Source organism: Notechis scutatus, chromosome 8 (assembly GCF_049901735.1).
Source record: "Notechis scutatus isolate UNSWTSFEM ecotype Mainland chromosome 8, rNotScu1.2, whole genome shotgun sequence".
Taxonomy (NCBI): Eukaryota; Metazoa; Chordata; class Lepidosauria; order Squamata; family Elapidae; genus Notechis; species Notechis scutatus.
This window is the reverse complement of record NC_142016.1, coordinates 24,706,306-24,828,572: the sequence shown is the minus strand read 5'-3', so window position 1 is coordinate 24,828,572 and position 122,267 is coordinate 24,706,306. Positions and strand designations below refer to the sequence as shown.

Sequence of the window (122,267 nt, the reverse complement as noted above, 5' to 3'; positions counted from 1 at the left end):
TGTCTCCTTCGCAAAGGCCTAAAACAGAAAGAAAGCAACTGCCCACAGGTAAGGATGGATGCCACCCTCCCCTTCGCCCCACCTGCCAGCCTTCCCCGTTCCTGGCCATTGTTTTTAGCACGGCCTTGCTGAGAGCTGCCATGTTATCGAGGCATTCAGAGAGTTGCGATCCTAACCGATTCCGTGCAATCCCAAGGATGGGTGGCTGAAGCAGTTGCCCCCGCGAATGAAAAGCGGCCTCTGAAATTCAGGATTTTACCTGTCCAGTTCTGGATCCAAGCAAGAAATTAGAATTAACATAAATAAATAAGGAGTCGGAGCTGGGGGGAAACGGACACACCCCATCAGGATTCGATCGGTTGAATTCTCTGAATGAGATGGAGTTGGAATAAATCCGTGTTGCTCATCAGAGATTGGGGCCCCAAGGAAAAGAAAGAAAGGGAAGGCAATCCCTTTCATTTATGCAAAATTTTAGGCTGAGAAGAGTCAAGGAACTTTTAAACTTCCTCAGCTTAAATCTTTAATTTAGTGACTTGAATCTACAACTGGGCCAGGGGAAAAGTGACTTTACAACCATTTTTCACACTTAAAAAACATTGTAGCATCCCTACGGCCGTGTGCTCAAAAATTCAGATACTTGGCAACTGGCATGTACTTAAGACGGTTGTAGGAACCCAGGGTCATGTGATTTGGCAGCCTTCAAGTCAACAGGGAAGTCAGATTCACTTCCGTATCCGTGTTGCTAACTTAAAACTCCCAGAATGGCTGCCTGGGGAATTGTGGGAGTTGAAGTCCACAGGTTTTCAAGTTGCCAAGGTTGGACACACACCCCACTCCCCCAAATAGCTCCTTAAGACAGGGGTCCCCAAACTTGACAATTTTTAAGACTTCAACTCCCAGAATTCCCCAGGCAGCCATTCTGGGAGTTTTAAGTTAGCAACACGGCTATGCTGGCTGGAGAATTCTGGGAGTTGAAGTCCACAAGTCTTAGAAGTTGCCAAGTTTGGAGACCTCTGCCTTAAGACCACATAGTTAGTTCTCAGATGCTTTGAAGTGCTTAAACTGTGAGTAAACAGGCCTAATTTACATCCAAAGGATCCAATACTGGGGTTGCGTCGATAAACTTCCTAACGAAACGACGGCCTGTTATACGGTTGGATGGATTTTTGCGCTTTAGAAATTTTCACTGAAACGGAACACAGGAGAAAGTGTTGTGGCTTAGGAAAGGATGCATTACTGATGCCAAAAAAGGGGGAGAAAGCCCTCCTGTCCCTTTGTTTTTCTCCTGCCCCCTCTCCCCACCCCCAGTGCCATTTTCTGCAATTCAATTCTGCAATTGAAATAACCTTTGTAAGGCCGTTTGGAATGCACGGGACCAAAAAAAAAAACAACAACCCCAAAAACAAAATTCTTCCGGTGCTTCTCAATAGCCCTGGACTTTACAGCAAGAAGTATGCGATCCTCTCCAATCAATCTAACATTACAAACAGGAAGATAACAACAAAGTGTGCGTTTTTGTGTTTGGGTATACCCTGTAAAACCGAACCCTGTCCGCGCTCTATTTTTAAAAACAGCAAGAAAGACCATGTTTAAGCATGAAATTCCACCCCGAAATTCATCGTGGCGTCCGTGGTTTTTTGTTTTTTTGCATTTGGGTTCCAAAAAAATAAATAAAAAATTGGGCTCCCAAGTCACCTATTTTTCTGATGTTTTTTGCAGGCGGCAAAGGAGAAGCCTTTTGAAACAAGCCGTACAAAATGTCAGAAGCAAACCATGTTGATCCGGGCTTGGCTTTCAGGCATGAAAAAACACACAAATCACAAAAAAAAACACCATAGAATTGTATATATTAAGGGCAGGATGCAGGTGCCATCTTAAGTCGTCCTAAAGATGTTTCTTTCCCCCAAACTGGAACATGCATCTTATTATCCCATAATAAGTTTTGACCTAAATGAGGAAATGCACTTATTTCCCCGCCTCTTTTGTGTTCTCTCTGTCATCCTTCAAGCTCGACATATCCCACAAATACAAGTCTTAAAAATTCTGGAGACTCCCTAAGCCAGTCTAGAGCTAAGTCCTCGACTTAAAACACACGTTCATTTAGTGTCTGAAGTTACAACGGCACCATCAAAAGTGACTTATGACCGTTTCGTTAAAACTTAACAACTGTTGCAGTATCGCTGTGGTCACACGATCAAAATTCAAACACTTGGCAACTGGCATGGACTTACGACGGTTGCAGTGTCTCTTTTTGCAGCCTTCTGACAAGCAAAGTCACTGCGGTGATTCACTTAAGAACGGTGGCGAGGAAAGTTGCAAAACTCACTTTTTTAACAACTGCCTAGCTTAGCAGCAGACATTTTGGACTCAACTGTGGTCGTCAAAAAACTACCCATGTTTTGTTGTTGCTTGGGATGGGATGGGCAAAACAGGAAAAGGAAATCTTCTTTTAATGTGCTCTTCTTTGCTTAAAGATTTCATGCGTTCTCACAGGCAACCCCAGTTCCTTAACCCATCATGCATCCAAACGCGGCCTGAGCAGAAACGGCAAGGCAGAAAACTAAAACATTTAAGAATACGAATGGCCCTTTTTACATTTTAGTTCAAAACTACCAACTCCAAACATTTTCCACCAGACTTTAAAAATGACCACATTGAGGAACGAGCCAATCCTCTAGATCAGGGACCTTGGCAGAGTTTAAGACTTGCGGACTTCAACTCCCAGAGTTCCCCAGCCTCGCAAGCTTGGCTAGGAAATTCTGGGAGTTGGAATCCACAAGTCTTAAAGTATCCAAGGTTGGATACCCCCCTCGGCTAGCTCTTAACCAGCCTACAATTTTAGCACTTCTAGATGTCGAAAACTCACACACAACACCCTGATGCTCAAATTTTAAAACACAGCCTGGGCTATTTTATTTTATTCTTTTTAAAAAAAACCACCACTCCTTCCATCCGGCCCTTTGCTAGAGGAAATCAGCACATCTGCTTTAAATGTATTATGCAAACTGTACCGCCTGCCTATCAGATTATTTTGCATAATTCCTACAGTTTGGAAGCTTGGGGTTATGAAAGAAAAAAAAAATTGGTTTTTGCTTTCAAGGCAAGGGAGGAAAAGGGTTGAGAACTGCTAAGCAGGAAACCCAAATGGAGCTAAATTAGAGGATTTCTGAAAAATTGAACTTGCAGGATTTTTAAGTGCTCTAATTCCACTGGTGGCTGGACCTGAATATGGTTGACAAACAAGGAAGAGCTCTCTTTTTTTAAGATTTAGGAAAATATTGTCTCAGCCCACGGGAAGACCTAAGATCTGTTGCCTGCAAACCAGATCTTATTTTTCCAGGTAAGCCAAGCCGCATCTCGAGACATCTTTTTATGCACCAAAGTTTACCCACTTCCACATCTTCCTTGAAACGTTTAAGAAAAATATAACCTGGTTAAAATATTTTGTGCGTTCGCGTCAGGGATTGCATGTTGTGCGTTGATGTGCCACCTGGACACGGGCAGAAAAAGCTTGTGGCCCATTCTAACTGGTTAAGCATAGAGAGAAAGGAAGATTAAGAGCATAACAGAGTTGGAAGGGGTCACTGGAGGACTTCTAGTCCAACCCCCCCTGCTCAACCAGGTTATCGTATACAGGTAGGCCTCGACTTAGAACCATTTGTCAAGCGACTGTTCAACGGGACAACGGCACTGAAAAAGATGACTTACAACCAGTCCTCGCACTTACAACTGCTCTGCGTCCTCACAGTCACATGATCAACATTTGAGCACTTGGCAACCAACATATATTTCTGATGATGCAACTTTCCGAGCAAAATCATTGGGGGTGGGGGGGGCAGGGGGAAACGATACTTACTTAACGACTGCATCATTCACTTAACAACTGCAGGGATTCAACTATGACAAAAAGGTCATAAAATCAGACACAACTCATTTAAGAAGCAGCTTGGCGAGCTGCAGAAATTGTGGCGCCTGTTGTAGCCATAGTAATACAGTTCTCCCACCCCCCCCCCCCGGGATTAAATGGACGAGGTGTCAACTAAAAAATACTCCTTTGGTCTTTTTAGTTGCCATCAGAAAGGGAGCGAGGGGAAAGCAGTGCATTCCTTAAATGCCTCAGATAATAGCCTTGGCAGCCGAAGCTGTTGGCGCGCAAGATTATTACTGGAGAACATGATTGCTGACTCTTGGCTATGGAGGTGTCCCATTGGAGAATATACATCCAGGGGGTGGGGGTAAGGCCAGGGTCAAGGGGGAAATGAATGATGTATTTTAGTGTCGGCTGCACCAGCTAAAGCCAACATGGCTACTACTAATCAATTTTTTCTACTCTGAGAGATGTGGTTAGAGACTTACGATTTGAATGAGAGTGGATTTGTTGGAGCCCTGACATGAGGGAAAAGCAGCCAGGGGAAAGAGGGGCCTCTCCTTGTTTCAATACGTTTTTAATGGCCGTGTTTGATTTTTAGCCCGGAAGTGCCCGAGAGACTTCCGTAGTAAGTCTGGGATGCTAAGAGTTAATACTACAGGTAGTTCATGATTTACAATCATTTAACAACAGTTCGAAGCTAGTTGACCTCAGGGAGAAAAAAGTGACTTACGACCTGTTCCCTGAAATTACAAGTACTGTACCACTCTTGCGGTCATGCGATCACAGTTTGCAACCTTCCAAGAAGTTAAGTCACCTAACAATTGTGGTCCGGTCACAATGACTCACTTTACAACTGTACCGATTTATGAATGGAAATTCCTCTCTCTGATACGGTTATAAGTCGAGGACTACCAGCAATGGCAACTGGGGGGAGGGGTGGTGGTGAAATCTCAGAAAGAGCAGCCTGATGGCAAAAATTGGAGTCCCGGGTAACCGCTAAGCATGCAAAGATAATCATTGGGATTATTGCCCCCCTTCAGGGCAGGCGAATTGATGCCAATCAGCAACACGCACACATCCTTCTCCGGTTGGTACCAACCCTCCAAACTAAACACAGCCTGAGCAGAAAACTAGAAGGCCAAGCAAACAGGACGGTTTCAATATGATTTTTTTTTTTAACCACCTGTGTCTTGGACTACAATTTCCAGCAGGCCCAGCTGGAACGGTGAAAGAAGAGGGGAGGGAGACCAGAGGTGGTATTCAACCGGTTCGGACCAGTTCTGGAGAACTGGTAGCGGAAATTTTGAGTAGTTCGGAGAACCAGCAAATCCAGCCTCTGTCTGGCCCCACCAACCCCATCTCTTCTCTGCCTCCCATTGAGTCCCAGCTGATCGGCTGGGTCTCCTTTGGTGGCCCTGCACAGGAGAACGGAGCTGAAAAGCAGGTGGGGTGCAGAGCAGTAACCTTCCCCAGGGTGGGGAGGAATTTTGCAGTATCCTTCCCTGCCATGCCCACCAAGCCACGCCATGCCCACCAAGCCGTACCACATCCACCAAGCCACGCCCACAGAACCGGTAGTAAAAATGTTTGAATCCCACCACTGAGAGGGACTGATGCCCCACCAGGCTGGGAAGGTCCAGGACAGCTGACTTAAGGACAACCTCACCCTTCTGGTCTTCCTGACCCTCACCCTACCAGCAAAGGGTCCTTGTTCACTCGTGGAAAGAGCCTTTGAAGACAGAGACACGTATTCAGCACATCATCAAATATCATGCAAAAATAATAAAAATACAGGTAGTCCTCGACTTACAACAATTTGTTTAGTGGCCAAAGTTACAATGGCCCTGAAATAAGCGACTTCGGACTGTTTTTCACACTTACGATGTCACAGCGCCTCCACGTTCACGCGATCAAAATTTAGGCGCTTGGCAACTGACCCAGATTTATGACGGTTGCACCATCCTGGGGTCGTTTGATTTCCCTTTTTTTTGCGACCTTCGGACAAGCAATGGAGAAGCCAGATTCACTTAACAACCTTATTGTTGTGAAGAAGTGTAAATGATTCACTTATCTGGCAAAAAAAGGTCATAAAATAGGGCAGGGCTCACTTAACAAGTGTCTCGTTTAGCAATTGAAATGTTGGGCACAATTGGGGTCATAAGTCAAGGACTACCGGTACCCAGGACTTAAAAATTCCGGACTGCGATGGGTCGGGGAAAAGTAAAGGAGAACAGGATGAGATCCCAAAAAAAAGAGAGACATCTTCTCGTCACCCCTGCTGAGCCCACGTCTTACAGGCTATTACATCTGTCTTAAGAAGACATTGGGTGTGTCACAGGGAAGCGGGGAGGCAAGGAATGCTTTACCTGCCTGATTGCTTTGCCAAAATACATGGCTGGTTGGGGTGGTCCAGCTCGGTGGAGGTTGCCCAAGCCTGCCTTGGATTCATCCAAACATATACAGAAAGGATGGGCGGAGCTTATGGATGTTACCAACATCGGTAAAACGTGGGATGCTTTTGGAGTTCATAGTAAACTTTGGTCAAAGTTACGGCGTAGTCCTCTCGTTTTGTTTTCCCGAGTTTATCCTCCCTTTCCTTAAAATAAACCCTCCCCAAAAAACCACCCCTAGAGAGAACATCGCAGGGAGGGGGAAAAATACGTGCCTAGCGCAGACCCATTACAACATCTGACCACAGAGCTTACAAGAAAAGGGTCACCTGCGCGTCTTGCTTTCCCTTTCCTCTGCAATAAAGAAAGTCCCAGTTTTGGGACAGAAAATAGTCCCGTGAGGTCTCCCAGGAGTGCTGCCAACCATCTTCACCAGGGGTCCTTTTCCCCAAAGGGGTGAAAGGGAGTGTGGGAGGGGGGGAGAGCCAGCCTGGGGAAGGACTGGAACCCCAGCAAGCCTCCGTGTCGGAGGAAAGCTGCCTGGCTTACGCCCGTCGTGGCCTTGGTGGCAAAGAAAACCCAAACGGTGCGCCTGGGAATTGCTCAGTTTCACCGGACGGCTTTGTGCTTGCCGCCACAACAACCGCAGCGCTCACCGCAGGAGTAGCAGGCGTGAAGGGGTAGGTAGCAGCACATGCACGGGACCACCAAGGAGAGGGTGGCCAGAGCCAGCCAGCGGATGCAGAAGTGTGGGTGGCCGGTGTCGCAGGAACAAGGGTCCGAGTACTCCCCTTCCGAGTCTGACATGCAGTGGTAGAGCATGCTCTCGGCGCACCACATACAAGTGAACTGGTAGACACAGTGGCCGATGGGGTCCGGCGCATCCTGGCACTGTCCCCGCCCGTTTTCTTCATTGTTAAAGACATCCCGGCAGTAAACGCACCGTGAGGGCACCGTGTCCTCTTCCACACCCATGATGGCTCCAGGGGGCGGCTGCGGAGACTGCTGTTGCTCCTTCATTGGCTTATGTTTCGTGGGGGAGGAGGCCCCATGGATCCGGCAGGAGGGCGAAGCCTTGGGGTCCTTGAGCCGCCCTTCGGCCCCAGGGGGAAAGCTGTACTCCTTCTCCCGGGGAGATCGGCTGCCCCGGCCGCCCTTCTCAAAGTGTACGCATAGGTCAATCTTCTCGGGGTCTGGCTGGTGCTTCTGAACCACGGCCCGCCGGTAGTCCTCGTAGCCTTTGGTGACCCAGGGACAAGGGGTGATGCTCTCCAGCTCCTCCTCATCTGGGAGAGTCAGCTGCTGCAAGGGCTCGGCTTGCACCTGTGGGCGTTGGAGAAGAAAAGGATGGAAGTCAAGCCCTGGGAATTGGAGGAGGAGGAGGAGGAGGAGGAGGAGGAGGAGGAGGAGGAGGAAAAAAGAGGGGAGGGGAGAGGAAAAAGGAGGAAAGAGGAGAAAGAGGCAAAGGAGAAGAGAGAGGAGAGGGAGACAGAGAAGGAGGAGAAGAGAGAGGGGAAGAAAGAGGAGAAGGAGAAAGAGAAAGAAAGGAGAGGAGAGGGGAGATTATTCTGACTGCGCACCGGTCCAGCTGAGCTTGCCCCTTGTGTTGAACTGAAGGGGAACTCTTCCGAAATGGGGGTGCGAATGAAGCAGGTGGAAGAGGACTCGCTGGTCACAATGGTGATGGGTTTGGGGAGCATCTCCTTCTGGCTATTTGAGGAAGACTCGCTATCTGTGCGCACCTAGAGAGAGAGAAGCCACAATGCAGAGGTTAGGTTAGGCTGAGTCCCAGAGCAGGTCCCCATGGCTTTTCAATTGCTCCTAGCACAAGGTAGACTTGAGACCAAGCGAGGAACCAACTTTTACAGGTAGTCCTCGACCACAGGATACCTCAACTGGTTGTAAAGGCAAATTGGTTGTCAAGTGCCTGAATTGTGATCACGTGACCAGGGTGGTGGTAGTACAATGGTTGTAAGTACCGTTAAATATGAGTGATAATGTATTTAAATTTAGCAGCAGGAGCAGTGGGGTTGTGCAATGAGCCAGAACACACAGTTCTGGTTGATTGGTTGAAGAGGGCTGACTCCTGCGTGAGGCAATCTGCGCTGTGATTGGTTGCTGTGGATATAAAGGGGGAGGTTCCTTTTTTCCCGCCTTTTTCTTCTGTGGGCCCTTGTTTACTCTGTGATTTACCTCATGATTATCCCATTTGCCAGATTATTTAGTTTGCTGTATAAATAGATGTAAAATATATTTATTTATATAAAACTGCAAGTTTGTGTCAGCATCTCTGACTTCATTTGGATACCTGCTGCACAAATTCCTGACAGCACTACTCTTCGAAAAACAAAAAAAAGGAGAATATTTGTAGCTCAGTACAGAATGTTTTCTGAGTTTCGTGGGGGTTTTGCAGACATTTCGTGGCCCAAACTAAGTAACATCATCAGTATTAGTAGTAGTAGCAGTAGATATTTAAATTTAGGAGCTGGAGCAGTGGGGTTGTGCAGTGAGTCAGAATACACAGTTATGGTTGGTTGGTTGAAGAGGGCTGGCTCCTGCATGAGGCAATCTGTGCTGTGATTGGTTGCTAGGGATATGCAGGGGGAGTTTCCCTTTTTTCCTGCCTTTTTCTTCTGTGGGCCCTGTTTGCTCTGTGATTTACCTCAGGGGTCCCCAACCACCGTCCGCGGACCGGTACCGTCCGTGGAACAAGTCCTACCGGGCCGCTGGCTTGCTGGGCGCCGCCATCTTTTTGATGAAAAAGTGCTTCCAGTGAGCTTTTCCGGGTAGAAAGCTCACCGGAAGCACTTTTTCATCAAAAAGATGGCGGCGCCCAGCTAATGCCGTACCGGGCCGCGCCATAAAAAAGGTTGGGGATACCGGGCGCGGCGTAAAAAAGGTTGGGGATCACTGATTTACCTCACAATTCTCCCATTTGCCTGATTATCTACTTTGCTATAACCTAGTAGCAATATTTATAAATTTAGGAGCTGGAGCAGTGGGATTGTGCAGTGGGGCTGTGCAGTGAGCAAAAACACAATTTTATTGGTTGAAGAGGGCTGGCTCCTGCGTGAGGTAATCTGCACTGTGATTGGTTGTTGTGGAGGGGGAGTTTTCCTCCCCCCCCCCGCCTTTTTCTTCTATGGGCCTTGTTCTGTAATTTACCTCACAATTCCCCTGTTTGCCTGATTATTTAGTTTGCTGTATATATCGATGTAAAATATATTTCTTTATTAAGTTTGTGTCGGCGTCTCTGACCCCATTTGGACACCTGCAATTCCCTGACGATGAGGATCAGTGGCAGGTCATTTTTTTCCAGTGCCCTTATAACTTCGAATGATTGCTAAATAAGTTGAGGGCTACCTGTATTATCAGACACTGAAGAATGATTTGAACCTTACTCTGGCCATCCAAAGGACAAAAATTTGCTTTTTTTTTTAAAAAAAAGATGTTTTTCAACTGAAATCTTCCTTGGCTAACAAGCATGAGAAAAATAGCTTTACAATAAATCAGAAAACATCCAATTCAAAGTAGAAAACAGACTCACAGTAAGGGCTTCATCCTGACCAGCTGTTTCATCCTCAGAGGAAGAAGAGGAGCCGGTGGCACTGGAGCAAGGTGAAAAAGAACCTGGAAGATGAAAGTAAACATCTAAATATATACACAAAATTATACCAAAGTCCTTTTTTAAAAAAAAATACAATGATAGGCCTTTATTCTGAATGAAATATGCAAAGATGAAGACAAAGATGAAAATTCATTCTTCAGGGCTCGGCCAGCTTATGAGAAAATTTAGGAGAAGAGCCTCTGGTTTGGTTTGGTTTGTAATTGTTTTTAGTTTTTTGTGGTGTGTTTTGGATTTAGATTGGCATGCTGCTGTGAATCTATGGGAGCTGCCTGCTATTATACATTTCAAATAGTAATAATAATAATAATATCAGTAGTGATAGGTGCCTAGGGTGCAATCCCAAGAGAACTGGAGTCCCACTTGAACACCATCGGCATTGACAAATTCACCATCGGTCAATTGCAAAAGGCAGCTTTACTCAGAACATAATACATCCTGGGATGACACCTCTAATGCCATCAAACATCCACATCTGCCTATCCCAGGTCTTTCAGAAGGGCTCCATAAATGGAAAAATATGCTAAATCCAGTCTGAACATCTGGCTGACTGTGCGATAAAGCATAATATAATAATAATTCCAGAATGAACTCCTAAATTGTTTAAGTTACTTCAAGAAATTCTCCAGTGTTTTCTGTGTTCATTTTGAATAAGGCAAAACCTGGTGGAAGACAGTGCTGTTACTCAGCATTTCAATAACTCTCTGTAGTAATCACTGTGACCCTACAACTTCTTTACAAATTACTCCTATTTCAGGAATTGACAGAACTCAGAAAACAACACCTAGAAGTTGATGAATGCTGTCAACTTTGAAACCAAAATGTTCCCACTGTAATGGGCTTACAGGAAGTTGCCATAGTTACAACGATTCAGTTGCATGGCCTGGTAGCACCCCCCCCCCCAACCCTCAAACCTCATCCCAGTTTTCCCCAACGGTCCCCTCACCTTCCGTGATCTCCTTCAGAGCAGCTTGCACGCCCTTCTCAAAAGTCACTGCATCTGCAGGGCTCTGAAAAGTGAGGCCAAACTTGTTATCCCCGACTTTCCAGTGGTGAAAAATGGGGTTCACCTTGTTGTAGACCAGGTCCCTTTTCAAGGTACACTCCAAGATGGTCTGCAGGACAGGGAGGAGGAGGAGGAGGAAGAGTGGATGATGGGAAGAACAATTGGATGATACCTTCCCCCCACCCCAACCCCATATCCCATTGACCTAAATGTGGAGAAAGGCTGACTTTTGTCCCTAAGATTAAGGCTGGGGCTGATGGGGAAGTCACTTGAGCAAAAATTAATATCCCGAACTAAGGATTGTTGCAGTCTTACTGGTTTAAAGATAACTGTCAGGATTCCAACAGTTACCCCCATTTAAATCATGAGTCTCTAGCTGGATTTTCAAAGCTTAAAGAAGATTTATTGGGAGTTAACATGCCCGGCGCTGCCTGGGTGTAGCCAACTCTGAGACACATAATTCATTGTCACCCTTGACCCAGTTTTCCCCCACCCCCTGGGTGTATCATAATTCATATTCTCCAATGGGACACATCCATAGCCAAGAGTCATCAATCATGCTCTCTTGTTAGATATTTGCATGGCAGAAACTTCAGTCACCTAGTTACTATTTTTGAAAACATTTATGGAATGCAGTTTCGGTTTTGCAAGCTGCTACACTGCTCCCCCCTCCCTTCCTGTTGGCAACTTAAAAAGACCAGATAAATATTTTATGAGTTGACAGTAACATCCCCTACGCTCTATCATCTCCTGCCATGGAAGGAGAGGAAGGGTCTTCTAATGTACTCTTAATCTCTTTGGTTTGCAACCGTCTCCCCATGCTATCCGTCTCACCGTCTGGTCCCGGAGGCGCTCTCCATTTATCAGGTACTGACGGCGCTGCCCTTCATCAGGGTGCCGGACTTTACAGATGGTTACATGGCTCAGGCCACCACCACCCATGGGCACCCAACCGCCGCTTGAGTCGTCTCGGGTCATTACCACAGCCCGCACCCGAACCATGTAACTGGAAGGAAAGAGCAGAGAGGAAGGATCAGAGCAAAGCAATGCCACCCCTCAAACCAGCTTGGGCCATTGCTTTCCCCAGGTGATGTCCACCAAGCTTACAGCTCCATCGCTTCTTCAGCAGCCAACCTATCCCAAGGCTGTGTTAACTGGGGAAAATGGCATTGTGGCTTTTATGAATGGAGAAGGCTGATCTAGACATGGTTTCCCACCTACAGAAATTCAAGTTTGCTTGTAGGATCAAGTCCCTGAACTCAACGAGAAGGGTCCTGGACCACCAACTTCTAAAATGGTCCCTTCTTCTCATAAGTTAGCTTTTGAAGGGTCACCAAAAGTCATGAGGTTGCGAGAGATTGAATGGGTTTCTCTTCTCTTTGGGCCAACAACCTCAAGTATCTCCAGAAGTTGTGGATGCTCCAGCACTGGAGGTTTTTAAGACGAGATTGGACAACTATTTGCCTGAAATGGTATATAGTTTACTGCTTGTTGAGGTATTTCCCGTTAGGAGAATGAGTGCACTCAGGAAAACGTAGTGAGAGTGATGTTGAATAACACACAACCAGTATACAGATACACTGAATAGTAAAATGTAGGTTTTACTTCTGGTAAACAGGTAAACAAAGTCCAAAAAACAGTCCAAATCATACACGGTTAAAGCAGTTAGTATCAGTCCAGGAATAATCCAAAAATGAAGTATCACAAACAAAGTTCAGTAAACGGAGTTTGCTAACAGTTGCAAGACTCACAACAATCCAAGCAGAACAACTATCAGGCAAAACAGGAAATGCAAGAAGAAAGAAACCAAGTTTCTGGCTCCATCTTATGGCCGTTGGAGGAACCTCAGCCAATCACAATTACAGTATTCTCTTAAAGATACAGTATTAAATTACTATCCTGGTTTATATATTTCCAACTCAACTGTTAGGTGACTATCATTCCTAACACTGCTTGAACAGGGGATGAGACTAGAAGACCTACAAGATCCCTTCCAACTCGGTTATTTTGTTATACTTCTAGTTCAAGGTTCTACGAGGTTCACGTGGAATAAAGTTCCACTTAGTGGTAACTAAATAGTATACACTATAGTATGCGCTTGCTTCGCTTTCTAAAAGCTGCTCTGGGTATCATCATCTCTTCTCATGGAGAAAGGCCAGGTGGCCTAAAGCTTAAAGCCCTACTTGCTTAAGGCCCACCATGAATCTGCCTCCTTCACCTGGAAGCCATCTCCTCTCCATGTGAGAACAGATCATGATATGCAAAGCAGACTTCAGAAGAAAAACAGGTCCCACGTGGACATTAAATATTCTCATTACTTATTAAGCCACCCACACAAAGAATAGGAAAAGGGAGTTCAGATATTTTCCCCACTCATATTCACATGGGGATGGAATTGATTTTACCTGCAAAGATAAGGCAGTTTACCTACACCCCATCTTTTGCATCGAATCTCCCCAGGCGGAGTTTTTAAATTAATTTATTTTACATAAAGTCAACAATAAAAAACAAATATCGGAGTTGGAAGGGACCCTGGGGGTCTTCTAGTCCAACCCCCTGTTCAAACAGGAAATCCTATACCATTTCAGACAAATGGCTGCCCAAATCTCTTCTTAAAAACCTTCCAGTGTTGGAGCATTCACAACTTCCGGTGGCAAGCAGTTCCACTGGTTAATTGTCCTCACTGTCAGGAAATTTCTCCTTGGTTGTAAGGTTGGTTCTCTCCTTGATTAGTTTCCATCCGTTGCTTCTTGTCCTGCCCTCGGGGGCTTTGGATTTGACTCCCTCTTCTTTGTGGCAGCCCCTCAAATATTGGAAGACTGCCATCACGTCACCCCTAGTCAGGGGTCGGCTTCAAATTTTTTAACAAAGAGCTCTCTGCCCTAATGACTGGCTGGGTGGTCATGTGACTGGGTGGGTGTGGCCAACTCGACGTAGCTTCTTTGCCCTAATTACCTAAAAAAAAAAGATAATATACCAAAAAAGTTGTTTATTATTTTGTGCATTTAATTTAATACTTAAATAAAAGACTGGGTGAAACCAGGCTTAATAGCAGAGACTGTGAGAGGGATCCTGGAGACTTCGTGGAGTTTCTGGTGAGTTACGTGATTCTTATTATTTGGGAATTAATCCCCTCGGAGGCTAGTGGCTATGTTATCTAATTTTCTCAGTGGCTCTCCCTGGCAAGCGCTGAGTGGATTGTTTATCTAGCTTGCTACACTTTTACCAGGTGTGAAATGCTCTTGGCTGAATGCCCAGAAGTTCAATTAAGCCTATTAAGAGCTTTCCTTTGCTGCTTGTCTTTCTGAAGTTATTGGGGACTCTCCGAGCTCTGCAAAATCTTAGCTAGGGGCTCTCCCGAGCCCCCAGCAGCCCACCCCTGCCCTTGTCTTTCTTTTCATTAAACTCGAGAGACCCAATTCCTGCAACCGTTCTTCATACATTTTAGCCTCCAGGCTCCTAATCCTTTGTTGCTTTTTTTCCTATACTCTTTCCAGGGTCTCAACATCTTTTTTTATACTATGGTGACATCATATCATAAAATTATCAGCATATTATAAAATTATCTACGGAAATAAAAGACACAAAAATTATAAACACACTCCGAAAGACTGAAATCCCGAATCTGGTTAGAGGCTCTGGAGAAACCTGTCTTTCGAGCAGTGGACATTAAACAAGAATATAAGCAAAACATATCAAAAGCGTCTTCTCAAGCAACCGGCTGAACGTAGCATTATTATGCTGACATCTCCTCTGATCCTACAAAATTCGCCTTCACTCAAAAGGATGGTTTTGCGAAACGCAGCAGAACAAGCCGAAGTAAGGATGGGTACTTGAGGATTCATCTTTATGGAAAATAGTTATTGTGTTAATGGGTGCGAACAAGGCTTTCAGGTTAAGCCATGGCCACTTGAAGAATATGGACTTCAACTCCCAGAATTCCTCAGCCTGGATGAGAACACACCGCTCTACGTCCTCAAAGATAAGTTCAATAGGAAAATAGGGATTTATGGAAGAGATTCACAAATTCAACTTTTCACCTGACAAATTAAAAAACAACAACAGAAGAATGATTAATCCACCTACTGACATCCTCCAAGCTGCCATAGAAGATGATCAAATCACTTGTTTCCCAACTTTGGCTGTTTGAAAATGTGAGGACTTCAACTCCCTGAATTCCCCAGCCATCATGGCTGGCTGAGGAATTCTGGGAACTGAAGTCCACCCATCTTAAAGTGGCCACAATTGAGAAACACTGTGTTAAGCCAACACACAACTTATTTGCTTGTACAGAACAGGTGAATGCAATATTTCTGGTTTGTTAGCTTGAGTTTCAGGTGTAGTGTCTAGTGATACAAGAATAACCAGAGAATCAAACCTTGAAGGTGGGAACTTCTGGGAGGTTGGCTATTGAACTAGCTGTGGGAGGACTCAAGATTGTAGTCCTCTGTAGCAGTGGTCGCCAACCAGTGGGCTGGGGACCACTGGTGGTCCATGAGAAAATTTTGGTGGTCCTCGGAGAAATGTCACTCCCAAAGCAATTAATCCAGACTGTGTGGAAACACAAGGCTGTGCCGACCACATGGCCCATGGGAACACAAGTCTTGTGTACCTTGCATTGTGAACAACACTAGAGGGGAGGGGAGAAAGGGAGGAGGGGGGAACTTGCCCCACGCGCCTGGCCTGGCCACCGGGCTGCTTCTTTCCGCTTCTTTCTTCTTCTGCTTTTGGCTGCACGCAAGGAAAGCAGCGGAAGTCTTTCTTTCTCTCCCCCAAACTCTGCCAGAAATGAGTCTTTGGGACCCTGCAAGGCCTCCTGCTCCAAGAGGCTGCACTGGCATGACAAGTCTCACCAAGAGTCATTTCTGGCGGAGTTTGGGGGAGAGAAAGAAAGACTTCTGCGGCTTCTGCTGCTTTCCTTGCATGAAGCCAAAAGTCTCTCTCTCTCTCTCCCCCTGAGAACGGAACTGGAGATGGTACCCTGTGATCCCAAATAAAGAACGATTGATCAGTAGGAAAACGGGGTGGGGAATTTTCCTGCAGACTTTTTTGGGGGGATTTTCCCAGGGTCTCTGGTCCGTGGGATTTAAAATAATGAGTTTGGTGGTCCCTGAGGTCCAAAAGGTTGGCGACCTCTGCTCTGTAGGACTTCGGCCTAATCATACTTTCGCAGACTGGCCTCCCTCCTAGGGCTGTTGTTCTGTAGACTTCATAAAACTGCTGAACAAAAGATTGCACATAATTAAAAAAGAAAAAGAAATGAAAACAAAGAGATTTACCCCGAAACTCAAATTCAAGCCTTAACTCTAACTCACTGGACAAATATAGCTGGCCTTTCTTATCCCCGGAATTCTCCGGCCAGCATCCTTTAAGACAGGGGTCTTCAAACTTGGCAGCTTTAAGACTTGTGCACTTCCACTCCCAGAATTCCTCCTCCAGTCATGTTAGCTCAGGAATCCTGGGAGTTGAAGTCCACAAGTCTTAAACTTGCCAAGTTGCAAGATCCTTGCTTTAAGATGTCTGGACTTCAACATGTTGGCTGGGGAATTCTGGGACTTGAAGTCCACCCATCTTGAAGGGGGTTCGAGACCCATGGTTTCCCCTCTTCTTTCTCTCCAGCTTTTCTTTCCCTATTTTTTCCCACCATTTGCAGAGTAGCTTTAGCTGCTGGGCCTCCTTGTAATCTCATCCTTCAGCAAACAGATGCTTTTCAACGGTCTTGTTCTCCAAGTTAATGGTTAATCTGCCTGAAATGGAAGGTAGAATCAGGAAAGGAAGGCAAAAGGATGTTTGAGCTGGTAGAAAGAATTCACCAGACAGCTGTGTCGAAGCAGAGGACCTAACTGAGACCTCCTGTGTGGGTTGGACTTCAATTCCCAGAATCCCCCAACCAGCAACTCAAAGGCCTTATGGCTTAATTTATTCGAAGCTTCCTTGTTTACGGGACTGGAGGCTAAACTGCATGATAAACAGTTGCAGGAACTGGGAATGTGTAGGCTAAAGAAGAGAAAGACTAAGGTAACCCAATCGCATCTTCCAATACCGGTAGTCCTCGATTTACAACAGTTCATTTAGTGAACGTTCAAATGGTACTGCGACCCTCTGACAAACAAAATCAATGGGGAAGCCACACTCATTTAACAACCGTGTTACTCACTTAACAACTGCAATGATTCACTTAACAACAGTGGCAAGAAAAGTCATCACATGGGGCAAAACTCCCTCAGCAACATAAATTTGGGGCTCGATTGTGGTCGTAAGTCAAGGACTATCTATATTTGAAGGGCTGTCACAAAGAAGGGGGAAGGGGTCAATCTATTCTCCTTAACACCTGAAGGCAGGAGAAGAAGTATCGGATTGGAAACTTATCAAGGAGAGAACAAACCTTGAAATAAGGAGAAATTCCCGGACAGTGAGAACATTAGATCAGTGGAACAACTTTCCTTCAGAAGGTGTGGGTGCTCCATCACTGTAGGTTTTTAAGAAGAGATTGGGCAGCCATTTGTCCTCAAGCAGGGTTGGACTAGAAGACCTCCGAGGTCCCTTCAAATCTGTCATTCTGTTATTCAAAGGATACAAACCGCCAACGTCTATCAGCAAAGAAGGTCCGAGCTAATCCATCATTTCACTATGGACCCTTCCGGCTCATCATCTAAAATCCTGGCTCTCTGCCCACAAGAAAATTCCTTTCCCAGGCCACCAGCTCAGAGCTACCTCGTACTCAGTGGTGGGATTCAAATAACTTAACAACCGGTTCTCTGCCCTAATGAATTTCTTCCAACAACCAGTTCACCAAACGGCTCAGAAAGTTTAACAACCGGTTCTCCCAAACTGGTGCGAAAACCACCTGAATCCCACCGCTGCTCATCCTGCAGGCATCGTACAAGTTTATAAAATAAATATTGAGCATCAGACATCCATCTGGTTAAGACCCACACCTCTTCTGCTCCAGAAAGAGCGTTTCTCTCCCCGCCCCACCTTGCAAAAATGCAAACAAACCCGTGCCATTCTCCGCCTTTGCATCAGTTTTGCCGATCGACGTCACCTCTCCACTATCAGCGGTGGGATTCGGCCAGTTCGCACCAGTTTGGTACGAGCAGTTTTGGTGAACTGGTTGTTGGATGAAAATATTAGGGCAGAGAACCGGTTGTTCAATTATTTGAATCTCACCGCTGCTCACCATCCAACCCCGGAGACGGTGTCTCCATCAGCATTTCTCTCGGCAGAGCCACCATAAAAGCAACATCACCGTCCTTTTGACTGATCAATCAATCTGAATAAAGCCGGAAAGGACCTTGAGCAGGCGTTTGGTTTAGTCCAACCTACACCATTTCAGACCACGGGTTGTCCAGTCTCTTCTTAAAAACCTCCAGCGTTGAAGCACCCACAATTTCCAAAGGGAAGCCATTCCACCAGTTAATTGTCTTCAGTGCCAGGAAGTTTCTCCTTAATTCCAGGCTGCATCTCCCCTTCATTTTTAAGCCTCCGTGACAGAAACACTCTGACCATCTTAAGATCCTTGAGGTCCTTGTCCATTAAAAAGCAAAGTTGGCTGAGACTTTCTGAACTCACCATCGATTTAACCAAAAGGCATCCCCAGAACAGCAGCTAAAGATGGCCGCCATCTTGTTGGGCAAGCAAACGTCTAATTTTACCGTCTAGGTTAAGAGGAGTAACTCAATCCAGCCTTTTATTTTTTTAATAGAGAATTTAAGTTTAAAACAGGAAATTTAAAACAGAATTTTCTTCCCTAGGAAATTTAAATTGAAAATGGGAAATTTAAAACAGATCTGACCTGTTTTTCTTTTTTTCTTTTCCCCCCTCCTAAAGGTGTGATAAAACAGATGGAAATTAGCCATCGCTAAGGCCTGCTTTGAAAGGTAGAATACATCCATGCCAATTTCCCCAATCTTTCCAGATGTTTGCCTTCTGAATCCTCATCCTGGAATTCTGGGAGTCGAAGCCCAAACATCTGGAAGGGCCTACATTTATAAAGGCTGGGACAGCAAACATGAATCGGTTACAGGTCGACAAATTTATGGTATATAATGGCTGAGCTGGATTTTGACGCATCCTGCAGTATTTGGGAAAACGTTTCAGCATCCATCAAAAATTCTACAATTTATTTCTTACAGGGGTCCACAAGCCGAACAATTTCCCTCTCTCCTCAGTAACCCCGAATCGTTTTATCAGTATTCTTATTTAGTAAATAAACAGGAAATGAACACCCTCAACAAATCTGTCAGTGATCAGCTATCTATTAATTAATCGTTTCTATTTCAATCAAATATAGACTCACGTTACCCCAAGTTTGGAGTAAAAACACAAAATGACAAAAGAAATCCACTGAAGAAATATAATTTCAAAAGCTCCCATTTGTGCAATCTTATCCATGATATGTATTTTTAAAAAAAATATAATTCCTTATTAAGGCAACATGCCGGAATGGAAAAGTAAGGAAAATCCAAAGTAGAAGAAAGAAAGAAAGAAAGAAAGAAAGAAAGAAAGAAAGAAAGAAAGAAAGAAAGAAAGAAAGAAAGAAAGAAAGAAAGAAAGAAAGAAAGAAAGAAAGAAAGAAAGAAAGAAAGAAAGAAAGAGGAAGGAAGGACTTCTCCGAGTATTAAATCAAATTTAGTTTTAGCTGATCATACAGCGTTTTTCATCCCGCATCGAACTGTTCATACCCAAAATAATAAAATCCGTAGTGAAATCTTTAGATTACATTAACAATATTCCTCTCTTCTTATTTCCTATCTCCTTTCCCTTTTGCTAAGATTTTAAAAATTTGCACGGCAGTCTGTGGTAAGGACATCAACACGTCCAATTCCATTTCCACTCATGCGTTGTGCTTCCAACCTCTTTTCTCCAGCTTATGATTTTTGCTCATTAAAACCTATTAAGCCATTTTAATTTTCTTGCCCAGGACGGCCGATGGCAATTACTCCGTCCCGTCCCCCCCACACCTCAATTTTTTTCCCCCTCGGCTTCTCTCCAACCAGCCCATGTAACAAAGAGTGTGCGTTCTGAGAACTAAGTGGCACGATACCCGCACACAGACACACAAAAGCACACGCCAGCAAACAGGGCACTAAGCGGGAATGAATGTAACAGCCTTGAGTTCATTGGGGGAAGGAAAAAAGAAACACAACCCTGCGTTTATGGCAAACAGATTAATCGCACAAAGGGGGAAGGGACACACGCCCACAGGCCACAATGCACACCTCACACACCGAGGAAAAAACAACACACAAAAAAATGCAAACGAATGGCAAAAAAGAAAAACAAACAAACAAACCACAGGTAACTAACTACTCGTTGGCTACTGCATCAAACTTGCACCAGGAAAGGGCCAGGCATTCAACTTTGGTTAAGGAAACCCCGATTCACGGCCTCTTGAAGCAAAACTCAGCATGCTGGGCTAAATTCTGAGCATCTCAGGCTCCCGGATGTTGGAGGGATGCTTGTCTGTGTGAGTGGGTATTATTCCTTGCTGGTTTTTATTTCTTAAACAAGGTTCTAGAGCTTTGAGATCTCGAAGACAGGCTCTTGGAGAAAAAAAAGATGACACCCCTTTCTGCTAAAAAAACAAAACAAACCCCCGAGTTTCTTGCCCTGTGATAAGAAGGGTGGCCAATAAATTTGACAAATAATTAGAGTAAATAAATGATTGACAGCCGCTTTGACGCCTTCAAGGGGGGAGGGTGCTGCATGAGTGGGAAGGGGCCCCCATGCAAAAGATAGATTATGTTGAGCCAGGTGAGAATCACACACACACACACACACACACACACACACACACGTAGTCCTTGACTTACAATGTTTTACTCCGTGACCGAAGTGACACCAAAAAAAGTGACTTATGGCCGTTTCCCCACACTTACGACCATTGCAGCCTCCCCACCATTTCACGACGCGATCAAAATTCTTGGCCACGGACTCCTATTTATGACCGTTGCAGTGGATCCTGGCTTCACGTGATCCCCTTTTGCGACCTTTGGATGGACAACGTCAAGGGGGGGAAAGCCAGATTTGCTTACTGACCGCAGGGATTCAACTTAACAACGGCGACAAGGAAAGGCCGTGAGACATGGGGCCAAATAACCTCAACAATGCATTTCACTTAGACACAGAAACGTTGGGCTCAAAATTGCAGCGGTAATTTGCAGGACTCCCTGTTATACACACATGCCACGAAGTGAAACCTCCACACTCCCACCTTTTGCCGACAATGGTTAATGTGTTCACCCCACAATCACCTCCATCCATCCCTCTCTGTTGCCCCCAGGCCCTTTCCTCCACCCCCCAGTCAAACGTCACCGTCCCGCTACCAAACAGCCACCTAAAATGTTGGAAAGGACGTACAGTCTCACAAGTCAAAAGGACCGTCCTGCAATCCATAAACCTGAGTTACGGCCGTCCTAAGAATCTCCTGGTTGGGGCTCTTGCCAAGCTGTTCGTTGGAAACCCCGCTTTTCTCTCACGTTTTGCTGGAGCCACAAAAAACCCCCAGGACAACCGGAGGCTGTGGAAGGCCTGAGCCTCACATCCCTTTTCGCCAAACAGAAGAAAGCCAAACGTCAACGCCACCAGCCTGTGGGGTCTGAGAGGGAAAATCCAGGGTCTCCAAGAGGCTTGCCAGCCCCCATTTTCCCTTGCTGCTTCTTCCATTTCTTTTTAAATATAATATTTTTATTGTACTATTTTCTCTTTACACACCTCAATCATTTTTAACAGTACTGAGGCATCTTTGTTACAAATACATATTTCTATTCATTTCTCATTATTTATATACATTTCTATATCTTTTTCTTATCTCTACAATTCTTATTCCTATTGTCCATCCATTCATACCAATTTTCCCGTAATACTCCGACTCTTCTTTACCTTTTAACTCTAAGGGGAGTTTGTCCATTTCCGTGCAATCTATAATCTTTTGGATTCCTAGACCTTCTGACCGTACACTATCCTTTTTTTTCCAGCATTGTGCAAATGCGATCCTCGCTGCTGTAGGTATATGCAAAATCATATACTTTATCTTTTTTTTATTATATTTTCCCTTGGTGCTTCTTCCAAACCACCCCATCAAACGAGGGGGGTGAAATTGACACACAAACCCCTTTGCAGTCCATTCCCTCTCCCGAGTTTTCGAGATGGACCTTTTAAAAGTTCATGGTTGCTTCTACGTACGCGTCCATTTCCCACCCGTGACTTATGAGGGCATCTGGCGCTCTTTGGAAGCTCCAACCTTTGGAAGCCGTCCTTGCCGATACAAGATAATATTTGTAGCTCAAACTGTGGGGTATCTTGTCGCTCTCTGAGCTTGGTGGTTTTCTTGCAGACGTTTCATGACCCAACTGGGTAACATCATCAGTGTCAGAAGGGAAGTGGGGCTTCCAGAATGAAGAAGGAAAAAGGGAGGAGGAGGATTGTGATCCCCGAGAGTGGTGGGGGGTATTTTTGCAGGTGTTTCTTTACCCAACTAGGTAACTTCATCAGTGCCTGTAGGGTGTGTGGTTTATAAACAGAGAGCCAACCCTGCTCCTACCTAGAACTGATGATGTTACCTAGTTGGGTCATGAAACATCTGCAAGAAAACAACTATGCTCAAAGAGTATCAAGGACCCCACAGTCTCCTCCTCTTTTCCTTCATTCTGCAAACTCCACTCCTTTCCAGCACTGACGATGTTACCTAGTTGGGTAAAGAAACGTCTGCAAGAAAACCATCAAGCACAGAGAACGTCTAGGACTTCACAAAATTGTCCTTGAGTCTTCAGCCACAAGATCTTTTAAGCACCAGGGAATGGAAGTCCCGGAAGTAGGAATTCGAATGGGTGAAGAGGATTGACACCCGTTTCCCATCTATCAAGATTGGAGACCTTCTCGGGCAATCAGCCTGGATACAGACTTCGATCTTGGAGACAATCAAATGCAAAGATTAAAAGATGCTGGAGGTGTGGGAAGTCAGAAGGTGGGTGTAGGACGATCAAGTCACATAGGCTGATTTTTCATCACTTTCATGACGGTGAGGCCAAAATGGTGGCTAATTGTGGCATGGATTTTTTTTTAAAGCATTTTTGTCCGTCCGTCCATCCCCCCCCCGGTATAGATGATCTATTCTATCCCTCAGCTTGCTTTTATTCAAGGAAGGGGCCTCCAAATATGCTAGAACATCAGCGTGTCTCAATGCTTGCAATTTGAAGAGACGTGGTTGTCAACTCCAGAATTCCCCAGTCAGCCAAGCACTGAGAAGCAATGTACTAGGTAGCGACCCAGCCAGCCAGTAGTCATTCTGGATGGGGATGATGGGAAGATCTGGAACATTGGTGGAAAAACATCTGCTTTGTTCCTGAGATTTGCCTGAGCATTTTTTTCTAAAAATTTAAAAATGCAAGAATGTCTATGCACTTTTTTTGATGCTGAGCTGGCCTTAAAAAGGAAAGGGAAGGGAAGGGAAGGGAGGGAGGAGGGAGAGGGAAATCAAATGTAAGAAAAGGAAAGGAAAGGAAAGGAAAGGAAAGGAAAGGAAAGGAAAGGAATGAAGGAAAGGAAAGGAAAGGAAAGGAAAGGAAAGGAAAGGAAAGGAAAGGAAAGGAAAGGAAAAGAAAAAAGGAAAGGATCTTTTAAAATGAAAAGGATCATTTATGTATTCTTTTCAATGCTGGGCTGACTCAAAAATTATGTATAAAAAGAGGAAGGAAGGAAGGAAGGAAGGAAGGAAGGAAGGAAGGAAGGAAGGAAGGAAGGAAGGAAGGAAGGAAGGAAAAGGGACGTTTTAAAATTGAAAGGATAACCCTGCCTCTTTGAGATGACAATTTCCACTGGACCACAGGAACACATTCCAAATATTGCTCAACTCATTTGAGCAGGGCGTCATACTGGAAAATTATTTGGAAAATTTGGAAGATTGTTGGCAGGGTGTCATGCTGGAAAAAACTGCTATGCCCATTTCACAGATAAGCCGAAATGAAATCATCACCGTCCACTTATGCAATGAGGTTCATCTACTTCCGGAATTCAATCCATGTTTTCTTTTGAAATGTTTTCCTGATTTTTTTGGGGGGGTGGGTGGGTGGGTGGGCGAAGGCCTGCACGTCCCACTGCAGCTTTTCTCCGAAGAGGTTTTCCGCCTTGGGGAGGGAAGAAGAGGAAAAAGAGGAATGCTTTCACCTATCCACGCCTTTACTAAGCCCTTCAGGTGAAAAAATTTACTTCAAAACAAAAAACAGGAATTTGGGGGGAAATTTTTTTCCAATATTTTTTTAACGATTTCCCTAAACCAAATAATGACTGAGCACTGCAGCCCCGAAAGGACGAGTTAAGGCTGAGTTGTCGTTACAAAACAGATGCGGGGTATCGGTGTGGTACCACTTAAGCTGGCGTCGATTTTCTCCAATGCAAGGGAAGAGTGGCGTGAATTTCTTGGAGGATGACGAAGTTTTGGCCAAGATGTCCCAAGGCTTATGAGACTGTGAGGGGCTGCCATTCGTCTTTGGTCTCTTCCCAAAATTAATTCAAAGCCTTGAGCACCTGGGCAGATCTTGACTCTAACCGAGCTCAACTCTTAACTACCAAGCCTGGTTTTTCGTAGCCAAGACAAGGACTTGGCTACGAAAAGGCTTTTAGGATCAGCTCACAGGCTTGGAAAAAAGACAGCATTGTTGTGTCCTGAAAAACAAACCTCCTAGAAAGAAAGGAAAGAAAGAAAGAAAGAAAGAAAGAAAGAAAGAAAGAAAGAAAGAAAGAAAGAAAGAAAGGAAGGAAGGAAGGAAGGAAGGAAGGAAGGAAGGAAGGAAGGAAGGAAGGAAGGAAGGAAGGAAGGAAGGAAGGGGCTTACAGAAACAATTTCATCACAATCCCAGGCTGAAGACAAGCCATCTTTAAAGGAACTCCAACAACAACCTTTGAAAAGAAAAAAAGAAAAAAATAACCCCCAAATTTGGGAAAAGGTAAAGCCGAAATGAGGAAGGAGAAGGAGAAGAGGTGAGATACCTCCTCACCTCATTTCTTGCTTTTGAGCCTTTTGATCATATTTCATGTTTTCCTGGCGCAAAGGGGGAAAAAAAGACTATGAGAGGAGGAGAGGAAAAAAAACAAAAACCAAACCAACCCGGATCGACATTGCTGGACGAAAGGGACGAACCCCCAAGTGCGCCCCCCCAAAAAATTTGCAGCAGTGCCGGGATAAGAATGGAGGTGCTTGGGCCATCCTCAAAAAAAAAAAAAAAAATTCGAACAGAAATGCTGGGTTCCTCCAAAGAACCAGGGAGGGGGAAAACCCACCCACCCCCCAGAAATATCAATCCCCAATATTATCCATATCTATATATATCTATCTATCTCACAGTATTTTCAACATACAGGTGACATCACAACGCGTTGCCATGGAAAACGACATTATGTATTATAAGATCAAGGAGCAAAGTGAAGACACGTATTCCTCGTTTTGGTGGTCAGAGAAAGAAAAGGAGGGGAAAGAAGAAAAACGATCTCTCACTCTTTTTTTTTTTCTTTTTTTCTTTTTTCATAGTTTTTAAGAGAAGGCTCCCTGAAACACAACCCCCTTTTTTCCCCTCTCCATTTCACGAAAAGGCACCCCAAACTAAAGCAAACCACACATTTCCTAGTGCAAAAAAGGTTTTCTTTGCCAAGATTTTATACTCCTACACACACACACACACACAGAGAGAGAGAAACCTGTATATTTGGTGAAACCAACAAGCCACAGCAAAATTAATTTTTTTTTTAAAAAAAAATGTGAATTTCCCATGTCATTTCCCCCCACCAGCCTCTTTTACTTTTACGGCCCTTCGGCCGGTTGGAACTGCCAGCGTGATTTCGGAAGGGCTGAGAAAACACAACGTGGAATCGAGACCTGAAACCAGTCTCAGCTCAACCCCCACCTGTCCGTCCATTTCCAGCACCCTTACCCCCATCTCCCGGTACACACCCAAACAAGCCAGCAATCTGACATCGACCACAAGCCATCATTGTCAACTGCAGGGAAACGTATGCACACCTCTTGAGCTCCTGGCATGCGACCCACTGGAAAAGGCACCATCCATTTCACTCAAGGTCTCCAGCTCGGGCACCGTTATCTTCAATAAAGATGATCGCCGACCACATACCCATGAATATACCGCCTACCCCCCCTACCCCCCCCCCAAAAGAAAGTCTCTTCCCTCTCTTTGGAATGAAAGTAGCAAATAGAAAAGTCGGTATCATTCTTTTCCCTTTTTTAAGATCAAGACTTAAAAGACATTTTTTCTCTCCGACATGCAAAAGAGGTTAACAAAGATTAGGCCAAATACATAGGAAAACATAGGCGTGTACGAGATACATACATACATGCAATATATATATATATATATATATATATATATATATATATATATATATATATATATATATATATATATATTATATATCGTATTTGTTGCACATATGCATCTGTGCATCTCTCTCTCTATATATATATATATATATCTCCAGTTTCAAACCTTGGTGCAGAATTGTAGCCTGCGATGATGTATATATTTAGGAAGGAAGGAAGGAAGGAAAGAAAGAAATAAAATAAAATCTGTTGCCCCCTCCCCCTCCAAATGAGAAGGATGCTGAAGGCTGTCAGCCGTCTCTTCTTAAGATCTGCAAACCCACCTACCCACTGGCCCCTTTTCCGTCGTTGTCGTGGTCCTCCTCCTCCTTTCTCCTTCGTCTTCCTCCTCCTCCTCCTCTTCTCCTCCCTCGCCGGGGCTACAGAGCAAGCTCAGAAAAAAAAATACGGTCTCTCTCTATGGCCAAGCTGAGCTTCAACCCATCTCAATGGAAACCCTGGTCTGGATTTTTGTGAATGGAGGGTCACGTGACCCAGGCGAGGTTCTTTGTCCCCGTTTTTTTTGAATAAACAACAGGTGAACAGGGGATGGATATATATATATATATATATATATATATATATATATATATATATATATATATATATACACACACACATTTATAAAATAGTCAGATATGGATATTAAACTGAGACTGCAATAAGAGCGGGGGGGAAAATAAGATTTAGAAAAAAGCCTCTGCTTTCTTTTGAACCCTCCAGGGGCTTCAAAAGATGATCGAGATAATAACAATAAAAAATTTAAAAAATTACTATGACAAAGCAGGCTTAAGAGCCCCCTCCCAATCCCCCAACCCCCATAGACCCCATGCAAACCCAAGGAGGAGGGAAAAATACCCCAGAAAGAAATGAGCTCACCATCATGGCCATTGCAGGTTTTATAAGTCCTATATATATATATATATGAATATAAAAAAAAACCTGGCTGTTTTTATGAATGAATCCAGATTTGAGCGGCTTCGATTCACAAACAAATAGACCCCCACCCACCCACCCTCTTCCCCTTCCTTCCTTCCTTCCTTTTTCCCCCTTCCTCTCTCTCTCTCTCTTGCTTTTTGGGTGGGATTGAATTCCATTCATAAAAAAAAAAAGGGAGAGAGAAGACCCACCTTCATGTTTCCAATGGCAAAGAGAAAGAAAAGCTCATTGAGAAAAAAAAAAGGGGGGGGGGTGAGAAACCCACCGACGTCGTCTCTCTCTCTCTCTCTCTCTCTCCCCCTCGACAGAACATCATTTGAAGCAGGAAAAAAGGGAAGGAAGGAAGGGGAAAAAAAAAAGAGAATTCCAGTTCCAACAGCGAGTTACAATTATTATTATTACTATTTTAAAAAGGGGGATTAAAAAAAAATACATGCCAAGAAATCAAAGACGAGGCTCCTCAGGAAAGGTTTCTTTTTTAAAAAAAAATAATAATAATATTAATAATAATCATAATGATTTTTTTTTTAAAAAAAGGGCTTTTAAAACATGCGGATTTTTTATTTTTTATTTTTTTTTTATGAATGGAGCTCCGGGATCTCCCGCGGCTTGGAAGAAAAGCAAGCCATCTCCCTCCATTCTAAATAATGCAACTGTAATAGAGGCAGGAAGGCGAATTATTAAGGGTGGGGGGAGAGAGAGAGAGAGTAGAGAGAGAGAGAAAAAAACCCCTCCACCCACGTAAGATAAGGAGATAAAACAAGTCACTGAAAGACGGGCAGCTCAGGCTTTCGGCTGGCATGGTCCCACACCAAAGAGACCCCCAGTTGCAAACCTGAACCCACCAAACACGGATCGATAGTCGGTCGTCATATTATAAGAGGATGGAAAAATAGCAGCCATTTCTTTCCTTGCCCCCCCCCCGGGAAGCACATTAAGCCTGGTAGCTCACCCCTCCCCAAATAACTCACCCCCTCCCTCTGTCCCCTTCTCCCTAGAGAGCCTGGCCCACCCTCCCTTCCAATTCTTTCCCACCTGCCTCGGATGGCAGAAAATTCAGCTGCAGGCAAAAGTACTAACCAAAGGAGGGGGAAAAAAAGGGGTGCGAAGATCGAGGTTCTTATACCTGGGCCAAAGCTTGCAATAATAATAATAATAATAATAATAATAATAATAATAATAATAATAATAATAATAATAATAATACATAAAATAAATTGAGGGACAAGAATCTAAACCCAAGAAAGGGGGAGGAAAGGGGGGGAAAAGGAGGATTCCACCTGGTCCTAATGCCCTGGGAAAATTTAAAAAAAAAAAAGTGAATTTAGACTAAGGGATGGATGGGGTAAGGAGGCGAGAGAGGCTGGAGCGAAGGTGGGAATTGCTGCAGAAAATGCGGGGCGACTTAGCTGGGAGGAGGAAGGGGGGCAGCAGAGACTGGAAGGTAGGTGTGTGTGTGTGTGTGTGTGTGTGTGTGTGTAAGGGGGTGTTTTGAGATGCTGGTTCCTGAGTCGAATGCCAGCCTCTTGTTCCTATGGCAGGCGAAGCTGGTTTGGCAAGAGGGTTTTCAAAAAAAAAAACCACCCCAAAAACCCGGGTATCCCTGAAGCTGGCTTGACCAGGAGTTTGCAAAATATACCGGGGTTATCGTTTAAGCCGATATGAAACCAAAGATGGCCTGGGATGAGGGAAGAAGATGGGGGCGGGGGCACCTGGCTTGATGCATTTATTTTTTGATTCAACCCATTTTTACACAGCAGCCCGGATTTGCACAGGGGGTGGTGTGTGACACGCTGGGCATTTTACGGTTTTTAAAAAATCCAACATATCATATAACTTATTTTTAAAAAAAACACCCTTCCCATCTGCCACGGCAGTGACTACAGGTAGCCCTCGACTTATAACAGTCTGTTTAGCGACTGTTCAAAGTGACAAAGGCACTGAAAAATATGACAGAATAGAATAGAAATAGAATAGAGTAGAAATCGAATAGAAATAGGACAATAGAATAGAACAGAATAGAAACAGAATAGAATATAGAATAGAATAGGAATAGAACAGAAATAGAATAGAATATAGAATAGAAATAGGATAGAGAATACAGTAGAATAGAAATAGGACAGAATAGAGAATAGAATAGAGAAATGAATGGGATGGAGTGGAGTGGAGTGGAGTAGAGTAGAGTAGAATAGAAATAAAACAATAATAGAATGGAATGGAATGGAATGGAATAGAATAGAATAGAGTAGAATAAGAATAAAACAAGAATGGGATGGAATAGAATAGAGAATAGAATAGAATAGAATAGAATAGAATAGAATAGAATAGAATAGAATAGAATAGAATAGAATAGAATAGAATAGAATAGAATAGAATAGAATAGAAATAGGACAGAATATAGAATAGTATAGAATTAAAACAATAATGGAATGGAATGGAATGGAATAGAATAGAAAATAGAAGAGAAGAGAAGAGAAGAGAAGAGAAGAGAAGAGAAGAGAAGAGAAGAGAAGAGAGAAGAGAGAAGAGAGAAGAGAGAAGAGAGAATAGAATAGAGTAGAAATAAAAAAATAATAGAATGGAATGGAATAGAATAGAATAGAGTAGAATAAGAATAAAACAAGAATGGAATGGAATGGAATGGAATGGAATGGAATGGAATAGAATAGAATAGAATAGAATAGAATAGAATAGAATAGAATAGAATGGAATAGAATGGAATAGAATAGAATAGAGAAATGGATAGGATAGGACAGGATAGAACAGAACAGAACAGAATTCTTTATTGTCCAAGTGTGATTAGACAGACACACAATGAATTTGTCTCCGATGCGTATGCTCTCAGTGTACATACCACAGGACCACGATCATGTGATCAAACTCCCGGTGCTTGGCAACGGGTTCATCTTTATGACTGTTGCCGTGTATCCCGAGGTCACGTGTGATTCCCCTTTGGTGACCTCCTGACAAGCCGAGTCACCGGGTAAACCTGATTCCCTTAGTAACCCGTGTCACCAACTTAGCAACTGTAGTGATTCTCTTAAACAACCGTGGTGAGAAAGGTCATCAACATGGGGGGCAAAACTCACTGAACCAATGTTTCACTTAGCGGCAGCAATTTGGGCTTCAATGGTGGCCGTAAGCCGAAGATTGCGCTGTACACAATCAAGTCAGTCACTTGATCAGTTCTTCTGTCTCCATTCGGGGTCACCGGCCCCGCTGGCTAAACCACAGTTTTAGAGCCTTGCACAAAAGCAATCGTACTTCGGGGGAATGATGTTGATAAAGAAGGAGCCACCACTGAGAAGGCCCTGATTTGCAGTCCAAAATTATATATATATATATGGGATCTATCCATCTATCCATCCATCCATCCATGTACCATTTCCCCGAAAATACAACTTACCCTGAAAGTAAGTCCTAGCTTGATTTTTACATGTGCGCCCAATATAAGCCTTACCCCCAAAATAAGCCCTAATTAAGATCCCACCCAGTCAAGAGTGCACGGGTAAAAATTACGGTAGGGTAGGGACGGGGGGGTGGAGCTGCCATACTTACCTTTGGGACAGTTGTATCCAGGCCTGGCACACCCTGACACCTGCCTTGCCATTTCTTCTGCAGCCAGCAAGGCTGCCAAGGCTTTCCTGAAGGCTTATGTAGCGGATAAGAAAGCTCTGGATCGATCCAGAGCTCTGTTATTGGCTGCAGAGGCTTTCAGGAAAGCCTTGCTGGCTACAGAAGCAGCAGCTCCCGAAGTAAAAAGGAGGCCAGGGGGCAATGCACGCAAGTGAGCTTAGTCAGTGCATGACATACCCCGAAAATAAGACCTGGTGCTAGATAGGTAGGCCCCAAATATATGCAAATATGTTTATATATTTGACCCATTAGCCTGTATGTGTGTGTGTGTGTGTGTGTGTGTGTGTGTGTGTGTGTGTATACAGACACACACACACATACTTACATACAGGCTTTCTCCCTGGCTCCATTTTTGGAAAGGTGCAAATATGGGAGATGTTCTCTATGATGGTACCCATGTCCATCTGAGCCATAGGTGGCAAACCTTTGGGCTGGTCATAGGGAGGCAAACCTCTGTATTGCTTCGAAAGAGGTGGGAGGACTTCTTGTGTTGGGATAGGGAGTTGGCACCACCAGGCGATCCTGCCCAAGGCTGCCACTTCTTCCAACCTGCCTTTGGTTATAGCCTCACTTTGGGATTGGTTTTTTCTGCTCCCCTTCTGCCGCTGCTGCAAGGCAGTTGAGGGGTCACAAGAGGAAGTCCAAGGGGGAAGAGGGTTTTTACGACCGTCCTTCCTGCCGTTGTTCAGTGCAGCCCTGCAGTTCTTTAAGTTAGCAGGCACGGTTGTTAAGAGAAAATGGCTTCCCCCATTAAACTTGGCTGGTCAGAAGGTCTCAAAAGGGGATCACGTGACCAGGGGGCGGGATTCTACCGGTTCGGACCGGATGTTAAAGTTACAGCCGGTTCGCCAAACCGGTATTTCAACAAAATGGCTGCCCCTGCCCCTCCCGCCCCTCCCAGGAGTCTCCACGCGGCCCATTTTGCAAGGTCCGCATGGAGGCTCTGGGAAGGGGAAAAACGGGCCTTCTGGAAGTCTGGAAACGGGATTGTTTCCGGCTTCCGGAGAGCCTCCGGAGCCTGCAGGAGGCCATTTTCGCCCTCCCAGAGACCTGGGGGAAGCCTCTGGACCTTTGGCAGGGCGAAAAACGGCCTTCCCGTAAGAACCGGAAGTGGCAAAACGGGCCTATTTCCCACTTCCGGTGGTCCTCCAGAGGCCAGGGGAGGCTGTTTTTGCCCTCCCAGAGGCCCCGGGGAGGCTTCTGGACCTTTGGGAGGGTAAAAATGGGCCTCCCCCCCGGGCTCTGGAGGCCCACTGGAAGCTGGAAACAGGAAGTTCCAGTAGGCCCCGCCAAACATGGTCCCACCCACCCAGCAACCGGGCAGCGAACCGGTTGCTGGGGTGTTTGAATCGCACCCTTGCATGTGACCCTGCGAGAATGCGACTGTCGTAAAGATGAGCCAAGCGGCTGAATTTGGATCACGGGACCGTGGGGACGTTGCAACGGTCATAAGTGTGAAAAATGGTCACAGGCCACTTTTTTTTTCCAATCGCCACGTCCCTTTTTTCAGTGTTGTAACTTCCAACGGTCACTAAACAAACCGTTATAAGTTGAGGACCAGGTGTATATACGGCGTATGGCATGAGATAAGTTAGAAGCGAGAGAGAAAGAAATTCTATCGGGGGTTTCAAGCTGGTTTTTATGACCTGCACCGATGAAATAAGAGTGCAACTTGCTTGTGGAGTCGAGCTTCCTCTCCTGGCCTACCTTGCAGGGCTGACAGCTTTCCAGACCAACCCTGAGATCAAGAGGAAGGGGTAGGATGAGAACTGGCCAGGGATATTTTAGGCACCAGTTAAGGCAATGTGTGCCAACAGTGTGCGTTGGCAGCCAAAAAAGCCCATGCAGTCCTAAGTTGCATTAACAGAGGGATACAATCAAGATCAAGGGAGGTACTAATAGCACTCTATAAAGCCTTAGTAAGGCCACACCTAGAGTACTGCATCCAGTTTTGGTCACCACACTATAAAAAAGACGTTGAGACTCTAGAAAAAGTGCAGAGAAGAGCAACCAGGATGATGAGGGGACTGGAGGATAAAACATACGATGAACGGTTGCAGGAACTGGGCTTGGCTGGTCGAGGGAAGAGAAGGACCAGGGGAGACAGGACAGCAGCGTTCAAATATTGGAGGGGCTGCCCCAGAGAGGAAGGGGGTCAAGCTATTTTCCAAAGCACCCAAAGGCCAAACACAGAATAATAAATGGAAGCTGATCAAGGAGAGATTCAACTTAGAAATAAGGAGAATGAGCAACATGAACAACGGTGGGAAGAAAGCTTGCAAGGATCACTTAATAACCATCTCGCTTAACCACTACATTTTGGCCTCAACCGTGGCCATAAGTCATATTTATAGACCGAGAGTCCCTTTGCCACATTACGCCAAAGTTAGGGCCTAGCCACAAAACGTAAACCAAAGGAAAAAGATAACGGGATATATATTTTTTTTATTACGATTTTTAAAAAAAAAACAATAAAACCTAGCAGCTTCCTTCCTAGAGACAGGAGTCTCCAAACTTGGCCACTTGAAGACTTGCGGACTTCAACTCCCACAATTGCCCAGCCCAGCATGACTAGCTGAGGAATTCTGGGAGTTGAAGTCCACACGTCTTTAAAAAGTTGCCACGGTTGGAGAGCCCTGCATATGTAGGAGCCCAACTCCTAAACACACCACAACCTTGCGGAGTAGGCCAGGGCTGAAAAGGACCGTCTCAGCGTCTTCTACGGAGCTTCTGGGGCTGAGAGGCTGGGCATCCCTGGTGCCCATGTAGACTCTCCTTTGCCCTGGGCACTCATCCATCTTCCCTTGACCTGCTCCTTCGCTTGCTCTCACCCATCGTGCTGGGGCCGTGGGGGGAGAAATAGAGAGAGAGAGAAAAACCCCACCCTCTGCAGATGTACAGCTCTCTCAGCCAATGACAAACCCCAACAGTCCCAGGTATGCTGGGAAAAGCCCTCCAAGCTGCCCTTTACTCATTTTTTGGGGGGGCAAGATGCCATCTTCGCCCATTGAGCACAGCCAGGGAAAAAGTCTGGAGAAGGGGCTTATCAGAAATGGGCCGAGCCCAGGAAGGAGTGGCCCTCAACCACTCACCCTCACCCCACCCTGGCCAAGCCTTTCTTGGGGGGGGGAGGCTTTGGAGCCCAGCTGCCCCCCGCCCCCCCAAATCCAGCAGAGGAAGGCCAAAGGGCAGCCAACAAGCCATGGCCAATGGGGGGAGGACCCCAACCACAGGAAGAGGGGCTCCTCTGCGGCTGTTGGGACCCACCGGCCTCTCCCGCTGGAGGGGAGACCAAGCTAGGAAAGCCACCCACCCTCCCCAATAGACCTACATGAAGATGGGGGACCCCTCCACACTCCCATACCCACCGGACCCCCTTACTGGAAAGAAAGGCAAGGAGATGGGATCAAGATGAGGGAACCCCCTCCCACCCCAAAAAAAACCCCACTCCGGACCCTGGTGCTGGAAAGAAAGGCAAGGAGATTGGAACACCCCCAGATAGAGACCGGACCCCCGTCCTGCAAAGCCCTACAAGCGGGATGGACCAAGGTGAGATCCTTCCCCCGCTCCCCTGCTGGAAAGCCACGCGGGGCCATCCTAAGCGGTCCAAGGAACTGGGGACCCAAACCGGCGGAGACCTCGCGCCCATCTCCATCCCTTGTGGGGCACGGATCACGCGCGGCCCAGCCTCCTGCCCAGAGTCCGCCCTGGCTGGACCGGCGACCCGAAAAGACTCGGCACCGAGCTCGTCTCACCTGTGGAATTCGCTCCCCAAAGCGGCGGCCCCGACCAAACGGCGCCCGCCCCTGCTCCGCCGGCTTTAAGGCTTTCCCGGGGCGCGATGCCGCAGCATGGAGTTAAGCAAGGGTGCCCGCTCCGCCTCCGCCTCCTTCTCTTCCTCCTTCTCCTCCTTGTTTCTCCTCCTCCTCCTCCTCCTCCTCTTCTTCTTCCTTCTCCTCTTCTTCCTCCTCCTCCTCCTCTTCTTCTACCTCCTCCTCTTCTTCCTCCTCCTCCTCCTCCTCTTCTTCCTCCTCCTCTTCTTCCCCCTCCTCTTCTTCCTTCTCCTCCTCTTCCTCCTCCTCCTTCTTTCTCCTCCTCCTCCTCCTCCTCCTCTTCTTTCCTCCTCCTCTTCTTCCCCCTCCTCTTCTTCCTTCTCCTCCTCTTCCTCCTCCTCCTCTTCTTTCTCCTCCTCCTCCTCCTCCTCCTCCTCTCTCCTCCTCCTCCTCTTCTTCCTTCTCCTCCTCCTCCTCCTCTTCTTCCTCCTCCTTCTCTTCCTCCTCCTTCTCCTCTTCTTCCTTCTCCTCCTCCTCTTCTTTCTCCTCCTCTTCTTTCCCCCTCCTTCTCTTCTTCCTCTTCCTCCTCCTCCTCTTCTTCTCCGCTACAGCCCCGCGATGCTCCAGGTGCCTCTGTCAGCCGCTCCTGACTTGCACGCGCACACACACGCGGGCGCTGCGTAACCACCCAGCGCACACACGACCCAGCGCTTGCGAAGAGCGGGCAGGGCGCTCTCCCCTGGCCGAGCAGCGCAAGGGAGCCCGGCCGCCGCGAACGCCGCGAGGAGGGAGGGAGGGAGGGGTGGGTGGGTGGGTGGGGTGGGGAGGCAGGGGCGGGGCGCCCGTTATATCCGTTGCGGCCCCGCCCACCCGTTCCATTTCCCCAGCTCCGTCCGGGAGCAGCCGCAAAGCCAGACGGTGAGGGGGGGAGGAGCGGGATTTGGGAGGAGGGGGGGGGCTAAACCCCCCCCGGGTGTGTGTGGGTGTGTGTACGTCTGTCTGTATACGTGTGTGTGTGTGTGTGTGCGAGGCGGGGGCAAGTGTGGGGAAAGGGGGCGGAGGAGAGGGTCAGCCCTCCAGCGGGTGGGATCAAGACAGAAATGTGCCCCCCCCTTTCCTCCCCCCTCCCCCAAGAGGGGGGGTGGGTTTGTCCGTGGGGAGAGTAGCATCTTCTCCGGGCCTGGCTTTTGTGACTCCTGCCGGCAGGTTGAGAAAAAGGTCCTTCATCTCTGAATGGGGTCGGAATAACAAGAGTGGGAAAGGGACCCTAGAGGTCTTCTAGACCAACCCCGTGCTCAAGCAGGAGACCTTAAACCCTTAAGACCTTTAAGGAGGCTTTCAAAACCTCCAGGGATGGAGCAGCCACAACTTCTGGGGGCAAACCGTATTCCTCCTTAGTTCCAAGTTGCTTCTCTCCTTGCTCAGTTTCCATCCGTTGCTTCTTGTCCTGCCCTCAGGGGATTTGGAGGTCGATTCCCCCCTCTTCTTTGGGGCAGCCCCTTAGATATGGGGACATTGGGTCAGAGGAGGATACAGTAGGGTAAGTCCTCTTGGCACAGGACTTTCTACCCACCCACCCCAAACAATCCATAGTTAGTTCCACCAGAAGCCCAAAGCAATGAACCAAACCAAGGAATTGGGCCAGCTCCTATTCCCATTCCTAAGCCCTGTGATCTTCCCGCGGAATTGGAACCCAGGACAGGAGCTGCTCTGGTTACCTCACTTCCTCATTGTTAAGCCCGGTCCATCTGACAAGGTGGCTTGAATGTTAGTCTTGGGCAGAGGGGTCTCCAAACTTGACAGCTTTAAAGACTTGTGGACTTCAACTCCCAGAATTCCTCCTCCAGTCATGTTAGCTCAGGAATTCTGGGAGTTGAAGTCCACAAGTCTTAAACTTGCCAAGTTGGAAGACCATCTATCCTATCTACCTACCTACCTACCTACCTACCTACCTATCCATCCTATCTCTCTCTCTCTCTCTCTCCCCTCTCTCTTTTTTTCTCTCTCTCTATTCTCTATCTATTCCAGGGTCTCCAAACTTGGCAACTGTAAGACTTGTGGACTTCAACTCCCAGAATTCCTCCTCCAGTCATGCTAGCTCAGGAATTCTGGGAGTTGAATCCACGAGTCTTAAACTTGCCAAGTTTGAAGACCATCTATCCTATCTACCTACCTACCTACCTACCTACCCATCCTATCTCTCTCTCTCTCTCTCCCCTCTCTTTTCTCTCTCTCTCTCTATTCTCTATCTATTCCAGGGTCTCCAAACTTGGCAACTGTAAGACTTGTGGACTTCAACTCCCAGAATTCCTCCTCCAGTCATGCTAGCTCAGGAATTCTGGGAGTTGAAGTCCACGAGTCTTAAACTTGCCAAGTTTGAAGACCATCTATCCTACCTACCTACCTACCTACCTACCTACCTACCTACCTATCCATCCTCTCTCTCTCTCTCCTCTCTTTTTTCCTCTCTCTCTCTATTCTCTATCTAGTGTTTAGGAAGCCTGGGTCAGAACACCAACTCCCCCTTTGAACCCCTTCTCCTGGCATCTTACTCCCTCCCTCTTCTCTGCAGGATGACTGAATATAATGGGCAATGTTCAATCCGAAGCCACCCAGGAATCAGAATCGGTCAAAGACAGGGTGGAGAAAACACACCCGGATACGACCAAGTCAGAACGGGAGTCAAACCGAAGCAAACATGATTTGGCCAGCCGGCCCCCTGGTCCTCCGGTCCCTGAACACAAAGGGGTCAGCCAGACGCTGAGTGGCGAACCAGGGGGAGGGGACCGGCAGACCGGAACGGCAGAGATGGGGAAGAACCATTCCAAAAAATCCAAGCTGAAGCTCTCCTCCATGTGGACCCAGAACTCGGTCAGTGGGGGGATGAAGGAGGCCAGCCTTTGCGACAAGGACCTTGGGACAGAGAAATGGGGCTTGTCTTGTCTCAGCAGAGCTGACCTTCCCAGCGGACAGGGGCTCCCCGAGGACCCCAAAGGCCTGAAGATGGCGCTCAGGCCCTCCCCGCCAGCAGCCCCGCACTCCGAACCCCAAGATTTGAGCGCCAAGAAGGCTCTGACCAGAGGGAAGGCCAAGGCAGAGAATGTCCACCTTGCCAAGAGCACGGGAGGAATGCTACTTCAGCCTGCAAAAATAACCGAAACGAGCCAAGGAGGAGAGCCACCTAAGGTGGAAACTCAGGCGTGTTGGACTCAGCACATGAGAACGAGCAGTAAGGAAGGTGCAGAAAACGAGGAGCAGCTGCCAGAACCTCCGGCTTCAGCCAAGAAACCGGTAGGGGGAGCGACACATGGCCCAGAGCTGCTGAAGACAGGCGAGGACAACCTGGGAGGTCCAGGCTGCAGACCCCTCAACGAGAAGAATATCTTCAGGCCGGCACCTCCTGGCTCCATCACTCCGTCAGGCGTGAAGAAGGTCCCGCTGTCGTGGGGGATTGGCCAGAAGGAGAAGGAGCAGAACAGACAGCCGGACAGCGCCCCTGGGAGCGAAGGGGACTTCCGAGGGCCAGCTGGTGCTGCCCAACTGTCCACGGATTGGGAAAACCCCTCCAACAGCCCCACGGAGAAGCTTCAGGCCCCCCCGGGAAGCCACACCAAGGCGGAGGCGAACACCGAAGCTGCAGGACCGGAGGCGGTCAATTACGAATCCATATACCAGGAATTTTTGGACAAAGGGGTGAACCTCTTCTACAGAGTGACCATCCAACCGGGACAGTGGCCACCCAGCATCGTCAAACAGAAGCCCAGCGTCATTTCCTCTGGCATCTCTTACGCCGACGTCTTGAAGCAGTGCCCGCAAAAGAAGCCGCCTGCCAGCCCCGTGCCCATCCTGCCGAAAGCTTTGCAGCACCTCAGCCCGGCGGGCAAGAAGCTGCCGTACTTCAAAGGGCCGGAGAGGAACAATACGGACGAGTTCTCGCCCCTCCGCCAGCTGTTCTTGGAGCACATCAAAAAAGTGACCCCCAAAGAATCGGGACCGGCCACTCCCACCCAACAGGTGGTTACCTTCTTTGAGGAACTGTCCACCAGCAACCCCAAGCGGGCTGAATGGCAGAGGCCCCGGCCCCCGACTCCATACCCCCAGCGCCGTAAAAGCCAGGGTAGAAAGCTGCCCAAATTTGGCACTGCCGTGTCCCAAGTGGTAGCCTTCCTGAGCAGCGACACCAAATGCGATTGGTTAGCGCACGACGAGAGCGAGATGTTATTAGACGAGGCGCCGGGGGGCGGAGAAGAAGCTGCGGCCAACTGCATTGACCTGCCCAGCCCTGGGGGCAAAGGGGCAGAAGTTGGCACTACCTCCCAACCAGCGACGACCCTCTTGTTGGAGCAAACCATGGGGCTGGAAGTCAACGGGAGTCCCAAGAGATCTTGCAGGAAGTCCCAAGATCTGGAAGAGGGGACCAAGGAAAGGTCCCCGGTGAAGGGCCTCTCGTCGAGCGCTGCCCAGTATCCCATCGCGCCACTGGTGGACGATCCATCCCCAGTGCAGTTCGTAACTCCGAGTCAACCTTCCTCCCAGGAGACCCTGGAGGTTTCTTCCATCTATCTCTGGGCCCCAGCGTGCGCTTTATTGGAGCCCACGGCGGACCCAAAGGTGCCAGCCGCAACCCAAACCAGGCCCAAAGTCCGCAAGCAAAGCCTGGCGGTTCCCAAATCGAAGGAGAAACTCAAACCTTCAGGGCAGCAGAAAGGGAAGCTGCTGAAGGGGAAAGGAGCAAAGCAATGGCCCCGCACCTTCGGAATGAACTCCCAGCTGCGGTTAGACGGCGTCCCTCCTTTTCCGCCATTCGAAAAGGTCGCAAGACCGTTTTACTTCGGGGAGCCTTTGGTGAGTCCGGTCGATTTGGCTACGCTTGGCTTTTCTCTCCCATCCAACCCCCCTGTCTACCTCTCCTATCAAGAACGTTTTAGAAATGACTCTGGCCCTTTTCTAGTCTGAAAATATTTGGGACTTCCTTGATCCTCCCTGGGTGAAGGACAGGGCAGTTGCGGATTCCTCAGCAGTGACCAGGGTAGCCCTCCAAGGACACGTTTTTGCTACACCCCCCCCAGGAGGGTTGGTTCTCAACAGTGGTGGGGTTCCAGTTTTTTTCCTATCAGTTCTATGAGCGGTTCTATGCATGTGCAGGGCTCAAAGACCGACCTCTGTCCGAACGCTGGTGAGTGAGCTGAGCTGGATTTTTTTTAGTTCAGCTGAGGCGCGGCAATCTGTTCTGCCGCGCGACTCAGCTGAGCTAAAAATCAAGGGAATCAAGAGGTGCTGTTCAGCAGGTTCTGACCAGTTCTGGAGAACCGGTAGCGGGAATTTTGAGTAGTTCAGAGAACCGGCAAATGCCACCTCTGACTGGAGATTTTGTAGTATCCTTCCCCTGCCACGCCCACCAAGCCACGCCCACAGCATAGTAACATTTTTGGAATCCCACCACTGATATAGGAGAGCTAATGGTGGGGGTAGGTGGGTTGGTGGGGCCAGTCAGAGGTGGTATTTTGCCAGTTCTCTGAACTAGTCGAAATTGCTGCTACCGGTACGCTAGAACCGGTGCAAACCGGCTGAATACCTCCTTTGGTTCCTAAACGTTCAACATTGTCCCTTGCACACTTAAAAGGAAGATTTATTTAGTTAACATCCCCCTGCCCATCTCACCTAACCGATCCTGGGCAGCTTACCCAATTCAAAAACAATAGCAATGAGAAATTTTTAAAAAAATGGCCTGGAGATGAAGACATTCGGAAGATTGTGGCTAGACTACCATTAATGGGCCTCTCTCTCTCTCTCTCTTAAACCTGGGCAGTTTTTCAATAATAGTAGGCCACATCACGGCTTATCACTCTGCGTGATGCTTCTCAGTGATTCATCAGGGTTAAACAAAGCATGACGATTGTGCAGCAGGTGGAACCCAGTCATGTTTGTTTAAAAAAAGAAGTGAATTGTTTGAATACTTTCTTAAAATAAGGCGACAGACCTGAAAGCTCTACTGAACGTATCGCTCGTTGGCCATTTGGGGCAGGGTAGAAACCAGCTCACCTGTAACTCATTATACCTCCAGGACCGCTCTCTTCCTCTCGACAAGCCCGCCAGCCTCGAGCAAGATGCCTCCTACACCCAGCCCAGTGCCGACCGAGATCCCGAGGCCAACCGATCTCGCGCCCACCATTGGCCAGCCTTCCAGGTGGCCGATTCGTGCCCTAGGAGATGCTACTGCAGACATCAGGACCAGAGGAAGCTACCCAAGAACGTTCTGGCTTGGTGAGCAGGAACTGGGGTGGCCAGATTGGGAAATGGGAAACGGCTCTAGACAGGCAGTCGACAACTTGCAACAGTTCGTTCAGCAACCATTCAAAGTTATGCCGGCACCAGGCATGATATTCCGCTCTGAAAAAAAAATCGGGGCCGGACAAAAGAGACCCCGCCGCGCGCCCGGGAGCGCCCGCTGCTTTCCTCGCCAGGGCCGGGCGGTGGCGTGTTGCACGGAGGCTGGTCTGTGGCTGGCCCAGCTCCCTTTTCCTGCCGCTCAGCGGCCTCCGCCGCACCGCCCGGGCTCCGCTCAGGTATCCGGCTGGGGCTGTCAGGAGTTGCTACCGCCGGCGCGGCTCACGCGGCTCCAGTCCCGCGTTGCCTCGGGAAGGAAAGGCAAAACCAGGAGCCGCTGCCGCCGTTGCAAGCGCCGCCGCGGCTCTTCCTTTTGCCTTTCCCTTCCTGAGGCAACGCGGACTGGAGCCGCGCGAGCCGCGCCAGCAACTCCTGACTCGGGGCCTCCGAGGGGAGGGGAAGGAGGAGAAGAAGGGGTGGGGGAAAGGGGAGGGGATTCCCAAAAAATCGGAATTCTGATTTTAATCGGAAGAATATCATGCCTGGCCGGCACTGGAAAAAAGGGGACACCAGTGGGATTCCACTGGTGTAACAACCGGTTTGGGGAGCGCACGCGCACAGCGTTTTAAAAACAGCCCTTTTCAGCTAAAACTGAGCTTCTACCCGGTGAGTAGAAAAGCTGAGGTGCAGCAATCCGCCGTGCCGCACGAATTAGCTGGGCTTCAAAAGAATGAAGGATAGACTAGGGCTGGGATGGCGAACCTGTGGCCCATGTGTGGCACACAGAGCCATTTGTGCGGGCACATGAGCCCCAGCCAAACTTACCTGCACTGCGCATGCGCTCGCCTCCCAGCGGATTTTCGGCCCGCTTTTGAGGCCATTTTTGCTCTCTGGGAGGCTCGAAAAAAAGCCTCTGCAGCCTTTGGAGGCCGAAAAATGGGCCTTCTGGAAATACCAGAAGTGCCGAAACGGGCCGGTTTTCAGCCTCCCGAGGCTGCAGAGTCTTGCCGAGCCTCCTGGAGGGCGAAAACTGCCTCAAACGGGCCAAAAATCAGCTGGGAGATGCATGCATGCACAGTGCAGGTAAGGGGAGGGTGGGGGTGTTGCATGTCCATGCATGGGGTGTGTGTGTGCATTGCATTGTGGGTGCTGGCACGCACGCGCGTGCTATTGCATGCACACACACTTTTGGCACACCACGACAAAAAGGTTCGCCATCGCTGGACTAGGGCAGAGTTGGGTGGGCAGGACAACTGATCACCAAACTAAAGGTTCTCCCGAACCGGTCCATACCGGCTGAATCCCACCCCCGCTTATGACCTTGGCATGATGACGCGATCAAAATTCAGATGCTTGGCAACCGTTTCATCTTTATGGCCTGGGGTGTGCGTCATGCGATTCTCCTTTGGCGACTCTCTTGATGAGCCAAGTCAAGGGGTCAGGTTCACTTAACAACCAGGTTACTAATTTAAACCACTGCGGCGATTCACTTTAAGAACAGTAGCAAGAAAAGTCGCGAAATGGGGCACAACCCGCTTAGCGACATTTCTCACTGGGCAAGATAAATTTTGAGCTCAATGGTGGGTCATAAGCCACCTGTACTGGCCATGGGTTGATGGGCACCAATGCAGAGATTTTCATCTTTTATGACGGTTGTAGCGAGCCTTTTGCAACCTTTTGACCAGCAAAGTCGATAGGGAAGCCAGATTCACTTAACAACTGTCGTACTAACTGAAGAACTGCCGTGATTCACTTTACAATTGTCTCACTTAGCAACACAAGTTGTGACCTCAGTTGGATTTGTAAGTTGAGGACCACCTCCATAGTGTTTTATAACACGGGGTCACCAACCTTTTGGACCTCAGGGACCACCAAACTCGTAATTTTAAATCCCGCAGACCACTAATATGAATTTTGACTGACAATGGCTTGCTGATGTTGGTGGGAAAGTCGGTCCCTCCTCCTCCTCCTCCAGTACCGGCCTGCCATGGACTGGAGGAGCTGCTCCGGGATGACCAAAGGGCCGGTCCTGTGACTCCTGCAGCTCTGGAATATGGGACCGACTTTCCCACCAACGTCAGCAAGCCACCCTGGGGCGGATTTCCCTCCCCCGCCGTTGGTCTTAACCTTCCAGTTCCAGCTCGTGTGGCTCTACTCAAGGTTTGCGCTCTGCCGATGGGTGGGGGCCAGTGGGTGAGTGGGCCATGTGGGCGGTGCAGCCTTGTGTTCTTGCGCAGCCTGGATTAATTGCTTTGTGGGGAGTTTTTTGGGGGGGACATTTCTCTGTGGACCACCAATATTGTCTCGTGGACCACCAGTGGTCACTGGTTGGCAACCGCTGTTATAACACACACTAAACGGTTTACAATGTCAGCCTATTGCCACCTAGCAATCTGGGTTCTAATTTTACCCACCTCAGAGGGATGGAAGGCTAAGTCAAACTGAGCTGACCAGGATCGAACTCCAGGCAATGGGCAGAGTTAGGTAGCAATGCTGCATTCTAACCACGGCGCCACCACGGCTCCAATACAAATTGTGTTACATGTGCATGCAAAGATACGGCATTCCTCAGCTTGAGTCAGGTGGGCCTGTACAGGGGATCCATGACGCAGGATCACAATCAAGAGCTGAATTTCCGTTGCTAAACGAGGCGGTCATTCAGCAAGCCACACCGGCTTTATGACCTTTACGCCATGGCCGTAAAAATAACTTTTGTTAAGCCAATCACGTGGTTGTTAAGCAACTTTGGATTGCCCCGTTGACAATGGGTGGGAAGGTCGTGACCTAGAGACCCCGCGACCCTTTGTAAATAGATGGTAGCTGCCAAGTGCCCTAATTTTGATCATGTGACCTGGGAGGGTGTTGCGATGGTTGTACATACTACGACGGGTAGATTTGAAAGTCCTGTGGTAGACTTTGAATGGTAGGGCACCTTGAATCAAGGTCTATGCCAGGGGTTGGCAACCTGTGGCTCTGGAGCCACATGCGGCTCTTTTGGCCCTCTGCTGTGGCTCCCTGTCGGCTGATCCCACCACTGGCTGGCCTCTCCCCTTCTGGTCACTCCTCAGTTGGCCTGAGAAGGTAAGGGTGATGGCGGGGGGACGAAGACTCGCTCCATATTCCAAAGCAGGAGGTGACTGGGTGGGAGTGAGTGACGCCGAGTTGGCCACGCCCACCCAGTCACACCGCTTGTTAAATTATTGGCTCCCGGGGTTTTCTTTTCTGTGGGAAAGAGTCCAAGTGGCTCTTTGAGTGTTTCAGGTTGCAGACCCCTGGTCCATGCCTCTTGATGTTCAGACTCGTTTGCCAATACCTTGGTAGCAGAGGTGGTATTCAGCCGGTTCTCGAGAACCGGTAGCGGAAATATTGAGTAGTTCGGAGAACCAGCCAATCCCACTTCTGACTGGCCCCGCCAACGCCATCTCTTCTCCGCCTTCCATCAAGTCCCAGCTGATGGGCTGGGTCCTTTTTGGTTGCCCTGCACGGAACGGAGCTAGTGGGATGGGGAGGGAATGGGGATTGTGCAGTTTCCTTCCCCTGCTACGCCCATCAAGCCACACCCACAGAACAGGTTGTTAAAAAATGTGAATCCCACCACTGGTCAGCAGGGTAAGAGCCTCCCCTGTTGGAGGTTGTGCTGCTAAGAGGGCCGAGCTGCCACGAACCAAATCGGCGTGTCGTTCTTCACCCTCCCAATGTTCACTCTTTCCCATCCAGGCTCAACCCGTCTGCTAACCACCTGACGGAACCTCCCTGGGTCGCGACAGCCCTGCTGGCTGTCTCCTTGGTAGCTGGCACCAAGTTCTGCCTGGATTCTTACAAACAGCAACACATGGCCAACGAGGACTGAACCATTCGCTCCAAGCTTCTTGCTCAATAAAACTTGTACAACACCAGGGGGGTTTTTGCTCGTGCGTTTGCAGGGGTCTCCAACCTTGGCCACTTGTTAAGACGTGTGGACTTCAACTCCCAGAATTCCCCAGCGAGCATGAAACATGCCTCACCCACTGTAACAGGGGTCGCCAAACTTGGCAACTTTTAAGACTTGTGGACTTCCAACTTCCAGAATTCTGGGAGTTGAAGTCCGCAAGTCTTAAAAGTTGCCAAGTTTGGAGACCTCTGCATTATGTCTGGACTTTTGACTCCCAGAATTCCCCAGCCAGACCAGTTGCCAAGGTTGAGAAACATTGAACTAGGGATACCAAGGGGCAGATAGGAGACGCATGTCTGTACTGCTCTCGGCAACCTTAGGACTATGGTTCCCAGACAGCCTTGCCAGAAGTCAGGAGACCTGAACAGTTTTGAGATTTTAATTCAAGGCAGTTTGACAGCCCAGGTTGGAGAAGGCTGGGCTGCAGTTCCTTTTAGTCTCAGGTGATGATCAGGTGTGTTGCCTCCCCCGAACTGTAGCCATGTGTTTGGGTTTTTTGGGGGGGCGGCGGCTATGGTGGGCTCACGCATCCCGTTAAACTGAAATATGGCTTGTCTGATGTGGGTTTATTTTGATCTAGACCAGGAGTCTCCAACCTTGGCCACTTAAGACTTGTGGACTTCGACTCCCAGAATTTCTCAGCTAGCCGTGCCGGCTAGGGAATTGTGGGAGTTGAAGTCCACAAGTTTTAAAATGGCCAAATTTATGATGTAGACCGGGGGTCCCCAAACTTGGCAACTTTAAGACAGGTGGACTTCGACTCCCAGAATTCTCCAGCCTGTCAAAGTCCACCTGTCTTAGAGTTTGGGGGCCTCTGATGTAGACTCCGAGCCCAGCAGCAGCTTATTTCACAAACTATAGAGAAGCAAACCATGGCACAGCATAAAGGGGTGAATTGGCTTTTAAGATAATCATGCTTGTAGAAAAAAAGCAAACTGGCAAGCATGATCTAATTTAAAAAAAAATAATAATTACGGGAGAACTATTTAATTTGGTCCTGATCAGACAGCAAGGAAATTCCGTTTCTGGTAAAACCAGGGAATTCTGCAGATATTCATGACCAAATAATAAATTGGCCCTGAGGGTGAAAAGGAGGTGCTGCCCCCACTTTGCAGTCCAAAAAAAGAAAAGGAAAAAAAAAGCCCCAGGCCAATCAGCTTCTCTTTCCATGCTCAGAGGACCTCTCTCCACCTGGGGTCAAGGAACAAAAAGGACTCCGAATGACACGTGGACCAGCCCGGCTTATCGGCTTTACTCAAACAGAGTGACTCACCTCGCTGCCCCACGGCTCCCACATTCCCCGTTTTAAGACAAAAAGGCGGCCAGATCAAGCGGAACTGGCGCGCACAGTCACACAAGAAAGACCCCAAAAATAATCGAGGGCAAGCCACGGCCCACAGTCCCAGCCTGCAGCGAGGGCCACGTTCAGACGATCATCTCCAACTGCCGAGCGTACTCGATGACTTGCTTGGCCAGCTCTGTGGAGGGGATGGTGGCGTCTTCCAGCTTCTGCTGCTGCCCCATGAAACAGTAGTGGTTGTTGGCGCCCAGGAGCCAGCCTCGCTGGAAAAGGGGGAAGGGAGAGGAGACGTGGTGTGAGTTTGAGGGTTGTGTGGATGAGTCCAACAATGCGGCAACTGCAATTGAGGTCTCGGGAAATTCATGCCCGTTAGGGAGGAGGAAGAGATAGGGAGAGAAGAAGGAAGGAAGGGGAAGGAAGGAAGGAAGGAAGGAAGGAAGGAAGGAAGGAAAGGAAAGGAAAGGAAAGGAAAGGAAGGGTTGGCACTTGGCAGGAAGGAGGGAGGGAGGAAGAGATAGGGAGAAAGAGGAAGGAAGGAAGGAAGGAAGGAAGGAAGGAAGGAAGGAAGGAAGGAAGGAAGGAAGGAAGGAAGGAAGGAAGGAAAGGAAAGGGTTGGCACTTGGCAGGAAGGAGGAGGGAGGAAGGAAGGAGAGAGAAGGAAGGAAGGAAGGAAGGAAGGAGGTTGGCAGGCAGGAAGGAGGGAGGAGGAGATAGGGAGAAAGAAGGGAGGGAGGAGGGAGAGGAGGAAGGAAGGAAGGAAGGAAGGAAGGAAGGAAGGAAGGAAGGAAGGAAGGAAGGAAAGGGTTGGCACTTGGCAGGAAGGAGGGAGGGAGGAGGATAGGGAGAGAAGAAGGGAAGGAAGGAAGAGGAAGACCGACACCAGAAAGGGTTGAGTGAATGGAAGGAAGGAAGATCCGACACCAGAAAGGGGTTGTGTGAATGGAGGGAGGGAGGGAGGGAGGGAGGGAGGGAGGGGAAAGAAGGACACCAGAAAGGGTTGTGTGATGTGGAAGGGAAGGAAGGAAGGAAGGAAGGAAGGAAGGAAGGAAGGAAGGAAGGAAGGAAGGAAGGAAGGAAGGAAGGAAGGAAGGAAGGAAGGGAAGGAAGGAAGATTGACACTTGTGTGAATGGAAGGAGGGAGGGAGGGAGGTAGGGAAGGAGAAGGAAGGAAAAAGGAAAGGGTTGGCACTTGGCAGGAAGGAGGGAGGAGGAAGAGATAGGGAAAGATGGGGGTTGGTAGGCAGGCAGGCAAGAGAGAAAAGGGTTGGCGCTTGGCAGGATGGATGGAGGGAAGGAGGGAGAGAGGAAATGGTAGGCAAACAGGCAAGAAAGAGAAAAGAACTTGCAGGAAGGAAGGAGGGAGGGAGGAAGAGAAAGAAGAAGGAAAAGGTAGGCAGGGCAGGCAGGCAAAAAGAGAAAAGAGTTGGCAGGAAAGGAGGAGGGAGGAAGGAAGGAAGGAAAGTGTTGGCAGGAAGGAAGGAGGGTGGGTAAAAGAGGGATGGGAAGGTAGGAAGGAAGTTCCCCACAGAGGAAGAAGCCAAAGCAGCTCAAGAATCGTGCAGCCCCGTTGACAGCTCGAGAGGAACGTGGGAGCAGCTGGGCTGGGGTCAACGAAGCCAGTGTCCAACCGGCTGGCCGCTCTCACCTTCTTGGCATAGTCGGACATCTTTTTGGGGGTGAAGAACAGCATGCGGGTGGCCTCGTTGAGGAGGATCTTCTCATAGGCCTTCTCGATGCAGCTGGCGATTTCGTCCCTGGGGGGGAGAGAAGAACCCAGATTAGGGAAAGAAGAGCTCGGGACGAAGCCCAGAACAGGCAACCGTGTTGTAGACTGGAGGTAGAGGGTGTCGTATCCGTCACCCTTGGTAGAGAGAAGGCTGTTGAATTTTGAGCAGAGGACACAACAGTCTCTATCTCCGGTCTACAACACGGTCCTTTCAACTGTCCCAAGAAGGCTCCACACCCCTTTGCACCACTCAGGTAACCCTGAGGACATGGATAAACCTCCAAGGGGCCTCAACGACTTTCTAAAAAGGATGCAAAGGACCAGCTTTCTGCAAGGAGTATCAAACCTTCCCTTCCCCACCATCCAGTCAGAGCCGAAAAAGCTTCTTGGACGAGAAGTGAAATGTCTTCAAAAAAACAAAACCAAACCCCAGAAAGTCCAGTTGCTTCTTGGGAAAAAAAAGCATCTTTGGGACAACTGTGACCTGGATGACTGTGTTATGCCCCTGTGGAGTCTGAATCCGAGGAGGAAGACAAACAGCTGACAGGGAGCGGGAGTGTGGCTCCGTTGGCTGTGGAGGAAACTGGGGAAGGGCAAAGTCCGGCTGGGCAGAGCAGGGAAGAGGTAGAACAAGAGAAAGGGAATTCAGACCCAGGCCCACCCCCTCTTTATCCTAGAGCATGCTGGGAGGAACGGAGAAAGAAGCAACGTGGGTTGCATGGCTTACAGGGGGAGGAAAGGGCCCTGATTCCCTTCGTTAGCCACAGCTGAGAGTGAGAATTTAAAAGAGATGCAAGGTGAGTGCGGCATCTGCTGGGAACAAACGTAAGTTTATCTTCTGTTGACAGATTATCTGTGTTCCTGGCATCCTCCCAACGTTGAATTACTGCTGTTCCTTCACGTCTGGAATTCCTTCTCCTGCCCTGTAGGACTAATGACCTCATTTTGCCTTGATTGGACTTACAGTTACAGTTTGTGTTTACCCTGTTTTGGACTTAATTCTCTGCAGCGAAGGCTGTTCCTGGGAGAGTTTTTCTCCAGCCCAGAAGGTAACCTGACGTTGGGGGCAAAGTTGGAGCTAATAAAGGACCTCTTATTGATTATCTGACTGTGTTGCCTTTGTGCCACGCCCCTTTGGGTCATCACAGACTGAGAATGTCCAAACTCAAGAACTATCTGTAATAAGAGAGCCCCCTCTTGTTTTGGAGAAAGCACGATGCAGCCTTGAATCTCTCCCTCCCTCCCTCCCTCACACACACATGCATGTCCCCAAGCTGAAAGGAATAAAACACACCTGACAGTGTCCAGCAGGATGTCAATGAAAAACGCGTAACTCTCGGCTGGGATGTTGCCTTTGGCCAGGAAAACTTTGTTGTAACTACCTTCCATCAGGTACTGGAGAGAAGAACAGGTTATGCAATCGTCACCACCACTACCACCACAACAAAAAAGCATCCTTGAGATCTGTCCCACAAGTGGAGCGATGATTCGGGGTGCGGAGAAGAGGGGAGGGGTCTAGGCCAAGTCGGCGTGGCCAACTCGCCACGGGACAAGAGATACACGAATATTGAAGAAATGGTGGAAGATACTCATTCAAGAAAGGCTGCGAAAAGCAAACGCAAACGACAACAATTGGAATCATGTTTTAAAAAATTATTTTAAATGTTGCAGTTGGTGGAACTGTCCCACAGCAAGTTGTCCTGAGGTGAGTGGGCCACAGTGAATTGTCCGGTGGCGAGTTGGCCCCACCAAGTTGTCCCATTCTGGCGGAGAGGGGCATGTCCCGAATATATACAGGGCCAGGTTTTTCATCTACCCACTTTGGAGATTTTTTGTGTGTGATTATTTTATTGCTTAAACCAATTTATGGAGCCGCCCAACTCACACAGGTGTGACTCCGTGCAACTTACAACTGTGAAAAAAAAACCACTATGTAATAAAAACCCATAAATACTTGCACATACCCCTGTGGCAGGAACAAAACAATCAAATCAGCCACATGATTGTGGTACCCAGGCATACTGAATACAGAGTAATAGCAGGGGTGGGATTCAAATTTTTAACAACTGGTTTTGTGGGCGTGGCTTAGGTGGTGGGCATGGCTTGGTAGTCATGTTATTGGCTGGGTGTGGCCAACTCAACATCACTCACATCGAGGCACGCATCTCCTCGCCCGGCCTCTCATGACTGTGGGGATGCTGCAACAGTCATAAGTGTGAAAAATGGTCATAAGTCACTTTTTTCAGTGCCATTGTAACTTTGAATGGTCACTCCACACAAGGAGGGGGAAAAAACTCCAGAGACGTTCCTGAGACAGGAAGTCTAGTCCTGCCAAGAATGTAATAAGGGTTAACCGAGAGGCAGTTTCTGTAAGCAACACCAGAATGTTTCCTTCCTGCCTTCCTTACAGGATTAGGCCAGTAATTTCTTCTAACAACCGGTTCTCCGAACTGCTTAGGATGTTAACAACCAGTTTTAGTGAATAGGTGCGAACTGGTAGAATCCCACCGCTGAATATTAGAGTTGGGAGGGACCTTGGAGGCCTTCTTAAGCAGGAGACCTTCTACCATCCACAAATGGATGTCAAATCTCTTCTTAAAAGCCTCCAGTGTTGGAGAATTCACAGCTTCTGGAGGCAAACCATTCCACTGGTTAATGGTCCTCACTCTCAGGAAATTTCTCCTTAGTTCCAGGTTGCTTCTCTCCTTGATTAGTTTCCATCCATCGCTTCTGGTCCTGCCTGCGGGTGCTTTGGAAAATAAGTTGACCCCCTCGCCTTTGTGGCAACCCCTCAAATATTGGACAACTGCTACCATGTCCCCCCATCTTTCTTTGCTGTGGACTAGCCAAACCCAAATCCTGCAACCGTTCTTGATATGTTTGAGTTTCCAGGCCCCTAACCCATCTTTGCTGCTCTTCTCTGCTGAGGTAAGCCATGGGTTTAGGGCCCTTTTGGAAAAGCAACAAGGCCAGAGGAACCAAGACAAAGAGTGTCTCTCACAGCAAAAAATATGGTGAGATGTACGTTACAGAAACTCAAACCCACCTGACTTATTCAAACCTCCGCTTCTACCTATCCCAGGTCCCTTGGGGAGGATTCGATAGGTCAGGGGTCCCCAAACTTGGCAACTTTAAGACTTGTGGACTTCAACTCCCAGAGTTCTCTTCAACTCTGGGAGTTGAAGTCCGCAAATTTGCAGATGATACCAAGCTGGCAGGAATAGCTAACACCCAAAAAGATAGGCTCAAGATCCAGATGGATCTTGACAGACTAGAACACTGGGCCGTATCTAACAAAATGAAATTCAATGTAGAGAAAAGTCAAGTCCTACACATAGGCAAGGAAAACCCAAAGTACACACATAGATTGGGTGAAACCAGATTTCTCAACAGCAGGAACTGGGAGAGGGATCTTGGAGTCTTAGTGCACAACCAGCTAAATAGGAGCCAGCAGTGTGCAGCAGCCGCCAAAAAAGCCAATGCAATCCTAAGTTGCATTAACAGAGGGATACAATCAAGATCAAGTGAGATACTAACACCACTCTGTAAAGCCTTAGTAAGACCACACCTAGAGTACTGCATCCAGTTTTGTTCACCACATTACAAAAAAGATGTTGAGACTCTAGAAAAAGTACAGCAAAGAGCAACCAGGATGATTAGGGGACTGGAGGCTAAAACACACAATGAGCAGCTGCAGGAACTGGGCCTGGCTAGTTTAGTGAAGAGAAGGACCAAGGGAGACAGGATAGCAGTCTTCCAATATTTGAGGGGCTGCCACAGAAAGGAGGAAGGAGTCAATATATTTTCCAAAGCACCTGAAGGCCAGACAAGGAACAATGGATGGAAACTGAACAAGGAGAGATTCAACCTGGAAATAAGGAGAAACTTTTTGACAGTGAGGACAATCAACCAAGGGAACAGCTGGCCTTTAGAAGTTGTGGGAGCTTCATCCCTGGAGGCTTTCAAGAAGAGATTGGACTGCCATCTCTCAGAAATGCTGTAGGGTCTCCTGCTTGGGCGGGGGGGGGGGGGGTGTTGGACTAGATGTCCTACAAGGTCCCTTCCAATTCTGATTATCTGTTAAGTCTTAGAAGTTGGCCAAGTTTGGGGACCCCTGCGATAGGTGGGCAGAAAAATGCCAAATCCAGTCTAAATGTCTGGCTGACTGTGAGACAAACTGTCAACAATCCACCATTTTAAAAGGTGTGTGTGGGGGAAGGGAGCGCTTACCTGTTCGAGAGAGACAGGGTGCTTGATGTAGACGTTGGTCTGAATGTCCTTGGCCGGCAGGCGTTCCAGCTCGGTGTGAAACTCGGCAACACGGTTTTGGGACAGCAGGAAGAGGAGGTTCAAACCCAGCAGCTGGTGCTTGTAGGCTGACTCGGGCAATTCATCTCTGAGGTAGGAGCAAGGGGAGATGGGGGACCGGTCAACGGGAGAGTTGGTGAGGGTCGAAGGGCCGGTGGGCACAAGGGCTAGAGTAAAATAGCATTAGCCAAACGCACCTAGTCCCAACCTAACTGGGTGCATCTCCCTCCCATCCAGCAGTCAAAAAAATCCTCCCCAGCTTGAGGGCTCTTGGGTTGTCTGGAACAGTTGGGAGCAACATGTTGGTCTCCACGTAGCACAGCATTTCTCAACCTAGGGCACTTTAAGTCTTGTGGACTTTGTCACCCCTCTTAAAACTCTCTAGCACGATGTCTGGGGGATTCTGGGAGTTGAAGCCCACTTCTCTTCAAACTCTCTAGCACGGTGGCTGAGGGATTCTGGGAGTTGAAGTCCATCCTTCTTAAAGTTCACTTTCATGCTGGTTGGGGAATTCTGGGAGATGAAGTCATCACACATCTTCAAAGTTGCCAAAGCTTACTGTGCTCTGATTTACTAAATTCACCCAAGTGCCTGTAGCCATAGAACACACGAAGGTTGGCTGACCTTCGATTAAGTGGGCTGTTGAACACCCCCTCCACTCCAACCTGTCAAAGTACTCAGGATCACTTTGCCAGAGGTTAACGTGGAGGAAAAATCAGGAGGAGCAAAAACAAACAAACAACCCCAAAAACCTCATTCTGCTTGGCACACCTAACTACTCCCAATTTCACCAAGTTTTGAGTTTCTCCCCCGGCTATCCATTTATCTGATCTAGAATGGCATCCAATCTTGCTTAATATTAGATGTCTATGCTGCTTTTATTTTATACAACTTGTAGTGGTCTGCTTAGTGCTCTTTTCTCTAGCATAGCAACCTACAAGAAGATGGGCTGAGGCACAGGAGTGGCCCAGAGTCCCTCAGCTGGCTTTCGATCCTAAGGCAAGGCTAGAACGTATGGTACCCCGGTTCCTAATACAGCAGCTTCACCCCCTACCCCAGACTCCCTCTAGAACCCTTTACATGTTATTTTTTTGAGAGTTTCTAGGTCAGGGCTGTCCAACCTTGGCGATTTTGGACTTCAACTCCCAGAGTTCCTCAGCCAGCAAGTTGCCAAGGTTGGAGACCCCTGCTCTAGAGCGTTCCATCATTTTCAGGATAGTGCGAGCAAAGGCATCCCCTCAAAACTCCAGCAAAGTGAAAATATTTACTTGTAATCAAAATAGTAGCATTTGAGCTGGGCCATGTATCTTTCAAAAGACGGGATGTCTTTCTTCAAGATGCTCCACTGGGCTCCGATTTCCAAAATGTCTCCTGGAAAGGGAAGAGAAGAATGCACAGGGCATGAAGAAGAAAGAAAATATATGTGACACAACCACCAAGGAGGGCAGGAAAGCTCAGGCCCAAAAGCACTGGGTGGGTTTGATGTAAATCAAGTTGATTTAAATCCCGACTTAAATCCCAGTTTTAATCCCTAGTAAAAAAAAGGCTTGATTTAAATCCATGCGACTTAAATCCTGATTTTTAAAGAGCAACTATCATCTCTGTCCAGCAGCGGCTCCTCCTCTCCCAATATTGCAGAATATACAGCCTCATATGCCGCATAACTAAGCTCCATTTCATGCTGAATAAACTAAATTATTAATGTATCTTAAATAGAAATCTAACTTGGAGGAGGAGGGGAAGAGGAGGTGGAGGAGGAAGACTATAGGTCCTAGGTGCTCTCTGAGCTTGGTTTGTTTTCTTGCAGACGTTTCATTACCTATCTAGGTAACATCATCAGTGCTAGAAGGGAGTGGGGTTTGCAGAGGAGGAGGAGGAGGAGGGGAGGAGGAGGATGGAAAAGGCTTTCTGGCTTGGAATGACAAGTTTGTTTGGCTTCTCTGTTTGGTGGTTCAGAATCCAGGCTCTAGGGCAGGGGGAACTACAGAATTGTCTCTGTGGCCACTTCCAAAATTAGAAGGTATCCCATCCAGCTACATGTAGCCTTGAATAATACTCACTCGCCAAAATAAGTTGCTGTTTCGTCAATTTCATGCCAGTGGTGGGCAGGAAGTTCAGTTCAAGCAGGGCCAACTGAAGGGCAAGAGGAAAGGAGGAGAAATGACAAATAAGCCACGGTGAGGACCACCAAGCTGACCACGGCGTCTATCACACCCTGTAACACCACCAATGCCATACATCAGTGCCCCTGCAGCAGGAGTGAGGAACTGTGGGGCCTTTATGACTTGTGGGCTTCAGCTCCCAGGGTGCTTGAGCCGGCCGTGATGGATTCCTAAGGCAGCCATGCATGCTGGCTCAGGAATTCTGGGAGTTGAAGTCTACACAAAGCCATGCTAAATGAATCTGGCTTGCCCACGGAAAGTCACAAAGGGGGATCGCATGACCTTGGGACACAGCGACGGTCATAAATAGGAACCAGTCACTAAGCCCATGAATTTTGATCGCCTGATTATGGGGGATGTTACAAAGGTCTACGAAAAAATGGTCATAAGTCACTTTTTTCCGGTGCCGTTGTAACTTTGGGCACTGAATGAACTGGTGTAAGTCGCGGACTACCTGTACAAACAAACAAACAGATGGAAGGAAAGCAGAGCCACTGACAGCTGCCAGAGACCGAGCCTCTAATTTGAGAGAATGCCCACCCTTGTTGATAAAACGATGGAAAAGCTGGCTCTGTAACTTTGCTTTAGCAAGGACTCCACCCGGCTGCAACCGGAGATGAAGCCCCGGGCTGGAGACAGCAGCGTTGGAGCATGTGACTCAACAGAGAAACTCATACAGGAAAACATACCGTGCTGAATCATTCACCTCTTCCCTCCCCATCATGAAATATCATTCCTGTTTGTTTGTTTACTACTACCCGTGTTTTCCCCAAAATGAGACCCTGTCTTGTATTTTTTCCACCCCCCAAAAAAAGGCACCAGGTCTTATTTTGGGGGGATGTTACCCACTGACTAACCTTGCTTGCATTCGTCGCTCCTGGCCTCCTTTTCACTGTCAGAGGCCTTCAGGATCTTCTTCTGTGGCCGGCAAGGCTTTCCTGAAGGCCTCTGCAGCCAATAACAGAGCTTTGGATCGATCTAGAACTTTCTTATCAGCTACAGAGGCCTTCAGGAAAGCATTGCCAGCCTTGTCGGCTGCAGAAAAAATGCGCCGCAAGGCAGGTGTCGGGGTGCGCAAGGCCTGGCTACATATGTCCAAAGATAAGTGGTAGGGCAGCTTCCCCCCCCGCCATCCCTACCCTAGCTTAATTTTTACTTATGCACTCTGGAGTGGGTGGGATCTTAATTAGAGCTTATTTGGGGGATAGTGCTTATATTGGGTGCACGTGTAAAAAAAATCAAGCTAGTACGTACTTTCAGGGTAGGTCATATTTTTGGGGAAACTGGGTTTATCTTATACGTTGCTTCATTTCCAGGGATTCTGAACCCCTTTACAGTATTAATTCAAAGATCCAAAAGAAAATTCAGTTTAATAATAAAGTTCTATTCACCCTTTGGAATAGCCTTCCCTGAACCATGTATTTTTATGGCTTCCTTTTCAGTGGTGGCCCCTGACCTCTGGAATAATCTTCCCCAAGGCAAGATGGACTCCTAACTCTTCTGGCCATTAAGATCTGGTTTTTTTCCATCCTCAGCATTACAAGTCAGTTGTGGGGTGTGTGTGTGTGTGTGTCCCCTTTTTGGCTGCTCTGTTACAATGCTCGGCCGCCCTTTGGTATCTATTCATTGAAAGATTTATAAGGTCGCCCAAGTGGGACAGCATGATTGATATGCGGGATATATTTTAATGTTCCATGATTTTGTATCACTTTGTGTGTGTGTGTGTGGGTGTTTCTAGTTTGTTTTCCCATGGTATGCCACTTGGCACGAGATTGCTTAAGGTGGGTTTATTTTATTTATTAAACTTAGATGCCACACATCTGGCCTCAATGCACCTTACACATCACAAAAGCAACAAGACAAAAGGTTAAAACGATAGCAACAACGGATCATGGAACGAAATAATTCATAAAATGACAGGCAAATCGCTTTTAAAGCAAGACCATTATGGAAGATTCTGTGGGCCAGCTTCTCTCCCAACACCAGGTTTCCCATACGTCCGAATGGGTATCCAGTCCAGGGTGGATCCGATTTAAAATCAAGTCGATTGAAATCACGATTGAAATCATTAGTAAAAGGGCTTGATTTAAATCAACTCGATTTAAATCATAATTAGTTAAAGAGCAACTGCCATCTCTGCTGTGAAACTGCATGAAGGCATCAACGCAGTGCCTGTTATCTCAGCTTGCAGAGCTCGGATTCATTGAATGAGTTTACCAAAAATGTCAATATTGCAGAATATCCAGCCTTATGCTACATAACTCAGCTCCATTTCACGCTGAATCAATTAAATTATTAATGTATCTTAAATAGAAAACCATCTTTAGATTGTTGTTTATTCCAAAAGCATTTTATTATTAAAATAAATTTGATAAAAATAAAAAAAATCCGATTTAAATCAAAGAAATCCAATTTAAATTGAAAAAATCTGATTTTATTTTTTTTGGAAAAAACATCAATTTTTATCCACCCTGGTATCCGCTGAACCGAATACAGGCGGTCCTCGACTTACAACAGTTCGCTTAGTAACCGAAGGTAGAACGGCACCGCAAAAGGGGGCTTACGACCGCTTCTCACCCTTTACGACCGTTGCACTTTATGTTGTTTCCCCCCCCCCATCACGTGATCAAAATTAAAGATGCTTGGCAACTGTTTCACACTTACGACGCGGAGGTCACGAGATCCTCCTTTTGTGATCCTCGAACCAGCAAAGTCCATGGGGAGAGGCCAGATCCACTTAACAGCCGTGTGACTATGGGATTCACTTAACAACGGTGGCAATGTAGGTCGTAAAGTGGGGCAAAACTAATTTAAATAAATGTCTCCCCTCAGCCACAGAAAGGCTCCCCCTGAGGCCGTATGTCGAGGACTTACCTGTAGATGCAGCTTCCCTCCCGACTCACCTGGGAAGGAGGAAAAAAGAGGCTCGCCTTCGGGAGCGAGTTCTGTTCCCCCCCCGCGCGTTTTGTCCGTTTCTAGTCTCCCCTTGGCGGGAGTTTCAAGTCTCCCCCCCAAGTTTCTCATAAGGCGGTTTCTAGTTCCCTCCCGTCCCGCGGTTCCCCTTCCCCTCACCTTCAGGCGGCCCAATAAGTCGCCACATTTGCTCAAGCTGAGGTTCTTGCGGTTCCACTCGGCCCGCAGCTGCTCGTACATGCCCGCCGCTTCCTTCAGCCCGGCCGCGTCCGCCCCGTTCAGCACCGGGCCGCCGGCCGCCGCCATCATGGCCACCGCCGAAGCCATGAATCTGCACCCGGCGGGACCGTCGCGAAAGGGGGGGAAAAGTGGGGGGAGCCTCCTGTTGGACACCGCGCTTTACGGCCGCGGCCGTCAAGGAAGCGGTCTCCCTGGACAACCGCGGCGCGCGGAGACGGCGGGCCGGCTCGCGCTTGCCCCCCCGATTGGCTGGAGGAATGTCTTCGGGCTGAGGAATTTTGGCGCATGCGCCTTGCCGATTGGAACCGCTCGCGCCGGTTGAGGGGAGACAGTTTTGAGGGGGCGGAAGGATTAAACGGCCGTCCGGTCCGGTGGTTGAGGGGTGGGGCGGGAGAAGAAGGGCCGCCCCCCGCCTCCCTAAAGCAGAAAGCGTGGCAAGCGGAGGTGATTTTGGCGTCTCACGGCGTCGAATTAGCGAGGTCTCTTATTTCAGCGGGAGAGGACGGTGACGGTTGGTGACGTCACTGGACACTGGTGACGTCATCGTGCCGGCTCTGGGGCTACATACACTCGCACGTATACACTCACACCACTTTTATTAGCTTTACAAATAGCTCAAGGTGATGAACATACCCAATGCTTGCAATTTTTCCACAACAGCAACAACCCTGTGAGGTGGATTGTGCTGAGTGAGGGACTGGCCCAAAGTCAACCCAGCCGGCTTTCATGGCGGAGGCAGGACTTGAACTCGCCATCTCCCCCCCCCCCACACCACCACCACCCCGCTTTCTAACCTGGTGCCTTAATTCAAAACTGGCTCTACTCTGGGTGCCCTCAGCCTCGCTCTTTTAAGACAGGCTCAAAAGTGTGATCAAATGGGGAGCAAGCTGGCCATAATGTTGATAATTTAATTTCCTGTTTACGGTAACATTTTGAAAAGGGATGATGGAAATGAAAGTTGGAGCACCAGGTTGGCTTGCTTTCTGCTAGGTTTCATGGCATGTAAGCGATGCTCGAGCAGGGTACGTCTGCAGGGTTGTCTGGGAGGGGGAGGGAGCTTCGTGGTACCCAAAGCGGAACATCCACGTTCAGTCATAAGTTGGTTCCACACAGCATCAACATTGTGAACTCTCAAGTTTCCTCTTTCCACCACGTATTCAAGGTGGACAGGGATATATATCTCATATATACAGCATATATACAGCATATCTATCTATATGGCATTCAGCTTTGTTCGGGTATTTTCCCACGTCATAGCAGTTGTGCTTTTAACGTTGTATCGACGTTTCAGTCATACATGCCATACATGTAAGTACCCGCGAAAACTTAAGAAAACATATCTATCTATCTATCTATCTATCTATCTATCTATCTATCTATCTATCTATCTATCTATCTATTCTCAAGTTTTCGCGGGTACTTACATGTATGGCATTCAGCTTTGTTCGGGTATTTTCCCACGTCATTGTAGTTGTGCTTTTAAAGTTGTAGCAACGTTTCGGCAGAATCTCATCTGCCATCATGGGAAAATGGGAAAATACCCGAACAAAGCTGAATACCATACATATAAATACCCACGAAAACTTAAGAAAACATTTTTATATCTATCTATCTATCTATCTATCTATCTATCTATCTATCTATCTATCTATCTATCTATCTATCTATAATATGTGTGTGATATATGTATGTATGGGTGTACGTACGTATGCATGTATATAGCATGTGTACGTGTGTGCTATGTATGTGTATGCTTTTGAGAGCAGGCAGCAGTTTCATTTTTAATATGTGCCACTGTGCCCACAGTGAAAAATGACAACACTGTCTTGTCTTGTCCTCTCCTCTCCACTCCTGTCCCTTCTCCTCTCCTCCCCTCCCCTCCTCTCCTTTCCCTTGTCCTTCTCCTCTCCTCCCCTCCCCTCCTCTCCTTTCCCTTGTCCTTCTCCTCCCCTCCTCCCCTCCCCTCTGCTGCCCTCCCCTCCTCTTCCTTCTCCTCCCTTCCCCATCTCATCTCATTTTATCTTTTGCAGGGAAGCACCCATGATGTGGCAATCTTTTCTGCCCAACCTGCTTTGTCTCCTCCTCCAATTGAAGCTTTGCCTCTCATTTGGTCAATGCAGATGGTTAGCTGCAATCAGTGAAACTAAAAATATTGAAGGATTCATAACCAGCTACATCTACCAGGAAGAACTTCGCAATGTTGCCGAGATCTTCAAGGATCTCAAAGATTCACCAATAGATCCCAGTGATAAAGATGCAGTGAGTACTTCTTACCTCTGAGTATATAAAAGAAAGGAGAGCAGGAAGAGCTTTTGTTTCTAGACCCTGCAAGGATCCTGAGTAAAGCATGGAAGACTCAAGACACACAAATGGACTTGTTTTTACAAAACATATATCCGTTGCTAAGGAAGGCGTTTGGAAACTGACTTACGTCTGATTCTATCTATCTGTCTGTCTGTCTATCTATCTATCTATCTATCTATCTATCTATCTATCTATCTATCTATCTATCTATCTACTACATCTATCTATATTATCCTTCCATCCATCCATCTATTCATCTACCTACCTACCTATCATCTATCCATCCACCCGTCCATCCATTATCTACCTACCTACCTACCTACCTACCTACCTACCTACCTACCTACCTATCCTGCTTTGAATTTAGCCAGTGCAGTGGACCAAATCAAAGTTTGGTGAATTACTCACTGGAGATGCAGAAGATAATAGCTCCCACTAGCCTTATGAGAAAAAAAAAGCATTGTGTGTGATGTATAAAGAGAAAAGACTTCTGAAAATAACTCTTTTTTTTCTTTTTAAAGAATTACTATGGATTTCCATACTTCCTGAAAATAGCTCTATCTTGCATCTTTTGGGTAAGGATGAAATGTGTGCGTAATTGGTAACAGTTCCTTGATCGAGAGAAGGAGAGGAATTAGGTTTGGAAGGGTCCTGCTTTAGTCAATCAGAATAGAGCTGGAAGGGACCTTGGAGGTCTTCTAGACCAGTGGTTGCCAATCAGTGGGCTGAGGACCACTAGTGGTCCATGAGAAAATTTTGGTGGTCCGCAGATAAATGTCACCCTCAAAGCACCCCCCAAAGCAATTAATCCAGGCTACACAGGAACACAAGGCTGCACCGCCCACATGGCCCATGGGAACACAAGCCTTGCGTCACTTGCATTGCGAACAACACGAGGTAGTGAGGGAAGGGGGGGAAAGGGCGGAGGAGGGGAACTTGCCCCATTCACCCCACGTGTCTGGCCTGGCCACCAGGTGCTTCTTTCTGCTTCTTCTGCTTTTAGCTGCACGCAAGGAAAGCAGCAAAAGTCTTTCTCTCGCCCAAACTCTGCCAGAAATGAGTCTTTGGGACCCTGCAAGGCATCCTTGCTCCAAGAGGCTGCACCGGCGCCACAAGTCTCACAAAGACTCATTTCTGGCGGAGTTTGGGGGAGAGAAAGAAAGACTTCTGCTGCTTCTGCTGCTTTCCTTGCATGAAGCCAAAAGTCTCTCTCTCTCTTTCTCCCCCTGAGAACGGAGCTGGAGATGGTATCCTGCAGTCCCAAATAAAGAATGATCGACCGGTTAGGAAAATGGGGTGGGGAATTTTCCTTCAGACTTTTTGGGGGATTTTCCTAGGGTCTCTGGTCCGCGGGATTTAAAATTATGAGTTTGGTGGTCCCTGAGGTCCAAAAGGTGGCGACCCCTGCCCTAGTCCAACCCCCTGCTCAGGCAGGAGTCCTATACAATTTGAAATGAGTGATTGTGCAGTCTCTTCCTAAAAACCTCCAATGATGAAGCACCCACAACTTCTGAAGGCAAGCTATTCTACCAGTTAATTGTTATTTGCTTTCGTTATTTATTAAGAAAAGGGACACACTTTGGTGATGGGAGAAGGCTAGGTCACAACTGGAGTGGGTCTACCGGTGTGGTAGGGAGCCAGTACCACCCAATCCCCCAAGTTCATCGACTTAGAATTATTATTATTCGTTCAATGTGTTGGTTGCCCATCTCACTGCGAGGGCTACTTTTGGATGCTTACAAGAATAAAAAAAAAACCTTAGAAATAACAACAACAACAACAATAATAATATAACAATAACAACAGTTCCTAGGTCCTTGGTTAGGACTTGAGCTGTTGAGCTATCAACTAGCCCCAAAGGCTGTGAATCTCACTAAAGATATAACAACAACAACAACAACAACAACAATAATAATAATATAACAACAAAGGATCGCTTGAGAGAGACTCTCCAACCTTCTTCTTGCAGACCCAAGATATGACTATTCGGATGGGCCACTACAGTGGACTGACACCAATCGTGAGGGTCTATTTTAGAGAACCCGTCAACCCCGTGCGCCAAAAACAAGAACTTTTACGGATTGAAATGAAGACTGCCCCATACCGGGTGAATGGTGAGTTGGTGACCAGGAGCATTTTGGCACCATTGTAGAAGCGGTGAGGCTGGAGCAATGGGAAGGGTCTTCACTCCTGCCCACATAACCAGATGTTGCTCATGGCCTTTGAAAAATAGAGAGACTTGTTTGATCCAGTTTTGCACCCTAAATCTTTCTTTCCAGATCCAGCCGCCTATGCACAAAGTGAATTAGCTGCTACTGTTTGGGATAGGTGGCAGGGCTCCCTTCTCCCAAAAGATGTTCGGTTTTGGATTGGCATGTTACATAAACCCAGACTTTTGCCAATAAATTTTTGCTGGTTACACTATAGAATTAGATAAATGGCAGAAATTGTGGGATAGAAACTAAAAACTAACAATGTCAACTGCATAGAAAGAAACTCTGTATAAGATGTTCTTTAGATGGCATTTTGCGCCAGCAAGACTGTCAAGGATGTTTAAAGATAAATCAGCTAAATGCTGGAAATGTCACCAGACACTAGGAACATATTATCATATGTGGTGGATATGAAGCTAGATGTTGGACAAAAATACATACATGGTTGGAAAAGATGACACAGCAACATATTGATTTAAAACCTGAAATATTTCTGTTGGGGATTATACCTGAAACTTACAGTAAAGAGAATGTATATTTAATTATTCATGTATTAAATGCAGCTAGAATTGTATTTGCACAAAATTGGAAAAGTGAAGAGATTCCAATGGAAGAGAATAGGATTAGAAAAATACTAAACTGTGCAGAAATGAATAGATTAACATTAGCAATCCAAGAGAAGGAACACACTGAATATTATATAATATGGGATTCATTTTATCAATGGTTGGAAAATAAAGATGGAAGTTAGAAACGAAAGAAGACTAGCATAAAAGAGTAAACACGTGGTAAGAATTAAAAATGGGGAATGTTAGAAGAATTAGATATACGATGTAGATTACTATGATATAAGAATAGAGTATTAAAGTAAAAGCAATGAATATAAACTATCATGGTTATTGCACAAGATATGAATACTCCAACGACACACTATTCAAATGAAAGATGGAATGTGTGTACAAATAAAATAAAAAATAAAAAACAAACCCCAATAAAGGAGAATACTTGTAGCGACGGTCGTAGAGACGGGCAGGTGGCCAAGGCTCTGAATTTTGATCACATGGCCCTGGGGATGCTGCAAAGGTTGCAACTGTGAACTCATAAGTCACATTTTTCAGTGCTGTTGTAACTTCGAGTGGTCATTAAATGAACTGTTGTAAGTCAGGGATGGCCTGCATACATCCTTATGAACGTATTGTGAAAACCATGCCTCTGTTGGTAACCATGGGGTAGGTTTCTGCTCATCATTCAGCAAGCAGCTCAGGCTGCGTGACATGCTATTCTCTGTCTCTCCAGATTCAGCAACTTGTGATAGCGAGGAAATTTGCAAGATGTTTTGGTTTGTGCCGATGCCCTTCTTGAACGGCAGCGTTATACACCGAGTCCTGGTGAAGTCTAATGGCTTTGGGATCCCTGTAAACGACAGGATGTAAGAAGAGGCTGGGTCTAGTGGTCTTTCTAGACTTCCCTCTTGCTAAATGCTGCCAACAAGGGAATTAATTAATACTAGATACCTTTCATTTATTTTTTCCTGCATTTATTATTCTTTTACAAATAACTCAGGGCATCGAAGATATCCAATATACCTTCCTCTTCCTATTTTACCCACCACCACCACCAAGTTGAATGGCGAGAAAGTGACTCGCCCAAGATCACCCAGCTGGCATTTAAAGCCAAAACAAGATTAGAACTCACGGTCTTCTGTTGATTGGCCCTAAATCACCTAGCTTTCATGCCTAAGGCCAGACTAGAACTTATGTCTCCTAGCGGTTAGCCCAAAGTCACCAAGCCAACATTCATAGCTAAAGGGGGACTAGATAGAAATCATGGTATCTCGCTTTGCAGCCCACTACCCTGAACCACTAGACCAGACTGCCTCTCAAACCACTTTGTTGGAACCAAACCTTTCGATTCCTCCCTTTCGAGAAGGTCTCCTGCTGTGGCCGTCAGATAATTTTATTCTAAATTGCTCTCCTCCTATTTCTTTCACTTTCCCCCCTTTGTTGTGGTTCTCTTGGACCCAAGTATCATATCACAGTATAATTTGCTTTGGCAGACAGTTATTCAGAAACATAGTAAATGAAATATTCATATGCATGCGCTTCCTCTTTCCCTTTCTTCCTAGGTTCGACATGAACATAAATGGATTTATGGAACCATCCGACATATCAGATATATTCAGGATTGGGAAAAAGGTAATTTGCTGTGGGCTGGGGTTTGCAAATGTAGACCTACGATGCTTGGGTTAGAGTTAGGGTTAGGGCATCCGCATGTCAGGCACTGGACCCAGCTGTTCCTCCTCTTCCTCATCAGCCACCTCCAGACCTGCGGGCTGTTGACTCTCCACCTGAGGTCTGACGGACAGCCCAGGCTCTGCCTCTGTCTCCCTCTCTGCCAGCTCCACTCCCTCTTCCCACTCAGAGCTGTCAGGTTGTCTTGCTGCTGACCCTGACTCCCATGCTGCCTCCTCCTCTGATTGGGCTGCTGGAGGGTCGGGTGGCCGACAGCCCATAACAAAGCCTGCTTGCATTCAGTAAGGCAAATGCCTCTTGGTTCCCCTGGACAGAGGACACTCCAGCAATCCCTTTCCATTGTGAATCCAGCCATCCCTTTGAGAACATTCAGTTGGCCAGAGGACTCGAACTCACAGTCTCCTGTTTTTTAGTCCAGCTCCTAAACCACTACCAAACCAAACTGACCCAAATCTTCCTATCTCCTCACACATACAGAACTAACCTCACTGGAAAATAGGGGCAGCTAAGCTTCACCTACAGCGAAGATTGCTGTGGCCCAACTAAAATCTGTGGCTTAACAGACTGGGAAGGGACCTTTAAAAGTCTTCCAACCGCCTGCTCAGGCAGGAAGCCCAATACCATTCCAAACAAAGTGATTGTCCAGTCTCCTTAAAAAAACCTCCAGTTTTTTTTTTTAGTTTCCATCCGTTGTTTCTTGTCCTGCCTTCATGTGCTTTGGAGAAGAGGTTGACCCACCGCCCCTTCTGTCAGCATTCCAGAAAATCTCCACTCCAACAAATAACTCCGAGACAAACATCCTCTCAAAAGTTCTGTTTTAATTGGATAGTAAACTGGCACATCTGGGAAGTCCCGAATCTGAAAGTTCCAAGCTTCCTTGCAATAAGTAAAGACTACAAATCCACCCCCTGCACCCATCATGGCATCACATGTCGCAATCACCATCTGTCCCAACTTGAGATGTCCTCTCCACCAGGTGCAGAGATAACATGACCTTGAGTTAGAAGAAGAATGCTATTATGTCTAACCACATACATTCCAAGATATTCCCCCCTCCCATTTTCCCAGGCTCAAGAATGTGGCAGTGTGGAAGCATCTGGTATCAATATGGCTTCCAAAGCTGACATCTTCTTTGTGGCAGCCCCTGAGATATTGGAACATTGCTATCAGGTCACCCCTAGTCCTTCTTTTCATTAAACTAGACGTACCCAATTCCAGCGACTGTTTTATTTATATGTCTTAGGCACCCAGCCCTAAACATCTTGGGCTTCACATTGCGGCGGAATCAAACATTTTGGGTTGATGGGCACGTGCTGAACATTTCTTTTATCTCCCTGTCTGTTTGGGTACAGTTGTACAGGTGGAAGAGTGTCTTTAGCCTGTATGACCCATCACGGCCCTTGTGGGCCACCTACCGACAAGCACCTGTGCTTATCCTGGGAGGGATCCCCGAGAAGAAGATCGTCATCATCTCTAATACGAACTTTGATACGTATGACCTAATAGAGGTAAACAGAGAGAGAGAGAAAATGACAACAATAAAAAATTGCAACACCACTAAGAGCCATGGTGGCACAGTGGTTAGAGTGCAGTATTGCAGGCTATTACTGCTGACTGACAGCTGACAGCAGTTTGGCAATTCAAGTCTCACCAGGCTCAAGGTTGACTCAGCCTTCTGTCCTTCCGTGGTCGGTCAAATAAGGACCCAGATTGCTGGAGAAAATAGGCTAACTCTATAAACCGCTTAGAGGGGCCTGTAAAAGCCCTGTGAAGCAGTATATAAGTCTACGCGCTCTTGCTATCACTGAAAAAGAGAGAGAGAGAGAGAGAGAGAGAGACGCAATCTCCTTTTGTAACCTTCTGACCAGCAAAATCCATGGGCAAGCCAGATTCACTTAACAACCGTGTGACTAACTTAACAACTGCAGTGATCCGCTTCACCCCTGTGGCAAGAAAGATCGTAAAACGGGGCCCAGCTCATTTCACAAATGTCTTGCTTAACCGCAGAAATGTTGGCCTCCTTTGTGGTCATTAGTCAAGGACTATCCTGTGTTTTTCCGCACCTCTGGAGGGTTAGGCTTCCTCCCTTGGGGAGGGCCGTAGAGAGAGATTCTTCCTCTCCCCTCAGCTCACACAGCTTTGCCCTTTTTTGCTTTTTAGTTTATATTATTTATTTCATAAACATTTTGAATACAGTGTATTGTCAGGGCAACTCATTTACAGAAAAACAGAAAGAACAAACGGATATGAACACATATACTACTAATAATAGCATAATGGAATAAGATATTTCTCTTTGTATTAGCTTATTTGTAATTCTGTTGATTATATTGGCATATTTATAATTATAAACCATCTTTATATTTAATTCATACATAGCAATAATATTTCTTCATGTAATTTCTATCTCTTATCTCTTAGCCACTTGTAAAATCTATTCCATGTTAAGTAATACTCTGTGTCTTCTTTATCCTTTATTTTCAACACCAATCTATCCATCTCTGCAGCATCTAATGTTTTCCGAATTACATCCTCATCTAATGGAGTGTTCTCATTTTCCCAATATTGTGCAAATACAGCTTTGCCTTTTTGTCTCTGGCTCTGCTGCAGGTGGGCATCGACAGCTGCTGGATCGGCTCCCTTTCCTGCCCGCAACGAAATTTCTCCTCCTCCATTGTAGACACCATCGCTACCGAAAGTACTCTCTTCATCCGGCAAAACCAACTGGTCTATTACTTTACAGGGCATTATCCAATTTTACACCAGGAAACCAAAGGATCTGGTATGTGAGCCTAAAAAAAATAAAGCCCTAAACTGCTCCTGTGGCCACCTGCCCCTTCCCCCTCCTGCCCCGGTGCTTCCAGGAGCGTGGCCTTGCCAGGAAGATCCATAATCGGTAAAAATCAAAGCTTCCTGCCAGAGAGTCCAATCAACCCACTGGATTCCTTGCGTTCCTGCTTTACTCCATGCATTATTAAGATCCCAGGGACTGAATGATCTATACAATTACATGTGGAAGTGCGGTTTACCATAATTTGAGTAAGTCCTCTGGATTCTCACGGGGGTTCAAGAGCTGTGATGGTACTTTTCACAGTGCTTTTACAGCCCTCTTTAAACGGTTTACAGAATCGGCCTCTTGCCCCCAACCATCTAGGTCCTCATTTGACCGACCTTGGAAGGACGGAAGGCTGAGTCAGCCTTGAGCCGGTCAGAATCGAACTCGTGGCAGTGAGCAAAGTTAGCCTGCAATCGTGCATTTTAACCAGTGTGCACCATGAAAGGGAGGGAGGAAGGGAGGGGAAGAGGAAGAACAATAGCACTTAGACTTATATACTGCTTCTCAGTGCTTTTACAGCCCTCTCTAAATGGTTTACAGAATCAGCCTCTTGCCCCCAACAATCTGGGTCCTTATTTGACGAGATCTCAGAAGGATGGAAGGATGACTTGAGATGGTCAGGATTGAACTCCTGGCAGTGGGCAAAGTTAGCCTGCAATACTGCATTCTAACCACTGTGCACCACAGAAGGGAGGGAGGGAGAGAGAATGGAAGGAAGGAAGGAAGAGGAAGGAAGGAAGAAAGAGCAATAGCACAGATTTATATACCGCTTCACAGTCCATTTACTGCCCTCTCCAAGTGGTTTACAGAATTGGCCTCTTGCCCCCGACAATCTGGGTCCTCATTTGACCGATCTCAGAAGGATGGAAGGCTGAGTCCAACCCTGAGCCGGTGAGTGAGTCTCGAACTGCTGGCAGTCTGCAGAGCCTGCACTACCACATTCTAACCCCTGCGCCACCACAGCTGTTCGGCATCTTTGGGACAACCCTTTCAATGGGCACTCCCTCATTGGCCACTACTGCCCTTGAGCCCATCCCGCCGACTGCTGATCCTCCTCTCCTTCCCTTTTAGAAGGTAGCAGGAAGGTGCCAGAGGTTTATGGGCAGAATGGCAGGAGTTCTGGTAACCCTGGGGGTCTACTCTTTCTCCCTCTGCTGCCCCTTTAGATCTGTGGACACGGATCTTGAACAACGTCTGCGTGAGGAGGCTGCTTCCCGTCTTTTTCCCTCACAATAACACCGAGTACGTGATCGCCCTCAGCGGCGGTTTTCAGCAAGGGGAATTCTTCCTTATATCCTGCAAAGGTAGGTGTATCAGAAGTCTGTGGAGATTTTCAGTCATCCAGGCCATAGTTGTCCCAAAGGTGCTTTTTTCAGGAGGCAACTGGACTTCCTTGTTGTTTTTTCTTTTGAAGACGTTTCGTTTCTCCTCCAAGAAGCTTCTTCCGCTCTGACTGGATGGTGGGAAACAGAAGGATTTACATTCATCCTTTTAAGAGAGTTCATGAGGCCACTTGGAGGTTTATCTGTGCCCTCAGCATCACCTGAGTAGTGCTCCTGGTTCCTGTAGTCTGCAATTTTTTTCCTCTGGAAATCCATTCCACACCATTTGAAGGGTATTTGTCCCAAATTGTACAGCTAAAAGTCCATTGAGATTCTCAGTCATCCAGGTCAGGGGTGTCCCAAAGGTGCTTTTTTCACAAGGCAACTGGATTTCCTTTTTTCTTCTGAAGACATTTCGCTTCTCATCCAAGAAGCTTCTTCAGCTCTGGCTGAATGGTGGGGAATGGAAGGATTTACGCTCCTTGCAGCGTGCAAGGAGGCAACTGTCTGCAAGGAATATCAGTCCTTCCGTTCCCCATTGTCCTTCAGAGCTGAAGAAGCTTCTTGGATGAAAAGCGAAATGTCTTCAAACAATAAAAACAAGAAAATCCAGTTGCCACCTGAAAAATACCTTTGGGACAACCATCACCTGGATGACACAGCAACCCTCCTAAGTAGGAACCATCTAAATTTTGAGTGTGGGAGTGCTGCGATGGTTGTCAAGTGTGGAAAAAGGTCAGAAGTCACATTTTTTCAGGGCCATGGCAACATTGAACGGTCACTAAGCAAAACAGTTGTAAGTCGAGGACTGTAAAATAACATTGCAGCATTTTGACAGGTGTGAGGCCATGCCAGGAAAGGAATACTTTTTTTTCTTTTTTTCTTTTGTAGATGGGATTGTGAAGGCGAGTGGCAGCATAAAAGAAAGGGGGAAGTCCGTGTGCTATAATGTGTTCCGTGAGTCCTTTTCTATGTTGAAAAGTTGCCTTTTTCGCTCTGTGTCAGCGTCCCAAATAATGCACCCATTGGAAGCAGAACTCCAAGGCAGGTAGATTCCTCCAAGAGCATGTTTGGAGACATCTTATGCAACTCTCAAGGTTCCCGCAGTTTTCACCTCATAGCGATAGCCTTAGACTTATATACCGCTTCACAGTGCTTTTACAGCCCTCTCTAAGCGGTTTACAGAGTCAGCCTCTTGTCCCCAACAATTTGGGTCTTCATTTTACCCACCTTGGAAGGACGGAAAGTTGAGTCAACCTTGAGCTGGTCAGGATCGAACTGCCGGCAATGAGCAGAGTGAGCCTGCAATACTGCATTCTAACCACAATGAAGGGAGGGAGGGAGGGTTGGTTTACAGATTTGGCCTTGTTCCCCCAGCAATCTGGGTCCTCATTTTACCCACCTTGGAAGGATGGAAGGCTCTGTCAACCTTGAGCCTGGGGAGATTCGAACTGCAGGCAGCTGGCAATCAACTGAAGTAGCTTGCAGTACTGCGCTCTAACCACTGCGCCACTGTGTCTCATTATTAAAAGAGTCCAAGTCCCCCCTCCCAGGCATCACCAGTCACATTGTCCGATGAATACAGCTGGCGGGCTCCACTCCTCCTTCACCAGCCACCTGTTTTACGATGACCTTGGTTCCCAGAGGAAAACTTTTTGTTTTGACTGTTAGCTGGCCTCTCTCCTTCCCCTCTCAGGCTTCGTGGCAATTACGAGCACACGATGGCTTCAGCCAGTTCGCTTCAGAGTTGGCCCTCTGGGTAGTTTCTGTAGGCTTCAGCTGCTGTGGAGACTTTGGGAAAAGGTGGCTGCACTTTGGGATGGGTGCATCTAACACACTTCCATGCGTCTCTCCAGATTTGGACCTCTCTTCTCCTTTTCTCCAGGTGCTCCCTGTTCAATTGCATGGGTCTTGCTGACAGAGGAAAACAAATTCCATTTGCTGGTCGTGCACAGGTTCACCAGGAGGTCTTACATTGTTTCATATGACAGAGGTAAATAATGCACGAGTCCTTTTACGTGGGACTTCTTGACTGCAGCGGAGGCCAAAATTGCTGCCATGGAGCGAGACCTTTGTGAAATTGAGTTTTTGGCCCCCCATTTGACCACCCCACTTGGCCACGCTCATTAAGGGAGTCACTGCAGCTGTTGAATTAATGACACGATTGTTAAGTGAATCTGGCTTCCCCCGTTCGTTTTGCTCATCAGAAAGTCCCAAAAGGGGATCTCATGAACCCCTGGACGTTGCAACCATCATAAATACGAACCATCTGACTTTTGATCACATGACCACGGGGATACTGTAACAGTCATAAGTGTGGAAAAATGGTCATAGACCACTTCCTTCAGTGCCGTGATAACTTCGGATGGGCACTAAAGGAACCGTTGTAAGTTGGGGACCACCTGTACAATGCAGGATTAGTTGGAACCAGTGGTGGGATTCAAATTGTTTTACTACCAGTTCTATGGACCTGGTTTGGTGGGTGTGGCAGGGGAAGGATATACTGAAAAATCCCCATTCTCTCCCCACCCCACTAACCTGCCTTCCAGCTCTGTTCTCCTGTGCAGGGCAACCAAAGAAGACCCAGCCAATCAGCTGTGGGCGTGGCTTGATGGGCGTGGTGCTCTGTGGGTGTGGCTTGGTGGGTGTTGCAAGAGAAGGTTACTGCAAAATCCCCATTCCCTCCCCACCCCACTAACCTGCTTTCCAGCTCCGTTCTCCTGTGCAGGGCAACCAAAGGAGACCCAGCCGATCAGCTGGGACTCGATGGGAGGCAGAGAATAGATGGGGCAGGGCCAGTCAGAGGTGGCATTTGCCGGTTCTCCGAACTACTCAAAATGTCCTCTACTGGTTCTCCAGAACTGGTCCAAACTGGCTGAAGACCACCTCTGGTTGGAACCATTTTGAAACAGATGGATTTACCTGATGAGTAGGTTGTTAGAGATCGGCATGGTCAATTCTACTGTAAGCTCTCTTTGCCAGTTCCCTAGGCTAGGGAGCAAAACGTTTCGTGCTAGCTGTTGAACTGTGATTCTAAACCAGGGGTGTCAAACTCAATTTCTTTTTTTTTTTAATAAAGTTTTATTTGGGTTTTCACACATACAAAATACAAGTAAAACATCTTTTTGAAAATAGCATGGTCCCGGTTGAACTTCTTTATACAGACACAAAACTCAATTTCATGCTCCTTTTTGTGTTCTATTCCATATCTTATACTATTCTACATTCACTATATGGTTTTTCCCCTCTTTTAATTTTCTCAATTTTATTTTGATTATCTCATCTCAATTAAAATCATTATCTTTATACTTTTGTCTGTTCTGTTTCAATTTCATATTATCTTTTCTCATTAAACAAATTTTCTCCTGTAGTTACTAATTGGAGTATGACACCTTTATATCTTTTAATTACATTCATTCAACTCTTATTTAAACTTCAATATATACCTTAAGGTTATGACCTTCAATATAATACATAATATATAACTTCCAATCGAATTCTGCTTGGTACATTCTTATAATACACATATTCTTAAAAAAAAAAGATTATAAATATATGTAATTATAAACCCTCATTCCATTCCAATTCAGTTCTATCATTAATAATCATTAAAATCTTAACATGTTTAACACTTCTTTTCAATTAAATATCATACTTCCTTAAAGACACATATAATCTCCATAATTAATTTTTTCCTTATTTCTCTTCACATATGTTTTGTAAATCATTAAATATTCATTTTGTTACATATATTTATTGATAAGCATTCCACTGAATTACGATAGCTATTTTATCAAACATTTTAATCATACATTGTTTCATATTTTCTAAAATTATTTCTGTTTCTAGTATAACAATACTATCTTATGTACCTTTGCAGAATCTCTTTTTCCATTAAATTTTCACCCATTATCTCTAAATAGGCCTTGTTTCTCTATATTTTGTTTCTGTCCTTTATGACTTCTTTTCCTTTCTTTCTTCCCTCTCATCTTCTCCCTCCTTTTTACCCCCTTGTCTCTCTAGTTCTAATTCTCTCTTCTGCATTTCCCTCTTCTGTTGCTTTCTGATTTTATACTTATTTTTCACTCTATTTTTTTTGGAGTTGTTTTTCCCAATCTTAAGCTTTCCATTCTCTTTCCCCCTTTCCTCCCCCCCACCTAAGATTACTTGTTCATTAAAGATGGCTTCTTCTTTGTCGCAATCTTCTTGTTCTGCAGGCATTTCTTGTTGTTTCTCATAATTCCAAGTCTCCATTTCTAAAAACTGAAATACGAAGCCAAAAGAACCTCTCCCTTCTTGTGCATCTTCTTTGTACTTTTTAAGTACCATTTTCAGTTCTTCTAAAAGTGGAGCCATTTTAAACAGTTTTAAACAACCACCTGATTGATTTTAGTCATTCAAATACAATAACCCAAAATCCAGAAATCATCAAGTAATCCAAATAGTCCTGAGTTATTTCTTCTTATTTCTTTTTCCACTTTCTCTTCCTGGGGTTTTTGTTGCGATATTTCAGTTAGAATGTATCTTTTGGAAGTCTTGTTGAGATTTTGCTGTGAGTTCTTTTTAATTCCAGGCAGTCTCCTCCCTTCCTGATCCTGCCCTTTTATTCTTTTTCTCTCCTTTCCTGTTTTCAAAAGCTTTTGATTATCCAGAAATGTTTATTATCCTTTTGACTTTTTATTTTCAGCATTAAATGCCTATTAATGTCAAAGTGGATTTTTTTCCAATTTCTTGCTTCTCTTAGCTGAGGAAAGGAGGAAAAAATACCAAATCTTTTCCCTTTTCTCTCTCCTTCGCAGCTTAAAAATCTTCTTCGGGAACAATGTTATTGTTTTTTTTTTAATAGTTTCAATTCCAGGATACCTTATTTGTTGCTTTTGCTGTTTGACCCTGTTAACCAAAACTTTCTCTTCTTATCTTCCTCCTGCACATTCTTTTCCGGTCGAGTTCTTCTTTGTGGTGGCCATTTCTGACCACCGCTACAACCGCCTTCCGGAAAGGGAGTAATGGCCAGCTGGGGAGGAGAGATGCGGCTCTCCTCAACCCTGCAGGCAGTCTCCCCCTTCTTCACCACCTCTAAGGGGTGGCTTAGCCCCGAAACCAGCTGGCTCGGGGCGCTCCAGCGGCGAGCACGGATCGAAGCCTCGCAGAGACGAGGTTTCGGTCTGTCGCTGAAGAGGCTCACCTTTTCCTCTACCAGATTTTTTTCAATTTTGAGCAAATACAAGTCTAGCTACAGTGAACACCTGCATAATTAAACATACTTTTTCTTTGCTGAAGCATTCAGGTACCATCCCTAATGGAAATATTTCAGGTTTCAAATCTATGTGTTGCTTTATCATTTTTTTCCCAACCATGTGTGTATTTTTGTCCAATATCTTTTAGCTTCTATGCATGTCCACCACATATGGTAATATGATCCAGAACTCAGCACCCCGCGGACCAGATCCGGTTCTGGGCCTTGAGTTTGACACCCCTGCTCTAAGGTCTTTGTTTGTGTCCACGCACTAACCTTTGTTCTATTTTCTCTTCCGTTTCCAGAGCATAAACATTTTGAAGTAGTGTATGCAATCCCCACCCGTGTACCTGAGGGTAAGAACCATACCGTTCATGGTTTATGAAACTCACCTGGTCCTTGGGAGGAGGAGAGGAATGCCCAGCCCAGTCTAAACAGCTGGCTGACTCTGCCACAAAACAGCATAATACTCATTTATCAAACCATTCATGCCGCCCAACTCTCAATAACTCTGGGCAGCTCACAACAATGAAACGGCAACCCAAGCAATAGAAAGATGAGGGGGAAAAAAACCCCCCATCTTTCACGAGAAAGAAAGAAAAAGAATAGAGGGGTGAAAAAGAAGTGGGGGGTGTCTCCCTCCCTCTGGCAATGACCTGGGAGAAGAGCCAAGTCTTCACTGCTTTTCGAAACAATAACAGAATGGAGGCCGTCCAGATCTTGGGGGGAGCTTTGTTCCAGAGGGAGGGTGTTGCAGCAGCAAAGGTGTGTTTTTGGCTTCTGGGAGGTGGCCTTGCTTAATGCAGGGTTTCCCAACTTTGGCAGCTCTAGGACACATGGATTCAATTCCCAGAATTCCTCAGCCAGCTATGCTGTTTGTCTGAGTCTTGTAACAACAAACAGCAGCCTAATCAAGGGACCATCAAGACTGCCACCATCAACACTGACGGGCAAGCCATTAGCATGTAAAAAAGAGAGCAAACCACACTCCTTTCTAGCACTGATGATGTTGCACTTAGTTGGGTGATGAAATGTCTGCAAGAAAACAACCAAGCTCAGAGAGCACCAAGGACCCCACAGTACCTGTACCACCACCACCTCCCACCTCCTCCTCCTCCTCCTCCTCCTCCTCCTCCTCCTCCTCCTCCTCCTCCTCCCCCCTCCTCCTCCTCCTCCTCCTCCTCCTCCTCCTCCTCCTCCTCCCATTCCCTTCTAGTACTGATGTGGTTGCCTAGTTGGGTGATGAAATGTCTGCAAGAAAACAACCAAGCTCACAGAGCACCAAGGACACCCCCACCCCCAGTTTCAGCCCTGAGCTACAGGTATTCTCTACAATCGGTAATTTATCCTTGTTCCTTTCTGCCTTGAGATTCTGCTCCTTCTGTTGTGCTGTCTCTGACTTTCAGGCAGATTTGAGGTTCAGAACAGCAGCCTTCAAAGAAAGGCTGGTCCTCAGATAAATGGAGGGGGGGATTGGGGGACACAAAACAAAGAGAGGAAGAAGAGATGGTTCTTCTTCTATTTTTCCTTTTGTAGCCTTCCCTCAGTGCTGCTGAAAACCTTTCTTTTGATAGCTCCCTCTTCTTCTCAACAGCCTCTGATAAAGGGTTTGTGATGCTCCTGGGCACCGAGGCATACTCAAGGACACCCCTGATCCCTCGGGGCCTGGCTTACAATCCCTTCAGCCGGTCTTTTTATATTTGGGGGAACGCGATCTTGCTAAGGTATGCTTGTCCTTCCTAGGCTGAACTGTCATAGTGTCCAAAGCAGAGGTGGGATTTAGCCGGTTCGGATGAGTTCTGGAGAACCGGTAGCGGGGATTTTGTGTAGTTCAGAGAACCAGCAAATCCCACCTCTGACTGGAGATTTTACAGTATCCTTTCCCTGCCACGCCCACCAAGCCACGCCCACAGAACTGGTAGTAAAAAAAATGGAATCCCACCACTGGTCCAAAGGAGTAATTTAGCTAGTAGAAACGAGCAGGAATATAATGAGAAATACGAGACAGCTTGGTCTTTTCAACATGGTCCTTTTAGCAGTTCCCAGAAGGTTCCACAGCCATTTGCACTATTCAGGCATAGAGAAACCTCCGAGTGGCCTCACCGACTCTCCGAGAGAGCACTAAGGACCAGAGGACTGCAAGGAATATAAATAGCAGTAGCCCTTAGACTTATATACCGCTTCACAGGGCTTTTACAGCCCTCTCTAAGAGGTATACAGAGTCAGCCTTTTGCCCCCAACAATCTGGGTCTTCATTTTACCGACCTCAGAAGGATGGAAGGCTGAGTCAACCCTGAGCCTGGGGAGAGTCGAACTGCCAAACTGCAGGCAGCCGGCAACCATTCACTCAGCACCGAAGAAGCTTCTTGGATGAGAAGAGAAACGTCTCCCAGGAAAAAGAAAGAAAGTCCAATTGCCTCTTGGAAAAAGCACCTTCGGGACAAAGACGAGGCATTTTAATTATTTATCTGTTAGGCTTTATCCCAGCTTGATTGTTTTGGTTATAAATAACTCAAAGCAGCAGACATACCTAATACTCAGTGGTGGTATTCAAATTTTTTTACTACTGGTTCTGTGGGCGTGGCTTGGTGGGTGTGGCGTGGCTTGATGGGCATGGCAGGGGAAGGATACTGTCAAATCCCCATTTCCACCCCACTCCAGGGGAAGAATGTACTACAAAATCCCCATTCCCTCCCCACCCCACTAACCTACTTTCCAGCTCTGTTCTCCTGTGCAGGGCAACCAAAGAAAACCCAGCTGATCACCTGGGACTCGATGGGAGGCAGAGAAGAGATGGGGTTGGCGGGGCCAGTCAGAGGCGGGATTGGCCGGTTCTCCTAACTATTCACAACTTCCGCTACCGGTTCTCCAGAACCTGTCAGAACCGGCTGAATACCACCTCTGCTAATACTCCTTCCTCCTATTTCCCCCTGTGAGGTGGTTGGGCTGAGAGAGAGCACCTGGCTCAAAGTCGGCATTCATGCCAAAGGCGGGACTAGAACTCACGGAGTCCTGGTGATTGACCCAAAGTCCCCAGCCGCCAACTTTCATCTCTAAGACCAGACAAGAACTGGAACTAGAACTGCCAGCCTCCTGATTTCTAGGCCTTAACCCAGGGGTGGGCAACTGGCCCTTTATGAATTATGGACTTCAACTCCCAGAATTCCTGAGCAAGCCATGCTTGCTCAGGAATTCTGGGAGTTGAAGTCCATAATTCATAAAAGGGCCATAGTTGCCCACCCCTGCCTTAACCGCTACCCCAAAGTGGTTCTCCAAACTGAAGTTGGCCCACTACTCAACCTAATGACAGCGTTTTTCTCTTTCCTTGCTCTCCCTTCCAGCCAAGATATGATGAATTACATCTATCTTTCCAATTTCCCGCGTAACTCTCCCATCAAGGATTTCGTCCTCTCCTTTACGGGGTCTTTTGCCATTATGACAGACCGGGAGGAGGTAAGGCCTTTCTATTCCTCTTGAATCCAGGGGATAGGAAGGCTGCGGGAAGCGGATCATCCCTGGCCATTAACCCCACTTTCTGTTTTCCTCTTCAGAGGTAGTCCTTGACTTACGATGGTTCATTTAGTGACCGTTCAAAGTTACAACGGCACTGAAAAGATTGGACAACCGTTTGTCTGAAATGGTATAGGGTTTCCTGCCTAAGCTGGGGGTTGGACTGAAAGACCTCAATGGTCCCTTCTAACTCTGTTCTTCTATTCTATTCTATTCTATTCTATTCTATTCTTATTCTTATTCTTATTCTTATTCTTATTCTGTCTTGTTCTATTTTATATACTATTCTGTACCAGGGGTTGCCAATCTTTTGGACCTCAGGGACCACCAAACTCATAATTTTAGATCCCAGGGACCACTACCTGGTTCTGTGGGTGTGGCCTAACTTGTGGGTGTGGCTTGGTGGTCATGTGACTGGCTGAGCATGGCTTGTATGTAAATATTATAAATATTTATATATTGAATTGTTTATAAAAAAGAGCAACTTTTACCCAAAATCAGGCAAAGCAGGCAGATTGAGTTGCTCACAAAATCACAGATTCATTCAGAGATCTAACTATCTGCCATTGGCTAGTCAGTCTGTCACATAAAATTTGCTAGCAAGCAAACTCACAAAATTAACTCACAACACACCATGCATGTAAATATTGAATTTTTTATTCTAAAAAAGAGCAACTTTTACCCAAAATCAGGCAAAGCAGGCAGATTGAGTTGCTCACAGAATCATTCAGTGATCTGCCATCGGTTAGCTCAGTCTCTCAAATTTGCTTGCCGTGAGTCTGCACTGAATTTGCTTGCAAGCAAACCTTCAGTCCTAAGGGAGGTTTGGCTGCGCTTAGCTAGAAAGCAAGAAATCCAAACTTTTCCTGCTTCCTAGCTAATCTAAATCTTCTGGCATAGCAGAACAGATGATGGTTGGAAAAAGGAAAAATAGCAATTTAGCAGGCAAGTTTACTGGGTAAGGAGTGAGTGGGCGGGGAGGGTTCCCGCGGGCCATGTGGGCGGCACAGCCTTGTGTTTCTGCACTGCCTGGATTAATTGCTTTGTGGGGATGCTCTGGGGGTGAGATTTCTCTGCAGCCCACCAGTTGGCGACCGCTGTTCTATACTATTCTATTATTCTGTTCTTTTCTGTTCTGTTCCATTTTCTATTCCATTTTCTATTCCGTTTTCTACTCTATTTTCTATTCTCTCTTGTTTTATTCCTATCTTATCCTGTTCTACAGATATTTGTATGCAAAGTAGCTGTGCACAAAAACTCCCTCCTCACCCCCTTTTCTTCTTATCGTAGCTCTGGGTGTCGAGCGAAAGCGGCATTGAATTTAAAAAGGTTTATCCGTCGGATGCCTGGCATAAGTTGCGTGCTCTCGAAAGGATGGGAGGGTCCACAACATATTCCAAATCAAGCACTCATGCCATCGTCAGCATATTCTACAGCCCGGAGGGCTTGCAGGAGGTGAGTGAGATGGGCCAGAGATGGGCCACATGGGACCTCCGTGGAAGTTTCACGGAAGCCAAGGCGTCTCGCAAGGTCCTTATGGCTTTGCTTAACAATTTCTTGATTGATTTGGCTTCTATTGCCCATCTCACAGGTGTGACACTGGGCAGCTTGCTACTCTCCCGTTTATTATCACAGGTAGTCCTCGGCTTACAACCATAACGAAGCCCCAAATTTCTGTCAGGAAGCAAGAGTTCTGTGCCACTTTACGATCTTTCTTGCCACAGTGGTTAGTAGCCCAGTTCTTAAGTGAACCTGGTGTTCCTCATTGACCTGGCTTTGTCAGAGGATTGCAATACGTGACCCGCAACTGTCATATTATGAGTCAGTTGCCAAACATCTGAATTTTGATCACATGATGTGGCAAACGCTGTAACTCTGAAAAAAAATGGTCCCAATCCGTTTTTCCCAGTGCCGTCGTAACTTTGAACGGTCACTGAGAGGAACCATTGTAAGTCAGGGACTCCCTGCATTCTTAACAACCAAAAGCATAATGTGTCAACTCATAAAATAGGGGTGGGGGGAGGAAGGAAATCCGGAAGAGCCGTGCAGCAGGTTGCAAGCAGAAGTAAATTCCAACTCTTATTTTTAAAAGACTGTAACTAAACTACCAGAGTTTTTGCCCGCCGATATATTTAATTGGAGAATGTGAATGATGACACCTAGCCTATGAAGGTGCTCAATTGGAGAATCTGATTTATGACACACCCGGGGGGGGGGACAATGCCATAAATGCCGTAGGGCCAGAGTTGGCTTCATACAGGGCAGTGCCAGTATATCGTCTCTAATAAATCCTTCGAAGTTTTTTGAAGTTTGACTCGATAATCATGATTTAATTAGGGCGATTGCTGGAATCCTGACATAATGAGGGAAAATAAAAAATTGAAATCAGAAGGTCCAGATTCCCAGCGTAAAAAGTCCTCCAGACTTTTTTGTTGTTGTTCCCTGCCATGAGAGAAATACAAGAAGTCCTCGACTGTTGGCCACAGTTAGAATAACAATTTCTGTTGCTAAGCAAGGTGGTTGTTAAGCGAGCCACGCCTGATTTCACAGTATCCTTTGCCATGGTTGTTAAACAGATCACTGAGTTGTTTAATAAATCGCAAGGTTGGTGAGAGAATCTGGCTTCCCTGCCCCCCGACTTTACATCTCACACATTGGCTGGAAAAGTCACAAAAGGCGATCATGTGGACCCTGAGACGTAAATACATGCGGCGGCCAAGCACCTGAATTTTGATCACATTTTCAACCCTGAACCCAATTTGAGGCTTCAGTGTTGCCACACCGGAGCTGAGGGATAAGCAGGGGGGAATAGAGGTAGCTGGGGTTTTGTAGCCAAAACAAAATACTTTCTCCTGGGAACCAAGGACATTCCCACAGGTGGTCGGAGAGAGGAGGAGCGATGTTACCAGGCAACAGGACAGCACCTTGATTGGACCATGTGTCTGATTGTTTTGAGAAAGTGAAAAAACTTTTAAATTGGGCAAAAACCGTGGGAACCTTCAGAGTCGGTTTATCATCAGAACTGTGCCAATATGACATATCCAATAAGCCCATTCTTTGAGGGATCTACTCGGGGGTGGGATTCTACCGGTTTGGATCGGTTCTGGCAAACCGGTAGTTCCGGTGATCGTTTGTCCCCACCCCTGCTCTTTCCTGTCCTTTATTTCCTTGTTTTGGAGTGCAGCTGATGCGTGTGGCAGAGCGGTTTTGCCATGCCTCAGCCGTTTAACTCACCGGGGCTGCAGTAGAAGGTAAGTATTATAGCTGAAAACGGGCTTGTTTTAAAATGGTGTGCACGCGCACGATCCCCGAACCGGTTGTTACACCGGTTGAATCGCACCACTGGATCTACCGCCCTCCGAGTTTTGTCTCCTATGGGTGTATTACTTGGGACCCAGGCACTTGTGACCTTGGGGAATGCTGTGATGGCCCTTAATTGCCAGGACCGGTCCTAAGTCCCTTTCTGCAGTCCTGTTGTAATTTAGAATAGTTGCTGGACAAAAAAAAAAGGCTCGTAAGCCAAGGACAGCTTGTAATGGCAGAAGTGAGGTGAAGATTGCGATGTTGCCTTTGCGTCGGTTATTGTTAAATCCCAGGTCTGTTTGGCTTGGCTTTTTCCTTTATTTTGCAGCTGATTTATTTGAGAGAATATGGCAGAGGAAGATTCCTGAAGAGGGATTTCCCTCAAGACACTGTCCTGACATATGATCTCTTGCTCAGCGCCCCTCACAAAAAGATGACGATCAAGTGAGTGGAAGGCTCTGCACTTTGCCAACAACCACCAGGGCGCCAAATCTTGCCGATGGAAGGGAGAAGAAAGGCTCCCTTCCATCCTGCCCTTACTATCCTTTGTTTGACCACTTCTGGGCCTCCTCCTTCCATTTGCCCTTCTCGACAAGTACAGTTACATGTTAGATTTTGTGCTTTCATACCTTAGGCAGCGCTAGAACTCACTTCCACCTGGGGATTGGCCTAAAATCACCCAAGGAACTCCTTTAAGGCTCGGTTCTCATCCTTTTGTGGCTTCCCGGTCACTCTAGACTAGCTGTGCACTTGATCCTTCCAGCTCCTCCTCCTCCTCCTCCTCCTCCTCCTCCTCCTCCTCGCCAGTCGCAGGGCTTCCCTGCAGCCGCATTTCCATTAGAAAAAGGCCTGCAAAACGGGGGACAATGTGTTCTCTGTTCCCAGCGGGAAAGACTACATCCGATTCACCCATCTTTGCCCCTTCGCTAACTTGCGTATGGTGGATCTGCCACGCCCGCAGCGCTATACCCGAGAGGAGTATTACTGGGCCACCCCTCCAGACATCATGGAGAAATCCGGATTCCATCACAAGGACTCGCTCACCATCTACCAGGGCCTGGTCTACCAGTTGCTTCAGCTGCATTCAGCGTATCACAGAGTGAGGACCAGTATTGGTTTTCTGGACACAACAAAGGGGCAGCCCGTGGCTGGAAAAATCCGTGGTGTGGGATTCAAATTTTTTTACTACCATTTCTGTGGGCATGGCGTGGTGGGCGTGGCTTGGTGGGTGTGGCAGGGGAAGGATACTGCAAAGTCCCCCTTGCCTCCCCACCCCACTGACCTGCTTTCCAGCACCGTTCTCTTGTGCAGGGCAACAAAAGGAGACCCAGCCAATCAGCTGGGACTCGGGAGGCGGAGCATAGATGGGGGAGGGGCCAGTCAGAGGTGGGATTTGCTGGTTCTCCAAACCACTCAGAATTTCCACTACCGGTTCTCCCGAACTGGTCCGAACTGGCTGAATACCACCTCTGCATGGCCTACAGCAATGGTGGCTAACCTTTTTGCGCATGCATGTGCACCATAACCCCTGCGCATGCGTGCGCAATCCCCCCTGCGGCCCGCTTACCTGCACTGCGTATGCGTGCGCCTCCCAGCTGATTTTCGGCCTGTTTGAGGCTGTTTTTTGGGCTCCCGGAGTCTCGTGGGAAACCTCTGCAGTCTTAGGAGGTGGAAAACAGGCCCATTTCGGCACTTTCGGTATTTCCGGAAGGCCCATTTTTTGGTCTCCCGAGGCTGCAGAGGTTTCCTTTGAGCCTCTGGGAGTGCGAAAACAGCTTCAAACGGGCTGAAAACCAGCTAGGAGGCACGCTCATGTGCAGTGCAGGTAAGTTTCGCTGGGGCTCGCGTGCCCGCAGAAATGGCTCTGCGTGCCATAGCATAGGTTCACCATCACGGCTATATAGTGAGAACAGTTTAGGTGATTCATTGGAGGTTCATTGACTCCTGTAATCTTGTCTCCTCAGCCTTATGCCGACCCCGTCCACGACCCCACTTGGCGCTGGTGGAAAAACCAGAAAGAAGAGGCCGTAAGGAGAAAAAAACACCACCACCAACCCTGAGCATCACTTCTCAGCCTTTGCACTGCTTAATCCTCTTTCCAAGCCTGGCAGAATTATGGGAAAACAGTCAAACGTGCCACAAAAGTGCAGTTGTTGTGGGTTGGGTTGCGTGAGAGGCTGCTAAATTCACCCCTTCTCATAAAATACGGGTAGTGACCGCAACACTACAGAAAGTCAACATGAACCATAAAATCAACCCTTCTGGAATTCACTTGGTCTCTCCCTCCCTCTCCCTTTTTCCTTCCTCTCCAGGAATATTTTACCTACAAGGCAAGCAACTGGAAATCGTTGGGAGGTATCTACGTCGAAATGGCCAACTATGCCAAAGTTTATAATGTGATGCCAGATAACAATCTACCCGAATACATCTATCTGGACAAGAATACAGCCTACTCTTTTAATGTGATCCTGACCACCAGATCAACCAGAGAGAGCAGTGAGGAATGGCTGATTAGAGGACCTCCTTCCCTCCCTCCCCTCCCTCCCTCCCTCCCTCCCCTCCCCTCCCTTTCCTTCCTTCCTTCCTTCCTTCCTTCCTTCCTTCCTTCCTTCCTTCCCTCCCTCCCTCCCTCCCTCCCTCCCTCATTCAATTTATAAGAATTCTCTTCTCAAATTCATGACTCAGGGCAGCTAACAAGACTTAAACACAAGATTAAAAGTCACATTAAAAAAACAAATTATAATTGTTGGTATGTTCCAAGAAGGCAGTCCATGTTTTAACTTTGCTGTGATGATGAATTCATTACCTTTATTTTTGTTTAGCTGGACCTACTAGCTGCTTAGCTGGGTCAGTGGAAGACGTAAGAGTCTTCATTTATGGATTGTGCAAAACTTGGTTCATTTCACCTTAGTTGATTGGGGTAGGGGAGTATGTGTTTGTGTGAATGTGAGTGTGTCTGTGTCTCTGCGACCATCATAAATAGAAGTCAGTTTCCAAGTGTCTGAATTTTTGATCACATGACCACGGGGATGCTGCAATGGTGTGTGAAAAATTCCCCCACGTCCCTTTTTTCGGTGCTGTTGTAATTTTGAACAGTCACAAAAGGAATGGTTGTAAAGCAAGAACATTCTCCTCCCTACACAGTCTAGTCCAGTGGTTGCCAACCACTGGGCCAGGGACCACTTTCTATATTTCCCTTTGCTTTTGGTGTGGTCCGAGGCTGTTTACTTGAGTGTGTGTGTGTGTGTGTGTGTGTGCGCGCGCGCATGCACACACCCATCCTCAGCCGTTGTGCTCTTTTGCCTAGTGGGAGAAACGACTGAGGAAAATTCCCTCGACAACATCTGGCTGACTGTTATTTTGGCCCATCCTGAGTATGTCGAGGCAAACCTGCAGAGGCAAGAACTCATCAGCCGAGGCTCGGTGTTATATCGGGTAAGAGCCAGGTGATCATTGGTTCTATGGACACGTGACTTCCTTTGCAGGATTAGCACTAGCACTTAGACTTATCTACCGCTTTACAGCCCTCTCCAAGCAGTTTACAGAGACAGCATCTTGCCCTCCCCAACAGTCTGGGTCTGCATTTTACCGACTTAGGAAGGATGGCGTTGTGGCCCGCTGGCGGAGCTGGCAGCAAATTCGGACAGTAGTGAGGAGGTTGGGGAGGAACCTGGGCCAGTCTTGGAGGCTGAGGAAGGCTCAGACGAGGGCTCTGCATCGGAGGCAGAGATGGGGCCAGGGCAGGCTGTCAGTCAGCAGATGCCTTCGGGTTCAGACAGCAGTGAGGCGGGGGAGCTTATGGAACCGGTTCCCAGCCTGCGCATACACAAAGCTACCAGAAGACAAGAACAATTGAGAAAGCAGGGTCAACTCAGGAGTAAGGCCACACCTTGGAGGTGATTGGCCCCTCCCATAGGACATAAAAGAGGAGCAAACGGGACGTGAGCTTTTGCAGGAAGCAATTAGTTCATCTGGTCGGTTCAAGCTTTGATAAGTTCTGTTTGTCTCTGTGTCAAATTTGGCCTTGCCCTGCGTCTGGCAAATTTGGCCTTGCCCTGCGTCTGGCAATTAGTGGATTCTAGCACTTAGATCATTAGAGATGAGTACTCCAAGATCCTTGACAGAGTTTGGATCATCAACAAGGTCTTGACTATTCAGCCTGTATTTTATTTTCTGGTTTTTTTTGCCAATATGTAAGACAGAGCATTTATTTGTTGAGATTTGAAGTTGCCATTTCTTTGACCATTCTGATACATAGTCAAGGTCTTTTTGAAGGGTAGTAGTATTGTCTGTGGTGTTGAATAGCTTGAATACATCATCAGCGAAGAGAACGCAGTTGCTCTTGATATGATCACAGAGGTCATTTATGTAGAGTATGAAAAGAGTTGGTCCTAGAACACTGCCTTGGGGGACACCACTGTTGACAGGTACAGAATTTGATAGGATGCTCTCAATTTTGACCATTTGTTGTCTGTTTGACAGGAATGCTTCTATCCCGTTAGAAATTGGGGGGAAAAAAGAAAGAAATTGAATGTTATAATTCCATAATGTATAAATTAAATGTTTAATGAGATTTTACATGACAATAATTGTAAGATTCAAAGGTGCTACACTCTAATTGGCAATTATAGGGGGAATCTTGCTTTTCAGTGTCTGGAAGGGGAGGGAATTAATTTTTCCCCCCTCTTTCGGGATGATGATGGAAGAGAATATATTAAATTGTAAACAGGCCAGACAAAAGTATAAGTTTAATGAATAGAAAGATATAGAAATCTAGGAAAAGAAATGGAATTGAATTAGAAAGAAATGAGATAATAATAAAAGAAGATTAAGGGAAGTGAGGAAAAAAATATTGAGAAATTGAAAAAAGAGTGATAAGGTATGAAACTGAAGATATAAGATGAATATGTATTTGAGATTATGTCTGTATGGAGATGTGATAACTTTTTGTTAAAACCCAATAAAACTTTTACAAAGAAAAAGAAAATTCACAGTCCCCATCCAAACAGCACCAAATTGCAAAAAGCTTATGCTTTTCACTTAAAAACCACCAGTATTTATTTAAATATAACAATATTTGCATAGCAGTTAGCATAAAATATCATAAAATCAATGGCCTATCCAAAAAATGTCATAAAAAGCAGGACTTTTTCACACAGTTGTAGCCTGCAATACTGCATTCTAACCACTGTGCCACCATCTAAGGATTAGGGTTAGCCAACATGCTTATCAAACACATAATAACCTAGAACGAACATCCTCACTTGCTGTCAACCAAGCCAATGCGCTGTAGCTTCCGAGAGTCTCTGAACTCCAAAGACCGGTGGATTTAAAATGGCCTGGCTGAGGAATTCTGGGAGTTGAAGTCTACAAGTCTTCAAGCTGACGACCTCCGTCCTTGAGATCTGGGATGACAAAAGGCCCTTTCTGCTGAATGGGACTGTGCCCACAGATATTTGCCAAGCTCCCTCGGCAAAGTGAACTGCCATTGCTACAGCATCTTGGATAATTCCCCACCCCCACCCCCCCGCTCCAATATTTCGATTGCAGGATCAGTGCCCAGGTGTGCTTCATCCACCTTTTTCTACCCTTGCTATCCATTTTCTAAGACCGTCAAAAGAGCAGAATTCTGAACTGAAATATATCCTGGGTAGCTGGCCATTGATGGTTGGTAATGGATAGCACTTGATAGTTCTTTAGCGCAGGGATCTCCAAACACGGTGACTTTAAGGCCTGGTGACTTCAACTCCCAGAATCCCCCAGTCAGGCCAGTTCGAGAATGGTGGGAAAAGAACCAGCCTCTTTATTTATGCAATGTATGCTTTTGGGCATCTTTACCATGTGCCTGACTTCTTCCCACCCCCAACAGGTAATCATTAGAGACAATGGGAATTACCCAAAGCAAGACCTCAGTGGGAAGAACCTTCTGAAAAGCTCAGCTGGCATAAAGGTGACTTGCAGGCTTCATCAGCCGTTCTGGAAATCCATCCTATATACCTATCAGCCTTGGTTTTAGTTTCTTGATTTGCTTGATTGATCCCACCTTTGTCGCTTTATAAGGAACTCACAATGGCGAATGTACCTAGTACTCCTTCCTCCTCTTATTTTCCCCATAGCAACAAGCCTGGGAGGTGGGTTAGGATGAGGAAAAGTGACTGGGTCAAAGTCACCCAGCCGCTGTTCATGTCTAAGGAAGCTCTAGAACTCATAGTCTCCTAGTGGTTGGAGCAAAGTTATCCCACTGGCTCCCATGCCTAAAGTGGGACTAGAATTCAGTGTCTCCTGGTGGCCCAAGTCACCCAGCTGGCTTTCATGCCTAAGGTGGGTCTAGAACTCCCAGTCTCCTGGTGTCACCCAGCTGGCTTTCATGCCTAAGGCAGAACCAGAACTCCCAGTCTCCTGGTGATTGGCCCAAGTCACCCAGCTGGCTTTCATGCCTAAGGTGGGTCTAGAACTCCCAGTCTCCTGGTGTCACCCAGCTGGCTTTCATGCTTAAGGCAGAACCAGAACTCCCAGTCTCCTGGTGATTGGCCCAAGTCACCCAGCTGGCTTTCATGCCTAAGGTGGGTCTAGAACTCCCAGTCTCCTGGTGTCACCCAGCTGGCTTTCATGCTTAAGGCAGAACCAGAACTCCCAGTCTCCTGGTGATTGGCCCAAGTCACCCAGCTGGCTTTCATGCCTAAGGTGGGTCTAGAACTCCCAGTCTCCTGGTGTCACCCAGCTGGCTTTCATGCTTAAGGCAGAACCAGAACTCCCAGTCTCCTGGTGATTGGCCCAAGTCACCAAGTTGGCTTTCATGCCTAAGGTGGGACTAGAAATCCCAGTCTCCTGTGTTTGGCCCAAAGTCACCCCAGCTGGCTTTCATGCCTAACGCAGAACTAGAACTCCCAGTCTCCTGGTGTCACCCAGTTGGCTTTCATGCCTCACGCAGAACTAGAACTCACAGCTGCCAGCTTCTAACCTAGTGCTATGCTTGAGCCCTCTAAATCTCTGGCCATTTACTTTTCACCTCTGGCCAAGAGGTTGTTGTTCTGTCTTACTTGGGGTTGGTGAAACTGCTCTTTCTATTTTCTTCCTCTGAGAGACCCACGAAGCTTTTGTCCACTTTCCTCAGGTTGTCCATTCGAAAATGTCCTGTTATCGCCATACCAGCCTGAACCCAGAGTTGACGGTAATCTCAGTTCCCCGCGAAGTCCATTTCTTTCCGTTTTCTTTTCCTTCCAACAGCCAAACAGCAAGGAGACAGCACAGAACGACGAGTTTATTTTAAACAACTGAACATTGATGACAACGTGCCCTGCGTAAAATACAGAATAAAGTCACTAATAAAAATGGGTATCGGATCTTCAAGACTTCCCAGTTAGGATTTCTTACCTTAGAGCAGGGGTGTCCAAATTCTAGGAGTTGAAGTCCACAAGGGGTTAAAGTTGCCAGGTTTAGACACCCCGCCCTCAAGGCAGTTGGAATTGTAAAAATGGGTGAGTTATACCTCAATGTGGAAGAGAAGGAATTTATAAATTCATAGCTTGCTCACTTCTTGGTCGGCCCCCAGGGTACTGATACAGTGGAGATTCATATTGGATGCCCCCCGGGCAAGAGATTGGCGTTTGACATCACTCATACGAAGAATTACACCACAGAGAAGAACAAGCGCTACTTTGACTGTGTTGAGCCAGATCCAGAAATGCCCTGTTTTTATTTCAGCGATGGTAAGTGGTTTTGCATCTCCCCCCCCCCTTCACAAACCCCACTCCCTTCTAGCACTGATAATGTTACCTAGTTGGGTAATGAAACGTCTGCAGGAAAGCTACCAAGCTCAGAGAGCACCAAGGACCCCACAGTCTTCCTCTTCTTTCTCCTCTTCTTCTTCCCCCTTTTCTGTCTCCTTTTTCTTCTAACCTTCTCCCTCCTCCTCCTCCTCCTGCTCCTCCACCTCTTTCCTCTCCTTTCCTTTCTCTCCCCTCCTCCTCTTCTCCTCTTTTTCTCTTTCTTGCTTGTCATCTTCATCATTGCCAGTAATAGAGACAACCGTGTTTCCATACCCATTCCTGGAATCTACCATCATTCAGGAAATCCAGGTTAGAGACCAACATAGTTAGGACAAGGCCTTCCTGCATTTGTCTACGCGTGCATGTCTGAGCAGTTGCCCCGTGCCTACTCCTGAGTAACTCAGAAAGCACGAAATGCAAAAAAATAAAATAAAAAAGCGCGAATCCAGTTCCTCCAGAGAGAGCCAGCTTCAAAAGGATCGGTATTGGATTCGAGCCAATCCCACGCTGGAAACCTTTCAAGAGTCAGGCTGGGAACAGTGTTCTGCCGTGTTCCCGTCTACTCCAGTTTGTGAGCTTGGAGCTTGTTTCCCTTGCAGTATTCTACCCATTCTTCTTGATCCAAGACATGGTGACGGGAGACTCGGGAAGATTCCAGGGCAGGTAAGAGTGATGGGGAAGGGTCTCAGGCCTTGCAGAGTTGGGGGGGGGGAGAGAACGAAGAAGACTGGTTCAGTGAAACTCCCACATCAGCACCAGAAGTCTGGCTCTCTCTGTCTGTCTGTCTCTCTCTCCCCCGTGTATGTGTGTGTGTGTATAAGAAGAATGTTGTTGCGGTCTAATCTTCCACCTCTCTAAGAAGTACACGCCACCCGATTCCAAATGAATCAACTCTGGGGGGAAATTACATCTCTGCCTGCTTTGAAAATGGTAGAGGGTCCCCTGCTTGAGCAGGGGGCTGGACTAGAAGACCTCCAAGGTCCCTTCCAACTCTATTCTGGTTGATTGACGGATGGATGGGTGTGTGTGTGTGTGTGAGTGATGGCAGCTTTGATGATCAGCCTGATGGTGAACCTTTGGCCAGAGCTGGGAACTCTGAGGAACTCTGGGAGTTGAAGTCCACAAGCCTTAAAGTTGTGCCAAGTTTGGGGACCCCCTGCTTTAGAGAATCTGCTTTGGCAATTGGTGTCTTCTCAGTTCCTGCTATCTAAAAAGTGGGGCTGGGATGGAGAGAAGACCCCCAAACAGAGGTGTGGTTTCATCTCAGTTGTGCAAATCATATTTAACCAAAGGATGTGGAGTGGGGAATTGGTGTAAGTTGGCTTCGTAACAATTATACGATCGTTACATCACATAACAGTTAATCAATTAGTGAGAAGAATTAGCCTTGAGACGTTGTGGTGCCTCATCCCAGGAGGTTTTTAGGAAGAGACTGGAATAAAACAGGGTTGTCCTTGCGCAGTGGGTGGACTAATGTAGGGGCCGCCAACCTTTTTGGAGCTCAGGGACCACCAAGCTCATAATTTTAAATCCCACAGACCAGAGACCCTGGGAAAATCCCCTCCAAAAAGTCTGCAGGAAAATTCCCCACCCTGTTTTCCTCCGGATCAATCATTCTTTATTTGGGATCACAGGATAAAATCTCCAGCTCCGTTCTCGTGGGGGGGGGACGACTTTTGGCTTCATGCAAGGAAAGCAGCAGAAGCAGCAAAAGTCTTTCTCTCCCCCAAACTCCACCAGAAGTGAGTCTTTGTGAGACTTGTTGCACCAGCACAGCCTCTTGGAGCAAGGAGGCCTTGCAGGGTCCCAAAGACTCATTTCTGGCGGAGTTTGGGGGTGAGAAAGACCTTTGCTGCTTTCCTTGCGTGCAGCCAAACACAGAAGCAGAAAGAAGCAGACCGGTGGCCTTATATAAGTTATAACATAGTTGTGAATATATGAAATGGGTACATATAAGAAAAATAAAAGAATAAGAGAAACAATAGGACAGGGACGGTAGGCACGATGGTGCGCTTATGCACGCCCCCTACAGACCTCTTAGGAAAGGGGTGAGGTCAATAGTAGACAGTCTAAGGTTAAAGTTTTTGGGGTTTGGGGAAGAGACTATAGAGTCGGGTAGAGTATTCCAGACATTGACCACTCTATTGCTGAAGTCGTATTTCCTGCAATCAAGTTTGGTGCGGTTTACTTTGAGTTTGTATCTATTGTGTGCTCTTGTGTTGTTATGGTTGAAGCTGAAGTATTCATTGACAGGTAGAACATTGCAATGTATGATTTTGTATACCATGCTTAGGTCAGACCGAAGACGGCGTAATTCAAGGTTTTCTAGTTTTAGAATTTCAAGTCTGGTGGCATAAGGTATTCTATAACGAGTAGAGGAGTGGAGAACTCTTCTTGTGAAATATTTCTGGACTTTCTCAATTGTGCTAATATCAGATACGTAGTGTGGGTTCCAGACTGATGAACTGTATTCGAGTATTGGTCTAGCAAATGTTTTGTATGCTCTGGTTAGTAGTGTGATATTACCAGAGAAAAACTACGTAGGATTAGGTTAACAACTCTTAATGCCTTTTTGGCTATGTAGTTGCAGTGGGCTCTAGCACTTAGATCATTAGAGGTGAGTATTCCAAGGTCCTTTACAGAGCTTGGGTCATCAACAAGATCTTGACTATTCAGCTTGTATTTTGTTTTCTGATTTTTTTGCCAATATGTAAGACAGAGCATTTATTTGTTGAGATTTGGAGTTGCCATTTGTTTGACCATTCAGATACATAGTCAAGGTCTTTTTGTAAGGTAGCAGTATTGTCTGTGGTATTGAACAGCTTTACATCATCAGCGAAGAGAACGCAATTGCTCTTAATATGATCACAGAGGTCGTTTATGTAGAGTATGAAGAGAGTTGGTCCTAGAACACTGCCCTGGGGGACACCACTATTGACAGGTACTGGATTTGATAGAACGCTCCCGATTTTGACCATTTGTTGTCTGTTTGACAGGAATGCTTCTATCCAGTTATTCAGTTGTCCAGAGATACCATAGGATTTTATTTTTAGGAGTAGTTTGTCGGTACCACTGAATCAAAGGCTTTACAGAAGTCTATGTAGATTGCGTCAATTGCTTTGCCCTGGTCGAGTTGTGTCGTCCATATGTTTTTGCAGTGTAAGAGTTGCAGATTACAGGATAGTTTTTTTCTGAAACCAAATTGTTTATTGGAGAGTAGGTTGTTTGACTCTAAGTGGAGGATGATGGATTGGTTAATAATTGATTCCATGACTTTACAGGTGACGCAGCATAGGAGATTGGCCTGTAATTTTCAACTAGGCTTGGGTCTCCCTTTTTGAAGATGGGGATGACTATGGCTTGTGACCATAGGTTAGGCAAGGAGCTGGTCCTGAAAGATTTTTCAAAGATTATGCTTAGAGGTTTGGCTATGGCAGTGGATAGCTTTCTTAAGAAGTAGGCACATATTCCATCCGGTCCAATAGATAGAGATGGTTTTAGATTGCGTAGTGATTTTTCGACATTGTCTTCTGTGAAATCGATATGTATTAGATCATTGTTGTTATCTGTGGTACGGCTAGGAAATACTGGGCATGATCCATTGCTGTTTACAAATACTGAGCCGAAGAATGTGTTAAAGATGTTGGCTTTAATGGTGTCGTCGTTGCAGTCTTTACCATCAGGTCCTATCAAGGGAGGGATGGACCTTGAGTCTTTTAGTTTGTTGTTTACAAAATTGTAAAAAGCTCGGGTGGAATTGGTGCTTAGAAGGTTTTCCTCTTGTTTAATGTGATAATTGGTGCATTCAGTCTTTATCTGGTGGCATAAATTTTTGTATCGGTTTTTGAAATTGGCAACGTGACCAGATTTGTTTTTCCGCCAGAGTGATCTCTTTTGGATTGAAGTTTCCTTATTGATATGGGTAATCTGCTTTTTGTTTTGTTTTGGGAGTTGTTGTTGGAACATATAGTTTGATGACTCTTTTGACTTCAAGTAAAAATATGTTATAATGGTCTTCAACGGTATTGCATCCAGTGAATAGAGATTGCCAATCAAGGGATGAGAGATCGTTGTCTATAAGATCATAGTTGCCTTTTTGAAGTTACAATAGGGGATTACATCATTGTGGTGATTTTTGTGTGGATGTATGTTGAGACAAAAGTCGATCATATTGTGGTCACTACTGGAAAAGGGTTCTTTAGTTTGTATTCCGTAAATTAGGTTCAAACTGTTGCAGAAGATGAGATCGAGGCAGTTGTTTAGTCTAGTGTTGTTGATTACTAGTTGTTCCAGTCCCAGATTTGTAATAGCATTGTAGAAGGTTGTGTGTATGATTTCAGTTGTACAATCATTTAGGGTCCAGTTAATATGAGGTAGATTGAAATCACCAAGAAGGATAAAAGGGTATGGGCAGGATGCAGCCCATGTTAGTAATGTATTTAGCTTGTTTACATGTTCGATGTCATAATCAGGTGCTCTGTAACATAACACTACCTCATGTTGTTCGCAATGCAAGCAACGCAAGCCTTGTGTTCCTGCGCAGCCTGGATTAATTGCTTTGGGGGGTGCTTTCGGGGTGACATTTTTCTGCGCACCACCCAAATTATCTCGTGGACCACCAGTGGTCCCCAGCCCACTGATTGGCAACCACTGGACTAGAAGACTTCCAGGGTCCCTTCCAGCTCTATCCTGATCTGAGCCTGAATCTTCCGTCTTCCTTGTTCTCTTGACAGCTACATCTTTAGCGTCATTGGCGGAGGGGCCTTTTCGCAGAGCAACATCAGATACTTCACTCCGGAAGAGATCATAAAATACAACACTAACAGGTGACTTTTCATCCAGGCGGCTGCGTAGACCCAGTCTGGACTCAGAAGCAAACTGGTAACCAAAGCTGCTCACACAAAACGGTATTATATATGCAGCCCTTGTGCCCTCCCCCCCGCCCCCAAACTGTGTGCACCGGTGCGTTCTGCCCCAGCTGCAGCTTCCCAATAGTCTCCTAGGGTAGCCCCCTGTAGAGCATGTGGCAGTTCAGGAGTGGAGGATCTCCTACCAAAAAGGGGGGGAAGGAAGGAGCTGTGGATTTCCGTGCAGACCTTGGCAAAGCCCAACTGTCTTGATCTGTATTTGTCTTCTCCAGTAATATGACAGCTTTGATTTGGGCGAGATCCGACGTAGAAGTTGACGTAACCAATGAGGAAGGTTTCCCGGTCCTCTCTGAAAGCAACCCTGGAATTGTGTAAGTTCTCCTGTGAAAGATACCGTTTGGGTTTGCAGATGAGCTTCTGAACAGACTCCTTCAAATTCTCACCTCCAGTGAAAGAGGCTTGGATACAGTTTGGGGTAGTCAACAACCAAGAAGGAAACAATAGCAATAGCCCTTAGACTTATATGCCGCTTCACAGTGCTTTCCAGCCCTCTCTAAGCGGTTTACAGAGTCAGCCTCTTGTCCCCAGCAGTCTGGGTCCTCGTTTTACCAACCTTGGAAAGGAGGGAAGGCTGAGTCAACCTTGAACCGGTCAAGATCGAACTTCTGGCAGTGGGCAAAGTTAGTCTGCAATGCTGCACTCTAACTACTGTGCAGTATGGGAGGGAGGGAGGGAGGAAAGAAGGGGAGGAAGGAAGGAAGGGGAAAAGGAAGAGCAATAGCACTTATATACCGTTTCACAGTGATTTACAGCCCTCTCTAAGCAATTCAGCCTCTTGCTCCCAACGATCTGGGTCCTCGTTTTACCAATCTCATAAGAATGGAAGGCTGAGTCAAGCATGAATAACAATACTGCAATCAAGAAGCTACCAACTCAGACAAACAATCAAACTCTAAACAACAGCCTAATCAGGGAATCACCAAGATCACTCCTACAGTGCAATCCACTGTTTATAAACAGAGCAAATCCCATTCCCTTCTAGCCCTGATAATGTTCCCTAGTCGGGTAATGAAATGTCTGCAAGAAACCAACCAAGCTCAGACCCCACAGCTAGTTTCCTAATTAGGGAGCTCCCTAATTCAATAGTGGCCTAACCATGGAATTATCAAAGAGAAAAACCACACCCCCACCAATGTTGGCAAAGAAAGCCATTTATATGTAAAGAGAGAGCAAACCCCACTCCCTTCTACCACTGATGTTACCTAACCTAAGATTTTACAATTGGGTTAGTAGAATAAAAGAAAGAGGCTTAGCTCAGAGTGCCATGCTTTGTAGGAAGAAATATCCTGGGTTCAGTTTCAGGCGGGGAAGAAAGACACTGGAAACATGGTGAGTGCTTGGAAAGATGGTTTAACGGTGGACAGGATCATATGCCTTGGGTGAAGAAAGAAGGAAAAGAGCTGAGATGCTGAGAATCCCTGGGTTTTATACCCTCTGTTGGAATTTGAATTTGAGCTTGTATTCTGACTGGTTGTCAGACTCCCATGGGGCCATGCAGGGGCAACTCTGTAGGCTGTCCCTGAGTCCCAGGCTTGGTTGAGCCTTGCTGGACGATGATGTAATGAAAGGGCTTTGGGCAATTCCTATTATAGTTCTACCTGGAGTAGATCTTTGTTATGTAAAATAGATTGGTTTAGGCCAGAGTAATAGTCCATTAGCAAAGGTGGGGGTGAGCTTCTGCTTCTGAGGTCAGCTTCTGCTTCTGAGTTTCTACTCTTTTTAGGGGAAATATTCTGCCTTTTTAATATTTCCTGGGATATTTCATTTTTCTAGGAGAGGGGTGGGTGCTAATTTCCTATAGTAGCTTAGAGCTATGTGTGAACCCTGCCTTGTTTTCATTCAGCATTCCTTCAGCACAGAGTTCCTTTTTAACTCCCCCTACTGGATTTTATACCATCCAAAACCAATCTTTTTTTTTTTTAAAAAAAACAACAAGATTCCAAACCCAGAGATATGAAGCAGCTAATTGTAGGATCTTCCCTGGGCCAAAATCTCTTTTTTTCCCCCCCTTTAGGTGGATTTGTCAGAAAAATTCTCCATGTTACGATATCGTCCCCCAAAGTATGGCCACTCCCGATTATTTCTTTGTGATAAAAGTATCCAACAGGTATTTGTGATTTTGATGTTGAACTGGTTATTCTGTCTCCAGAGGGGTGAAATCATGGCAGAACGCACGGGGGAGCTTTTCTCTAAGGGCGGATGTGTCTGTGTGCGCATCTGTGCGTAGGTGTGTGGCATGTTGTCATTGAATTACTAGCCTGCTGCAAGAGTGAGGCTCATGATCTGGAGTCTATTGGACTAAGAGCTTCATTAATTATGTAGTACAGTGTTTCTCAACCTCAGTAAATTTAAGACAGGTGGTGTAGGAGAAGCAGTGGCAGAACCTGGGGGTGTCAGGATTCCGGCAGTTACCCCCATTTAAATCATGAGTCTTGAGCCAAACTTCCAAAACTTAAAAAAAGGATTTATTGAGAGTTAACATGCTGGCACTGCGTGGGTGTTATAAACTATTTCTGTGGTCTTTTTAGAGTTGCCAGGGGGCGGAATTAAAAGAGGAATCGGCCAGAATCCCTGCATAGCCACAAATGAACTCAGTCCAACCGCCCTTGAATTCCATTGACTCTTATTTAACTCCGAGCAGGTGCTAAATATTAGTCGAGAAGATTCCTCTACATAGGCATGATTAGCAGAGTAAAAATCCCATTTTGATGGACCTTTATGTGTGGATTCAGTCTTTCACGCCTGACAGGTGGACTTCAACTCCCAGAATTCTGGGAGCTGAGATCCAACTTCTTAAAGATTGAGAAGCGCAGATGTAGAAAACTAGGAAGGAAGAAGCTGCGATGAAATTTAATCACTGTGAGGTGAGGGAAAACTTTTTAGAAAAGGACGGGGGCAGGCTTCCAAGTTATACACCCATAGCAAACTGAACTCCGAGGCAGGTAAATTCCTCAAAGAACAGTTTCATTGGGTAGCTCTATACCCATGCTTCACTACAAAACTATGTGGTCAGGCTTAGATTTTGGGGAGGAAAATAAGGGGGGGAAACTCTGCCTCTGCCTACCACCATTCATCGGTATTCATCTGGCTAGTGTCCTGTGTGAGAGAAGGCTGTTTGGAAACTGAAACAGCATTTGCTGTGTGAGCAAGGAGGAGACAGCAAGGAGCCTAGGCATGGCTTAGCTCAACTGTTCTGTACTAAAGCTGATTGCTGCTCTGAAACTGAAACTGAAACTCCTTGTGTTTTGCATTTGGAACAGATTTCTTTTCAGGTGGGGACGGGAGTAGAACTCCTTAGCATCAGAGCGTGTCAATAATAGTAATATATGAAATGCTCTGGTGGTCATTTTGAAAAATCCTTTCTTAGTGAGCACCAAGTGAGCGCTGGAGTAGAGTTATGTATAGATGCCAAAATAGTCCATTAGCAAAGGTGTTTGCTAGGTCTTGAGTTTCTACGGGGAAATATTCAGGAGATTTCGTGATGATGCCTGTGTGGTATTTTCCTTCAGCACAGAGTTCCTTTTAACTCCCCTACTGGATTTTATACCATCCAAAACCAATCTTTTTTTTTTAAAAAAAACAAGATTCCAAACCCAGAGATATGAAGCAGCTAATTGTAGGATCTTCCTGGGCCAAAATCTCTTTTTCCCCCCTTTAGGTGGATTTGTCAGAAAATTCTCCGTGTTACGATATCGTCCCCCAAAGTATGGCCACTCCCGATTATTTCTTTGTGATAAAAGTATCCAACAGGTATTTGTGATTTTGATGTTGAACTGGTTATTCTGTCTCCAGAGGGGTGAAATCATGGCAGAACGCACGGGGGCTTTTCTCTAAGGGCGGATGTGTCTGTGTGCGCATCTGTGCGTAGGTGTGTGGCATGTTGTCATTGAATTACTAGCCTGCTGCAAGAGTGAGGCTCATGATCTGGAGTCTATTGGACTAAGAGCTTCATTAATTATGTAGTACAGTGTTTCTCAACCTCAGTAAATTTAAGACAGGTGGTGTAGGAGAAGCAGTGGCAGAACCTGGGGTGTCAGGATTCCGGCAGTTACCCCCATTTAAATCATGAGTCTTGAGCCAAACTTCCAAAACTTAAAAAGGATTTATTGAGAGTTAACATGCTGGCACTGTGTGGGTGTTATAAACTATTTCTGTGGTCTTTTTAGAGTTGCCAGGGGCGGAATTAAAGAGGAATCGGCCAGAATCCCTGCATAGCCACAAATGAACTCAGTCCAACCGCCTCTTGAATTCCATTGACTCTTATTTAACTCCGAGCAGGTGCTAAATATTAGTCGAGAAGATTCCTCTACATAGGCATGATTAGCAGAGTAAAAATCCCATTTTGATGGACCTTTATGTGTGGATTCAGTCTTTCACGCCTGACAGGTGGACTTCAACTCCCAGAATTCTGGGAGCTGAGATCCAACTTCTTAAAGATTGAGAAGCGCAGATGTAGAAAACTAGGAAGGAAGAAGCTGCGATGAAATTTAATCACTGTGAGGTGAGGGAAAACTTTTTAGAAAAGGACGGGGCAGGCTTCCAAGTTATACACCCATAGCAAACTGAACTCCGAGGCAGGTAAATTCCTCAAAGAACAGTTTCATTGGGTAGCTCTATACCCATGCTTCACTATAAAACTATGTGGTCAGGCTTAGATTTTGGGGAGGAAAATAAGGGGGGAAAACTCTGCCTCTGCCTACCACCATTCATCGGTATTCATCTGGCTAGTGTCCTGTGTGAGAGAAGGCTGTTTGGAAACTGAAACAGCATTTGCTGTGTGAGCAAGGAGGAGACAGCAAGGAGCCTAGGCATGGCTTAGCTCAACTGTTCTGTACTAAAGCTGATTGCTGCTCTGAAACTGAAACTGAAACTCCTTGTTGTGTTTTGCATTTGGAACAGATTTCTTTTCAGGTGGGGACGGGGAGTAGAACTCCTTAGCATCAGAGCGTGTCAATAATAGTAATATATGAAATGCTCTGGTGGTCATTTTGAAAAAATCCTTTCTTAGTGAGCACCAAGTGAGCGCCAAGAGGAACATAGATGCCAAATATCAAGTTTGTAGGCTTGACGGTTCAGGAGATTTCGTGATGATGCCTGAGTGGTATTTTGCTTTTATATATATATATATATATATAGGTGACTTTCACCTAATCAAAAGTAAACATTTCCTCCCTTCTCCAAACAATCAGTCTCATGGTCCAATCAAGGCGTCGTCCGGTTGTCTGTCCTTGTCTGCTTCCATAGGGGGGTCGACCAAACCACCTACTGTGACTATGCCTTGGAGTTCATCGTGCACATCCACGGCCTGCGCCTCAGCCCCAGCCGTGCCCTGTACGTGATGCAGGTAAGACAGCTGGCCTTTGACTGGGTGCCAGGGTTCCACGTAATAAGGCCCATAGCAAGCAAAACTCCGAGGCCGGTAGATCCCTCAAAGAACAGCTTTATTGGATATATTCTATTGGCACAGATCTGGCCAAAACCGACTCTGAAGCAGAGGTGCTATTCAGCCGGTTCTAGAGAACCGGTAGCAGAAATGTTGAGTACTTTGGAGAACCGGCAAATCCCGCCTCTGACTGGCCCCGCCAAACCCCCATCTCTTCTCTGCTTCCCATTGAGTCTCAGCTGATCGGCTGGCTCTTCTTTGGTTGCCCTGCACAGGAGAAAGGAGCTGGAAAGCAGGTTAGTGGGGTGGGGAGGGAATGGGTTTTGCAGAATCCTTCCCCTGCCATTCCCCAATCAAGCCACACCCACAGAACCAGGAGTAAAAAAATTTTTTGAATCCCACCACTGCTTTGAAGGTCCCCACAGTTTTCACCTAATTAAAAGTGTTTTTTTTTTTCACTTTCTCAATCCCCGCTCCCTCTGGTTACCTGGTGACATCACTCCTCCTTCCTCCGACCAGGTGTGAGTCCTTGGTTCCCAAGAGACAGTATTTTATTGTGGCTACAAAATCCCAAATATCACAAATCCCCCCCCCCCCCCCTGTCCTATCCCTCTACTCCATTGTGGCCACTCTGAAGCTCTGAAGCGAACTCAGTGGATTATGTTCTCACAGCCCCAGAGACTCCCCGGTTCCCCTCCAGGATTGTGAGGCTAAGTGCTTAGCCTTCCAAAAAGACCGTGGTTTAGTGACAGGAGGATCTGCTATCTTACCTACTATCGGTGGTCATAAATTCAGTCCTGGCTTTTCCAGGGCAATGTTGCCCTCTACCGGTGTGGGGGGGGCATTCCCAGGCAGAGCTGGGAGGCGGAGTTAAGCTGAGCAGCAGCTTAGAATCATGAGATTGCCACCTCCAACCCGTCTTGAATTCCACAGAGCCTGCTCCAATTTAGTGTTGATCTTTAGTTGACTAGATTCTTGTGCACGGGCTCGAGCATGAAAACTCTGAACTGCAACTGAATTAATGAACGATGGGGATCCTTTGTGTCCGACATGGCATAAGCCAAGCAGGTCAACCTCCCACATTCTTAAAGACAAATGCAAAAAGATGAAGTATCATCTCAGGGTGGACGTCTGGGTGGAAATACTTCGGGGAAAATTCACTCACTCATTCATTCATCCCCACATGCATTCCCATTATGGCAGAACCGTATTCAAGGCTAGTTTGATAACCTTCAGTTCAAAGGGCAGGATATTTGGGGGGGGGATAGCCCATGTTCTTCCAAATGCCATTTCTTCCTCCATTAAACTGATATGCCACCCTTCTCGCCTGAAGGTGACTCTAGGCAGCTTACGATCATCAAAAAACAAGACAAACCCTTAAAACCATGAATGTCGGCGCAAAAATTGGTTTAATAGGGAGGAAGAAAGCAATCCTGGACCAAGATGTGCGCCTTGCACATGAAAAGGAGGAGGCACCTTATCTTAGTCCGGCGTTGCTCAGTCTTAGCAACTTGAAGACATGTGGACGTCAACTCCCAGAATTCCCATGCCAGCATTTCTGACTGGGGGATTCTGGGAGTTGAAGTCCACAAGTCTTCAAGTTGCCAAGTTTGGGGACCTCTGTCTTAGGCCATTAACCATCTTCAGAATGACACGCTCCTGTTGAGGCCAATTGGCAGAGGTAGGTTTTTAGGCCCTTTCAGAAGACCGAAAGGGCCTGTTCGGATCTCACCTGGGGGGTGGGGGGAGGTGTCCCCTCCAAATACTTCTCCCCACCCTAACTAAAAGGAAGGCTGAGCATTCCTGGGCCAGCAGGATAAGAAGACAATGACAACAGGGGTGGGGTCCCTGTTCAGCTGAGGAATTCACAGCCCACCCTTCTTTCTTTCTTTCCTTCTCTCAGATTTCAATGGCTGTTGTCATCGGACTGGTCATTCTGTATATCTTAGTTGACATAATGGCCCCTCGGGTTAAAGAATTCTTCAACAAGACCATGAAGAGACTGGAGGACGCTATTGCATTTCGGGCTGGTGAGTTTCTAACCCTTTGGGAGGGGCCTCTTGGACTGTTTTCTTGACATTTCATCGACACCTACAGCTTGCTGTCAGGATTCCAGCAGTTGCCCTAATTAAATCATGAGCCTCGAGCCCAGCTTCAAAAACTTCAAAGAATTTATTAGGAGAGAACCTGTCGGCATGACCTGTAATGAAGCCGATTCTCAGACACGTTAATTCACGGTCACCCTTGACCCTGGTTTCCCCCCACCCCTTTGGGGGTATCATAATTCATATGATGAAAAAGCAAAAATGGCACCTGCTTCTTGCCACATGACTCTGCTTAATCCGTTCCTGCTGAAGTCTGCAGGATCTCGCCGAGAGTGTGTCTCACCTATCTTCTGCTCTTCTACCCTGCCGTCCTAGAGTTGGGATTTAGGATATTCCGTTAACTTCAATTTGGCGCCTTTTCTGCATGAGTTATTTGGAGCGGGAATGTCTGTCTCCCGTAGTTTATAGCAATAGTCCTTAGACTTACATGCCGCTTCACAGTGCTTTACAGCCCTCTCAAAGCGGTTTACAGAGTCACCTTCTTGCTCCCAACAATCTGGGTCCTCATTTTACCCATCTTGGAAGGATGGAAGTCTGAGTCCAACCTTGAGCCGGTCAGGATCGAACTCCTGGCTGTAGGCACAGTTAGCCTGCAATACTGCATTCTAACCACTGCGCCCGCATGACTCTGTCCTGTATGATCAGACAGAATGGGCTCCTCCTGATTAAAACAATAGCATCTTTGGGGACCCAGAAAACGTGTCTTTTCTGTTGGAACACTTGCAACAGCCTAAGGCGGGACTAGAACTCACCGTTTCCTGGTGGTTGCCCCAAAGTCATCTAATCAGCTTTCTTGCCTAAAGTGGAACTAGAACTCACCATCTCCTGGTATTTGGTCCAAAATCACCCAGCCGGCTTTCATCCTTTAAATGGGACTAGAACTCACCTCTCTTTTATCCCAGGGCCTTAACAACCAGACCAGGGGTTAGTAACCTTAAACACTCAAAGAGCCATTGGAACCCATTTCCCACAGAAAAGAAAACACCGGGGGCCACAAAAACCCTTCCTGTGCCTGACTATTTCCTGAGCGGCCACAAAACTAGCCTATGTAGTTGAATTATATGTTCTGTTTTCTTCTGAAACTTTGATTTACTCATGGTTGGCCTACCAGGAGTCAAAAAGCCCAATAAATTGCTTGCTGGTGGGTGTTACACACACGGCGGTTGTGACGCATATTTTGGGCGACAGGGAGCCGCAGCAAAGGGATGACAGAGCCACATGCGGCTCCAGAGCCGCGGGTGGCTAACCTCTGAACTAGACCAAACTCATGCATAGGATTTTTACCTGTTGGGGCAATGTGATTATCATTCTTTGGATGTGCATTCTTCTTTTCTCGTTTTTTTAATCTGACTCATTTACATGTTCTAATTCTGTGCCACCTTTATGGAACCAGGTGGCTTTCTAAAATTACAAGTAACAGGTGATTTGGAGCTGGCTCCTTCCGGCGAGTTCTTAACTCCCGTGTCCTTTCCCTTTCATGTCTTTTCCTTACCAGAATCCAGCCTCACCTTCTCCTCTTCCTTCAGCAGTCAAGGATCCCTTCAACATCTGCCTTCCGATATCAGTTCCGGGGACCCCGCCGGTAGCCCTTCCACTCTTGCCCCCTCCAGAAGAGGGTACCACCAAGGGGCACAGTAGAGCTCCCACAGCTTGCCAGATTCATTGGACAGGGAGGTTCTCTGCTGCCTGGATGTGTCATCTTTGGTCTGTGGTTGCTGTCCGAGAACGAGGTTGTGCTGCGAGGCTGCAGGTATATTTTGTCCGTGAGCAAATTATTGTTTGGTTGCAAGTCTTGCAAAAGGCTCCAAAAGTCATCTATGGCCAGGACCACAGCTATCAATATCAATTGGCGCGCCCGAAATAGGCAACTATCCCAGCCTCGGAAGGCCTCCTGAAACGCAGCCGAAGTATCTTTTTCATTGAGGGTGGAGGGGGTCAATCACCAGCAGATCTTAATTTTATTTTATTTTATTGATTTGATTTGATTCGTTTGCCACCCATCTCGCTTCGAGGCGACTGCAGGCGGCTTAATTGGTTGAATTGGTTTGGGAATTTTATTACTGTTATACTACCGATTTTCCACACACACACACACCCTCTGGTTTTCTAAAAATTGTACTCCTTTAACCCTGGTTCTCTCTCTCAGCTGCTGCAGTTCTGTGTCTCGATGCTGGGAACTGTTACAGGGTTAAATTAAACAAGAAAATTAATATATTTTTTTTTTAAAAAAGCGGGTGATAGAGAAAATAAGAATCCGTAACAGGCAGGGATGGCAAGTTTCTGATTTTCTGTTCATAGTTCCTGGCTTGGTTTTGTTTTAATAAATATTTGGGTCCAGGCAAGCTCTTTGTTGTCATCCGGATGCTTTCCTCTTCATCTGGTTATTTTGGACACTGCCGGTCATTCCAGAAGCTCACCTGCTTCAGAAAGGGCTCTGGACTAGGTACACTTCGCTTGTGGGCATTCTCTGCTGCCTTTCCAGGCCAGGAGCCTGCATGGCTGGAAAACATTTAAATCTTTTGGCTCGGTACTGGTGGAATTTCTCTGCAAACACCAGTATATCCCACTGCCCTCTTTAGAAACAGAAACTACACGGTAGTAGCAAGATATTAAACTAATCTCAGTCTCAGAAACTTTTAAGCTATATGGAATTCAAGCTCCGGAAACACCCAGCAACCTTAAAACATGCTGCCTAGGGGAATTCTGGGAGTTGAAGTCCACTTCTCTTAAAACTCTCTAGCATGGTGGCTGAGGGATTCTGGGAGTTGAAGTCCATCCTTCTTAAAGTTCCCTTTCATGCTGGTTGGGGAATTCTGGGAGTTGAAGTCCATCCATCTTAAAGCATGCTGGTTGGGGAATTCTGAGACTTTTGAGTGATCCTGAGAAAAGGAATAGGAAGCAACTGAGCATTTAACTCTAAAGCAACTGAGCATGCAAGTCTTTACTTTTTTTTTATCTCTATCGTCTGCAGAGTAATATATGTGTGTGTGTGTGTGCGCGCGCGCGTTGCTGTACTTCCGTCTCTCTCTCTCTCGAGCAACCCTCTCTCAATAGCGGCCCCTTGTGGAGCCTCCGAGGAGGGTCTCCTCCAGGCTGGACCAAGACTTGGGGACCAAGCAAGAACAGGGAAGCTATTTTGACCACTTGGATAGTGGGATAACCCGCCCCCCCCCGCAGTCTCCGCTCTGCATCTCTTGAGACAGAAGGAGCCCCTCCTGGTGGGAGCAGTAAGTCCAAGATGGGTGAGAGTGCGCACGCACACGCACACACGCACACACACTACACAAAAGTGTGCATCGCCTTGCAACTGACCCTTTGCCAGCTGAGGCTGGAGGGCGACACTTCTGGAGAGCTGGATTTTGCAGAGGTGGGCAGCCCAGCATCCGGGAGCCCTGTTCCCGGCCCTTGAACGCAGAGAAGGAAATGCGGGTGGTGGGGTGGAGAGGAAAGGAGAAGTTCCAGTTTGACCTCCCTCCCCTGAATACCCCCTTTGCATCCCTGCAAGACTGAAATGAGGAGGGGATAAGCCGCCTGGGAAAGCCAACGGAAGCCATAAAAACCATTAAAAAGAAAGTGAAAGTCAGAATGTTTTGGACAGGTGAGGTGACACCCAGAAATATACGTCCTCCTTCACTTAATCCTCCTCCTCCGAGGAAAGATGGAAGGCAAAGGAGGTCCAGGCAGAAGAAGAACTGCATGGCTTACAAACCTAAAGCTGGTTTGGACGAAACTCAGCAGGCCTTTTTCATGCGGCTGCTGATAAAAATAGAATCACCAACACGATCACCAACGTCTGATGATGGATATGGCAGAAGGAGGAGGAAGACAGGAATGTGGGGTCCCTGGTGGTCTCGGAGCTTGGTTGTTTTCTTGCAGACATTTCATGACCCAACTAGGGAACATAATCAGTGCTAGAAGGGAATGGGGGGAGGAGGAGGAAGAGGAGGAGGAGGAAGAAAAGAAGAAGAAGAAGAAGAAGAAGAAGAAGAAGAAGAAGAAGAAGAAGAAGAAGAAGAAGAAGAAGAAGAAGAAGAAGAAGAAGAAGAAGAAGAAGAAGAAGAAGAAGAAGAAAAAGAAAAGAGAAAGAAAGGAGGAGGGGGAGGAAGAAGAAGAGGAGGAGGAAAGGGAGGAGGAGGAAAAAGAAGAGGAGAAAAAGGGAGGAGGAGGAGGAAAAAGAAGAAGAGGAAGATGGGGAGGAGGAGAAGGAAGAAAAGGAGGAGGAAGAAAAGGAAGAAGAACAAAAGGAAGAGGAAGGCGAAGAGGAGGAGGCTGAACGGGGCTCTGTAAACTTCCCAACATCCATTCCGGGCTGGCAGGAGCTGTCCAGGGTCCTGCAGACAACTCCACACAGTCACTTGCTTGTTGGCATAGGCCTTCCTCCTCCTTCGCTCCCAGAGCGAAGCTGCCCCCTTTTGTGTCCAAAGCCAGCCAGCCTTTTGTCAACACCATCTCTGCAGCGGCCTCTGGCTCTGAGGACCTGTGTGTGTGTGTGTGTGTGTGTGTTATCATTGGGCAGCAGCGCTGCATCTCAACTGGCAGATAACGGTGCTGCAATGCCCGGAGACCCTCCGGGACAGAGAAAGACACCATTCTATTCAAGAGTTGCTTTGAAACATTGGTTCTTTGTCCCACTCTTAATCCATTGCGGCTCTTGCGAAGATAAAGGGGAGGGGGCTGGGAAGAGCCCTTCCCTTCGATGATAGCACCTGGTGGCCTCCTTTTCAGACAGAAATATGAACGGCTGAACTCCCCAAGGAAGGCAGAGAGAAAAGAGGGTCACTTCCGTCCCATTGCTCGGGGCTTCTTCTCAACCTTGGCCACTTTGAAGACTCGTGGACTTCAACTCCCCAAATACCCCCAGCCCGCTAGGCACCCATTTTCAAGCTCCACCTTGAAAAACCCTGTTGTATGGTTATAAGTGGGCTTCTTCGAAATATAACAGTATAAAACAAGGACCAGGGGAGATAGGAGAGCAGGGTTCCAATATTGGAGGGGCTGCCCCAGAGAGGAGGAAGGGGGTCAAGCTATTCTCCAAAGCCCCTTAAGGCCAGACAAGGAATAAAGGATGGAAACGGAACAAGGAGAGATTCAACCTGGAAATAAGGAGAAACTTTCTGACCGTGAGAACAATCAACCCATGGAACAGAAGTTGCCTTCGGAAGTGGTGGGAATTTTGATCACGTGACCATGGGGGCGTAAATGTGAACAAGTTCATTTTTCAGAGCCATTATAACTTTGAACAGTCACTAAACAAATTATTGTAAGTTGAGGACTACCTGTGTATGCACTAGGAGAAAGGTGCTCTGATATTCAATCTCTACTTCCTTCCCTTTCCTTCCCTTCCCTTCCCTTCCCTCCTTTCTTCCTGTCTCTCATCTCCTCCCCTCTCTTTCCTTCTTTCCTCCTCTTCTCTCTTCCTCCTTTCCTTCCTTCCTTCCTTTCTTCCTTCCTTCCCTTTCCTTCCTTCCTGTCTATCCTCTCCTCCCTTCTCTTTCCTTATTTCTTCCTCTTCTCTCTTCTTCCTTCCCTTCCCTTCCCTTCCCTCCTTTCTTCCTGTCTCTCATCTCCTCCCCTCTCTTTCCTTCTTTCCTCCTCTTCTCTCTTCCTCCTTTCCTTCCTTCCTTCCTTCCTTTCTTCCTTCCCTTTCCTTCCTTCCTGTCTATCCTCTCCTCCCTTCTCTTTCCTTATTTCTTCCTCTTCTCTCTTCTTCCTTCCCTTCTCTTCCCTTCCCTCCTTTCTTCCTGTCTCTCGTCTCCTCCCCTCTCTTTCCTTCTTTCCTCCTCTTCTCTCTTTCTCCTTCCCTTCCTTCCTTCCTTCCTTCCTTCCTTCTTCCTTCCTTCCCTTTCCTTCCTTCCTGTCTATCCTCTCCTCCCTTCTCTTTCCTTATTTCTTCCTCTTCTCTCTTCTTCCTTCCCTTCTCTTCCTTCCCTCCTTTCTTCCTGTCTCTCGTCTCCTCCCCTCTCTTTCCTTCTTTCCTCTTCTCTCTTCCTCCTTCTTCCTTCCTTCCTTCCCTTCCTTTCTCCTTTCCTTCCTTCCCTTTCCTTCCTTCCTGTCTATCCTCTCCTCCCTTCTCTTTCCTTATTTCTTCCTCTTCTCTCTTCCTCTCTCCTTTCCTTCCTTCCTTTTACTTGCGATGACACCTTTAAACAACTTCTACTCACCTGCGCTCTTGTTCAACACCATGTGGGAGGAACTCTACCCAGCCCTCCCAGATGTTCACACCCACAAAAAAACACAGGTCCAACTTTGGCTAGACGTTCCACTAAAACATTTGAGAAGATGACCTGTTTACTTGGCAGCCAACCAAATAAGGAGCATCGGGTTCAAGCACAACGCGCCCTCCAGAACCTCACAAGCCACCACCTTCCACCTCTTTGTAGGAAAGAATGTCGTTTGCTCCCCGTTGCAACTCTGGGGCCCTTATCCAGCAGCTATTTTTAGCTGCTATTAACCTCCCGACTTCCACCGTGAGGGCCTCTCTGCCATTGCTGGAGGCCACGGCCAATTTGTCTAATTAAAGAAAATTAAGGAAGAAATGTCCCCAATTAAAGCCAAGAGAAACTGCCTATTTGGGAGGTAGAGTCTTTTGGTCATGGGTGTCACATAGAATTAGGCAAGACGGGCACCGCTTTCCACTCCGAAGGAGTTGAAAAGGAAGAGGAGCTGGCTCTCTGGAGGAGGAGAAATCCCCCCCAATGGGATTAATTGGCACGGGTATCTGATTTGTGCCCCCAAAGGGGTGATTTGGTCATTTCCAGCCAAACCTACAAGTAGATTAAACCATATCTTTAAATGCTGTGGAATGTCTTCTTCCGTCCCAAATACCCATGGAATTGTGAACAGATTTTAAAAAAACCAAAATAAATAAATAAAAATCCCATATTAACATGCCAATAAGACTCTGGGGCATCGTTTAAACTCCGGAGAATCTCAGTGGATCTCCACAAATTGCACATTAATCCTGCTTAAAGTGGTTTAATCGGCTTCCAGTTCTTCTCATCAAGGGACCAGCCAGTCAACTTCTGTTTGGATTCAGGCTTTCTGCTTGGGAGCCCCTGCAACATTCTGACATTCGCAACAGGCCAGGGTTAGTTTGAGCCAAGAACAGGCTACGGTTAGGTTGGGTCATAGGTGGCTAAATGACCATTTTGTGAAACTTCTGCTTCAGGCCTTCATTGCCTCTTCGCACTAAACCACACTTGAAGGCTTCAGCCCCCATTAACTGGGACTGGCCTAACTCTACAAAACAATAAACCATGACTTGTAAAAGATAGGGGTGTGGGGGAGAGCCACAGAAAGCCGGAATTCAAATGGTAGAAAATATGACATTGCGCTCTGGGCCTGCAAGAGCCATTTTGATGTGGGCCAGCCTTCGTCTTGTGAGGTCACAAAATGTTCTGTTGTCTTGGCATTGAAGTCTTCTCCCCCCCCTCCTCTCTAAAAACCCCACTCCCTTCTAGCACTGATGATGTGACCCAGATAGATAATAAAATGTCTGCAAGAAAACGACCAAGCTCAGAAAGCACCTAGGACCTATAGTCCTCCTCCTCCTCCTCCTCCTCCTCCTCCTCCTCCTCCTCCTCCTCCTCCTCCTCCTCCTCCATTCCCCTGAAACCCACTCTTCTAGCAAATGATGTTACCTCCTCCTCCTCCTCCTCCTCCTCCTCCTCCTCCTCCTCCTCCCCTCCTCCTCCTCCTCCTCCTCCTCCTCCTCCTCCTCCTCCCCTCTGCAAACCCCACTCCCTTCTAGCATTGATGATGTTACCTAGAGGGGTAATGACACACCTGCAAGAAAATAACCAAGCTCAGAGAGCAACAAGGACCCCCTCATATAAAATCTGCTTTAGGTCTCCAGGCTCGCAACTCTTCACCTCTCAAGGACTCCTCAACCCAACATCCAGGTCCAGAGTTAGTTCGGATGACCACAACAGGTGAGTTTTAGGAATGGGCTGCTTTTCTCCTGCTGGCCACTGGGGGGAGCCTGGAAACCACGCTATCTCAGGCCATTCGACAGACAAGCCGCCCAAGATCTGGTACCCAACCTGGGTCTCGTTTGAAAAAAGGGAAAGTGGCTGCAAAGGGAGAGAGAGAGAGAGAGAGAGAGAGAGAGAGGCATGGCATTGCTTCTGAGGAAAAGCCAAATTGGAAAAAAACGGGCTATTTGGAACCGGTTCTGGTGCCTTGGGTGCCTTCCAGGTGGGTTTGTAAAAAAGGTGAAACAGAGCAAAACCAGTTCTTGGTGTGTACCTGCGTGTGACTGTGTATGTCTGTGTGTGATTGACTCCATAGTAACCTAGCTTGGTTAGGTAGGGTTAATATTGCTTCAACCGATATGTCCCAGTTCTGAACTGACCTTCATAATCAAGGTGTGTAGAAGGGGCCAGGAATGCAATGGATGGAAACGAATCAAGGAGAGAAGCAACCTCGAGCTAAGGAGAAATTTTCTGACAGGGAGAACAATTCATCAGTGGAACGACTTGCCTCCAAAAGTTGTGGATCCTCCAACACTGGAGGTTTTCAAGAAGAGACCGGACATCCATTTGTCTGAAATGATATAGTTTCCTGCCTGAGCAGGGGGTTGGACTAGAAGACCTCCAAGGTCCCTTCCGACTCTGCTGTGGTTTATTGTTCTCACCCTCGGGCAATGTCTCCTTCATATACCAGGTTGCTTCTCTCCTTGATTAGTTTCCATCCATCACTTCTTGGCCTGCCTTCAAGGGCTTTGGAGAATAGGTGGAACCCCCCCCCCTTCTTTGGGGCAGCCCCTCCAATACTGGAATCCTGCTATCATGTCTCCCCTAGTCCTTCTTTTCTCTAGACTGGCCATACCTGTCAGGACTCCGGCAGTTACCCTCCGCCCCCCATTTAAATCATGAGTCTCGAGCCAAACTTCCAAAACTTCAAAAGGATTTATTGGGAGTTAAACTGTCCAGCACTGCCTGGGTGCAGCCGACTCTGAGACACATCATTCATTGTCACCCTTGATCCTGGTTTTCCCTCCACCCCTCTGGGTGTATCCTAATTCATATTCTCCAATGGGACACATCCATAGCCAAGAAGCATCAATCATGCTGTCCAGTTAGAATTTTGACGACAGAAACTTCAGTTTCTCAATTAAAAATGGCTGGTCGCTTTTAGGGTGACAACCCCCCTTGCATCTTCGGGCGGGCGGGTGGGACAGCTGGATGTTGACCTCAGCGGTGGGGCACTGTATCGGGTCAACGCGGCAGCACCATATCCGGGTGTGCAACAAAAGTACTTCTATGGCAAGCCCCCCCATTCCCCATTTTGCATGTTTTAATATAGGCCTTAATTTGGGGAGGGGCTTAATTTCATTTCATGCCTATAAAACATGCTGGGACTTCCTAGTCACCTAGTTACTATCTTTGAAAAACTATGTATGGAACGCGCTTTCGATTTCCAAGCTGCCACACTGCTCTTTCAAAACCCCTTTCCCTTCCCTCCCTTTCTATTGGCGACTCTAAAAAGACCATAGAAATATTTTACGGGTTGACAATACCTACTTCCTGCCACCATTCTTCATATGTTTGTTGTCTCCAGGCCTTTCATCACCTTAGTTGCTCTTCTCCGCACTTTTTCCAAAGTCTCAACTTCTTTTTGGTAAACAAAACTGGATGCAGCATTCTAAGGGTGGCTTTATTAAGGCTTTATAAAATGGATACTAATGCTTCACCCCTGGAAGCGTGCATCCCTGCAGCTGGGGAATTCGGTTGTTTGGTCTCTCCGCATGGATACGATGCCAGCTTACTGCAAGATGCAACAACGGCCTTGGATACAGGTGACCAGCAATGAAAAAGCAACAGATATACATCCCTTTTTTTGCTATTTATTTACATCGCCCAAGGCGGGCTCCCGGGAGGAAAGGTGGCTGCCAGGAACGATGCAGCAGTGTTCAAAGGGGAAAAGCAGAAAAAAAACAACCAACCCCTGAACCTGAAATTTCTTAAAGGCGAGCAACGGGAAGGTTTGTGCCCTGCAGCACAACTCTTCAACGCTGCCTCCTACCTGGGGCTGTGTGTGTTATAAAAAGAGGAGATCCCTCCGGGGTTTGAAGAGATCAGATTTGCTACAGGGACTAAAAGGGAACTCTGAATTTAAGAGCAAGCGACCTTTGAAAGTCAGGGGGTCAACGAGAGGAGAAGGAGTTGGGCTTTTTTTTTTTTTTTTTGGCCCTATTTTGTGAGTTTGTCGGTGCCACTGGTGGAAGTTGGACTGGAAAACACTGCATTCTAAAGCAATATTTCTTAACCTTGGTAACTTTAAGCTGGATGGACTTCAACTCCCAGAACTCCTCCAGTCAACTAGGTTTGTAAACTTGCAGTGTTTCTCAACCTTGGTGACTGGAAGCTGGATGGACTTCAACTCCCAGAATTCCCCCAGCCAGCTAGATTTGCAAACTTGCAGTGTTTCTCAACCTTGCTAGCTTGAAGATTGGTGTGGACTTCAACTCCCAGAATTCCCCCAGCCAGCTAGATTTGCAAACTTATAGTGTTTCTCAACTTTGGTGACTTGAAGCTGGATGGACTTCAACTCCCAGAATTCCCCAGCCAGCTAGGTGACTGGGGAATTCTGGGAGTTGAAGTCCATCCAGCTTCAAGTCACCAAGGTTGACAAAACCCTGCTCTAAAGTCAGATTAATGACAGCTATTAGGTGAATCTAGAAATAATAGCTGAATTTTTGCTGAGCCTGGTGCCAAAATAGAGACTTCCCTTTGGTCCTTTCGACCTTCCTATGTGCTGTTAATGCATCCTTGTTTTTAATTAGACCCATTAATTGTCATCATCTTACTCTGGCCCAGACCCAGCTCGGAGCCTCCCCCATGGATATTGGGACTACCAACCCCACGATTCCCAGCCAGCAAGGTCTCTGGGTTTGGGCAAGATCGCTTTAAAGCAACAGATAAAAGAGACATAGAAAGAGGGCTAAGCCAGAGAGGGGTGTTAAAATGTGTGTGTGTGTGTGTGTGTGTGTGTGTGTGTGTGTGGTGCATTTTTAACACAGAAGCCACTAATAGGCTTTATAAATTAAATTATAAAAAAACCGTGCTGTGCCCAGCCTTTAATTTTCTGTTTATTTATTCATTTGAAATCTTTATATCCTGCCAGGATAACTATCAGGGAGGTAGCCAAAAAAAAAAAAAAAAAAAAATCTATCATGCAGTCCTGGTTTTGTTTAGCTTTTTTTTAAAAAAAAGAAAATAAAGCAATTTTTTTTTTTTAAAAAAAAAAGCAAATTCAATGAATGCCAAACAGCCGCGAGACCGAAGAGTTGGAAAAGTAACAGACAAAAAGGTCATTTTCCAGGTGTGGGAAAGCAAAAATGTGGCTAGTCCTCGGCTTACGGCCCCCATTGAGCCCTGTCGCTAAGGGAGACGTGTGTTAAATTTACTCAATGGCTGTTAGAACCATTTCATTTAAGGGCCGTTCAACATTTCAACAAGCACTTGGGGGAAATGACTTGGGACCGTTCTCACACTCACGACCCTGGTACCTTGGGGTCACGTGATCAAAATTTGGGAGCTTGGCAACTGACTCGTATTGGTGACGGTGGTGGGACTGTCCTGAGGTCACGTGATCCTCCTTGGGCAACCTTCCCGGCGGTTTCCGGGCGGTTTCCGACGAGCAAAGTCGATGGGAGAGACCAGATTTGCTCAGTGACCGTAGGATTCTATCATGATCCTATCCTATCCTATCCTATCCTATTCTATTCCTACTCTACTCTATACTCTATACTCTCTACTCTCTACTCTACTCTCTACTCTACTCTACTCTACTCTACTCTACTCTATTCTTTTCCATTCCATTCCATTCCATTCTATTCTACTCCTACTCTACTCTAGTGTGTCCAAACAAGTGTGTCCAAACACACTTGGCCAATAAAGAATTCCTATTCTATTCTATTCTATTCTATTCTATTCTATTCTATTCTCTCCTCTCTGTTCTATTCTATCCTATCTATCCTATCCTATCCTATCCTATCCTATCCTATTCTATTCTATTCCTACTCTACTCATACCTTACTCTATACTCTCTACTCTCTACTCTACTCTACTCTACTTACTCTACTCTACTCTATTCTATTCTTTTCCATTCCATTCCATTCCATTCTATTCTATTCTGTTCTCATTCCTCCTACTCTACTCTAGTGTGTCCAAACAAGTGTGTCCAAACACACTCCAATATTCTATTCTATTCTATTCTATTCTATTCTATTCTATTCTATTCTATTCTATTCTATTCTATTCTATTCTATTCTCTCCTCTCTGTTCTATTCTATCCTATCCTATCCTGTCCTATCCTGTCCTATCCTATCCTATCCTATCCTATCCTATCCTATCCTATTCTATTCTATTCCTACTCTACTCTATACTCTATACTCTACTCTATACTCTGTACTCTATACTCTCTACTCTACTCTACTCTACTCTACTCTACTCTACTCTCTACTCTACTCTACTCTATTCTTTTCCATTCCATTCCATTCCATTCTATTCTGTTCTCATTCTATTCTACTCCTACTCTACTCTAGTGTGTCCAAACAAGTGTGTCCAAACACACTTGGCCAATAAAGAATTCCTATTCTATTCTATTCTATTCTATTCTATTCTGTTCTGTTCTGTTCTGTTCTGTTCTGTTCTGTTCTGTTCTGTTCTACTCTACTCTACTCTACTCTACTCTACTCTACTCTACTCTATTCTATTCTATTCTATTCTATTCCTGGGGGTGGGTTGGGGGGGAGGAGGCAGCACCCTGATTTGATGCCTCTGTCAATGAGTGGGAGGGGGAGGTTTCCTTCTCCTGGTTCTTTGCATCCAGACAGATCGGGAGGGGGAGAAGGGCGGGGTGGGGGGGCTGAGCCGAAGACCCTCCCTGCCATCTTCTCTCTCCTCCTTGGTAGACCTGGCTTCCCCAGTGGCTTCTTCCCTCCCCAGTTCCGTCCCCCCCCCCACCCGCCCCATCTCACCCCAGCTTCCCATAACACGATAACTGTGGGGACCTTGGCCAACAAAAGGCGGATTGAGAAGCCCAGGAAGACGAAGGCAGCCGATATAATAGAGACATCTTGGGGAGGGGGGCGCAGATGACATTCGAGGCCGTGACCTCCATAGCTCCTTGCATTGTGAGCTTTTATGCCCCAAATATGATTCTCCAAAAGGGATTACCAACTTCAAAAGGCAACCAGGCTTTGATGCTGGTGCTCCTAAAACCTTTCATTCAAATCTTGGGAGCGAGGGCGATATATTTTTTTATTTCGAGCAAACCTGATTAAACTGCCTCATTGTATTTAATGACATGTTTCTGTCCTCACATTTAAAGTGGGGAAAAGAAAAATAAAGGATTGGGCAAGAATGTAGAGCAGAAAACTTTCTTTTCCCTTTTTCTTCTTCTTCTTCTTCTTCTTCTTCTTCTTCTTCTTCTTCTTCTTCTTCTTCTTCTTCTTCTTCTTCTTCTTCTTCTTCTTCTTCTTCTTCTTCTTCTTCTTCTCTTCCTTTCCTCTTCCTCTTCCTCTTCCTCTTCTTCTTCTTCTTCTTCTTCCTCCTCCTCCTCCTCCTCCTCCTCCTCCTCCTCCTCCTCCTCCTCTCCTCCTCCTCCTCCTCCTCCTCCTCCTCCTCCTCTCCTTCCCTCCTTCTCCTTCTCCTTCTCCTTCTCCTTCTCCTTCTCCTTCTCCTTCTCCTTCTCCCTCTCCCTCCAACAGGGGCATGACAGGGGTCCGATCCTTTGGCCAGATCAGAGCTGGGGTACGGCACTGGACTTAGGTCAGCTGGATTGTACTGCAAAATCCCCATTCCCTCCCCACTCCACTAACCTGCTTTCCAGCTCCATTCTCCTGTGCAGGGCAACAAAAGAAGACCAAGCCGATCAGCTGGGACTTGATGGGAGGCAGAGAATTGAAGGGAGCAGAGCCGGTCAGAGGTGGAATTTGCCGGTTCTCCGAACTACTCTAAATTTCTGCTACCGGTTCTGTAGAACCAGTCCGAACTGGCTGAATCCCACCTCTGATGAGAATATTTTGGGTTTGAAAGGTATATGTTCACTCGACCCTTTTTTCTAACCATGGATGGACTTTTTTCCAGTCTTTATTGTTTATTTTGTTTGGCTTTTGGACGTGTCCGCCCCTTCTAGATGGGGCAGTCCAGCCAGGCTTGGCTCTCTTGAGGGGATGCTCCCACCCCTCTCCACCCCATGACCTCCTGGTCCGCTTGACCAAGGCGAAGTTTGGCCTCGACCCCTGTGCTGTAGCCTAATTGCCCTGCCTTTGCTAAGGCAGACTAAATACAGGAAGCGGAAGGTCATCGTGGTGACCGGGCACCTAGGCAGGCGACAAGGCGGGGAGGCATGGAGTGAGCCCCAGGCATTTGTTCCTTCCCCGGCTGGCTCTGCTAACTGCCAAACCAAACATTACAAATAGCTTCGTTTAAGGAGCCGGTTGAAACCCAAGAACCCCTTCATTTGCAAAGGGCAGATGCTTGTACAATTAGTACAAGAGAGGGGCTGCGAAGAAGAGACCAGAGGGGACTCTTACCCCCACCCCCCCCACCCCAGCCTGCAAATGCTATAGCCTCCCGTCAAAAAGGCTATTGTTTCATTGAGGAGGCCACTGAATCCAAAATGCCTCCGTACGCTTGGGGGGGAGGTGTGGAAGGGGGAAAAAACCCAGTCTTTTGTGCTTGGGTATTGGGGGGGGGGAGAAGGGGAGGAGGAGGAGGAAGAGGAGATGGAAAATGGGAAGGGTGAAAGAGAAGAAGAAGAAGGGAAGAGAAAAGGAGGAGGAGCAGAAGGAGGAGGAAAAGAAGGAGGAAGATAATAAGAAAAGCCAGAAGAGGAGGAGGAGGAGGAGGAGGAGGAGGAGGAGGAGGAGGAGGAGGAGGAGGAGGAGGAGGAGGAGGAGGAGGAGGAGGAGGAAGAAGGAGGAGGAGGAGAAGGGCATGGAGGAGAAGGAGGAAGAGGAGGAGGAGGAAGAATCAAGAAGAGGAGGAGAGAAGGAGGAAGAATCAAGAAGAGGAGGAGGAGGAGGAGGAATCAAGAGAGGAGGAGGAGGAGGAAGAATCAAGAAGAGGAGGAGGAGAGGAGAAGGAGGAAGATCAAGAAGAGGAGGAGGAGAGGAGGGAGGAGGAGGAGGAGGAGGAGGAGGAAGAATCAAGAAGAGGGAGGGCAGGAGGAGGAAGAATCAAGAAGAGGAGGAGGAGGAGAGGAGGAGGAGGAGGAGGAAGAATCAAGAAGAGGAGGAGGAGGAGAGGAGAAGGAAGAAGAATCAAGAAGAGGAGGAGAGGAGAAGGAGGAAGAATCAAGAAGAAGAAGAGGAGGAGAGGAGAAGGAAGAATCAAGAAGAGGAGGAGGAGGAGAGGAGGAGGAAGAAGAATCAAGAAGAGGAGGAGGAGAGGAGAAGGAGGAAGAATCAGGAGGAAGAGGAGAGGAGGAGGAGGAAGAATCAGGAGGAAGAGGAGAGGAGGAGGAGGAAGAATCAAGAAGAATAGACAATAGAATAGAATGGAATGGAACAGAATAGAATGAAAAGAGTTGGAAGGGACCTTGGGGGTCTTCTAGTCCAACCCCCTGCTCAAGCAGAAGACCCTCTACCATTTCAGACCTTTCTGAATACCATACCATTTCTGAGCATTTACAACTTCTGGAGGCAAGTTGCCTCTTCTTGGAGGGGGGAAGAAAAGAAGAAGAAGAAGAAGAAGAAGAAGAAGAAGAAGAAGAAGAAGAAGAAGAAGAAGAAGAAGAAGAAGAAGAAGAAGAAGAAGAAGAAGAAGAAGAAGAAGAAGAAGAAGAAGAAGAAGAAGAAGAAGAAGGAGAAGGAGGAGGAAGAGGAGGAGGAGGAGAGGATGGAGGAGAAGGAGGAAGAGGAGGAGGAGGAAGAATCAAGAAGAGGAGAAGGAGGAAGAATCAAGAAGAGGAGGAGGAGGAAGAATCAAGAAGAGGAGGAGGAGGAAGAATCAGAAGAGAGAAGGAGAGGAGAAGGAGGAAGATCAAGAAGAGGAGAGAGGAGGAGGAGGAGGAGGAGGAGGAGGAGGAGGAGAGGAGGAGGAGGAAGAATCGACTAAGAGAGAAGAGGAGGAGAAGAAGAGAGGAGGAGGAGGGGAGAGATCAAGAAGAAGAAGAGGAGGAGGAGGAGAGAGAGAAGAATCAAGAAGAGGAGAGGAGAGGAGGAAGAATCAAGAAGAGAAGAGAGGAGAGAGGAGAAGGAAGAATCAAGAAGAAGAGGAGGAGGGAGAGAGAAGGAAGAATCAAGAAGAGGAGGGGGAGGAGGAGGGAGGAGAGGAGGAGGAAGAAGAATCAAGAAGAGGAGGAGGAGAGGAGAAGGAGGAAGAATGAGGAGGAAGAGGAGAGGAGGAGGAGGAAGAATCAAGAAGAATAGACAATAGAATAGAATGGAATGGAATGGAACAGAATAGAATGAAAAGAGTTGGAAGGGACCTGGGGGTCTTCTAGTCCAACCCCTGCTCAAGCAGGAGACCTCTACCATTTCAGACCTTTCTGAATACCATACCATTTCTGAGCATTTACAACTTCTGGAGGCAAGTTGCCTCTTCTTGGAGGGGGAAGAAAAGAAGAAGAAGAAGAAGAAGAAGAAGAAGAGAAGAAGAAGAAGAAGAAGAAGAAGAAGAAGAGAAGAAGAAGAAGAAGAAGAAGAGAAGAGAAGAAGAAGAAGAGGAGGAGGGGAGGAGGAGGAGAGGAGGAGGAGGAGGAGGAGGAGGAGGAGGAGGAGGAGGACGAGGGCACTTTGGGGTCCTGATGCTCTCTGAGCTTGTCTTTTTGCAGCCTGTTAGAGGTTTGGGACCCAACTGATACATCATCGTGCTTAGTGGTAGTGGTGGGGAGGAGGGGGGGGGGGGAGGGGGGTGCTCTCGTCTTTTTGGAAAAACAGGCCTCCTTCATTGCTCAGTTTCTGGAAACCTTAATCCCATGCCTGGTACACCCCAATCTTAATCCCAGTCCAAGCTCTTTTAGAGATTGTTTGCCCCCCGGGAAATCCTCAAAGTGTAATCAGGAGAGGTGGAGAAGATGGGATTTCTTGCCAATCTATTTTGGAATCTTTGTGTCTTTGACATTTTGCCCCCCCCCCCCCAAAAAAAACAATTCACAAGGCAATTTGATAGGAAACATGATCTCTCCTCCTCCATAGATGTGACATGACAACGTTGTGGTTTCCCACCAGTGGTCTTCTGAAACTCCTCCCTGTGTGGCTTTGGTGCAGATCCATCAAGGTTGTCCTCCACATTGGTGTGTACCATGCCCCTGTCAGAATCTGACTCCGAGGGGGAAGCCGAAGAACAGCTGACAGGGAGTGGAAGTGTGGCTCCATTGGCTGTGGAGGAAACTGGGGAAGGGCAAAGTCTGACTGGGCAGAGCAGGGGAGAGGTAGAGCAAGGGAGAGGGAGTTCAGAGGAAGACCCAGGCCCATCCCCTCTTGATCCTAGGGCACGCAGGAAGGGAGAAGGGAGCAACGTGGGTTGCATGGCTTATGGGGGAGGAAAGGGCCCTGATCACCTTCATTATCCACACTTGGGAAGGGAGTTTAAAAGAGGTGCACGCCACGTCTGCTGGAAACAAATGTGAGTTTATCTTGTGTTGACTGTAGTTATCTGTGTTCCTGGCATCCTCCCAACCGTGTTGAGTTACTGTCATGCCTTCCCGTCTGGAACTCCTTATCTTGCCCTGCCTGACTAATTATCTCATTTTGCCTTGATTGGACTTATAGTTACAGTTTTTGCTGACCATGTTTTGGACTTGATCCTCTGCAGCCAAAGGCTTTTCCTGGGAGAGTTTTTCTCCAGCCCAGAGTGTAACCAGGACGTTGGGGGCAAAGTTGGAGCTAATAAAGGGACTCCTGCTGATTATCTGACTGGGTTGCATTTGTGCCACGCCCCTTTGGGTCACCCCAGTCTGGCTTTACAGCCTTGATTTGGACCATTCCCCCACGAGGTTGGTAAGCCTTTTCAGGTTGACCTTTTCCAATGCTTTTAAAATAGTTTTTTCTCCTCTTTTAACTGATGAAAACATTAATCACGGGCTCTTAACTTAACGCCTCCTGGAGTTGTTGGTGCTTCATTACTGGAGAGTTTAAAAAAAGACTGGAAACCATTTAACAGGGATGGTGTAAGCCTCCTGCTTCGAGGAGTGGGTTGGATTAGAAGACCTCCAAGTTCCCGTCAAGCCAAGTTCCATTAACAGAATAATGGAAGGGACCTTGGAGGTCTTCTAGTCCATCCCCTTGCTCAAGCAGGAAACCTATATCATTCCAGATACATGGTTGTTCGATCTCTTCTTAAAAACCTCCAGTGTTGGAGCACCCACGACTGGGCAAGTCGTTCCCCTGGTTAATTGTTCTCACTGTTAAGAAATTTCTCCTTAGCTCTGGGTTGCTTCCCTCCTTGGTTAGTTTCCATCCATAATTGCTTCTTGTCCTGCTTAATGCTGGAAAAATTAATTAATGCTGGAAAAAGCAAAGACAGGTGATAAGAATTCAGGTTGGGCTTTCTGGAGGCTAGAAGAAATTCATAGTGTACTGTACTTTACTTTACTTTACTTTACTTTACTTTACTTTACTTTACTTTACTTTACTTTACTTTACTTTACTTTACTTTACTTTACTTTACTTTACTTTACTTTGTCACTGCACCTCGTACAACGAAATCAAACACCATCTTCAATGCACATCATGACCATGAAAATAAACACAAACATACATCCTTCACACTCCACCCATTGAATTGAAAACCCCGATATTGCATTATTGTACCATACAGTAGAATTCAACAGAGCTACTGCCCGGAAACTTAAAACTGGCCACTTTGCTCCACTCAGTCTCCGTTGATAAGCAAGGGCTGGAGGTCTGATCTTCTTCTGAACTGTTGTCCTTCCATTGAGAGGCTTGTCTTTCTCTGTCTGGGAATTCACAACTGCCAACCACCCCAATTTGGAAAGCGTTCCGATCAGATCTTTCCTGGAGAACCGCTAGAGAGGAGACCAGGATGGAACCTGAGATGGTTCTTGGCTTCTCTCTCACCATCCTTCATCCTCCATGGAAGGTCAACACGATGGGATGGAGAGATGCCGTTCCCTTAAGTTCTTTTCCAGTCTTGGAACCCCAACAGAGCGCTCTGTCTCTCCCTCCCTCCCTCTCCCCCCCCTCCCCCCCCCTCTCTCACTTTCAGGACAACCTTCAACCCCCCCCCCAACATCTCCCCCCCTCCAGCCCCACCTAATCCATGACCTATTTCCAGTTCAAATCCAGAGCTTCTTCAAAGACAGTCTTCAGGGAAGGAGGAGGAAATATTTATTTTTCTATTCTTTTGAGGGGGGGGCTGGATTTATTTCTTATTGTTACCATATATTTTATTTTATTTTTGGGTGTTCTGTAAAAAAAAACAAAAAACCCGCAGACGGGGCTTCAAAGCCACCGAAAAGAAGAGTTTTTCTGGGGCTTTGAAGGCAAGGAGGGGATGAGGGAGAGAGAGAGAGAGAGAGAGAGAGAGAGAGAGAGAGGGGGGAGGGAGGGAGGAAGAGAGGCTGACTTGCAGCTTTGCGGCACCTGTCAAAGGTTTTTCAGAAGGCGGCTAAGAATAATGGAAGTGAAGACTGCCTTCATTAACATAAAGCCATTTAGGTGATCAATGGGCCCCCAGCCGTAAACAACGATTTCAATCCATAGAGCGGTTGATTGGGCTTTGCCTCTCTCTGGCTCAGCACGGTGGCTCAGCTGACAGTCGGGAAGAAAAATGTTACGATTGACCCAGGAGTTGAGCTCAGCCTGGAAAATTAAAAGTGCTCGAGAGGGAGAAGAGGAAGAGAAGAAGCCAAGAAGCCAAGCAACCAGGGGAGGGGAAGCGGGGAAATGGGTGCAGACAGGCCCGCTGAGATATAACCCTATGGGGGACTCCATTACCCATCGGGCTTCTCCAGCCTGGGCCGGGAGCATTGGGACATCCGTTCCTAGGAACATCTGGATGAGGCACCCTTTCGAAAATTCAAATTTTTTTAGCAACGGGTTCTCTGCCCGGTTGCTGGGTAGGTGTGACCGTGGTAGGTGTGACCCAGTCAGCCTCCTGCACCACGGGGAGGACGGGGTGGGGTGGGGTAGGGTGTTTTTGCCTTCCCCGGGAGGGGGAAACGGGCTCCGCAGGCTCTGGATGTCAGGATTCCACACACCCCCCACCGGTGCGTCATAAATCAGATTCTCCAACTTGAACATATTCACGGGCTGGGTGTCATCAATCACATTGTCCAATTAAATATATTCACAGGCAAAAGCTCTGGTACTTTAGTTACGATCTTTTAAAGCTAAAGAGTTGGAATGTACTTTTGCTTTCAACTGCTCTTCCAGATTTCCTCCCCCCCCCCCCCGCTTTTATGGCAACTGCTAAAACAGGCGTAGGAATGTTTGATGAGTTGACATCGGAGGCCCTCTGGAGGCTGGAAACGGACCCGTTTCCAGCCTTCTGGAGCCTCCGGGAGGCCCATTTTTCGCTCTCCCCTAGCCTCCATGTGGACCCTGTACTTACTTGGCATCCAAAACGGGGGGGTGGGACACTCCTGGGAGGGGAGGGGCAGGGCGAGCGGGGCCAACCAGGGGTGGGATTTACCGGTTCACCAAATTGGCTGTTAAAAATGATAAAATTAGCTACCCGTTCACTTGAACCGGAGAGAAGCGGTAGCAGCCCATCCTTGATCTGGATTGTAGCAGTGGCGAAGGCTAGATTTGGCTTCCTTTTAAGATGACCCCATCCAGATGTTCTGGGATTACAAGCCCCTAAATTTCCAGCTGTTCTACTCTGTCCTCCTCCTCTTCTCCTGTGCTTGGAAAGCATCCCACCGGTCCTGTTCCAAAGTGTTTCCAGGATGGTGGTTGGGCGGGCAAAATTGTATCAAAGCTGGCATCTAACCACCCTTCCCAGAGTGGACATTGACTACCATCTCTTTCTTAGACAGGATCAACTCTCTAAGACCAACACTCACCAGACCCAACCTAAAGCCTTGATCAGCCGCCACCCACGCACACCCCGACCAAGCCTAGATCTATAACTCTAAGACCAAACCCTACTCTTGGACTCTGAGCTTGAGACTAAGCCTTGATCTAGGACTCTTAAGACCAAACCCAACTCTTGGACTCTTTAGACCAAGCCTTGATCTAGGATTCTGAGACCAAACCCAAGTCTTGGATTCTTGAGACCAAGCCTTGATCTAAGAGTCTAAGACCAAACCCAACTCTTGGACTCTTTAGACCAAGCCTAGATCTAGAACTCTAAGACCAAACCCTACTCTTGGACTCTAGAGACTAAGCCTTGATCTAGGACTCTTAAGACCAAACCCAACTCTTGGACTCTTTAGACCAAGCCTTGATCTAGGATTCTGAGACCAAACCCAACTCTTGGACTCTTAAGATCAAGCCCAGATCTAAGCTATGGTCCTTTAGAATCCTAGGGTTGGGTTTGGTCAGAGTCCTAGAACTGGACTCAGTCACGGAGCCCAGTTCTAAGCCCAACCTTAGGTCTCTTAAGAACATGGCCCTCTAGTATTCTAGGACCAAGCCTAAGTGAAGGTTGGAAGGAGCAGTGCTTAA

The 122,267-nt window shown here is 46.9% G+C and overlaps 4 protein-coding genes across 6 annotated transcripts; 2 read left to right on the top strand and 2 right to left on the bottom strand.

The window, feature by feature from the left end:
• Positions 1 to 5,420: 5,420 nt before the first annotated feature.
• SPRED3 (sprouty related EVH1 domain containing 3) lies at positions 5,421 to 34,759 on the bottom strand. 2 transcript variants are annotated; one of them, XM_087971210.1, is made up of 6 exons: positions 34,593 to 34,759; positions 11,727 to 11,898; positions 10,833 to 11,001; positions 9,809 to 9,891; positions 7,842 to 8,003; positions 5,421 to 7,584 (listed from the first exon to the last, which is right to left on the bottom strand). In XM_087971210.1, the coding sequence occupies exons 2-6, from the start codon at positions 11,892 to 11,894 to the stop codon at positions 6,871 to 6,873; spliced, it is 1,296 nt and encodes a 431-aa protein (XP_087827336.1). In that variant the 5' UTR covers positions 11,895 to 11,898; positions 34,593 to 34,759; the 3' UTR covers positions 5,421 to 6,870. The 2 variants fall into 2 exon arrangements, with proteins under 2 accessions (XP_087827336.1, XP_026544241.1); XM_026688456.2 differs by lacking the exon at positions 34,593 to 34,759 and having other exon boundaries at positions 11,727 to 12,482.
• A 711-nt stretch (positions 34,760 to 35,470) lies between these two features.
• Positions 35,471 to 48,947, top strand: GGN (gametogenetin). Of its 2 annotated transcripts, none has more exons than XM_087971200.1 (4): positions 35,471 to 35,528; positions 37,183 to 39,455; positions 40,675 to 40,874; positions 48,743 to 48,947. In XM_087971200.1, coding segments are annotated over exons 2-4 (2,460 nt in total). In that variant the 5' UTR covers positions 35,471 to 35,528; positions 37,183 to 37,196; the 3' UTR covers positions 48,744 to 48,947. The 2 variants fall into 2 exon arrangements, with proteins under 2 accessions (XP_087827326.1, XP_026544243.2); XM_026688458.2 differs by lacking the exon at positions 48,743 to 48,947 and adding an exon at positions 44,655 to 44,833.
• PSMD8 (proteasome 26S subunit, non-ATPase 8) lies at positions 46,106 to 57,639 on the bottom strand. Its single transcript, XM_026688451.2, has 7 exons — positions 57,437 to 57,639; positions 54,263 to 54,335; positions 53,471 to 53,573; positions 52,125 to 52,290; positions 49,189 to 49,289; positions 47,814 to 47,922; positions 46,106 to 46,431 (listed from the first exon to the last, which is right to left on the bottom strand). The coding sequence occupies exons 1-7, from the start codon at positions 57,602 to 57,604 to the stop codon at positions 46,294 to 46,296; spliced, it is 858 nt and encodes a 285-aa protein (XP_026544236.2). The 5' UTR covers positions 57,605 to 57,639; the 3' UTR covers positions 46,106 to 46,293.
• A 1,175-nt stretch (positions 57,640 to 58,814) lies between these two features.
• CATSPERG (catsper channel auxiliary subunit gamma) lies at positions 58,815 to 102,976 on the top strand. The gene is made up of 30 exons (XM_087970386.1): positions 58,815 to 58,825; positions 59,548 to 59,776; positions 60,343 to 60,396; positions 61,791 to 61,935; positions 63,331 to 63,463; positions 64,160 to 64,229; positions 65,639 to 65,794; positions 66,897 to 67,068; positions 68,289 to 68,426; positions 69,336 to 69,401; positions 70,330 to 70,437; positions 73,986 to 74,036; positions 75,275 to 75,404; positions 77,022 to 77,133; positions 78,481 to 78,645; positions 80,822 to 80,937; positions 81,379 to 81,592; positions 82,458 to 82,520; positions 82,806 to 82,989; positions 83,801 to 83,928; positions 86,363 to 86,443; positions 87,608 to 87,664; positions 88,046 to 88,202; positions 88,862 to 88,925; positions 92,996 to 93,088; positions 93,403 to 93,501; positions 95,205 to 95,297; positions 98,435 to 98,534; positions 100,477 to 100,603; positions 102,174 to 102,976. The coding sequence occupies exons 1-30, from the start codon at positions 58,815 to 58,817 to the stop codon at positions 102,314 to 102,316; spliced, it is 3,459 nt and encodes a 1,152-aa protein (XP_087826512.1). The 3' UTR covers positions 102,317 to 102,976.
• The last annotated feature ends 19,291 nt before the right edge of the window (positions 102,977 to 122,267 follow it).

What these genes read in the sequence shown, in the direction of transcription:
- CATSPERG (XM_087970386.1), top strand. An exon ending in CGTGTGCTATAATGTGTTCC is followed by an intron (nt 69,402 to 70,329) that starts GTGAGTCCTTTT and finishes CCTTTTCTCCAG; the next exon opens with GTGCTCCCTGTTCAATTGCA. An exon ending in GAGGCTCGGTGTTATATCGG is followed by an intron (nt 83,929 to 86,362) that starts GTAAGAGCCAGG and finishes CACCCCCAACAG; the next exon opens with GTAATCATTAGAGACAATGG.
- SPRED3 (XM_087971210.1), bottom strand. Translation starts at nt 11,894, where the DNA reads ATGGTTCGGGTGCGGGCTGTGGTAATGACCCGAGACGACTCAAGCGGC. An exon ending in AGCGCCTCCGGGACCAGACG is followed by an intron (nt 11,002 to 11,726) that starts GTGAGACGGATA and finishes CCTGTCCTGCAG; the next exon opens with ACCATCTTGGAGTGTACCTT. An exon ending in GGGCAAGCTCAGCTGGACCG is followed by an intron (nt 7,585 to 7,841) that starts GTGCGCAGTCAG and finishes CAACGCCCACAG; the next exon opens with GTGCAAGCCGAGCCCTTGCA.
- GGN (XM_026688458.2), top strand. Translation starts at nt 37,197, where the DNA reads ATGGGCAATGTTCAATCCGAAGCCACCCAGGAATCAGAATCGGTCAAA. An exon ending in TTTACTTCGGGGAGCCTTTG is followed by an intron (nt 39,456 to 40,674) that starts GTGAGTCCGGTC and finishes TTATACCTCCAG; the next exon opens with GACCGCTCTCTTCCTCTCGA. An exon ending in CCCAAGAACGTTCTGGCTTG is followed by an intron (nt 40,875 to 44,654) that starts GTGAGCAGGAAC and finishes TTTCCCATCCAG; the next exon opens with GCTCAACCCGTCTGCTAACC.
- PSMD8 (XM_026688451.2), bottom strand. Translation starts at nt 57,604, where the DNA reads ATGGCTTCGGCGGTGGCCATGATGGCGGCGGCCGGCGGCCCGGTGCTG. An exon ending in ACCCTGTCTCTCTCGAACAG is followed by an intron (nt 49,290 to 52,124) that starts GTAAGCGCTCCC and finishes TCTTCTCTCCAG; the next exon opens with TACCTGATGGAAGGTAGTTA. An exon ending in TGTCCGACTATGCCAAGAAG is followed by an intron (nt 46,432 to 47,813) that starts GTGAGAGCGGCC and finishes CCCCTTTTCCAG; the next exon opens with CGAGGCTGGCTCCTGGGCGC.